This window comes from Trichosurus vulpecula, chromosome 5, assembly GCF_011100635.1.
Source record: "Trichosurus vulpecula isolate mTriVul1 chromosome 5, mTriVul1.pri, whole genome shotgun sequence".
Taxonomy (NCBI): Eukaryota; Metazoa; Chordata; class Mammalia; order Diprotodontia; family Phalangeridae; genus Trichosurus; species Trichosurus vulpecula.
This window is the reverse complement of record NC_050577.1, coordinates 296,874,206-296,989,118: the sequence shown is the minus strand read 5'-3', so window position 1 is coordinate 296,989,118 and position 114,913 is coordinate 296,874,206. Positions and strand designations below refer to the sequence as shown.

General features: G+C 51.7%; 4 protein-coding genes across 11 annotated transcripts; 3 read left to right on the top strand and 1 right to left on the bottom strand.

The window, feature by feature from the left end:
* The first annotated feature begins 27,694 nt into the window (after positions 1-27,694).
* On the top strand, positions 27,695-67,859 carry PLA2G6 (phospholipase A2 group VI). 7 transcript variants are annotated; one of them, XM_036759232.1, is made up of 17 exons: positions 27,695-27,776; positions 29,148-29,569; positions 42,712-42,927; positions 44,407-44,590; positions 48,138-48,325; positions 49,854-49,950; positions 50,489-50,671; positions 54,286-54,394; positions 55,630-55,776; positions 59,467-59,545; positions 60,943-61,106; positions 61,595-61,745; positions 63,392-63,528; positions 63,914-64,068; positions 65,805-65,972; positions 66,382-66,455; positions 66,715-67,859. In XM_036759232.1, the coding sequence occupies exons 2-17, from the start codon at positions 29,271-29,273 to the stop codon at positions 66,857-66,859; spliced, it is 2,496 nt and encodes an 831-aa protein (XP_036615127.1). In that variant the 5' UTR covers positions 27,695-27,776; positions 29,148-29,270; the 3' UTR covers positions 66,860-67,859. The 7 variants fall into 7 exon arrangements, with proteins under 7 accessions (XP_036615127.1, XP_036615130.1, XP_036615129.1 ...); XM_036759235.1 differs by lacking the exon at positions 27,695-27,776 and adding an exon at positions 28,122-28,412 and having other exon boundaries at positions 29,316-29,569; XM_036759234.1 differs by lacking the exon at positions 27,695-27,776 and adding an exon at positions 28,122-28,525 and having other exon boundaries at positions 29,316-29,569.
* Positions 67,860-69,117: 1,258 nt separating this feature from the next.
* On the top strand, positions 69,118-88,774 carry BAIAP2L2 (BAR/IMD domain containing adaptor protein 2 like 2). 2 transcript variants are annotated; one of them, XM_036758668.1, is made up of 14 exons: positions 69,118-69,300; positions 71,000-71,075; positions 72,497-72,583; positions 73,423-73,484; positions 78,064-78,135; positions 78,955-79,071; positions 80,791-80,937; positions 83,257-83,409; positions 83,726-83,864; positions 84,794-85,010; positions 85,445-85,513; positions 85,811-86,030; positions 87,807-87,850; positions 88,188-88,774. In XM_036758668.1, the coding sequence occupies exons 1-14, from the start codon at positions 69,250-69,252 to the stop codon at positions 88,261-88,263; spliced, it is 1,530 nt and encodes a 509-aa protein (XP_036614563.1). In that variant the 5' UTR covers positions 69,118-69,249; the 3' UTR covers positions 88,264-88,774. The 2 variants fall into 2 exon arrangements, with proteins under 2 accessions (XP_036614563.1, XP_036614562.1); XM_036758667.1 differs by lacking the exons at positions 87,807-87,850; positions 88,188-88,774 and having other exon boundaries at positions 85,811-86,436.
* SLC16A8 (solute carrier family 16 member 8) lies at positions 88,330-95,782 on the top strand. The gene is made up of 5 exons (XM_036760821.1): positions 88,330-88,360; positions 92,260-92,532; positions 93,379-93,522; positions 94,208-95,047; positions 95,550-95,782. Exons 2-5 carry the CDS (start codon positions 92,316-92,318, stop codon positions 95,780-95,782), a joined length of 1,434 nt encoding a protein of 477 aa, XP_036616716.1. The 5' UTR covers positions 88,330-88,360; positions 92,260-92,315.
* A 4,324-nt stretch (positions 95,783-100,106) lies between these two features.
* PICK1 (protein interacting with PRKCA 1) lies at positions 100,107-113,289 on the bottom strand (the record flags this gene model as incomplete). Its single annotated transcript, XM_036761174.1, is given in 10 exon segments — positions 100,107-103,082; positions 103,524-103,668; positions 104,235-104,285; positions 104,858-104,950; positions 105,910-106,043; positions 106,376-106,438; positions 107,643-107,696; positions 110,641-110,730; positions 111,622-111,688; positions 113,161-113,289. Coding segments are annotated over 10 exon segments (1,083 nt in total), but the record flags the coding sequence as incomplete, so codon positions are not given.
* Positions 113,290-114,913: the final 1,624 nt, after the last annotated feature.

The window sequence follows — 114,913 nt, the reverse complement described above, 5'->3', positions numbered from 1 at the left end:
GCTCAAAAAGGATTTGGAAAAGCAGGTAAGAGAAGTAGAGGAAAAACTGGGAAGAGAAATGAGAGTGATGCAAGAAAATCACTAAAAACAAGTCAACGCCTTGCTAAAGGAGACCCAAAAAATACTGAAGAAAATAACACCTTAAAAAACAGACTAAGCCAAATGGCAAAAGAGCTCCAAAAAGCCAATGAGGAGAAGAATGCCTTGAAAGGCAGAATTAGCCAAATGGAAAAGGAGGTCCAAAAGACCACTGAAGAAAATACCACTTAAAAATTATAATGGAGCAAATGGAAGCTAGTGACTATGAAAAATCAAGAAATTATAAAACAGAACCAAAAGAATGAAAAAATCGAAGACAATGTGAAATAGCTCATTGGAAAGTCTACTGACCTGGAGACTAGATCCAGGAAAGATAATTTAAAAATTACTGGGTTGGGGCAGCTAGGTGGTGCAGTTAGTAGAGCACCAGCCCTGGAGTCAGGAGGACCTGAGTTCAACTCTGGCCTCAGACACTTGACACACTTACTAGCTGTGTGACCTTGGACAAGTCTCTTAACCCCAATTTCCCTGCCTTCCCCCCTGCAAAAAAATAAAAATAAAAATTATTGGACTACCTGAAAGCCATGATCAAAAAAAGAGCCTAGACATTATCTTTCAAGAAAATATCAAGGAGAACTGCCCTGATATTCTAGAACCAGAGGGTAAAATAGAAATTGAAAGAATCCACCAATCGCCTCTTCAAAAAGATCCCAAAAAGAAAACTCCTAGGAATACTGTAGCCAAATTCCAGAGTTTCCAGGTCAAGGAGAGAATATTGCAGGCAGCCAGAAAGAAACAATTTGAGTATTGTGGAAACACAATCAGGATAACATAGGATCTAGCAGCTTCTACATTAAGTGATCGAAGGGCTTGGAATATGATATTCTGGAGGTCGAAGGAGCTAGAATTAAAACCAAGAATCACTTACCCAGCAAAAATGAGTATAATACTCCAAGGCAAAATGTGGATTTTCAATAAAGTATAGGACTTTCAAGTTTTCTCAATGAAATGACCAGAACTGAATAGAAAATTTGACTTTCCAATACAAGAATCAAGAGAAGCATGAAAAGGTAAACAGGAAAGAGAAATCATAAGGTACTTACTAAAGTTGAACCATTTTGCTTACATTCTTACATGGAAGGATGATATTTGTAACTCATGAGACCTTTCTCAGTATTAGGATAGTTGAAGGGTGAGTTGAATATGAAGGGATGATATCTAAAAAAAAATCAAGGGGTGAGAGAGGAATATATTGGGAGAAGGAGAAAGGGAGAGATAGAATAGGGTAAATTATGTCACATAAGAGTGGCAAGAAAAAGCTGTTAAAATGGAAGGGAACAGGAGGCAGGTGAGGGGGAATGAGTGAATCTTGCTCTCATCAGATTTGACTTGAGGAGGGAATAACATACACACTCAATTGGGTATCTTACTCCACAGGAAAGTAAGGGGAAGGGGATAAAAAAGGGGGGATAATAGAAGGCAGGGAAATCTTGGGGGGAGAAGTTAATCAAAAGCAAACACTTTTGAAAACGAACAGGATCAAGGCATAAAATTGAATAGGATAGGATGGAGGGAAATATAATTAGTTTTTCACAACATGACTATTACAGAAGTGTTTCCCATAATGATATGTGTGTGGCCTATGTTGAATTGCTTGCCTTCTCAAGGAGGGTGGGTGGGGAGGGAAGAAGGAAGAAATTTGGGACTGAAGGTTCTAAAAACAAATGTTAAAAAAATGTTTTTACAGGCAACTGGGAAATAAGATATACAGGCAACGGGGTATAGAAATCTATCCTGCCCCACAAAAAAGTAAGGGGAAAGGGGATGGGGGGGAGTGGGGTGATAGAAGGAAGGGCAGACTGGGGAAAGGGGCAATCAGAATATATGCCATCTTGTGGTGGGGGAGGGTAGAAATGGGGAGAAAATTTGTAACTCAAAATCTTGTGGAAATCGATGTTGAAAACTAAAATATTAAATAATAAAAAATAAATTTAAAAATCTTTTTAAAAAAAGAAATATTCCTTTCTGACTTACATGATCTGATGCTGAGTGAAGGGAGCAGAGCCTGGAGAACATTATGCACAATTACAGACTAAGGACTAACTTCAATAGACTTGGCTCTTCTAAGCAATACAAGGCTCAAAGACAGCTCCAAAGGACTCATGATGGAAAAAGCTATCCACATCTAGAGAAAGAATTACGGAGTCTGAATGAAGATCGAGGCAAACTATTTGCTCTTTTTTTGTTTCTGTTTTGTTTCTTCTTTCTAGTGGTTCATTCCATTGGTTATAGTTCTTCTTTACAACTTGACTGTTGTAAAAATATGCTTAGTGTGAAGGTATATGTAGAACCTATATCAGATTGCTTGCTGTCTTGGGTGGGGATGGGGGAGGAGAAGAAGAGGGAGAAAATTTGAAACTCAAAAATTTGAGGAACTGAATGTTGTAAACTAAAAATACAAATAAATTAATTAATTAAAAAAAGAAATATCCCTTTCTAAAAACTAAGTCTGGCTTGCTAATTGACATCAACTGACAATCTTAGGAGAAATGCATTGGTGGGAGCTTGTGCGCTATAGTATTAAAAACAAAACCCAGATCACCTCTAGAATCCTGAAGGGAGATGAAACCAGCCTTTTTCTGGGGACCCAACTTATCAGTGTCTGTGGGAGTTGGGATAAAGGCTTGAAGAATCTACATTGCATATATCATCAGTTTCTCAGATTATCTTCATTGGACTTGGAAATGCTGGTATCTATAGTGGACGCTCAGAGAATACAAGCACCAACCTCTCAATAAGCATTTATTGAGCACCTAAAATGTGCCAGGCACCAGGGACACAGAGGCAAAAATGAGAAGAGTCCCTCCCCTCAAGGTGCTTACATTCTATCAGGAGAAACAATATCTAAAATTCCTAACAAGAGTATTTTGGGGAGAAGGTACTAGCAGTTGGAGTGGGGGTGGGAGTTGATCAGGAAAGATCTCTTGTAGATGAGATGCTAGATCAGAGCTTTGAATAAAGCTAGGGATAAGGGGCTAGGGATAAGTGTCCAACATCATGGAGACAGAAGATGGTGTGAGGGACAGTAATTAGGCCAATTTGGTTGGAGTCTGGAGTGCATGACGGGGAGGAACATGTAATAAGTCTTGATAGGTAGAGCAGAGATGTTGTGAAGGACTTCTCATCCAAGCTCCAGCCCTCCTCTCTTCTCCACTCATAGTACCCACATAGACGTCATGGTCTTCTTCAAGAATGAAGGACAAACAACAATAGCTAAGTGTCATATAGAATAACACAGAGGAGAACACCAAGGAGAACCATGCTGCCATCATGAAACTACTCTTCTCCTCCAATCCTTTCCTGGCCTTATACCTCACTGAACCTTGCGTAGTTAGCCATACCGGAGTCAGATCAGTTTAACCAGCACTGGCTCCCTTAAGTACTTTCACCCTTTTGACATTCAGCTGTTTCACCAGATTATTCACACAAGTGGATGAATACAAGAATTCGTGCGTTGATGTTATGGAAATTTTTCTTGTCGCCTCATTTCCATTGTCTTCTCAAAATGATGGTTTCTCTTACCACACCAGAGACTGAGTCATTCACAAAGGTGAATCTTCACTTTTCACAGATTTAATGGGGAGAGGTACATGGGCATCCTGGTGCGACTCCCTCCATGGAAGAGAGTGGAGAGCCAGCTTCTGGGAGAGTCAGGATGACGTGGAATGGAAGAGCCTTAGGAGAGACTCCGGGTCAGCTAACCACATGGAAAATAGGGGGCTCTTTGGTTAACTACGTTAAGAAGAGCATTAGCTAGCGGCCCCCCTCTGTCTTAGAGGATCTGTGCTCTTGGTTTGACTTCTTCACTGATGGAGTCTAGTAAGGAATAACGTCATAAGCAGAGAGGGCTTGGGTCCTCTCCCTCTGAAGTCTGCAGGTGGCTTTGGGAAAACAGGCTTTGGTTCTCTGCCTTGTTATCCTTTCATTTTAGGTGGAGGGACTGGAGGAACTCTGTGAATTTCAAAAGGTCAAGAGATTGAACCATCCTGGTGTCCATGTGGCTGGGTAACCAAGAATCTGGGAGTCAGATCCATGCAGTTAATACATTATCAAAACCCTGAGGACATGCAGACTTGTACCCTTTGTATGGGGGTACTGAGAATGTTTTCTGGATGATTCCCTTCCTTGTCATTTACACTATTTTATGTCTTAAATAAAAGCCTTTGGCTCTTATATTTATGCATCCCTGGCATGTCCAATAAGAGAACGACACATTGGATCACAGTTTGGGCTGTGAATTGAATAATTACTACCCACAGAGTAGCTAAGGGGAGGAGGAAGGCTTTGGGATGTTTTTTGGAGGGGGGCGTCAAAACACATATGAATTCTTACCACCCCTCATCCCTGTGTCTATGTAACATCAGGTTGACAACATTCAAACCTGTTTTCTCAAATAACACAGTTTTGAAGACTGGTTCAATTTACTGTCATGATTGACTCTTCTTCATACATACCATGTTAATTGCTAGAATTTCCTCCCTTTAGCAACCCCTCTGCTGCCCCCAAACTGTCCAAACTGACCTTTGTTTTCTGTCACGTTGGCACCTTCCTTCTCATCCCCCCACTCCTCCCACATACACGTACACAGACACACATAAACACATCTTCTGTGGTCAAATATTGACTTAAAGCTCTCAGAAACAGCCTCCACTTCCATCCTAACTTTGCTTTTTACTGTTTTTCCCAGCCTCAAATTAGGTTACTTCGGCCTCATCTGGCCTACTATCTCATGCTGTCCCATGGCGACTACTATGGGATTTGAGAGTGATTGCTGGGGGGTTTGTAATGATTACTCAAGATTCAGAGAAGTCAGAGCCTTGGCTCTCAGGTAACATGAACCACGGCAAAGCTAGCTTTCTTTCTCTTTCTTCCCTTCTTCTTCCTCTCCTCTTCTTCTTCTTCTTCTTCTTCTTCTTCTTCTTCTTCTTCTTCTTCTTCTCCTTCTTCTTCTCCTTCTCCTCCTCCTCCTCCTTCTCCTCCTCCTCCTCCTACTCCTCCTCCTCCTCCTACTCCTCCTCCACCTCCTCCTCCTCCTCCCCCCCTCTCTCTCCTTCTCTCTCTCTCCCCTCCCTCCTTCTCTCCTCTCCCTCTCTCCCCCCTCTCTCTTTCTCTCCTCTCTCTCCCTCTCTTTCCTTCTTTCCTTCCTTTTCTTTTCAAAAAGCTAACTCCCATTAATTGTGTAACAAGGTTAATAGACCATAGGAATTTCACTACCTATCTTAAACTGACCCCTTTTTAATGATTATACAAAGCACTGACAACGATCTCCTTCTGGGAGAGCTAAGATTTGAACAAGGTCCTGAAGGATAAGATTGGCTAGAGAAAAAATTAGGGAAAACATTCTAGGTAGACGGTAAACTAGACGGTCTGGCTGGGGCAGAGAGCTGGTGCAGAGGACCACTGGGAAATAATTCTGCTTGGCCCCCAAGAGAACTAACGATGAATGGAAGCAGCAGGAGGCCCACAGAGCCTTGATTTCAGGAGCAACTTCCTAATAAGGCTCAATGTCCCAAAGCAAAATGGAGTGCTTCATCAGGTAGTGAGCTCCCTCTCACTACTAGTCTTCAAGCAGAGACTGGATGAAATGCTTGCTGGGGATGCATTGAGAATACATGGGATTCTGGGCTGGACTAAACAGCCACTGAGGTTCCTTCCAAACTACACCTTTTACATCATCAGTCTGGCCCAGTTCCAACGGCACTCTTCATACTACAGTGGAGAAAACATGATTCAAGGTGAGGACTTAGGAACTGAGAAGAATTGCCATGATTTTCATAGAAAGAATGCCCACCTTTCCCAACAGTCGGCACTGATTGTTGGGTGGGTTATTTGCAGAGTTGTATTTAGCGCCAGGCAAATAGGGCTTTGCCTTAGGACACTGACTTCTGAGAGGTGGGCTTCCTCCATGAGGGGGAGGCACACATACTCCCTGCTTTGATCTCCACCTCCATACCTTGCCTTGTGACCCTTAAGTAGGTATCCTTGGCCACCTCCCACCCACCAGGGCTCTACTACAGCGGTGTCCCCTCCTGAGCATAGGCTGTGCCTTAGCCCTAGGGTGACTGAACATACAGCCGTACCAGCCTTCCTGCTTAGGCCCCCCTCCCCCAGCAGAAACTGACCTCATGGACAATGGCAACTGCTTCTGCCTTCAGATGCATTTGACTTTTTATAATTATAAATTAATATATTTATAATATGTGAAATATATTGTATATGTAGATAGATATGTTATTATAGATTCATACATTTGTAAATATATATTTCAATTATTCATTAGTATTCTTTTTAAATTTTGAGTTTTAGATTTTCTCCATCACCCCAAACTCGTCTTCTACCCACTGAGAAGGCAAACAATATATCAATTATACATGTGAAATCATGCAAAAGACATTTCCATATTAGCCATATCACAAAAAGAAAGAAAGAAAGGAAGGAAGGAAGGAAGGAAGAAAGAAAGAAAGGAAGGAAGGAAGGAAGGAAGGAAGGAAGGAAGAAAGAAAGAAAGAAAGAAAGAAAAGAAAAGAAAGAAAGGAAAGAAAGAAAAGAAAGAAAAGGAAGGAAGGAAGGAAGGAAGTGAAAGAAAAAGGAAGACAGAAGAAGAAGAAGGAAGAAGAAAGAAAGAAAGAAGAAAGAGAAGAAAGAAAGAAAGAAAGGAAAGAAAGAAAGAAAGAAAGAAAGAAAAGAAGAAAGAAGAAGGAAAGGAAGGGAAAGGAAGGAAAGAAAGCACGAAAGAAAAGAAAGAAAAGAAAAGAAAGAAAGAAAGAAAGCAAAAGGAGAAAGGAAGAAAGAAAGGAAGGAAGAGAAGAAAGAAAGAAAGGAAGGAAGAAAGAGGAAAAAAGAGGAAGGAAAGGAAGGAAGAAAGAAAGACATAAAGGAAGGAAGGAAAGAAGGAGGGAAGAAAGGAAGGAAGAAAGGGAAGGAAGGGAAGGAGGGAGGAAGGAAGGAAGGAATGAAGAAAGAAAGAAAGAAAGAAAGAAAGAAAGAAAGAAAGAAAGAAAGAAAGAAAGGGAGGAAGGAAGGAAGGAGTTCTTTTCTTCAGTGAATTTTTATGTCTCTTTTACCATTAGGTCAATTATTTCCTTCAGTATTTTTTGTACCTCTTTTACTAAGCTGTTAATTCTCTGGTGTTCAGGAAGGACTAGCACCTCTGGTGTGAGGGCTTGCCCCAGCTGCTCATCCACCTTTGGTATTGTCTGTAACCCATTGCTCACCAAGAAGCTGTAGCATGTGCAGCAGCCACACCCTGGTAAAAACCATCTCAGCAGATGGGTTAAACCAGGTTAAGGGTAATCAACAGGCCTCAAACCCATCAGCGATTTAGGGGGTTGTCTATCCCAGGCATGTGAAAACTTTCCCCAGCTGAATGGACAGATAAGAACAATTTGTTCCAATGGCCATTAAGATGGCTAAAGCAGGTGCTGTGGAGTGCTTAGGGCTTCAGACATCAAAGACACCAAGATCATCCACTGCATCCCAGGCCATTGCCAATCCTCTTGACTTTTATCTTGCCGCTGGATTTTGATGACTCTAGAAGAGAGAGTGAAGCTGATGACTTTGTGCAACTTTGCCTCACTTAAGTTCAATTCTCCAGCAAATCAAGATGTCCCCTGAGATGTCATTGGTCCGCACTGAAAACAAAGAACAACAACGATTTTCTTTTCATAATTTTCTTGCATCACTATTTCTTTTCCCAATTTTTGCTCTATCACTCTTATCTCTTTCTTTAACTTTCCAGGAATTCTTGCTGGCCTTGGGTCAAATTAGCATTTTTCTTTGAGGCTTTGTCTCTAGTTGTTTTTATATTGTTGCTTTCTTCTAAGTTTACGTCTTCATCTTCCCTGACACTGGAGTAGTACTTTTATGGTAAAACTCTTTTTTTTTGCTGTTTGCTCATTTTTCCAGCCTATTTCTTTGACTTTGAATTTTATGTTAAACTTGGACTCTTCTTACCTGGGAGTGGGGCGGCACTATGCCAAGCTTCAGGCTTTTTCATGCTGCTATTTTCTGAGCTGCAAGTTTTTGGTGCCTTCAAGGTGGTATGATCCTGGGAGAGGTGTGGTCACTGCTTCCTGGTTTGTGCTCTGTTCTTTACCAGGGGGGTGGCACGGAAGGGGTTTGTGTTCCCTTGTAGCCACAAGTGCCAGTGTTCTTCTTGGCCCTGGAAATGTGACTGGGGCCCCTGCTCCCTTGTGACCAACCATAACCATTCCTCTCCATCTTGGAACTGAGACCCAGAGTTGCCTATCAGCACCAGCTGCCCCCAGGACCAGCAAAGAATCCTCTGTAATCTCTTTCTGACCAGTTGTCTGACCCCTTTACCGTCTCTAGGCTGAGAGCCCCTGAAACTGTGACTGCTGCTGTTGTGACCACCTCCAAGGCTCATGGACCTGCCATGATCAGGGCCTGCACCATCTCTGGTGTTAAAGACTTCTTTGGTAGACCTCCTAAGTTGTCTTGGGCTGGAAAAATGTCTCCCTCTGACCTTTTGTTGGCTCCATCCCTCCAAAATTTGATCTGAGGTATTATTTTGAAGTTGTTTAGACAGGAATATTGGGAGAGGTCAGCTGAGTCCCAAACTGTACTCCACCATCTTGGCTCTAAAGGTATATCTATATCTATATCTGTATCTTTATCTTTATCTATATCCATACATACATACTTACATATACACATATATACATATATCTTTTTAAAAAAATTTTTACCCAGTTATGTGTAAAGACAATTTTTAATTTTAAATTTAAACTTTTTTTTGAGTTCTGAATTTTTTTATATACATTCTAAAAATCAGACCTGTGATTTCATTGGTATGGGGAACTCTGGTAAGAAAACTTCCTCTATGTCAATAACTGCTCTGAAACTGACCATCTAAGAGAGTTGTTTGGGACAATGAGAGGTGAAGTCGCTTGCCCAAAGTCATAGGGCCAATATGGATTAGGTGCATGACATCCTGTCTTTGAGAAAAGCCATCCACCATGGCCACCTCTCATCTCTAACTAAATCTGTCTCTGTCTCTGTCAATCATATCCTATCATTTACTCTTTCTATGTCTCTTTATATCTTTCTACCCATCTGTCTATCACCTATATCTATCCATTATCTACCTATCACCCATCTACTCTCTATCTATATCTAGCCATCACCTATGTCTATCTGTCCAGCTATCATCTATCTACTCTCTGTCTATCCATCTTTCTCATCTATATCTATCCTCTATCTGCTTTCACTATATCTATTGGTCTATCTCTCTATCATCTGTATTTATATCTAACCTTTAATTCCTTAAAGCTGCACTAAGACTTTTGAGATACCCTCTATCTATCTTTATGTGGGAATATTATGCAGAATTAATAAAATAATATATTCAATTGATAATTAATGAAATTGGGGTAGGTGTGCTTGGTTCTCTGGGTTGTTTTTGTTGTTCAGTCATGTCTAACACTTTGTGACCCTTAGACCATACTGTCTATGGGGTTTTCTTGGCAAAGATACTGACTGGTTTGCCATTTACTTCTTCAATAGATTGAGGCAAACTGAGGTTAAGTGACTTACCCATAGCTAGTAAGTGTCTGAGATCAGATTTGAACTCGGGTCCTCCTGACTGCAGGCCCAGCGCTCTATCCACTGAGCCATCTAGCCGCCCACAATGGCAGCTGGAAGAGGGGCTGCAATTGCCCTTTAATAAGGCACAGAAGGTATAGAGCCAAGAGGTGAAAGGGGTATAGAGGTAGACAACGTAGGGCCAAGGGCTTGGGATGGTGAAGCGAGTCAGGCAGTGTTGGGAAGAAGATGGTGAAGGGGAGGGGGAGAGAGGATCACTCTCATGATTAGAGTTAGGAGTACATGGCAGCATGGACCCAGTGGAGTTGGAAGAAGGATGGGGCAGGGCAGGAGTTTGAGGTATCATTTTATAGGGTTTTTTTTAAGGGAGCAGACTCTTTTCTATGCCACTTTGGGGTTGGTTCATTAACACGTCCAAATCATCTCAAAGTTAACAGTAAAACTTTTTGATGTTCTGCTTTGGAGATCTGGGATGTATCTGAGATTCACCTAGCATAGGACCAGAAAGTCCTGACAGCAGCACCTGGGTGGCTTCTCCTGATTCAGCACATGTGACCAGGATGTGAAATCTGACTAATATTTGATAGTTTGTAAATTTTGCTCCTTTGATCTGGTTGATGGTTTGTCCATGACTTCCTTATAAACCTATTACACAGACCAGAAGGGGAGGTGGCAGAGGGCAGGGAGTGTCAGGAGGAACAGAACAAGATACAATTTTAACACACAGCTATAGCGTGCTTTGCTAACCTGAGAGAGCCATATGTCAGCTGCTTAAAAACAGGTGTAATTATGTATTTGAACATAAGTACTCCCCCTCAAATAGCTTCAGTGGGGAGGGCACAAACATGGTGGGATTATGGAAATAAGGGGGGGGCTCAAATTAATTGGAGAGAGTGTTGATCTTTTCAAGCATTTCTGAGTATGTCTCAGAATATACCTACCAAATTGCCATTAAGCCTGGAGAGAGTGAACAGGGACATGAGCCTGGAGCGGGGGTGGGGGTTGTGCCTGTCCCCAAGAACAACTTTTTAGCACAAAATTTAGCTTTTCGAGAGAACGCATACAATACCCCACCCCTATTATGGATACCGCATCATATGGTATCATCATATCAAAACCTACCGTATCTTATCACACAGCACATCAAGTCATACGTTGTTTTATGTCATGTTCTAGTGTGTTATGTTTGCAGCTCCCCAAAGAGATTTTATCTTAAAGCTGCAGCTTATATTTAGAGATGGCATATATTCCGACTAATCTGAAATAAGTCCTGGTTTGTGACTTTAAAGTTTAGGCAATTCCACATTTACAGACATAGGACCAAACAACGATGACAAACTTCACTTACTTGACATATATCAACCATGGGGAAGCAGATACTGTCTTTTCTAGAGACATAAAAATAACTGTTTGTAAATAATCTCCCATTGTTTGGGTAGAGAATTTTTTTTGCCAGTCCTGAAAGAAACCACAAGACTTTCCAATTCTTTAAAAATTATTATTAATAATAATAAACGATAAAATAAATAAGAATTTTAATAAATAACATTTATGGAGCATCATATGTAGAATATAGAGTATCGTGTGCATGTGTATACATGATACATATACATATAATGTGTGTACATCTCTTCCAGCTCCAAATCCGATCCCATAATCCCCTTTTCAGATAGATATATTGACACTAATTTGAGGAGAGATTGAGCACTAACAACCAACTGGGGATCTAGCATGGGGGGCTTCCTGGTGGAGGTGGTTTCTGAGCTGAGCCTAGAAGGGAGAGGACAGGAGGCGAGTCATCCAGGCCTGAAGGAAATATGCCAAAGACAAAGGAGAAGAAGCAATAACTTAGGGAATGTTGAAGGCGAGAAGGGGAATGATGAACAAGCCTGAAAATAATTATTATTATTACCGTAACTAGCATTCATACAGCGCTTTATATAGGTGATCTCATTGGATCCCCATAATGGTCCTAGGGAGCCATTATGAGCAGTACGATTTTACAGATGAGGAAACTGAGACAGGCAGAGGTTAAGTGACTTGCCCAGGGTCACACAGCTAGGAAGTTCAAAGGAAAGATTCTTCAGTTATTCCTTCTCCAAAACTTTCAACACCCCAATCGATCTAAATAATTATAATTTATGGCACATGAAGACTTGCAAGCCTCTCTACAGACATTATCTGGTCAGAGCCTAAAATAAACCTGTGGACTACAGAGGTGGAGTGAATTACCCAAGGTCACACAGCTACTATGTGTCAAAGCCAGGATTTGGACCCAGGTTTCTGTTGACTCCAAACCCAGCGCTTTTCCCACCATGCCAGGCTGGCCCTACGAGGAACGTTTTTGAGGCTAGCACTCCGCTTCATGCTTACACAGCAACATTCCTTTAACCTTATCAGCATGTGGCTCAGAGTATGGTTTCAGGTCATCGTTGTGTGCAAATAGTGAAAATTGATTTGATCGACAAGACTTTGAGTCATTTCTGGCTTTGCCAATAGCTGCCAACATTATTTTGGGCAATTGTAGGGCTCAGAGCTGAATGGGATGTCAGGGAACGTGGGTTCAAATTCTTTGATACATCCTGGCTATGTGATGTGGGCAAATCACCTTGTCCAACTCTTCATTTTACAGATGAAGACATGAGGCCTAGGGCTGTACAGTGACTTGTCCAAGGTCACACAGCTAGTAAGTGAAGAAGTAGAATCCGAACCCAGGCTCTCTAACTCCAAATCCTGGACCTATAGACCTACTTCTACGGTCCCATTTGGTTGTGACATTCTAGGATCTTGTGACCTCCCAGTCTTGCCAACCTCTTCCAAATACTGCCTGATGTGGGGAGCAGGAGAGTTCAGGATGACCCAGAATCAGGGCATGAGCACATAAAGCTTGAGCGCCAGCTGTGTGAGCCCTGGAGCTGAAAAGGGCAGAAGTGGGGAGTGGCTTGGAAGACAGAAATGGGGACAGAGCGGGGATCACAGGCAAGTGTGAGAGGGGGCAACCAGGTTAGGCTGCCAGGACTTGGTGGGTCTGTGGGTAGACACAGCTGTGGGGCACGGGTACTACTGTCTAGAGCTGTAACTAGGGCGGGGCGATGGGGGCTGTGCTTCAGGGAGTCGAGAAACATTTGAGTTCCTCCCACAGGTAGGAACAACCTGAGATTGGTGTCTAGTTAGGAAGACAAAGTAATTAAAAAGAGAAGCCACCAGATGGCTTGCTTCCTCCCCCTGGTGGCTGGACTCCAGGTGCACTTCTCTCTAGCCAGTGCCCCTCTGCTCCCTCCCCTTACAGCAGTACTGTCCTGGGGTCCCCAGAGGAGTCCACTCCACACAGCACTGTCCCGAGGTCTCTCCCCACTCAGGACTTTGCATCCCAAGGTCCCAGGTTGCTCCCAGAATTCTGCTCCACAGAATTCTCCACCCCCCAAAAAAGAGTTTATGTTATAGCCCTTCTCCAGCTGCTTGCTGAGGACACAATTTGGGGTTCATAGTGGCACATTACACTCTGTCACCCTCTAGTTCCCTTGGGGATCCCCAATGTGTGAACGTTCCCACCACTGTTGCCCTTATTCTGCGTCACACCGAAATTATAGATTTGGAGGTAGAAGGGTCCTCAGAGGCCCCTCCATTTTACAGATGAAGAAACCGAGACCTGAAGTCAGCTGAAGTGACGCACCCAGGATCCCAGCAACTGAGCCAGGATTCTAACCCATTCCAAATCTAGCTATGCTCTGAGCAGGGAAGTGAGCCTCCAGGCTCTACTTAAATCAGTTAATCCCCAAGCATTTATGAAGCACCTATTGTGTGCACTATACTAGGAACTAGGGATACAACACCCAGAGAAGCAAATCAAATCAACACATTGTTCATGTCTGACCAATGTTCAGCACATCATGGGTGCTTAATAAATGTTTATCGACTAAGTGAATGACTGACCACTCGAGCCCCATTCTGCACCCGCAGTCCCCCAACTCTAGGCTGTCTTTCTTTAAGACCACCTTCCAACAGAGGCAGCAGTACCTTCTCCATGGAGCCTGTTCCGATCCTAATCCCTCTTCCCCTCACCGCCCCCCCCCCTCCAAACTACCTACCATCTACTTTGTCTAGATCTATATGTGTTCTTGTTGTCTCCCCCGCAGGACGGAAGCTCACGAGTCACGCAGAGTCACGCAGAGTCACGCAGAGACACGCAGAGTCACGCAGAGGAGTCACGCAGAGTCACGCAGAGAAGTCACGCAGAGGAGTCACGCAGAGTCACGCAGAGGAGTCACGCAGAGGAGTCACGCAGAGGAGTCACGCAGAGTCACGCAGAGGAGTCACGCAGAGGAGTCACGCAGAGGAGTCACGCAGAGTCACGCAGAGGAGTCACGCAGAGGAGTCACGCAGAGTCACGCAGAGGAGTCACGCAGAGGAGTCACGCAGAGTCACGCAGAGTCACGCAGAGGAGTCACGCAGAGTCACGCAGAGGAGTCACGCAGAGTCACGCAGAACCAAGCCATTGAGCTCTTGGGCAAATGCATGCTGGGTTTTGCTTGGCGTGCCTTTCCTTCATCTTTAGGAGCCAAGCGGAACCAGAATGAACCTCTTGTCCAAACTCTAATTGAAACACGGATGTCCCCGATTTTTTTTTACTACTTTTTTAATGTCATCATGACTGACCCCTTCCATCTCCCAGAAACCTCCTCTGGGGGGTATTACACACCCCACAACAAGCATAATCAAGTACCAATGTAATCAAGGAAATCAAATAAGTATAATCGAGGAAAACAACTCATTACATTCAATACAGCGAACAAGCATTTATTAAGCCCCTACAGTATGCCGGGTGCTGGGATTATGAATACAAAGCATGAAACACTTCCCATTCCCCAGGAATTTTTAGTAGGCATATCTGAAGATGTCTGCCCCATTCCTCACCTGTTGACCACCGCCTCTCGGTCAGGTTAAGGGAGGCAGAGCTTTGCTATGAGTCCTTGGAAATCACAACAGGTCATTCTGTTTCCCACTTCATATCCAGTCTGTTGCCAAGTCCTGTCAATTCTCAGAATATTTCTCTTATTTACTCCCTTTTCTCCTCCGGCACCACTTTGGTCCTGGCCCTCATCCTCTCACCCCCCATAACTGGATAATTGCAAATGCTTCCTCGCTGGTCTCTCTGCCCCGAGTCTCTCCCCACTCCGGTCCATCCTCCCTGCCTCTTCCATAAACTCCGGTGACTCTCTATTACCTCCAAGACCAGATCCGTGCACAGCTCTTTAAAAACTGGCCCTTTCCAGTCTTCTTGCAGCCCAGCCCAGGGACGCTGCCCATTGGTCCACAAATCAGACACTCATCTCTCACTCTAGGCATTTTCCCGGACTGTTCCTCGCACCTGGAATTCAGTCTGTCCTATCTCTGCCTCCTGGCCTCCCTGGCTTTCTTTAGCCCCACCCGCTAGAAGAAGCCTTTCCCAATTGCCTTCCCAACTTGGGGGAATCTCGTTTGTTCATGGTCATTTTTCTCTTGTCTCCACCATTACGCCATGAGTTCCCCGGGAGTTGGGAAGGTCTTTTGCTCTACTTTCTATCCTTGGTCCTTTGTGTAGAGCTTGGCACACAAAGGGTGATTAAGAAGCGGTCATCAGCCCCCCCTCTTCTCTCTGTGCCCTCTTATCCAGGCCAGTCTCCCCGACTCTGAGACAATCCGCTATGGCCGGGTCGTGGCTCATGCCCAGAGCGGCAGCTCTAGCGCTGACCTCCTTCCCAAGCTCGTTGGCATCCACCTGTGGCTCTGCTCATCTGGATGCTCTGCCAGCACCTCGAGCCCATCTTCGTCTTCCTCCTCTTTCTCTTGCTCATCCCTGCCACCGGCCCAGACTTGAAACCCCGGAGTCACCTTGGACTCCCGCCCAACGCCGTGTCCACTACACTTCTGCAGTAGTTGTTACACCACCTCCATCTCACCATTGGTTCTGCTGCCTATTATCCGTGGGACCTTGGACAAGTCACTTCCCTCCTTAGGCCTCAGTTTCCCTCCCTGTATAATGAAAGGGTCCGGCTAGATGGTCTCTGAGGACCCTTCCAGCTCTAAGTCCTTGGTGAAATCTCAAATCTCAAGAAATGAAATCCAGTCCACATCTTTCCATCTAATCAGATGTTCTTCTGAGATGTCATTCATCTAGTCAGTCAACAAACATCTATCAGCTGAGTGACCCTGGGCCAACTACTTCAACTTCTCTGTTCCTCAGTTTCCCCATTTGTAAAATGGCTTCTAAGATCCCTTTAATATTTAAATCTATGTTCCTATAGGAAACTCTCTTCATTTGAGCAACTCAGTCCCTTCCCTCCAACTTTTAGTCTTGGGGGGTTGTCTGGGGCTCAAGGGAGGGGGGAGGGGGACCTCGAAACGTATCCTGTCCCTTTAAGAGGGCGAGGCCTCCTGCCCCTCATCAACATGTCGATTCCCAGGCCCTCCTCCCCGCCTCTTCCGCCCTGCACTGACATGGCTGCCCCATTTCCGGTCACCGCCCGCCTTACCTCTGCCCTGCCCGCGCCCTCTGATTGGGCGGTTACAAAAAAAAAAAAAAGACTCCAGGCCGCCCCCTTCTGGCGTCCTCCCTCTTCCGGCCGCCCGCCCCCCAGTCCTCGAGTGGAGTCACCAGGCTTCAGGAGTACGGCGTAACGGGGAGGGGCCTGTTTTGATTGGCGGAGGGAAGCGTCACGTGAGAGAGCGCGTTTTGTTTGCGGAAGTGGACTGTCCTGAGCCGGGAGGAGGTGAGTCAAGGCCCGAGCCAGAGCGGCCCGCCCCTGCCCGCCGCTCCCGGGGCCCTGGGAGGGAGGGACTGGCCCTGCCCCGAGGTATGCGGCCTCAAATCGCTCGAACCCCGCCCCGCTCCGTCCCTTCCCCTTCCGTCCTCCTCCCCTTTCCACCCCTTCCCCTCCATCCCCCTTCCATCCCCTCCCCCTCCTTCCATCTCCCTCTCCCATCATCCCCCTCCTCTTGCATTCTTCTCGCCCATCATCCCCGTCTCCTTTCCATTACTCCTCCTCTTCCCCCCACCCCGTCCCATCATCTCCCTCCCCTTCCATCCCCCCTCCCCACCTCTCCCCTTTTCCCTCCATTCTCCTCCGCTTGCCAACCCTCACCCCTCCCCCACCATTCCCCTCTCCTTTCCTCTTCCCCCTTATTCCCCCCATTTCCCTGCCTCTATGAGAAGACCCTGCCCAGTCTCCCGCCCTTGTAATGGGGGGCCTGGACTGGATGCTGTTCTCATCTCAGGGTTCCTTCCAGCTCCAAATCCATGATTTAAACCCTGGGCCTCTTCCCCCGCACCTTCCGGCCCCAGGCTGATCTCCGCTCATCCAGCCCTGTCTCTTCCGCTTCATCCTGACCCTGCCCATCACTCCAAGCTTTCATCTCCTTCCAGATCTCCCCCAGTTTTAGGCCCAGGTCTTTTCACCAGTCAACAAGTATTAAGTACCTACAGTGTACTAGGGACACAAGACAGACACACACAGTCTCTGTCCTCGAGGAACTTACTTTATTATATATGTATATATAAACATGTACATATCAATCAACAAGCATTTATTTATTTGTTTGTTTTTAGTATTTTATTTTTCCGCAATTACATGTAGAAACCATTTTTAAAATTAGTTTTTAAAATTTTGAGTTCCAAATTCTCTCCCTTCCTCCTTCCCTTACCCCCCTCATTGAGAAAGCAAGCAATTTGATACAGGTTATACATGTGTAAAGTCATGCAAAACATATTTCCATATTATGTTGTGAAAGAAAACACACACACACCTCAAGAAAAATAAGAAAGTAAAAAAGCATGCTTCAATCTGTATTCAGACTCCATCAGTTCTTTCTCTGGGGATGGAGAGCATTTTTCATGCTAAGTCTTTCAGTTTTCTCCGATCATTGTATTGCTGAGAATAGCTAAGTCATTCACAGCTGATCATCTTACAATATCGCTGTTGCTTTATACATAGTATGTGTCACTTTGTATCAGTTTCTGTCTTTCCAAGTTTTTCTGAGAGCATCCTGCTCATCATTTCTTATAGCACAGTAATATTCCATCACAATCATCACAGTTTGTTTAGTCATTCCCCAGTTGATGGGCATCTCCTCAATTTCCAATTCTTTACCACCAGAAAAGAGCTGCTATAAATATTTTTATACATATATATCCTTTTCCTTTTTGTTTTTTTTTTTGTCCCTTTGGGATACAGACCTAGTAACAGTATTGCTTGGTCAAAAGGTATGCATGGTTTTATAGCCCTTTGGGCATAGTTCCAAATTGCTGTATAGAATAGTTAAATCAGTTCACAACTCCACCAATAGTGAATTAATGTCTCATTTTCCCCATAACCCCTCCCCACATTTGTTATTTTCCTCTTCTGTCCTATTAGCCAATCTAATAGGTATGAAGTAGTACCTCAGAATTATTTTAATTTGCATTTCTCCAATCGATAGTGAATTAGAGCATTTTTTCGTATGATTATAGATAGCTTTGATTACTTCATCTGAAAACTATTCGTATCTTTTGATCATTTATCAATTGGGGAATGGCTCTTATTTTTATAAATTTGACTCAGTTTTCTATATGTATGAGAAATGAGGCCTTCATCAGAGAAACTTGCTTCAAAATTTTTTTCACAGTTACAATTGCTAACTGTAGTTCCCTCCATCATATTCCTCCCTGCCCCCATTTATTCTGTTCTTTTTCTCCTTTCATCCTGTCCCTCCTCAAAAGTGTTTTGCTTCTGACTACTCCCTCTCCCAATCTGCCCTCCCCGATCCACCCCCGTTCTCTAATCCCCTTCCTCTCCTACTTTCCTGTAGGGAATGGTAGATTTCTATGCCCCGTTGAATGTGTATGTTATTCCCTCTTTGAGCCAATTCTGATGAGACTAAGGTTCACTCACTCCCTCTCACCTCCTATCTTCCCCTCCACTGTAAAAGCTTTTTCTTGCCTCTTTCATGTGAGACAATTTGCCACATTTTACCTTTCCCTTTCTCCCAGTGCATTCTTCTCTCACCCCTTAATTTTATTTAAGATATCATCCCTTCATATTCAACTCATACCTGTGTCCTCTGTATATACTCCTTCCAACTGCCTAATAATGAGAAAGTTCTTATGAGTTACAAGTGTCATCTTCTTATGTAGAAATGTAAACAGTTAACCTTATTGAGTCCCTTATGATTTCCCTTTCCTGTTTACCTTTTTATGCTTCTCTTGAGTCTTTTATTTGAAAGTTGAATTTTCTATTTAGCCCTGGTCTTTTCATCAAGAATACTTGAAATTCCCCTATTTCATTGAGTGTCCATATTTTCCCCCTGAAGGACTATACTCACTTCTGCAGGGTAGTGGATTCTTGGTTGTAATTCTAGCTCCTTTGCCCTCTGGAATATCATATTCCAGTCCCTCTGATTCTTTAGTATAGAAGCTTTTTAATCTTGTATTATTTTGACTGTGGCTCCACAATACTTGAATTGTTTCTCTGTGGCTGCTTGCAGTATTTTCTTCTTGACCTTGGAGCTCTGGAATTTGGCTCTAATATTTCTTGGCATTTTCATTTTGGGATGTCTTTCAGAAGATGATCAGTGGATTCTTTCAATTTCTATTTTGCCTTCTGGTTCTAGAATATCAGGACAGATTTCTTTGATGATTTCTTGAAAGATGAGGTCTAGGCTCTTTTTTTTTTTTTTTGATCATGGCTTTCAGGTTAGTCCAGTAATTTTTAAATTATCTCTCCTGGATCATTTTCCAGGTTATTTTTCTACTGTGATATTTCACATTGTCTTCTATTTTTTCATTCTTTTGGTTTTGTTTTATTGTTTCTTGATTTCTCATAAAGTTATTAGCTTCTATTTGCTCCTTCTAATTTTTAAGGAATTATTTTCTTCAGTGAGCTTTTTATACCTCCTTTTCCTTTTGGCCAATTCTGGTTTCTAAGCCAATCTTCTTGTCATTAGTTTTTTATACCTCTTTTACTATTTGGCCAAGTCTGTTTTTAAAGTGTTACTTTCTTCAGAATTTCTTTTTGTGTCTCTTTTACCTAACTGTTGATTCTTTTCTCATATTTTCTTTGCATCACTCTCATTTGTTTTCCCAATTTTTCCTCTCCATCTCTTATTTGATTTTCAAAATCCCTTTAGAGCCCTTGGCCTGAAACCAATTCATATTTTTTCTTGGAGGCTTTGGTTGTAGGAGTTTTGACTTTGTTATCTTCTTCTGAGTTTGTGTTTTGATCTTCCTTGTCACCATAGTCACTTTCTATGGTCAGAATCTTTTTCTGTTGTTTGCTTATTTCTCCAGTCTATTTCTTGACTTTTAACTCTTTGTTAAAGTTTCCAGGGTGCTTCCAGCTGTTTTCACTTCTAGGGACCTGTCAGTTTTCAGTTCTTCCAAGGTGGTATGATCTAAGGAGAGGTGCCTTCCTCCGACAGCCTTCTTGTCAACCCTCCCTCCCAGACCAGTCCATGATGTTTCCTTCCTACCTTTCATCCGTCATCTTCCCTTAATTCCTTCTCACTCCTTATTCTCCCATTTGCAGGCCCTGACTAGGATTTTCCATCCATGTCCCTATAGCCTGGGGGAAATACCATGGAGTTAGTTTCTGGAAATGGTGACTGATCAGATGGGGCTGGCCTTGCTGGGAGGGGGATGTGGAGAGGCATCTCTTGGGTGGGTCTTCTTAGGGTCTCTTCCTTGCCCTCACTACAGACCTGGAGCCATGTCCTGTTCCTTGGGCCCCAGGGTGCTAGTTAGGAGGATTCCTTAGGTAATGCTATCTGGGTTGTAGTCACGTCCAAGCTGTCCCTGAAGGGCAAATTGCCATTTGGTGGCTTTTTTTCTTTCTAAGGTGATAGGGAATTGTCTTCTACGTGCCATCTGTAGTTCTGAGGGAGACAAGTCAGTGTCCTGCGAAAGGACTTTTCTTCCCAGTCAGCAGAATGGTATAACTGAAAAGCAGCTGTGGAAGCCTGCAAAGGGAGAGCTCCAGGAGAGCAGTGAATGGCAGGGAAGGACATGGTTTACTTCTGCTGCCACCTAGGAGGGAGGGCTGGCTTCTTGTCATTCCTAGGCTCCTCGGATTTCTGCTTAGGAAGACCTTATTTGGTCCGGTCTCTTCATATTACAGAGTTGGAAACCAAGGTTTTAAAACAGAACTCCAGACTGAGGTGAAGGGGACCTCAGGGCTCCAGTCTCTGCCCGGGCCCTCTAAAGTTTGCTAAGTGCCTTCTAGATAGTGTCTCATCTGATCATCACAGGACCTCTGTGAGGTAGCTGCTGTCTTTATCCCAATTTCACAGGTGAGGGACTGAGGTGGAGTGTGTTGCTCAGGCCCCACAGCTAGGCAGTGTGGGAGGCAGGACTTGAACTCTAGTCTTCCTGACTCCAAGACCAGCACTGTGCCCCCAAGCTGCCTCTGCGTGAATCCCACCCATAGCAGCCTGGACAAGCATCACCTGGCTGGGGGCTCACTCCATGAATCCACAGAGTCTGTGCCCCACAGGGTGTCTGTGCCCACTCAGTAAGCTGGGAAAGGTGTGGCACTTCCTCGTTGGCTCTGTCTTTAGGGAGCCAGTGTGTTCTGTGGTCTTGATCCAGCTCATTTAAATGTCTGTCCAAGACCCTTCTTTGAGAAGCTCTGGGCGTGCATAGCTGAGAGTATCTACAGACCCCACTGTCAAGAAGCAAAGGCAAGTGCCCAAATCTCTGTGGTGGGAGGAGCCTGGAGTAATGGGAGGACCAGCCGCTGTCCTGCTCATCCTTGGGAATTAGTGTGAGGGACGTTGTGTCCGAGTGCCCTTGGAGTGTGTCTGAAGGGCCCAGCCTCGGGAGGCCCATGTCAGATTTACTTCTAGGCAGCCAAGAGGCTCCCTTTGGTGGTGACTGTTTTTATGAGTGCCAGAGGAGGGCTGACCATAACAGATTAAACCGGCTGGGGAAGCCACTGTCTGGATGGTCTGGTCCAAAAAAGAGAATTCATTGCACCATGAGTATTTCTCTCCAGGGGAGCAGAGGCTCCTTGAGGGCAGGCACTGTGTAATTTTGTCTGTGTCTCTCCAGCACCTCCCGCTGAACATAGTGGGTGCTTGTGGAATGGAATTGAATCTGTGGTTTGCTGGGGAAGCAGCTTGATGGACTGGCAAGAGCATCAATGTTGGAGGCTGGGGTGACAGTCCAGGCGCTGCGGTTTGTTGCCTTTGTGGAGCCATCTCTCTGGGCCTCAGTTTCCTCATCTCTAAAATGCCTGACCCTCAGGCCCTTCCAGTGCCACACCCCATGACTGGGGTGCGGGAGGAGCCATTTCTGGAGGAGTGGGGGTCAGAGGAGAGGTGGAGGGGGCACTTTCAAGTGGACAACCTTGAAGGAAAAGCAGGATGGGGCAGTTTAAGACAAAGACAGGGACAAGAGTTTGAAGGAAAGTTAAAAAGGTACCATGAGCAGGGAGATAGAAGAGTAATTTATGCTCTAACAAAACCAGTGCACCTGAAACAATTGGGGTGCAGGCTTCACAGCTTACCTAGTGACCTGAAGCAAGTCCTTCCCCTTCTCTGGGCCTCAGTTTCCTCATCTGTAGAAATAAAGGGATTGGGCCAGTCAGGCCCTGCCCCAAGGGCAGATTGCCAGGCCTGTGTGACCTTCCAGTGGCTGCTGCCGACATATCCACCTCCTGGTGGCCAGGCTGGTGCCAAGCCTCTCTGCACCCAGAGGGGAGTCCTCTGGGCCCAGAAGGCTCTGCCTGTCTCCAGGCTCCAGCCAGAAGCCTCCCAGCTCCTTAGGATGTGCCAGACACAGCCTCCCAGGGCCCCGGGTCATTTCTGCATCAGGATGAAGCTTTGGAGGAGGACTTTGGGGAGGGTGCTTCTCTTCTGGGTCTTGGTTTGGTCCTCTGTTAAATGGGGGGAAGGCGTTGGACTCTGGTATCTAAAGTTCCTTCCAGCTCCAAATCTCTGATTTCTTCCGGTGGAGGAGAATATATGGCAATTCAGTTCAAGTCAACAAGCATTTATTAAGCATCAGCTGTATGCCAGGTAACAGCGGACAGAATGCTGGGCTTGTGCTGAGGAAGCCCTGAGATCGAATGCTGTCTACAGCCTTTACTGACCAGGCAACCCCGAGGATCCCCCTTCCCCTCTCAGCCTCTACTCCCTCATCTAGAAAATGAGGGAATTGGACCCACCGGTCTCTGAAGGCCTTCCATTCTGAATCTGTGATCCACAGTATTCTGCTAGTCTAGGAATGCCAAGATCAAAACAACAACCTGGTGAGAACAAGGGAGAGGAGGCAGCTGGCCCTGAGTCTCAGCTATATCAGAAAGGCCTCATTTGGTCCTTAAATAACCTCAGGAGGACAGGAGTCCTGTCGAGGGTGTCCTCAGTTGACAGATGAGGAAAAAGAAATTGGGTGACGTGCCCAAAGGTTGCACAGTGTTTGAGACAGCCCTGGTCTTCTACCCCAGCTCCTGCTGGCCTGCCTGTGAGGATAAAGAGGAAAATCTTGTGGTGTACACAGACCATCTGTGAGGCATTGGAGAGGAGGGTGGAGAGAGGGAGAGAGGGGAAGGGAGAGAGCCAGACAGATAGACAGATGGAGAGAGAAAGGGAGAGAGAGAATAAGAGAGAAGGGAGAGAGGGAGAGAGAGAGAATGGGGAAGAGGAGTGTGGACTGGTCTGAGAACCATCCCATCTCAGACTTGGGAGGACCCTCTGAGGCCTGGTTGTACAGCCCTCCTTGGCCCAGTGAGTGCAAGCTCTGCAGTCCCATCATCCCCCAGTCACCCAAGGCTTCATCAGCAGATCTGATCTCGGGACTGAGCAGGCAGCCCTGCCTCCAGCCAGATCTGCTTGGGAGATTGCTGCCCTGTAGCTGGCCATGATGATGCCATCCATGTGACATTCTGTTGTCAGAGGCAGGGGCATGTTAGGTCAGAATTCCAAAGGGGCCACTTATGTATTAGGCCTCCTGACATTATGCATGCAGTTTCCATTTGACCTGGTATCTGCTTCCTGTCCCGGGCACTTGTGTAATCTTGTCCTGCTGGTACCAGGCAGCTGTTGCTGTACTCTCTGGAGGTCACAGGACTGAAGCTCTCTGAGCTGGGGGGTGCTGGAGGACATCCAGTCTAACGCTCTCATTTTATGGAGGAGGACCCAGATTCCAGCCCAGGTCCCCTTGACCCAGAATGGAGGCCCTTGCCAGCTGATCACATGCTTGTACTTTGTAGTGGGGCGACCAAGAGTCCAAGAGTGCTGAGAGCTGAGCATTTCTGTTGTGATGGTTTGCAAAGCCCTTTACAAATATTCCATTTGATCCTCACAATAACCCTGGGGCGGAGGTAGCATCATTCCCATTTTTCAGGTGAAGAAACTGAGGCAAACAGGCAGAGTGACTTATCCAGGGTCACCCAGCTCATAAGTGTCTGCAGCCGAATTTGGGCTCAGGTCTTCCTGGCTTTTGGTCTGCTGCTTTTTCCCCAGCGGCCTCGCCAGCTCGCTGCCTGCCCCACCACTTAGACATATCAGCCTGCTCCCAAATACACACATTGGAACTTAAACACCAGAAGCAGCAGAAGTGACCGCTGACATTCTAAATGGGTCCCAGACTTAACCAAAGGCCGGTTTGTAAAAACTTTCTTTGCCCTTTGGGCAAACATGGTATTGCGTGGACCAAGTCCAGCCTGTGTGGAGCCTCTGCCGGGCTGTTGGGTGAAGCGAGATGCCCCGCTGAAGATTTAGCAGCAGAGCTGGGGCCAGCGCTGTGTCTGCATCGATAGAAGGAATTCCAGGTGGAGGAAATCCCCTTTTCTTGTGCAGGTCGGCACCTTCTCTGTGCTTCGGAAAGTTGCCCAGAACCCCAGGAAGCTAAGCGATGGGCCTTGGATCCCCTGCTCATGCAGGGTGACTGTCTGAGTCAAAAGTCAGACTGACCCTCAGTCTAACGAGCTCACAGACCTCCTCTGATCCAGACATGGGCTGCCTCTGCCAGAGCTGAACAGAATCAGATGACTGAAAGTGAGAGAATTCACCGAGTGACCATCCAAGGGCATCTCAGGATGATGTCTGGGGCAGGCAGAAAACTCCCTGGACTGTGACCTCTGGACAACATCAGGAGCTCTTATTCCCAGACTGAAGTTTTGGTATAGAATTGTCCAAAAGAATGGCTTCTCCCCGAAGAGCCAATATCATTGTAGACAGTAGTAAAAGAACAAGGGAATACCTCTGTACTTGGTCCTGGTCAGACATGTGAAAGGATGCACTTGGACTCTGGGACCCCTCCCTGCCCTGACATCCCCTGTTCTCAGGCCCCTCCCAGCTCTGACATCCCCTGTTCTCAGGCCCCTCCCAGCTCTGACATCCCCTGTTCTCAGGCTCCTCCCAGCCCTGACATCCTCTTTTCTAAGGCCCTCCCAGCCCTGACATTCTCTGTTCTAAGGCCCCTCCCCCAGCCCTGACATTGCCTGTTCTGAGGCCCCTCCAGCTGTGACATCCCCTGTTCTCAGACCCCTCCAGCTGTGATATCACCTGTTTTCAGGCCCCTCCCAGATCTGACATCCCCTGTTCTAAGCACCCCTGCCCCAGCCCTGACATTCCCTGTTCTGAAGCCCCTCCAACTGTGACATCTCCTGTTCTAAGGACCCTCCATGCTCTTACATTCCCTGTTCTAAGATCTTTCCCAGTTATAACATTCCATGATCTAAACTCCCTCCCACTTCAGCCCTTCGCCAGGTCAGACATTCTAAGCTCTCAGGTCCTATAACCTGTGATTCTGTATGACACCTTCCTGGACTATTGTGTTCAACTTTTGAAAGGGTCATCGGCCCACTAGAACATGTCTGGAAGAGGCTGGTCAGGAGGATGAAGGAAGCCAGGGCCTCTCAGGGTCCTCGGAGGAAATTGCTGGTGTTTCTGCTGGAGAAGGGAAGCCTTGTTGGGACGTGAGGGTTGTCCTCAGATCTGTGAGGGGCTGGGGCTTGTGTCTTCTCTCCAGGAGGCAGAAGGGAGGCTGGTGGGTAGAAGTCACAGTGTGGTAGATTTGGGCTCCATATAAAGACTGACTTCCTTAACCACTGAATTTATCCAAGGGACTAGGCCACCTAATGAGACAGTATGCTCACATGGGGGGGTTGGGGAGGTGTCCTGGGACCAAGGGGCTGGGTCTGAGGTGGGGATAGCGGGGTGGGGGTCTGAGGTGGGGACAGGGGAGTGGGTCTGAGGTGATCCTTGAAGAAGGGAAGGAGGGATAAAAGGAAGATTCCTCAAGGGAGGGAAGAGGAGGGAGCAAGTCCACTTCGGTCAGGGGATTGAAGTGACCAAGGATGTGGCGACAGCAGAGGGCAGGACAAGAATCAGGGAGTGGGTGGCAATCTGGGCTGGCTGGAGTGTAGATCACCTGAGAAGGCTAGGTAGTTGGTCTGGAGCCATATTGTGGAAGGCCTTGAGTGCCGGGTTGAGTAGCTGTTTACACTTTGTTAAAAAGATTTAAGGAGAAGGATGAGGTCTGAAGGGTATGTAGAAGGAGGAGGCTTTATTACCTTCTCCATTAGTGTGTGAGCACCCTGGGGGTGGTGATGGCCTCTGCCTAGCCTGGGGCCTCATAGTTGTGGGTGCTTCATGAGTGCTTGTCAATCGATTGTGCAACCACTGAAGGAGTACAGATCCCTCGGAGCTCCAGCTGAGCTCGGTCCATTGTCTTCCTATGTATCATCTGGGAATGCCTCCCTGATTTAAGGGAAAGGGATCGTGGTTAGTTACAGTGATGGGTGAGAGCTTCCCGAATGCCTCAGCTTAGGGAGCCCACAGTTTGGGCCTAAGGGTAGACTGCTTTGGCATCATCCCTAACACGTCCTCTGGCCTTCATGAAAAAGCCTTCACAGAGTGCCTGTCTGCAGGTTGGGCAGCCCTGGTCTAAAGCCGACCAGACCAACGTGGATGTGGCCCCAGAAGGCAGGCAGTGTAAGAGCGCAGGATAGAGACAGAGCAGGCCGTGACTAGGTAAGCGAGAGTCATTACCCTCTTTCCAGCTCAAGGGTCAGAGAAGTTCAAGGTGGGGAGAGTGATGGAGGTGTCCATTTACATGGATAGAGATTGAGGGAGGTTGTTAATGCAGCTGTTAGTAATAACTCCCCTAGAGTTTTGTTAAAGCTTTCTGCACAAGGCCCTCATGAGGTAGGGTTATGGTAACCCCCATTTTACTGATAAAGAAGCTGAGTCTCAGAAATATGAAATGACTAGCTTGCAAATGATAGGTTCCCTATACACCGCCCCCTTCCTTTGCATCAGGGAAGGAGGGAGATGCCTTTCCCAATCCTTCCTACCCTCGGGAGGCAGTAGCTCCATGCCAGCCCTGGCTGGAGCCCAGCTGAGGCTCTGCTGTTACCACCTCCCTCAGTGTACAGGGGTCTTAGTGTTTGTCAGAGTGAAGGTGGCCCGGACCTGGCCTCTGAGTCACATCTCACCTTCAGACTTTCTGATGAAGACAATTCCTTCAGCAGAAACCACCTGCCCCCTCCCAGTGCTGCTGCCCAGAGATCCCTGGCCAGGGGGTGTTGGTCAGCAACAGAAAGGGGGTGAGGTGAAGACAAGGCCCCCGGGGAAGCGCTCAGCCTCTTTGGGGCTGGGATGGGAAGAACCAGCAAGCACGATTTCACTTTCCCTTTCTTCTTAGTGGAGGTGGGTAGAGGTGGCCAGCTTCCCTTGGGACTGTGTAGGAAGGACATCCGGACCACCAAGGCTAACCAGAAAACTCATCTAATCCTAGCATTTTCCGGGTGCATGAGACCGTGCCTTAACTGTGGCATTATGGAAAGTGAGGTCCCCAGGGAAGGGAGTTGTCTCAGGTCACTCATCACACAGGCGGCTTGCAGAGCCAGACCTAGCACTGTGCTCTCCTGACTCATGCTTCCCCCACACTGCCCCGCCTCCAGTCCCTGCATGAGCCCTAATATAAGAATCAGAGCTGGCTGGGCAAGCGTGGGTCGGCTGTTCCAGCTGGGGCAAAAAACAGATTGGCACTTGTCTGTTTGGTGAGCCAAGACCCCCCAGATATGGTATGTAACAGCTTCAGAAGATAGATCATTGGCTCTTAGGCTTGGCACCCCACAGGAGACCTGAGAAGCAAGGTGCCTGACCTCCCCTCTCTCCCCTCCCCCCCCCCACCCCAGTACCTCTAGTTTTATGGATGTGAAAACTGAGGCCCAAGAGGCTGAAGGGCTTTGCCAAGATCACTCAGGCAGTAATGGAGCTGGCCAGCGTCGGAGTACAAGGTTCTGCCCTGTGTAGGGTTATGTCGTTAAATAAACTTTGCCCTCCCTACAGTACCCCCACAGCTTAGCAAACACTTGAAGTAATGCTGTGATTTGGAGGTGGGCGGGGAGAGGAGCTGAACCTTCCCACAGTTGGGCTTTTTAAACAGTAAAGGCTCCTTCCTCCTGCATTCTTTTTACTCTGTTCATTTAATCCTTCACCCTGATGTTTGAGGGAGTCCACACAGGAAAGCCTGGGGCCTTTGCCCTTTGTCAGCCCCACTACAAACTGAGCAGAGTGCTAGGATTTTTTTTTTTTAATAGAGTCGTGTCCATTTCCTCAATGAGCAAAGGGCAGTTGAGAGAGGGCAGATAAGTCAGCTGAGTCAGGCTGGGCCCCTGCGACTCCCCAGTGCCTGCAGCTCAGAAGCCCTTTGGAGGAGGGGATGCTTCGTGGAAGCGGCCCGACTTTAAGAGATGGCTTTTTCCTAGGCCTCAGTGGCTCTGTGTGAGGTAGAAGCCACCCAGCCCCTGCTGGGGACAGGTCACGGTCAGGCCTTTTTCTGGAGTTGGAAGGACTTTGGCAGAGAAGGGCAAGGCAGGCAGGATGGCACTTTGGAAGGCTGGTAGGCAGAGTTCTTGATGCCCTTCTTCTTTAGAAAAGGGCAGGTGAACTTGATTGCAGTGTGGTCAGAGGAGACGGGCCACTGGGCTCGGACCTGCTTCTTAACTAGTTGTGTGACCTTGGGCCAGTCACCTCCTTCTCCAGGTCTGTTTACTCATCTTTAAAATGGGGATAGGAGTTCCTGCATGACTCTCCGCCTTGTATATAAAGTGCTTTGTAAGCCACAGAATACTAGCTATGAGCTTATCCTAAAGGACATGGAGCAAATGTCTCCCTGCCCTTGGGTGATCTCACCCTGGTGTTGAAGCCCTTTCCCCAGGAATTCAATTTCTTGTGGCTTTTAGCGTATCCACAACAGAGGGTAGAGCCCAGTTACTTGTCTCTGTTGGAGAAACTGAGGCATAGGATGGGCAATTGACTGGGTTCCCTTCAAATAGTCTGTCAGTGACAGAGCTAGGAGTGGACCCTGAGTCCTGGGGCCCTCTCCCTCGAGCCAGTCTGTGCCAGCTTCAGTGATGTTTCTCTTTCCTCTCCCTTTCAGTGCCCTCTTGGGGATCTTGCCAAAGCTTCTTGTGCCAACTTTCTTCTCACTGGTGTTTCTCTTTCCTCTCTTTCCTTTTCAGTGCCCTTTTTGGGGACCTTGCTGAAGCTTTTGAGGACTCCAAGCCCCAAGCTCGTGGCAGAAGCCCTGGTGGGGAGGAAGAGGGACGTTCTGGGCAGAACTCCACAACGCTTGGTGAGGTGGGATGGGGGACCAGGCCCAGCTGACCACAGACCCCGTTTTCTTCCAGACGGGGGGAGAAGAAAACAAGACCAACCCCCCCACCCCCGGGAAGATGCAGTTCTTCGGCCGCCTAGTCAGCACAATTAGCAATGTCACCAACTTGTTTTCTAACCCATATCGGGTGAAGGAAGTGCCTATGGCTGACTACAGAGCCTGTGTTCAGCTCAGGGAAGAAGGACAGTTGATTTTGTTCAAGAACAGCCCTCATCGTACCTGGGATTGCCTGCTAGTGAACCCCAGATCCCCACAGAATGGATTCAGGTGGGTGGTAGGCCCTGATGCTTCTTTTCCTTTATTCCTGATGGTGGTGGCCGTAGGAGAGTGTGGGTGGTTTGGAGACCACCTCTCAGCTAGGAAACAAAGCTTGGAAGAGGGTTGCAGATTTAGAACTAGAAAGGGGCCATGTAGTCTAGCTTCCTCATTATACAGTTGAGGAATCTAGGGCCCAGTTTACATATTGGGAGACTGAGGTTCGGATTGGGTGAAGCATCTCTCCAGAGTCATGCCCCTGGCAAGTATCAGAGGCAGGCCTCTCTTGACTCGTAGTTCAGGGCTCTTTCCGTGGTGTCACGCAGCCTTCTATCTGTGTGACCCTGCTTATTCATGAATAGTTAACATTAATAACAGCTCACAAATCTATGTGCTCTGTATCTGTGATCTCATTTGACCCTCACGACAAGCCTGTGAGGTTGGTGCTTTTCTGAGGCTCAGAGGGGGATGGAAAGACTGCTAGTCTTAGAGAAAGGAGATGTCTGGATTCCAGCTGTCACTCTGGTACTTACTGTTGTGTGACCATAAGCCAGACCCTTGCCTGCTTCTGTGGAGCTTCAGAGTCCTTGACGGCCCCTCGGATCTCTTCAGGGACAGGCAAGTCACTACGGGGACTGAATGTATAACATGTTTTAACAATTCCTTCTTTTGAAAAGTTTATAATTGTTTTTGTTTTGACATTGCCACAATTTCTCCCAGCATGTCCATCCCATGTGACAAATTATATTTTTCTAAAGAAATATAAGAGGAAAACAATCAGCAAACCCAGTCAGTGCTTCCCCAGAAGTCTAAACATCTGTGCCATCTTTTGTACCTGTAGGTCTTCCCCCCACCAACTCTGCAAAGGAGATGGTTGGGCAGGGGAATCTTTCTCATGTCTTTCTTTGGGCCAAGCTTATGCTTTGCCATTTTGCCACATTCGTTTTCAGTTGTTTTGTGTGTGGTGGTTCTTTCTGTTTCTATGGTTTTAATCATTGTGCATGTTATTTTCTTGGCTCTGCTGACTTCCCTCTGTATCAGTTCACGTAAGTCTTCTGGGACTTTTCTGTTTTCATTGTTTTCCTTCCCATTCACCAATCACAATATGTTGAGTTGTTCCCTAATCAGTGAGCCTTTTCCAGTTCTTTGCCAATACAAAAAGTGCTGATAGAAATATTTTGTATATATGGGGGCTCCCAATTCCTTCTTTATCATGGGATCATAAATCCGTAGTCTCTTAGAGGTGGAAGGGACCCCCAAGGTCTCGTCCAGCAGTTCTCAAACTTTTTGATCTCAGGACCTCTTCAAACTCTTAAAAATTATTGAGGACCTCCCCCAACCCTAGTGTGGGTTATATATCTATTGATATTTGCCACATTGGAAATAAAAGTGCCTTAGTGTCATTATGGAAAGAGTTTTGACCTCAAGGACCCCTAAAAGGGTCTCAGGGTCCTTGCAGTGTCTTCCCCTGCCTGCCCCTTTCCTTGCTGAGGGGGATGTGGGCATAGAGTGGGCAAAGGTGTAAGACTACAGAATACAGTCCTCCAGTTGAGTCAGAAGGGCAGCTTCTGTCCCTACTTTGGCCACTGGCTCACCCATTCTGTGCCCATGGGCCCTGCCATGGAGCCCCTTGAAGGCTTAGTTCTCCCTCCGATAAGGCTGGGTTCCTCCCAGCGTGCCCTCTGGGATCAGGGGCTGTCCCCTACAAGGTAGTCGCTGTGGGAGGCTGTACACTCATTCACTCCCTTGGGCTAAGCCTGGCTGCAAAGCTTTCTGGGCATTACCCTCCCACAGAGCCTGTGGAGCAGATTTTGGAGTTTCCACTGCGGGTATGAGAGCTGTGATTCCATGGGTACAGGGAACTCCCTGTGAGGAAGCGCCTTCCGCCAATCTGCATTGGCCCTTGGAGTCTCAGAGCTGCAGAGGGGCATGCTTGTCTGTGTGTGTCTGACGTGGCAGAGACTTGAACCCAGGGCCTCCTGGTTCTCAGGCTGATTCTCTGTTCTTTGTGGTGCACGGCCACTCTGACTCTCTTCAGTGGCATCACAGTAGCTAGGGTTGATTTTCACAACTAGTCAGAACTTAGTTGGCAGCAAGTCGATTGAATTTGGTCAAAGGTCATAAAGAAACAGCCTCAGATGGGCAGAGAGTCAGCAATCTCAGCTGACCCTTTAGGCAATACCAGAGAGGAGTGGGAGAGCATGAGGGTGGGGGAAAGTGAGGCCATGGAGTCTCTAGGCTTTCTTGTTTCTGCCGTGACCTAGCTTTGAAGGGCCATCTCAGAAAGAAACGTTGGGAAATACCAGTAGCAAAGGTTGGTCTTCTGAGGAGGTTGGCCTTGTGTAGTGTCCGAGGGCCTTGCCATAGTCTAAGATCCTTCCCAACTCCAACTTTCTCCCAGTTCTGCTTTGATGGGGATAACACCCACAAACATTCACTAAATATTTGTTGAATGAATGACACATTTGTTAAGCCAGTCTCATCATCACTTGCTAGCCACATCTCAGACCATTTCTTCTGATTTAGAGAGGCAGAGAGATATCTTAGTCCCTGCTCAGTTTCAGTTTTTATCAGTAGATCATCCGGGCCAAAGGAGGAGATGACAGGTCGGCAACCATATTCAAACAAGATTTAGAGATGGGATAAATTGGAGAAAATCAGCAGAGAGAGAGCCCTAGAATTCAGGGGGACTGGAAAGGCTTCCTGTTGAAGGGGGGATTTTAGCTGGGACATGAAGGAAGCCAGGGAGGAGAAGGTGAAGAGGAAGAGCATTCTAGGCCTGGGGGGCAGCCAGGAAAAGTGCCTGGCATTGGGAAATAGAGGGGTGTGTGTGAGGAGGAACAGGAAGACCCGTGGCACTGGATTGTAGGGCATGTGGGAGTGAAGAAGGTGGAAGGAGACTGGCGAGGGAGGAAGGGACAAGGTTATGAAGGTTTTGGAAGCCAAACAGAGCATTTTGTATTTGACCCTGGGGGCGATTGGGAGCCACTGGGCTTCAGAGAGGAGAAAGTGACACCACTTTAGCGGCCCAGTGGTCGATGGGCTGGAGTGGGGGGAGATTTGAGGACTGACCCACATGAAGACACTCAGGGCATACTTAAAAACTTTGCAGGCTTGAAAAAACAAAACAAAATGAGGAGGAATCACAGTACAGTGGCTGACAAAGCGCCTGGCAGACCAGAATGTTGGTCAGAATTCAACCAGGGTGAACATAAAGCCCTGGCCTTGGGTTCTGGCAGTCAATCCCAAGAATGGGTTGGGGGAGGCGTAACAGCACAACAGTCCTTGCCCAAAGATCTGGGGAGTGGGGGTGGGATTCAGCGATGTCAACAAGGGACTTAAATGGCTACCCAGCCTCCAGTCCTTTGCTTCCAGCCAGGCTTCAAAGTGCTGCTCCTATGCCTAGGTCTGAACGTGCCCCGCCCTGGTGGCACTCTGGCTGTCTCAAGTAAGATACCAGCCAGCCTGGCCTTGGTGGCCTTCTCCAGGCAGAGGCCCCACTGCTCCCCCGCATGCGTTTTGTAGGCCAGCCTACAAGACTGGACTGCCCTCGGGCTGGAATGCCATCCCTCCTCCCTTTTTCCTTTTGGAACTCCCAGCTCAAGTGCCACCACCTTTAAGAAGCTTTTCCAGTCACTGAATATTGATTTTGTATTTATCCTGTATTTACCTGTCCGTGTGCAAATGGAATCCGCCTGGATAGAAGCCTCCTTAGGGCAGGGCCTACCTTACTTTTGTATTGTCTCCCCAGCACCTAGAACAGGGATAGGGAACCTGTGGCCTTGAGGCCACATGTTCCCCACCCTGACCTAGAATGTTGTGCCCAAGGTACTCTGAGGAAGCCAGTTTGGCTCCCATGAAAAGTTTTGAAGCACATAGTAGGTGCTTATCAATGAATACTTATCGATTGATTGACTGTGATGTGGCAGGCCAAAAACCCACAGGATTTAGACTGCCGAGCAGCCAGAGAGCAGAAGGTGACAGTCCCTCTGGCCTCTGCCCTGATCAGCCACAGCTGGGTATCCTGCTCACTTCTGAGAGTCATGTTTGAGGAAGAATATTGCCAGATTGGACCATATCCAGAGGAGGGTGAATAGGATGCTCAGGGAATATAAAAATGTTTCATATGTGGCTCAGATGAAGGAGCTGAAAGTTTGATCTTTGGAAAAGAAGGTGGAGAGGACATGAGAGGAGATGTCAGATATTTGAAGGGCCATCCCATTGTGGGAAGATTGGTTTGGTTTTCCTCTTCTTGATCTTAGGACTTTGCAGTGAGGCCTCCTTCCCCTCTGTGTAAAGACAAGTTTCCTAGTGATTACAGTGACCCAGAATGATCTGTTCTAATAGCTCTCCATTGCCATGGTCTCTTCTCTGTCCTCATCTTTCTTGCCTTCTCTACAGCTCTGGGCACTGGCAATGCCCTTCTCTCCTTCCTGGGTTTTTGTGACCCCGGCCTGGTTTTCTTCCTCCCTGTCAGGCCCCATCCTTCTGAATCTCCTTTTCCCATCGGTGTCCGTGCCCAGCCGCCATGTGGGGTTGTCCCCTGGGCTCTGTCCGGGGCCCTCTCCTTTTCCCTTTCCTTCTTGTCTCCTGGTAATCCAGCCAGCTTGTGTGGGCTCAGCTCTGCAGCCAATTCCCAAACCTGGCTGCTTCCCCCTCCTGAGCCTCTCCTGAAGTCTCCTTCTAGAGCACCCATCCCTCATCTCCGGTTGCCTGCTTGGCATCTCCATAAATGTCTCATAGGCTTCTTTCTCCTCCCAGCTTGCTGTTGGGTCAGATGCACCGGCATTCTTGGACTGACGCACCCCTCTCTACTTCCACTCAAGACCCATATCCAGCCAATTGCCTGAGCCTATCTCTTTCACCTCCAGATCATTCTCAGACCCTTCTGTATTCTCTTCTCCCCCTTCCCCCACCCTGCCCCAGCCTCCTTAGTCCAAGACTATGGCCAGAGACTCTTAATTGGTCTTCCCAAATAATCCAGCCTCTCCTCACACTTGCCAAATTGATGTCCCTTTTTTGGTATTTTCTTTCTTTACACAGTTTATGATCTCTTCTTCCCACCCCTCACTCACGATTGAACAGTTTTTAAAATGTCAGATTGATCGTCCTGAACCTTAGGTCTGCCAGGTCACTCCTCTGCCCAGGAAGCTTTAGGGACTCCCCGTTGCTATCAGGAGCAAATACAAACTCATCTGTTGGGTATTTAAAGCCCTTCACAATCTGCCTGCCCGGGCCAACTCCACCCGCCTGCCAGGAGCTGCTTCCCATGCTGCCTGGAAGGGGTGACTACGGATACAGGCCAGCCAGACCCACGTGGTGGAGGACCAGCACACGGAGTTCCTGTACTGTTCAGTAGGCTGTGAGATTCAGAACTGAGAAGCGGTGTGATTGGTCTTGGACGGCCTCAGAGCTGCTGCTGGGGCCTGTTTTAGATGTGAATTATGGGGGTGTGCTCGGGAGGGAAGAGAAAAGCCTTCTCCATTATAGCTTGGGTATTTTATCTTATCTTAGGTTGGGGGGTGGAGACATGGACACAAAATTGATACGAGCTGGGGTGAGGCCTCCCTCTCTGACCTGAGCTTGGAATATGACAGCAGATGGCCAAGAAACCTTGGTTCTTGAAGCCTGGGCCATGGGTTGGGGCTGTTTGCATTGTGATAACACCAATATTTGTATTCCTGGCATGAATTAATAATTTACTTCAGATATATCTGATAAGACCAGACAGTACATTGCCAACACCTCATCAAAATACAGGACAATGCCACAGATGGTTTTTAAGCGCGTCTGTGGGGTGCGGGGCACTGTGCAAGGCAGAGTTCAGGGAAGAAAGAGTCCTGTCCTCAAGAGACCTTCCAGTCTGGGAGGAGATAAAACCCCAACCTCAGATACTTCCTAGCTGTGTGACCCTAGGCAAGTCACTTCACCCTGTTTGCCTCAGTTTCCTCATCTGTAAAATGAGCTGGAGAAGGAAATGGCAGACCACCCCACTGTCTCTGCCAAGAAAACCCCAAATGGAGTCGTGAACATGATTGAAAAAATGACTGAACCGAACCCTGTGCCAGACCGTAGAGATGCAAAGACAAGATGGAAAGAGTGCCTGCCCTCAAGCAGCCTTCATTCTTCTGTTGGGGAGACAGCATGCACATGTAATCAGTCATGTGCACACTCCATCCGGGTCACACAGAAAAGCGCATGAGGCGTATTGGAAGCAGCAGCCGCAGCAGCAGCAGCATTCTTCCCAGAACACCAAGGAAGGCGTTGGAAGGTGGTCAAGGTCAAGGACTAGATCCCGTGGCCCAGTGGCCAGAGTCAGAGACCGATGGATTAGGCCATTGTAGCACTCCAGAGGCACACCAGGCTGTCTCCATCCCGTGCCCCACCACATACCGATGAGTACAGCAGAATCCCTCCCCAGGCCATCCGCTTCCCACACTGGATTCCCCATCACCAGTGGGGTTCAAGCGTATCCAAGCATTTTCATGTGGAAGCCTCCCTTCAGGTCTCCGGGGAAGGGCAGAGCCTTCCCTGATTGTCCTGGCTCTCATCTCTAGCAGCTTTAGGGTACACCTCATGTGCTTCTCGTGTCCCAGCTTTACGTTATTTCTGTTTACCTGGGTCCGTGTTTCCTCCCCACTCTAGACTGTCTTACTGGAAGGAGCAAGAACATGGGACCAGGAGAGCTGGCTTTGTGTCCCAGCTCTGACACGTACCAACAACATCGTGATCCTAGGCTGCTCAGTTCCCTGCTCTGAGTCACTGTCCATATCTGTAAAATGGAGACACCAATCCAGAAACCACTTGGTAGGGTGTAGACATTGATTTAGTAGGAGTTGAAATATGATTTGGATTCCTGGGGAAAAAAGTATATCAAGCATGTTATTAAAGGGGTGGCTTGTGATCACTTCCCGAGAACCAGCGCGACTTGGTCAGGAATTGGTCACACTGACTAGCTCCTCACCTTTTTCGCCAGGTCACAGAGGACTGTGGTTGCCATCTAGATGTCTGTGTCTCAGTTGGGTAGAGGCCAGTGGGAAGACCACCTCGCCTGAGCTGGGTGTAGTGCACAGAGCATCAGGCCTGAGTTCAAATCCAGCCTCAGGAACTTAGCGGCTGTTTGATCCTGGGCAGGTTGCTTACCTCTGTCTGCCTCGGTATCCTCATCAGTAAATTGGGAGCACAAACAGCGTCTGCCTCGTGGGGTTGTTTGTGGAGCAGTCGGCACAGAGCCTGGCACAAATGGTAGCATTGTTATTTATTATTATTTTTATTACTGTTTGGTTTGTTTGGGGTACTCCATGTTAAGAGGCCCGCTGACAAACTGGGAGCTTTACCAGGACAGATGTTTGAGTGAGAAACAGCAGAGGAGGGTAGCCTGAGCCTGGTCATTTCTCGTAACGACTCCTGGCTGTCGGACACCTCTGGTCAACTCTCTGAGACTCCAGGTTGCCAGGAAGGGGCTGGCTACCTGCACTGATGGAGGGAATTCCTCTTCTGGGAGTGGCCCATAGCCTTGAAATCCCAGGTGCAGTCCCCGTGGCCTGCCTCACAGTGAGTTCTCTTTTGGGGGACACAGCAGCAGCTTACATTTGGCTTATATACAGCAGTCCCCAGTTTATAAACAGAGGGGGTCCTGTAAGTTCATATTGAAAAGATATGGAGGTCTTAGCGGACCACAGCCCCACAGGGCCAAAAGAGCCAGTGTCTTGATTTAGGACTGACCTGCTGGTCCACATCATTGTTGCGAAAGAATGGATTTTCCTCGTTAGGCCAGGCCACCCAAATCAAAAGGTCTCTGAAGTATGGTGCCATTGTAACCATCCCTAACCACCATTTAAAATGTCTCTGTGAACAAAAAGTGTCATGTTCCCAGGGATCTTAGGAACTCATCTTCTCCCCTGATCTGAGATGAGCCACAGACTTCCTGGGCCCCAGGCCCAGGCTCTGAGTCTGTAGACGAGCATAGAGAGCCCTGACTCTCCCAGAGTTATGCATTTGGGAAGGTATCTCCAGAGATCAAGCTCAGTCTCCTAGGTGTTTGAATTGAGGAACACAGGGAAGCTGTGAAATTGGGAAGAAGTGGGGAAGGAAGTGGACCCGTGATTAGCCTGTCTTGTATGTTTATTTGTTTGTTTTTTTTTAATATATTTAGTTTTCAGCATTGATTTTCACAAGAGTTTGAATTACTAATTTTCTCCCCATTTCTACCCTCCCGCCCACTCCAAGATGGTGTATATTCTGGTTGCCCCGTTCCCCAGTCAGCCCTCCTTTCTGTCACCCCACTCCCCTCTCATCCCCTTTTCCCTTCCTTTCTTGTAGGGCAAGATAAATTTCTACACCCCATTGCCTGTGTATCTTATTTCCTAGTTGCATGCAAAAACTTTTTTTTTTGTTTTTGAACATCTGTTTTTAAAACTTTGAGTTCCAAATTCTCTCCCCTCTTCCCTCCCCACCCACCCTCCCTAAGAAGGCAAGCAATTCAATATAGGCCACATGCGTATCATTATGTAAAACCCTTCCACAACACTCATGTTGTGAAAGACTAACTATGTTTTGCTCCTTCCTAACCTAGTCTCCCTTTATTGAATTTTCTCCCTTGACCCTGTCCCTTTTCGAAAGTGTTTGTTTTTGATTACCTCCTCCCCCATCTGCCCTCCTGCCTATCATCCTCCCCTTTTTATCTTCTTCCTCCTCCTTTCCTGTGGGGTAAGATACCCTATTGAGTGTGTATGGTATTCCCACCCCAGGTCAAATCCGATGAGAGCAAGATTCACTCATTCCTCCTCACCTGCCCCCGCTTCCCTTCCTACAGAACTGCTTTTTCTTGCCACTTTTATGTGAGATAATTTACCCCATTCTATCTCCCCCTTTCTCCCTCTCTCAATATATTCCTCTGCCATCCCTTAATTTTATTTTTTTTTAGATATCATCCCTTCATATTCAACTAACCCTGTGCCCTCTGTCTATATATATGTATATATATATGTATATACGTATATATACATACATACACTCACACACACATATTTTTATATATATATATATATATATATATATATATGTATATGTGTGTGTGTGTATATATGCATATTCCCTTCAGCTACCCTAATACTGAGGTCTCATGAATCATACTCATCATCTTTCCATGTAGGAATGTAAACAAAACAGTTCAACTTTAGTAAGTCCCTTGTGATTTCTCTTTCTTGTTTACCTTTTCATGCTTCTCTTGATTCTTGTGTTTGAAAGTCAAATTTTCTATTCAGCTCTGGTCTTTTCACTGAGAAAGCTTGAAAGTCCTCTATTTCATTGAAAATCCATATTTTGCCTTGGAGCATGATGCTCAGTTTTGCTGGGTAGGTGGTTATTCTTGATTTTAATCCTAGCTCCACTGACCGCCAGAATATTGTATTCCAAGCTCTTCGATTCCTTAATGTAGAAGCTACTAGATCTTGTGTTATTCTGATTGTGTTTCCACAACACTCAAATTGTTTCTTTCTGGCTGCTTGCAGGATTTTCTCCTTGATCTGGGAGCTCTGGAATTTGGCGACAATATTCCTAGGAGTTTTCTTTTTGGGATTTTTTTGAGAAGGTGATCTGTGGATTCTTTCAATTTCTATTTTACCCTCTGGCTCTAAAATATCAAAATATCTAAAATATCTAAAATAACTTCTTGAAAGATGATATCTAGGCTCTTTTTTTGATCATGGCTTTCAGGTAGTCCAATAATTTCTAAATTATCTCTCCTGGATCTATTTTCCAGGTCAGTGGTTTTTCCAATGAGATATTTGACATTATCTTCCACTTTTTCATTCCTTTGGTTCTGTTTTGTAATATCTTGATTTCTCATCAAGTCACTAGCTTCCACTTGCTCCAATCTAATTTTTAAGGTAGTATTTTCTTCAGTGGTGTTTTGGACCTCCTTTTCCATTTGGCTAACTCTGCCTTTCAAGGCATTCTTCTCCTCATTGGCTTTTTGGATCTCTTTTGCCATTTGAGTTAGTCTATTTTTTAAGGTGTTGTTTTCTTCAGTATTTTTTTGTATCTCCTTTAGCAAGTCCTTGACTTGTTTTTCATGGTTTTCTTGCATCAGTCTCATTTCTCTTCCCAATTTTTCCTCTATTTCTCTAACTTGCTTTTCCAGATCCTTTTTGAGCTCTTCCATGGCCTGAGACTAGTTCATGTTTTTCTTGGAGGCTTTTGATGTAGGCTCTTTGACTTTGTTGACTTCTTCTTGCTGTATGTTTTGGTCTTCTTTGTCACTAAAGAAAGATTCCAAAGTCTGAGACTAAATCTGAGTCCATTTTCGCTGCCTGGCCATGTTCCCAGCCAACTTACTTGACCCTTGAGTTTTTCGTCAGGGTATGACTGCTTGTAGAGTAAAGAGTACTTTGTTCCAAGCTTGAGGGGATGCGCTGTTGTTTTCAGAGCTATTTCTATATAGCCATCTCTGCCACACCAGCACTCCTCCTTCCCTAAGAACCGCCAACCCGGACTGGACTCATATCTTCAGCAGGCTCTGCACTCCTGCTCTGATCCGCCACTTAATTCCTCCCACTAGGTGGACCTGGGGCCAGAAGCAACTGCAGTTGTAGTTCTGTAGCTGCACCTCCTCTGCTGCCCCCAGGGCAGTGGCTGAACCACAAACTCCTTCTTTCACTCTGTCCCCCACAGCTTTTCCCACTAACCTCTGTTGTCTTTGGTGTTTGTGGATTGAGAAGTCTGGTAACTGCTACAGCTCACTGATTCAGGGCACTAGGGCCTGTTCCTCCCGGCTCCTGGTCTGGTTGATCCTGCCACCACCCACGCTGGACTCCGCTCCTCTCCACTCCCAGCTCCGTTCACGATAGACCTCACCCAGCGACCATCCAGGCTGTCCTGGGCTGGAGCCCCGCTTCCCTCTGCTACTTTGTGGGTTCTGCAGTTCTACAATTTGTTCAGAGCCATTTTTTATAGGTTTTTGGAGGGTCCTGGCGGGGAGCTCACACAAGTCCCTACTTTCAAACTGCCATCTTGGCTCCACCCCCCGTCTTGTATATTTGTAGGTCAAGAGATTTTCCCTGTTGACCTTATAACCAGCTCAAACCCCAGATCTTTTCCACCTTTCTTCCTTGGTTTGCTTGTTGGATATTCTGAGAGTCCCTAGTATTACGGACTACTGAAGGCAATGCCGCAGGATAGAGTCAGGACTCCTGACTCAAGAGGAGCTGGCCATGGATCCATCCAGCTTCCTCATCCTGCTCCCTCTCTCAGAAGGCTCCTCAGCCTCTCACAGGAGGCAGATAAGCTTGCCTCTCTAGCTCACATGCTCCAGCAATGGAAAACAAGGCTTCTTCCTTCTTTCTGGTGGCATGGGGGAGGATGGGAAGGAAAAGTGGGAACAGGTAGATGGAATCCAAAGGACCTCCATCAGCCTGTCTTGGTCAGACTTCAAAATCCCTGGTTTTGTAGGAGTGGTCCCTCCTCTCCAGTGCAGGCCATTGAGAAGCCTCCTCTACCTTAATGGATGGTGTTCCTGGTAGCTGTGGCTGTCTGGTGATGACTTAGCTCAGCTGGTTCTTAGAGGATGACCCACAGGGCTTTGCTGGGTCCATACTCAAAAACCTTCCAGCCAGAAGGACCTGTCAGAGGTTTTACCTCCAGGACCCAGTCTCTGCCATGTTGTGGCACTGAGGAATTCAAGGTGAGATAAACCTTTCTCTCCTTTTGGCATTTCCCACCCTTCCCCCATGTTACCAGAAGGAAAGAGAAGCCTCCAGCTAGCTGAAGAGTCAGCCGTAAACATTTATTAAGCACTTGCTGTGTACCAGGTATTGTGCAAAGTGCCGGGGGGGGGGGGAGTGGTACAAACAAGGAAAAGACAGTCTGCTCTCAGGTAGCTTACAGTCTAATGGAAGGACAGCCCATAAAAGGAAGCTAAAAAGAGGCAGTCATATTTAGGAAGTCCATTGTACCTCCTTGCATTGGGATCTGTAATATTCTCTTTGTTTACTGAGCACACTTGGCATGTTTCTATGTCGATATCTGAGGCCAGGCTTTCATCTTGAACTTGTCAGTTCCCTCTCCTCTGCTGTAACAGGCTTGTCAGATCTCCCTGGGTGGTTTTTGCCCCCCCCCCTGCTTTTTCAACCAAAGGCCCCCTTAATGGACTCCTAGGAGTGCAAACCAACCTGTTTATCCAGGTCCTTGTTGGGGGTTCTTTTTCTCTTGTCATCGATGTTCTTCTTCAAGTCACAGTTCAGAAATACAAAGCTCTCTGGCAGACGCCGTCTTCTCTATGAACGTGTTACTTTCCACATCAGTGTTTTCCTTCCTTCCTTTCTTCCTGGAAACGGCCGTGGAGATACCGCCTGGGCCACCACACTTCTGTGGTGTTGGGGCTCGGGCCTGGCAGCTTCATCGTCCTCAGTGATGTTTCCTTGGTCCTGCCTGGTGCTGTTGTTCTCACCCAGATCATTCCAAGTAGGCAGCAGGTGTCACACTGGGTGGTTCTTGGGAGGCTTTCCTGGGAAGGCAGCAGACATTCTTTGTTTCCAGGGGAAGAGCAGCTCAGCCTGTGATTTCATTGTTATTGGGAACTGCCAAAAGAGGGACATCCCTCTGCAGTGCAGACTAGCACCTTCCCTGCAGTTCAGTCTCACTGTTGCCTGGGGCAACTAGGCCAGGGTTACAGAGCAGTGTAGGTCAGAGGCAGGATTTGAACTCAGGTCCTCAGACTCCAACTCCTTTATCCACCACAACCAAGTTGTCTCTTACATACAGTCAGCAGAAGGGAGTCCCCTCAGTTTGATCTGTGCAGCAGATGGAATCAGGGGCACAGAATGAAGCCCTGTTACCTCAGGACATCTCTCCTCTCTGCACGTGCTCTGATGTCCCCTTCCTTCCTGCTCCTTTCCTGGAGGGTTGGCCCTTGTGCAGACCAAGCTTTAGGGGATGTCAGGAGGACAAGGGAGCAACAGAGGACATGGAGATGGACTGGTCAGATGGGCAGGAGGAGAACCGGGTCAGAGCCAGAGGTTGGAAAGCAGGGGAGAGGGACTCAGTAGATTGGCTCAGGGGTCACTTCTTAGTGCTGTAGGAGAGAGAGCAGGCTCCGTGGAGTGGTGTCAGGGGCCGGGCTCCTCCATCATCCTTTCTCTGTCCCCTTCCCCCAGGCTCTTCCAGCTGGACACAGAGGCCGATGCCATGGTGAACTTTCAGCAGTTTTTTTTGGTACTGCCACCCTTTTATGAGAGCTCAGCCCGGGTGCTACAAGCCGACGTCCTGCAGCAGCTGACCGACTGCATCCGAAGCCACCCCAGCTGGTCCGTGGCCCATGTGGCTGTGGAGCTGGGGATCCGAGAATGCTTTCACCATGCCCGAGTCATCAGGTGAGGAGATGGGAAGGCACCCATGCCTGAGACCCAGAGCACCTGGGGGAAGGGGCTACAGTGTTAGACCTCAGAAAACCCTCTTCCCACTCCACTCCTTCACTGGTCACCCTGCGGAGCCAAGGGAAGGAAGGCAGCTGATATAAAGCCCAAATGAGCATTCCCAAAGAAATCCTAATTCCCATGGACAGTAAATAGTAACTGTTCCTCTTTTAGCCAGCAGCCCTGAGGGTCTTCCCCTCCCAGCCTGATTTCTTTTTCTTTTTTGGATCAAAGGGGCCATCCCTTGACTCACTTCTTAAAGAGGCCTATTCTCTCAATGGGCATTACCTCACTCAAAGTGAGAACCTGGAAAGACCTTATCCCGAAAGGGCCAGGGTCTCCCATTGCATCCTGGGCCATCTCCAGTCCTGCTGGTGAATATCAGGCCACTGGACCCAGGTGGCTCTGGAGGAGAAAGTAAGGCCGGTGACCTGTGCTCTCCCTCACTCAAATCCAAGTAAACTGCAAGTCACGTCATTATCAACCTGATGTCATGGTCCTCTTCAAGAACAAAGGACAAAACACCACAACAAAGGATCAGCTTGGCCCCATCTGGGTTGTCCCTCCCATGTAGGGCCTTGAGCTGAACCATGAACCAAAACCCCGGACAAACCACACTGATTATTAAGCCTCAAAAAAAGAAGCCTCAGATTGGGGCAGGAGGGAGCAGTGGGTGGCCTCCAGCGGGTAGGAAGGAGCAGGTGACATGATGACCGTTTCCAGGCACAGGGAGGGGCCACCCTGAGGAGAAGGGTTGGAAATTGTCCTCCTTGGCCCCAGAGGGGAGAACCAGGAACAACAGAAATGGGAAAGTGCAGAGGCTGATAACATCTCAGCCTAAGAAAACCTTTCCTCCCACTTAGAGGGGCCTAAAATGGCCTGGGGTGCCTTGGGAGGGAGGGAGGAAGGAATGAGGGAAGGAGGAGGGAGGAAGGAAGGGAAGGGAGGGAGGAAGGCTCTTTACCACCATCACCATCACCCTCCCCTCCCATGGCAGTGGAGCTTTAAGGCTCACAAACATTCTGCCCCCACACACTCGAAGTCTCCTACCAAACACTGGGGGGCCACTCAGTGGAGTATTATAGAGAGGATTTGGGGGTGGCCGGGCAAGGGAGTGGAGGCAAGGCCCAGGTGCCTTCTGGGGTCCTTCCAACTCAGTCAGTGCTTCTGTGAACTGAAAGTGAGAAATTGTTTTTTTTAAAAAGAAAATTATAATCCAAACTTCGGTTTTGAGAATCTGTTAAATATTTGGAATTGAAGCTTTGTGTTTTCTGAGACAGTTGACCCAGAGCCTTTAAAAAGTCTCCCCATTGAAAAAAAAAAGTCTCCTCATTGACCCCTAGGCCAGCAGATGCTTCATTAGGCTTGAGGGTGTCTTGTCTTTGCCTGGCCCTTCTGTTGCTCCCGGTGATGCCCCTTCTCTGGTTCTCTCTGCAGTTGTGCCAACAGCACAGAGAATGAGGAAGGGTGCACGCCCTTGCACCTGGCCTGCCGAAAGGGCGATGGGGAGAGCTTGGTGGAGTTAGTCCAGTATTGCCATGCCCGCATGGACGTCACAGACAACAATGGGGAGACTGCCTTCCATTATGCTGTGCAGGGGGACAATCCACAGGTGCTGCAGGTGAGGAGGATGGAGGCCTGGGGCCAGCACCCAGGGCATGGCAGGGCCAGGTGGAGGCTTCCATGGCCTTAGTGCTGGGCTTGCCTCCTTGGTGGTGGTTCTCCTTGCTTTGCCACTGCTGGCTCTCAGGCCTTGGCATTCTCTACCCTGTGCCTCATTCTTGGGGTACCCAAATCAGTCTGTGATCCCTAGCCCTCTTGCTAGAGAGCTCCAGCTCCTGCTAAAGGTGCTCATAGGTACCAGCCCAGAGAAGAAGTGTGATGGTTTTGCTGGCCTTCTGATCTTAACCAGTCTGGAATGGGATGTGGGAGCCTGCTTATCTCTTATCAGTGTTTGGGCCTGTCTCTAATTGTATTCCCTTGGGACCTTCTAGAAGGAAAGGGGACCTGGGGACAAAGTAGGGCCTGATAGATTTAGGGCAGTTATTTGTAAGCCAGCCTTGAACCTTAAGTTCCAGCCAAAAGGGAGATTCCAGATCTGGCCCCGGCCAATGAAGGGTCAGTCTCTGAGAAGGCAAATGAGGAAGAGCCACTGGTCTGCAGGGCTGGAGGGGACACCTTCACAGGGTGCTGCCCATGTCAGTAAAATCACAGGGGATCTGTGTATACACACGTGTGGACGTATAAGACACGTGTGTCTAAGAAAGTCAGGCTCATAGACTCCTAGACCTGGAAGGATATTCAAGATGTAACTTGTCCATCTCCCTGCCTCCAAGTCAGAGTAAAGCCAATTAGTGCCTCAGATGGGTGGCTAGAGATCTCCAGGGAAGTGAATTCCCTCCCTCCCTATAGTCTTCTCGGTTCACTACGAATCAGTGGATGCCAGCTGTAGCATCTTGCCACTCATGACAAGTACACAAGTAGTGAAGTCAGTGTCCCACATGAGGGATGTAGGATTAGAAAAGGAAGTGGCCTAGTTATCGCCCCACTCCAACTCTCCATTGCTGCTCATGGCTCCATTATGGAGGATTCATGCGTGGGTGTGGACAAGACTCATCCAGGAGGGAGGGTGTGAGCCAAGGGGGGAAGCAAAGGCGGGGCACTTCACATGTGTGTGAATCCCTTGAGGGATTCATGGTCTGCAGCCCACCCCTAATAGGCAAACGGGGGTGAAGGGTCTTAAACCACCTCACATGAAGGCCTTCTAACCTAAGCCAGTGTGTTCAATTTAGAGACTTCTCAGGGCCATTTGGATAAAGAACTTTGCAGACATTAATGGGTTACATCAGTGTCATTAATAGTATTACTGTTGGAGAGTCTTAGAGCAGGGAGGGGGAAAACCAGAATGACCAGGGCAGCCTCATCCACTTTTAGAAGGCTCCTCATTCGTCAGGAAGCTTCTTCTTATAATAGAGCCAAAGCATGCCCCTCTTCAGCTCTGACCGCGTTTGTAGTCTCTGGGGCCAAGCAGGGAAAAAACCGAACCGATGCCTGGAGAGCCCTTTCCAAACTGACACCAGACTACCAGAGACTCCCTTTGTTCATAGCCATTCACCCAATTTCATTCACTTAAACAGTCTGCCCTGTCCTGTAGCCCACCTCTCTCTGTGAGACTTATCAAATGTTTTGTCTTAATTTAGGTAAACTCTGTGTCTGTTGGTTTCTCTTGATCTAACAGTGTGCCACCCTATTCATAGAGGGGAGGCCTGCTCTGGGTGGGGCCCCACCAGCCCTTTGGGATCACTGCTTCCTTTTCTAGCTGTTCACCCACCATCCCTTTAATTAATAATTACATTAAAGCATTTTGCCAGGAATAGAAATCAAGCCCACTGGCCAATCATTTGTGGACTCTGTTCTGCTCCTTTGTTTTGGTAATCGAGACAGCATCCATCCATCCATCTGTCTGTCCCCCCCATCCATCCATGCATCCCCCCATCCATCTATCCATCCCCTCATCCATCCATCTGGCCCCCCATCCATCCATCCATCCCTCCCACCATCCATCGATCACCCTATCCATCCCCCCATCCATCCATCCATCCCACATCCATCCATCCATCTGTCCATCCACCATCCATCCATCTATCCCTCCCCCCATCCATCCATCCGCCCCCACATCCATCCATCCATCCATCCTTCCATCCCCTGTAATCCAGTTCCTTTTCTCCCTTCAGGGATCACTGACAGCATCTTAATTCTTTTAGTCTTAAGAAAGTGATCATTCCCTGGGCTCAGGAGACCTGCACTTGTTCAGGTGAGCTTGGTAGTCTTTATCACTGTCTTCTTTATCTTGGGTATTTGTTCCACCCTCTGCTGTCCAAAGATCATTCTCCTTGGAAAAGAAAGCAAAGACCTGAGCAGCTTTGTCTTCTGTCTGTCCTCAGTCCCAAGCCCATCCCACAGTGAAGCGCATGCTTCTGTCTCTTTGTGGAGTCTTCTCTTTTCTCTTGGATGGCTCCAGCTAACCTTTTGGTGGACCTTGCTTCCCTCCTAGCCTCGGCTTGTTCAGAGCGTTGCCCTCCCAGCACTGTGCCAGGGTGGGGCCAGGCATTTATGATCATCCTCCATTATCCACTTTTGCTTTCATCTTCCATCTGGCCTTTTAACATCTTGGGTGGTCAGTGCAATTCCTGTGTGTCCACTTCAGTCTCTTTGGACAGGCCCTGTTGTTCCTTCTCATCAGAATTGTTATCTGGTGTGTCTAGGAATTGAGTCTTGAGTATTTCCCCTCCCCCTTGGTCTGGGGCTGACTTCTCTGTAGAACCTTTCCCCTTCTCTCCTACCTCTCTTTCCTTTGAATCCTTTGAAATCGTCCTCTCCTCTGTCACCAGCTTCAAAACGGAAGACTTACTTTTCCCTGAGGTTTCCATCATTTCCATGCCCAGCAGCCATTCCTCCCTGATGAAGGAATCAGATTTAGACCAGAATTTCTTCTTGTTGGTTCTTCTGCCTTCCAAAGGATGAAAGTTTCCCAGCAAAGACCTGAATAATGGAAATTTCCCACCACTCCTACATCCTCCAGCCTCTGTGCCAGGTTTCTGTTCACTCTCCTGAAATCTTCATCAATGGTCTCATCCTGTTTAGGCGGTCTCTAGTCTGTGTCAGTGACAGTGTTTCCTGCCATGCTTCCCACCCTGGTTCCTGGCTTTCCTCCCATTGGCACAGCTTCTTAGCACACTACACGAGCCTCTATGCTGCTTGAGTTAGAGCCCCTCAATCAGCATCCTGATGGGGAATTCATAAATGCCCACATTTACTTAGGACCTTAACGTTTGCAAAGTGTATTACTCCCCCTTCCCCCTGCCCAAACCATCTGCTGATGTGTCTACCGTAAGATCCCCATCTTAGTGAGGAAACAGGCTGATGGGGGGTGAGGTCACTTGCCCACAGTCCCACCAGCACTCAGACCCAGGCCATCTCGATGGCCAGCCCAGGGCTTATCCTGTTGCTGTCCAGCTTCCCTAGCTTCCTCCTCCTTCCTGGACAGACTGCCAGCTGGGGCTGGGGTGGGAGGCAAGCCCCCTGAGGTGGGATGAGCCCTGACGTTCTGTGGGTCTTTGTCTCCTCTGTTCCCGGCCGTGCTCTGGCTGACTCTCGGCCGTCGCTAGCTCCTGGGGAGGAACCCTTCGGCTGGACTGAACCACGTCAGCAACCACGGCCAGACGCCGCTGCACCTGGCCTGCCAGCTGGGCAAACCGGACATGGTCCGTGTGCTGCTGCTGTGTAACGCCCGCTGCAACGTTGTGGGTCAGCATGGCTACGCCATCCACACGGCCATGAAGTTCTGCCAGCGAGGGTAAGGATGGGCAGCGTGCCCGGAGGTCCCTTCTGGGCAGAGCCAGGGTGCTGTGGCGTCCAGGCCGTGACCCCTTCCCCTGGTCACCCTGGGAGGTCAGCGATGCAAGGAGATTATCCCCATTGTACAGCTGGGGAGGCTGAGCGTCCTGGACTTGATACAACACCTCAGAACATCTCAGAGAGATGAAGTGACTTGTCCTTGGGCGCATAGGACCAGAAACAGAACTGACTAGAGGCACAGGACCTGGGTTCAAATCCTGCCTCTGAGGCGCCTGCCTGTGTGACCGCCCTGTGCCTCAGTTTCCTCATCTCTAAAGTGAGAGTTAGGCCCCTTCCAGTGCTGGGATCCTGGGGATAAGCTGCAGAGCAGGAATTGGCACCTGGGTGTCCCTGACCCTCTCAGCGTTCTTCATTCCAGTGTCCTGTCTAATCCAGAGCAGGATTCAGTTCAACAGGCGTGCGTTGGGCCACTCCGCTGAGCGTGCCTGCCCAGTGCCCAGGACCGTGGGGCATAGAAAGAGATGCCAGCTTTGTGGCATGATTCACCTCAGGAGGCAGAAGAGCCGGGGGGGATGCGGGTGGTCGTCAAATGCAGCCCCTTCATTTACAGAGAGGGAGACTGAGGCCAGAGCAGGAAAGTGGCCTGACCCTGAGCCCTCTGTGGCTGGAGGTATTCAGACAGAGGCTGGACAGAGGGGATCCTGCTTGAACAGGCTGGTCTCTAAGGTTCCCCCAGTGCTGGGATTCTGAGCAGGCGGGGTGGGGCCTGGAACAGAAATGTGAATACACAGAATAGCAGAGAATGGTGCGGTGACGGCTCAGACACAGAGAGTAGTCAGACATGTAGAACACGACCCACCACTTCGAGCGCACAGTAGGGCAGGACGGACTGGGCTTCTTGGAAGCAGTAGGACTCAAGGGGAGCCTGGAAGGCCTGGGAGCCAGAAGATCTGAGTTCAGGTCCAGCCTGGTTGTATGACCCTGGGCAAGTCACTTAACCTTTGTCCATCTTGGTTTCCTCATCTGTAAAGTGGGGATAATAACAAGGTTGTACAGATCAGATGAGGTGTTTGTAGAGTGCTTAGCACAATGCCCGGCACACAGTAGGTGCTTGTTCCCTTGCCCTTTGCCTGGGAGGTCCTAGGCACGGGTGCCACTTACCCCTCGGTGCCCATTGCCCTGAGGACGGAGTCTCGGCCTTCTCTCGGGACAGGACTGTGAGACAAGGACTCCACGTGTCCATCTGTCCGCTGGGGGCCATGAGCGTTCCCTGTCACGTACATCGTGCTATAACACGATAAGCTAGAACTTTCTGACATGAAATGGTGTACGTTTGTAGAAAGTCACGTTTACAAAGTGTATCCCGTTAATTCCCACCCCACCCCTCAGCATGTTGTCCACTCTCCCTGGTCCCACTGGCTCGGGCCTACAGGGGCCACATCCCACAGAACCCAGGCCTCTGTTCACCCAGGGGTTGTGGCTGAGCCACCTGCTCACTGTCCCCTTGGGGCCCACTCTCTCCCAAGGTGTGCTGAGGTGATCATCAACATGGACAGCAGCCAGATCCAAAGCAAGGACCCCCGATACGGAGGCACCCCCCTCCACTGGGCCAAGAATGCAGAGGTGGGTGGACCGGGGGGCGTGGGGGAGGCAAGGAGAGGGTCCAGCTGTGTGCTCAGCCTGTGGACTCCTGGCCAGACGTGGGTTTAGAGGGCTGGTTAAGGACAGTGTGTAGGGGTGGGGTACGGGGATCAGCCAGCTACTGACACAGGAGACGACTCAGAGGATGTTTGAGTTTGGCCCTGCTCTCTTCCTGTGATTGCCCACATTGGGGCCTTGCCTAGACACCGCTTATTCTTGGTATTCTTGGTAGAGTTCTGTGTCCCTTGGTCAGAGGGGAGAGAAGGGGAAGAATGGGAAAGGAGTGGGAGCATTTGGCCTGCTCAGAAGGGAGGGCAGTGGGGCCTAAACTGAAGGAACCCACTGTCGCTGAATGGATTGCTCTTCCCACAAGGGCACTGTCGGCGATGGCTCGGGAGCAGGCAGCCCAGGACCGAGAGGCACCGCCGTGTGCCTTCAGCCAGGCCTCTGAGCCGTCAGGGTGGCCATGGGGCAGCATGGGGTGCCATGACCGTCCCCGCCCTTCTCTCCCCTCTTGCAGATGGCTCGGATGCTGCTGAACCGGGGCTGCGACGTGAACAGCGTCAGCAACACGGGGGACACGGCCTTGCATATCGCAGTGATGCGGGACCGCTTTGACTGTGTCATGGTGATGCTGACCTATGGCGCCAATGCTGGGGCCCGCGGGGAGCACAGCAACACGCCGCTGCACCTGGCCATGCTGGTGAGGCCGTCGGGCTCCAGGCTCTCCCAGCCTCCCCTCGAGCCGGTCCCTATCAAGCAGTTGATTAATCAGTCATCCAAGGCAGTCACTGAGCATTCGCTTTGAGCCTCAGCCCTACTGTGCAGTGGTGGGGGGCATCGTGGGCACATCACCCCGAGCCTCTTGGATCCCCTTGTTCTTCATCTGTAAAATGGGCGGAATCTACCCATGGGCTGCCTCTGCTTCCCTGGGTCGTTGTGAGGAAAGTTCAGGGTCAGCTTATGGGATGCCTTTTGTCCTTATGGTCACTCTGGGCAAGGCAGCTTGCAGGGCCTGTTGCAATAAGGGAGGGAGAAGGTAAGAATTAGAGATAGCACTTTAGAGCAAGGAGCTTGGAGATCCCAATCCTGTCCCATGTTCTCGAGGAGGAAACTGAGGCTGGGAGGCGGGGAGAGCAACTTGCCTTTGAGCTTGTATCAGTGGTGACAGTGGGGGGTGGGGGTGGGGAGGTCACACATATGTGTGGGAGAGTTCCATAACAAGACAAGACAGTGTGATAAGGGCTTAGAAGGGGTGGATCCACACTGGGCTGGTCCAGGAAGACTTCGGGAGGCGGGATTGGCGGTCAGCCTTGGCTGGGCCCAGAGGAGACCAGTACAGCTGCTGCTCCTAAGAAGCTTACACAATGGAGCTGGAGAGGAAGCCCACATGTAATAGACATGACCAAGGGGTGGGGCAGTGTGGGGTAATGGTTACAGCACTGGCCTGACCTGAGTTAGGACACCTGCATTTCAGTCAAGAGGCCAAAGGCTAGCCTGGCCTTGGAATTGGAAAAGCGAGACTACAGCACCCCGTGTCTGCCCTCACTGCTCCGGGCCCCAGCCTTCTCACCTGGAAACCTCACAGGGTGATTGCAAGTGACAAATGAAAGGGAAAAAAGGCATGTGGAGCTTTGGAACCTTTGTTTGTGCAGATTCTTCTGCCACCAATTGGCAGTGAGGCTTCAGACCCCTGTGCATTTCCCTACCTCTAAAATCAAGGAGCTTAACCTGGGGCTCCAAGGTCCTTTCCAGTTCAGAAATTACAGAGCGTGTTTGTGTATATGCTTACATGGGCACATACCTAGACCTTCTGAGCATTTCCAGATAAAAGAGCAAGGGACTGATCAGTTGTGCCACTCAGATGAGTCCGAAAGGTGTTTAAAAAAAAAGTGCTTCATCTCCCCGTCTCTGGCCCAGCTGCCTGCTCCCTTCCTTTCCCCGCTTCTTTCCTTCCCTCTCCAGGTTGGAAGGATGAGAAAGACATGAGACCGAAGTCTACAATCATAATAGTTTGAAAAAGGCAAATTCAGTCTTTTTTCATCTCAACATCAGGCAACTAGGATTAGAAGGTCAAATCCAAAATATGGAAGAAATTATTTTTAGGGCAAGTAAAGGGAGCTGGTAGTTCTCCCAGCAGATAGTTGCCATATAGAGCTCATCACCCCCGTGGGACAGCACTGCCTGGAATGATGACAAGAGCATTGAGTGCCAAACTGGATGGGGAAGATTGAGGGTGTTTGAGCTGGGAAGGACATAGAGTGTTAGGGCTGGGAAGAACTCTATAAATTGCTTAGCACAACCCTTTTGTTTTATGGATAATCATTATAACACCACCTAAGTCCTTCTCCAATGTCTCATCATGACCCTGGGTTTTCAAGAAGTTATGCCAATTGAGCACAAATACTGGTAGGTCCTACTAAGCTAGGAAGGCTTTGGGCCAGTGACAGATTCTATATCTTGTCTCAATGACCAGCCAAACTTGATTTGGAAAAACTAAGTCCTAGGTTGGCTGTGTGGTGATTAATTTTTCAGCCATAGCAATTCTCCAAGACTAGCTACAAAAGTTGCAGAACACTAGCTACTAAGTTGCAGAACACTAGCTACTACATTTGCAGAAGACTAGCTACTAAGTTGCAGAACAGTAGCTACTAAGTTATGGAATTGTAGCTACTAAGTTGCAGAACACTAGCTACTAAGTTATGGAATAATAGCTACTAAGTTGCAGAACATTAGCTACTAAGGCGAGCAGACCACATCCCACACTTCCAAGTACAACGTAATCATTTGCTTACATTTGTAGAGTATTGTAAAGTTTACAAAGCACCCTCCTTAGAACAGTCTTGCGAGCTAGATAGTATGTGGAATCATCTCCATTTTAAAGATGAAGCCGACCCCGAGGGGAAGTGATTTGGCTGTGCTGACATCACTCTTAGAGAGGCCGGGCTGGGGCTGGGATCCAGTACTGTTGATGCCATCCTCTCAGACCAGTGAAATCAGCAGTGAGTCTGGATGGCAGACCTTGGTTGGATTCCCCGGGGCAGCACAGGTGGTTGGGGTCACCCACAGAGGTTGGCTTTAGGGAGGACAGTTAGCCGGTGGCCTCGGGCTAGGATGGATCCTGGGGCTCATTGTGGTGTGGCTGTCCTGGCATAGTCTTACCTGTGGCCATCCAGGCTTCTGCACTAGGCCCATGACAGGGCCTCCTCCTCCCCCTTGGTCTAGTCCCAGGAAGTGATGGGCACACCCCTAGGGTGAATTCTTACCATCTCTAAGCTTCCGGTTTGCTCTCTTGGCCTCGAAAATGTCACACAGCACTGAGAAGTGACACTTCAGAAGTCAGGGATGGCCTGGCTGGGATAGGGAGTGAGGATAACAGATATTTTAGGCTCTTTCCTCTACCTCTCCCCCTTGCCTGGGGTTAATAATAAGAGGTAGCATTCATAAAGCACTTTATATATGTATGTATTCATTTGACCCTCACAATAGCCCTGGGAGGTAGGTACTATTATTACCCGCAGTTTACAGATGAGAAACTTGAGTCTGAGGAGGTAAGTGACTTGGCCAGGGTCACCCATCTGGGTCAGGATTTGCGCTTGGGTCTTCCTGTCTCAAGGCCCAATGCTCTGTCCACTGTGGGACTCAGCCACCTCAAAGCTAGGGTTCTCTTTGAGTCTGTTGTCCAAAGGCACCAAGTGGAGTTGCTGTTGGGGGCCCTACTGGACCCCCATAGCTGTTGTCCTGGGGAGGAACATGGAATCATGGACTCTCATGGAAGGGCTCTCCATGGCTGCCCAGTCTAACCCAACTCTGAAGCAAGAGTTATACCTCCATGGCATCCCTGAGGGTGTCCCTGCCCCCAGGGAGGATGTAGTGTGCCCAGAAATGTAGGGGCTCCAGGTGGGGGCAGGCCCAGGAGGGCTGCAGACACGGTGCCTTGGAAAGCTTTAAGGAGGGAGAGGAGGCTTTCAACCAGGGAGGATTGGAGAAGGCAACCTCTCAGGGAAAACTTGGCCCATCCAAGCGCTGAAGGAGAGCTCCCACACCTGTCAGAGTTATTACCAAGCCCCAGGATAGCTCTGATGAAGAGGACATTCTTCCTCATACTGTCTGCCTCTCATTTCTATCCATGGTGCCTGCCTAGTATTCCGGGGTGAGGGAGCGGGGTAGAGAAAATGGGCTGAATCCCCCTTCCCCCTGACAGGCCATCAGGTCCCCCCTAGACCACAGTCACTCCTCTGCTGGGGATATTCCGCTCCAAGTGCCTAGGAGTGGGGCACAGGAGACCATCCCCTTCTTGAGCTTCTTTCCTTACAGAAAGACAACATAGAGATGATCAAGGCCCTCATCGTGTTTGGTGCCGAGGCGGATACCCCGAATGACTTTGGAGAGACTCCTGCCATGATTGCATCGAGGGTACACAAAGGTGGGTGCTCATCCCCCGAGGGGAGAAGGAGGAGGGCACTCCCAGAGCCACTCAAGACTACAGCCTGGGGGGCTCCCCAGAAAACCTCTCCCCTGGGGCAGGGCTCCCCAACCACTGGTTGATTTCAAAACCTCTCTGCTTCCCTAGCTACAACCTCACCCACAGGCTCCCTGCAGGTTCATTCATTCCCTCAGCAAGCATGGATCAGGCATCTACTATGTGCCAGGAACTCAGCAAAGACTGGGGACATGGAAAAGCAAAAATAGGGCCTTCCCTTGAGAGCTTCCATCCTAAGGGGGAGGCAGCAGGTACAGATGTCCATCTGTCAGCCCAAAAGCATGGAGGGAAATGGCTCAATCCAGAGCATATGAGGAGAGACCAAGTAGGGAGGGAAACATCCGCCCACCCCTGTGGCTCCCCAGAGGCCTGAGCCGTAGGGGATGCTCAGGGACTTCTGGCATGTGCAGGAGTGCTGAGTCCAGGGCCACACACACCGTGACCAACTCAGCACACGTACACACTTCTCCCTCCACCCACTTACATTATATGGTCAAGATAGACCTCAGTCCCAGAGGATTCAGGGTAACTGGAAGTAGAAACTTGAGGGTGTGTGTGTGTGAATGTGGGGGGGGGGTGAGTCTGTGTGTGTGAATGTGTAGGGGTAAGTGTGCACGTGCACGTGTGAGTGCATGAGTGTGTGTATGAATGTGTGGGGGTGAGTGTGTGTGTGCGCAAGTGCATGAGTGTGTGTGACAGAGACAGAGAGATTCCTTGCTCCCTTTTTGTGACATGGAGCTAACAGACTAAGACTGCTGACCTCCACTTACCTGGAAGCCTGACTCTGGGATTCAGGGGCTTTGAGAGTAGCAGGAAGAGGGAGCCTGGGGGTCACAGGTCATCTCTTTGCTGTGTCACTTGGCTTGAGGGAAGAAGTGACACTCCCAGAGAGACTGAAGGAGAAAGTTGCCATTCTGTCCCTGCCTGGATTCTGCCTCTGGCCCCTTGTGGTTTCTCTGGCAGCTCCCATGGCCAGGCCCCTCAGGCTGGGGGTCCCGAGGTGGCCCATGATGCCGGTGGAGCCACTGGGGTCAGGCCACCCTGTTTCTCACCCCCTACCCCCGCAAACCCAGGAAGCCGGGGACTGGGAAGGGGGCCTTGGTGTGGAACGAGCCTCTCACTTGCTCTGGTGCTTATCTCTGATGCCGCTTGACCTCTTGGCCCTGAACCGTGACCAGTTGTCACCAGGAATTCGCTCTTGGCTCTGCTGAAAACCATAGGGGCTGACCATCTCACAGCCCCCGGGGCACCCCTGGAGGTCTCACAGCCTTCCACTTCCTCCCAGGACAGACCGCTGCCCCCACGGATGCCCATGCGTGAGATAGGTAGGCCTTTCCTCATCCATCCGCTCTGTCTCCTTTTCTTTCCTTCTCTGCAGCTTCTTCTGTCAGCCAGACTAAGGCAGAAAGAGCCAGGGTGTTCTCCCTAGGTGGAGGGAGCAGGGTGCCACCTGAGGGGTGGCAGCCTTCGAGGCCCAGGGCCGGATCCCCCATGGGGCGTAGTGTCTAGGCCTGACACCCATAGGACCAGAGCTTCCTAGCAGCTTCTCAGATAGTAGAAAGGCAAGGACCTTGGTGTGGGTGCCCCCAAGGTCCTTCTTCCCTCACTGTTACCAGAGGAGGCAGAGGGAGGCCAAAGGTCTCCCTTGAGGCCAGGGCACCTCAGAGATGATGGTTTGAGCCAGAACCCAAAGCAAACCCGCTGAGCAGAACCCACCTGGGGGCCCTTGGGGGCCCAGCTGAGCTCCCTCTTCTGACCCATGAACTCTTTGGGCGGCCACTGCATTGAGAGCCTCTGTAGGGAGGGATCTGGGCCTGCCTTGAGGCCATGGAGTCAGAGACCTCCTGGCTCTTTGCCTTGAGTGCAGACTGAGGCCAGCCCTTCCTCTCCGCCCCCCCACCCCCACCCCAGCCCCGTCTCCTTCTCTCTAGGAGGAGGCTGAACTAAGTCATCCCTAGTGTTTTCCAGTTCTGAGTGCTTTGACATTCCTGGTTCCAGACTCATTTAAGAGACATCCCAGGTTCTAGCTCAGTCTAAGAAACCCTTGAGAGATTTAGCCCATTTGACCTGGCTCAGAAGGAGGGCAGGCCAGAGCTGACCCTGGCTCCTGAGAGCCCCAGGTAGAGGCATTGGCTGAGACAGAGCCAGCTTGTAATCAGTGAGAGCAGGCCTGGACAGACCACAGTTACACGTCTGTCTCATCTCCTCCTCCAGGCCCTGCCTAGAACTGCCACCACACACCCTTTCTTGTCTCTTGGTTTCACAGGCAGCCACTAAGCCAGGCTGGACGGCCAGCCTGCCCCCAGAGGGGTCTGGGGCCCAGCAGCGGACCGGTAACATCCTGGGCGTAGAGAGGCTGGGAAGCCCAATCGTGTCACAGGATTAGCTCTAGCACGTGCTCCCTGCCCTGCCCCCCTTCTCTTTCCCTTCTCTCCCTTCCCTCCTCTGTCCTCCCTTCCCTCTCCATTTTTGTCTCTCTCCCTCCTTTTGTCTCTGTCTCTTTGTCTCTGTTTCTGTCTTTCTCCCTGCCCCTTTTCCCTCTCTCCCTCCCTTCTCACTCTGTCTGTCTCTTTCTCTCTCCTCCCTCCTCTCCTCTTCTCTCTCTCCCTTTTTCTCTCTCTGTCTCTGTCTCTCTGCCCTCCATCTCTCTGTCCTTCCCTGCTTCCCTCTGTCTCTCCCTTCCTTCCTCCCTCCTTCCTTCTGTATGTGTCTTTCTCCCTACCTCTCTCCTACACACATACACACACACACACACACTCAAACACACACGCACTCACATACATGCACACATACACAAACACGCACACACACACATGCACACACAAACACACTCATACACATGCCCACACACACACAAACACACTCACACGCACACATACACAAACACGCACACACACACATGCACACACAAACACACGCATACACATGCCCACACACACACACATGCACACACAAACACACTCATACACATGCCCACACACACACAAACACACTCACACGCACACATACACAAACACGCACACACACACATGCACACACAAACACACGCATACACATGCCCACACACACACACATGCACACACAAACACACTCATACACATGCCCACACACACACAAACACACTCACACGCACACATACACAAACACGCACACACACACATGCACACACAAACACACGCATACACATGCCCACACACACACACACACATGCACACACAAACACACGCACACACGCACTCACGTCCCTCCCCCTTCCCTTCATTTCCCTGCATTTAGAGGCAGAGCATCAAGTTGAAAATGCTGACACTGCTCCTCCTTCCTGTGACCTTGACAAAGTCTCCCAGCCCCTCTGGGCCTTAATTTCCAGTTCTGTAAAATGAAAGTGTTGGCCTTGATCTAAGTTCCTTTATGGCTCCAGATCCTGTGCTCTTAGCTCTCAGCCAGCCCTGTGCTCCCCCTCCCTCTCCTCCTTCTCCCTTCCTTCCTCCTCCTTCCCTCTCCTTCCCTTTCCCTACCTCCCCTTTTCCCCTCCCTCTTCTCCTTCCCTGCTCCCCGCTCTCACCTCTCCCTTTCCCCTCTCCCTCCTCCTCACACATCTCCAGCCCCCCAGGCTCTTCTGAGCTGTATCTCCCCTTCTCATGGTACTTGGCCCCTGGACCTGCTCCCAGAGGAGGCGAGGACAGACGAGCTGCCTCCTGGTTTCTCCCCAGTGCTCTTCTGGGTGCAGGGCTTGACCGAGGGGACAGCCTGCTCTAGGGGGCATTGCTTGCTGAGCTCTTGGGGCTGGGGATGCTGGAGCTAACCACGCAGAGGGGCTGCCGCTGCTGTTTGTGTCCATAGAACGATGCTGCTGGCCGTTGCTAATGCTCTGGGGCTCTTTATAATGATCCAGCTTGTGGTCTGGGGCTTGAACCCCAACCTTACTGCTCTGGCCAAGGGGGAAGTGAGTGGAGTCAGGTCTGGATCCAAGAGGCAGAGAAGGGAGGATTAGGATACCAAGGACAGTGGTCAGCAGAAGGCAGGGAGGATCCGCTCTGCTATCCAGCAAAGGGCCATATGGTTCGGGAGCAGCCTTTGTGGGGGAGGGTCCATGACAGGAATGTGAGGATGAGCCAGGGCCTGTGGGGGAGAGAGGGGAGGAAGCTTCTGTCTGACTCTGTCCTCCCTAAAACAGTAAGGAGACTTGGGAGCCCAGCAGTGAGCTCCCCCACTCCGGGGCCCACTGGGCGCAGAAAGCCCCAAGTTCAAGAGCTGCCTCTGACGCCTCTTGGCCAGGTCAGGCTAGCCAAGCTGTCCCACTTCTGAGGCAAAGCTCTGGGGCTTTGTATACTGGAAGTTCTCCACACTGATTAAACTGGATTCAGAACAAAAAAATATGCCCCGCTCAGCAGTGGAGAGACAGAGGAAAAACCATGTGGCCTCTGTGCTTCGAGACTGCTCACAGACAGATGAGCTCCAGAGAACATGGGATTGGAGAGGAGCAAGACCCAGCCTGGGGCAGTGACAAGTCAGAAAACTCTGGTTTTTCAAGTCCCTGCCCATCTCTGCTTTGAGAGGCATTGTGGGTCTAGGGCACAGGGACCTGGCCTTGGAGTCAGAAAGATCTGGGTTCAAATCCTGCTTCAAGACTTACTAGCTGTGTGACTTTGGGCAAATCATTTAACCTCTCTGGTCCTCAGTTTCCTAATCTGTAAAATGTGAGGTCCTGTCCAGCTTGTGGCCCAGCCATTCCTGAGGTCACTGCCAACTGCAAATCCCATGAACCCAAGAAGATGGGAGGTGGAAGGCGGCTGCAGGGAGGAGGCCTTTCCGGCCTGTTTGGTTTGCCCCGACATTGTCATAGAGCCCCCCGCCAAAGGGCTCACGGAGCCCAAGGCCCCCATTTTACAGGTGGGTAGCTTAAGGCCCACACAGGTAAAGTGACTCATATAGGCAGGAAGCCCCCAGATAGCTGTAGGTGTCCTGCCCTCCCTGGTGGGCTGACCCCTAATCTCCATCCCTTTGTGCCCTCCCAGAGCTGCAGGACTTTGTCCACCTCTCTCGGTCCCGGAAGCCCAACTTCATCCTGAGTTCTATGAGGGATGAGCGGAGAACGTAAGTGTGGGGCAGAGCAGAGGCTGGGGTGGGGTGGGGGGCTCCCTGTCCCTGGAAATCTGCTGGCAGGACAGTGGAGGGCCCTGCCTGCTGGAGGGCAGCCCTGATCAGGTCCAGGCCAGCTCAGGTGGTAGCACTGAGATCCCTGCCACCTCTAAGCATGTGTTTCTGTATGTGTCTGTTGGTCACCCTGAGGGAGGCATGAGAGCCAGGATGGAAACTGAGGTCTCTGGATCAGCCTCATGGGGCCACTCACAGGCTGACCTGTCTGTGCAGGCCTCTGGGTCCAGGTGGCCCTTCTCCAACCTGAGTCCTCAGGGGGTCCGCACCCCTGTCCCAGGAAGGGGTCTTCCTGGCTTCCTGCCCCTCCCCCAGAGTCATTAGACAGTCCCAGGCCTGGAGTCAAGAGACCCACATTCCTATTTCAGTCCGAACTCTGGGCAAATCGCTTCACTTGTCTGGGCCATGATTTCCACATCTGTAAAATGGGAATGCAGACCTCACGGGGCTGCTGGAAAGATGAGCTGGGCTGCCCCAGGTTTCTGTGTGCCCCCTATACCTGCCTGTAAAATATGGGACCGGGGCTTGGTGGGCCTGAGGGCTTTCAGCTGCAGCCCTAGAATCCTCTGACCTGACCAAAGAAAAGGGACCTAGACCTCTCTGCACACATCAGAAATACCTCTGCTCCCCCAGTATAGGCCCCCTGCCCCCCAAGGCCCCAGCCCTAGGATCCATCCAAGGTTGGAAAGAACTAAGGGGGGGATGGTGGGAGGGCCGGAGCCATGCCTCGGGTGGGACTGGTTCATTGGGCTCAGGGAGACTGTCCCCCAGCCCCACCTGCCTCTGCTGCCAGCGTCAAGCCCAGGAGAGGAGGCTCCCTTTCCCTGAGGGCCCAGCTTCTCCTCCAAGGGTTCTGTCTCCCCTCCTCTGCCTCTTCTCTCATTTGTATCTGTCCCCACCCCATTTCACTCCTTCTTTGGCTGCTCTCTCTCTCTCTAGCAGCGCAGACCCAGGCCTCCAGGCCTTCTCATCCTGTCCACTCCCCTGCTGTGTCTCTTTACATCTCCCACTGAGGACTGGCCCACTCATGAGCTTACCCAATCAGTCACGCTTTCTATGAGCTGCCAAGGCCCACGCAGCAAGGAAGTGTCTGAGGCAGGGTTCGAACTCAGGGCTTCCTGGCTGCTTTGACTGTCTCCTGGGTACCTTATCCTGGCTCTCTGCTGTCCTTTGCTGCCTCTCAGTGAGGAGCCCATGACCTTGATGAAGCCCCCCCCCCCACCCTTTCCATCTGTTACCACCACTCTGTACTGTGGCTGCTGTCCTGAGAAGGCCCACCCAGAGTGACGGGGAGCCTGGGGCCTCAGGCTCCCTCATTTCCATCCTCTCCCCTCAAGCCACGACCACCTGCTGTGTCTGGACGGTGGAGGAGTGAAGGGCCTCGTCCTCATCCAGCTACTCATGGCCATCGAGAAGGCCGCTGGCATCCCCACCAAGGACCTCTTCGACTGGGTGGCCGGGACCAGCACGGGCGGGATCTTGGCTCTCGCCATCCAGCACGGTGAGGGGGCCGGGGAGGGACCAGGTGCTCTTCCAGGCTGATACAGCTTGGGCTCAGCTCGGTGGGATTCACTTCCACCAAGAGCCAACAATCACCCGAGGATTGTGAAGCCCCTCCCCCCCCCCCCCCCCCCCCCCCCCGCCCACAGTCAGAGGAGCATGCTGGGCTCTGGGGTTACAGAGACCCTGGGGGAGAATGAGAACATGGGCCTCACTGACCCTCCCGCCAAAGCCAACGAAGGAGACTCGGGCCATCTAGAGCTTAGTGAATAAGGCCCACAGAGAGGGTAAGGGAGCTGCTCGGGGTCACACAGCTAGCAAGTGGCTGAGGTGGGTCTGGAGTCCAGGGTGTCCTGCCTCTGTGCCCAGCTTGCCCCGCAGCCTCTCACCCTGGGGAGGATTGCCCCCATGCTAGCCCACCAATTCCCTCCTCTCCCCAAGCTTTGCCCCCTGGAGGTGGCTGCTGACCCCCTCGGCCTTTTGTCCCAGGCAAGTCCATGGCCTACATGCGTGGCCTCTACTTCCGCATGAAGGACGAGGTGTTCCGCGGCTCCAGGCCTTATGAGTCAGGCCCACTGGAGGAGTTTCTGAAGAGGGAATTTGGGGAGCACACCAAGATGACGGACATCAAGAGACCCAAGTAAGTCTGCCCCACTTGCGGGGAGGCCGCATTTGGGGTGAGGTGAGTGAAGCCGAAGAGGCTTGAGGCCCTGGCTGGGCACCATCACCTTTGTCCTGCCCTGTGTCCAGGCCAGGCAGGGGGCATTCAGCTCCTCTGTGGCAAGATTGGCAGCATTTGTGACCATCACTAGACCAGGGGCCAGAGCCCCACTAACTCAGTCCTTAAACCATTGCTATAAACTAATGAAAGGGGGAAGGGAACACACTTTTCTTAGGACCTACTATGTGCCACCACTGTGCTCAGCGCTGTACAAATATGATCCCATCTGGTATTCACAACCACCCCAGAGGGAGGTGCTGCTTTACAGTTTGGGAAACTGAGACAGAGAGCTGTGAAGGGACTTGCCCAGGGTCACACAGCTCGTCAGTGTCTGGGGCTGGATTTGAACCTGGTTCTTCCTGACTCCAGACCTAGGTCCATCCACTGGGCTCTGCTAGGAAGTCCTGGCTCTAAAACTGGAAGGGGCCTCGGAGGCCATTGGGCCCACCCCCTCCCCTTTACTGGTGAGGAAACCGAGGCGCAGGCAGAAGAGATGACTTGGTGAGGGTGATGCAGCACAGAGTCTGGTCCTCTCGCTGATCAGCCTCGAAGCTGAGTCCTCCCTCTGATGTTAACAGAGGTCTTTGCATGATCACTCAATACCACTTTTTATCCATGGGATTCAGCATGGCGGCTTGGTTTCTGTGGGGCCTCCAGACTTGCCAGGAGCTGGGCTTATGCTGCCTTGGTTCTAGGGAAGCCTATGCCCCCCCAAACTCCCAGATCTCAGGGGTCCTCTGGGCCCCACATGGTGGCTCCATTCAGATCCACTGGCCTGAGCCTGAACTGAACAGGTTTGGGGCAAGGAAGGAAGCCCAGTGGGAGCATGTAGGCCTACATGGGGCCAGGATGGGTCTGCAGGGAGGGCCTACAGGAGGCAACCTGGGAAAGACAAAGCTAGCTGAGGCAGAGTGCTGCCCTTCGCAAGCTTCTGATCTGCTTGGGAAGACACGAGACCTCGGGCGAGGAATGCCTTCTTTTGGGCCTAGGTTTTCCCATCATGAAAAGGAGACTACACTAAAGAATTTTTAATTCTCCCAGCTCTGCCATCCCCTGTTCTCAGGCCCTTCCCAGCCCTGCCATCCCCTGTTCTAAGGCCACTCCCAGCCCAGCTCTGTCATCGCCTGTTCTCAGGCCCCTCCCAGCCCTGCCATCCCCTGTTCTAAGGCCACTCCCAGCCCAGCTCTGCCATCGCCTGTTCTCAGGCCCCTCCCAGCTCTGCCATCCCTTGTTCTCAGGCCCCTCCCAGCTCTGCCATCCCCTGTTCTCAGGCCTCTCCCAGCCCTGCCATCCCCTGTTCTCAGACCCTTCCGAGCCCTGCCATCCCCTGTTCTAAGGCTACTCCCAGCCCAGCTCTGCCATCCCCTGTTCTCAGGCCCCTCCCAGCTCTGATATTCTTTGATTCCACATGTACACGTAAAAACTCACCACAGTACGAGATAGTGTAGTTAGTTCACTGCTGCCTCAGGAGCTCCTATAGCAAAGGATCTTCCATCTGGGCTGAGGCCAGAGGGTCATGGAGGGAGGGTCTTCCCTGAATGAGCTGTGTGGCTCCCTGCCCCCAGGGTGATGCTGACGGGGACCCTGTCTGACCGCCAGCCAGCCGAACTCCACCTGTTCCGCAATTATGATGCCCCCGAGACCAGAAATGAACCTCGTTTTGCACAGAACCCCAACTTACCACCCCTCACCCAGCCCCAAGGTAAATGAAGGCCCCCTGGCCTGGCTGGGAAGAGGGGGTTGGGAGGGGCAGCGGGCAGCCCCAGCCCAGGTGACCCCCACCATTACCTCCTCATCTTCCCCTTCAACCGAGAAAGGCTGCCACAAGGGCAGGTTGCTTCCAGCGGGGGTCCTTGGGTACTACTCCCCTGTCCCAGAGTCTTAGACCCCTCGTCTGTGGAAGGGTTGCTCAGGCCCCCTCCAACTCACAGCCCACAGTCTCCTCCCTCTCCACCAGACATGTGTGCACACACAAACTCACACATACACACACACACACACACACACACACACACACTCACACACATACTCTTAAACCCTGGGATCTTAGTGCAGGCACCTTGGGGTGGCTCTTCTGTCTCCCTCAGACCAGCTGGTGTGGAGGGCAGCCCGCAGTAGTGGGGCAGCACCCACCTACTTCCGGCCCATTGGGCGCTTTCTTGATGGAGGACTCCTGGCCAACAACCCAACACTGGACGCCATGACCGAGATCCATGAGTATAACCAGGACATGATCCGCAAGGTGAGGCCCCCGGCCCTGCCAGGACCAGGGTGACTAGGACCCTGCTGCCCTGTGCCAGTCTTGGGGTCAGTTCTGGGCAACCCAGAGGGGTGGGTGACCAGGTTGTGGCCATCAGAGGAGGCTTGTTCTAGAGAGGAGGGAGAGGCTCAGGAAGGCCACTAAGGGAAAGGGCAGTTAGGTTCACTGGGCTTGGCCCGGGGGCAGTGCCAGAGACCATGGAGAGGGTTTCTGGGAGGTGAGTTACCCAGAAGGGGTTAGGGCTGCAGAGGGAGGTAGTGAGCTCCCTGCAATAGTCTGTGCAAGGGCGCTCAAGGAGGATCACGCCCTGGCCTTGGATATTGGATGCTCCCCAGCTGTGTGACCCTGGGCCAGGTGTTTAACCTTTCTGGGCCTGAGTCTCCTCATCAGAAAAGGGTGTGGATGTTAGCCCTTGGCGCTCTCATGAGGGTGAGGTGAGATCATATATGGGGGGTGCTTGTGAGCAGGGGTCGCAGCCCCATAGGGGGTCTCTCCACTCTGAAGGTGTTGTGGTTCTGGCACAGAGAGAAGACCAGGCTTAGGTCCAGCTTCTCCCTACCCACCATCTGTCCCGCCTTGATTGGGCTCAGACGTTGTGGGGGGTGTGGAAGGGGAGGCCCAAGCTTGGCCTCAGGAGGCTCCAGGGGCAGCCAGGGTGCCCAGACAGTGCCCGGGCCCATGACTTGGTTCATATGCCATAGGAGCCAGAGAAGGGAGAGGCTGCAGGAAGCCAGGGATGGGCAGGGTGGTGGGATGGCGGATGGGGGGTAGGGGAGGAGGGAACCAATCAGTCTATAAGTCACCATTTCTGAAGTGCCTTCCATTCAGGGATCCAGGCCAGGAGAGAAGGGCATGGGGGCTGTGGAGCTGGTTAGCAGAGTCAGGACCTGCTGGGTCTGTTTCCTTCTCATAAGAGCTTGGGCTCCTTCCTCTCAGCTCCATGACCTGTGCTCTTCTAAACACAAGGGAGGGTCTTCCATATGAGGTGGACAATGCAGGCCCCAGTTGGTGAGGAGCTGGGCCAAAGAGGGCTGTGTGTGAGGGAGATTGTGGGGTAAGGAGGGGTCTTTGGGGGAGCCTTTAAGGCTGGCCAGAGAGCCTGGGCGGGGCACTGCTGCTCCTTCTCCAATGGGAGCATGAATCTGAAGGATGAGTCGGGGGAGCAGACAGCCTGCTGAGGAACCAATGCCCCAAAGTGGGAGATGGGAGTGGGGTGAGCCAGTGGACTGCAGGCCTCCGAAGGAGGCAGGGAGTGGGGCAGCCAGAGGCCCCCACCCACGGCCACTCTGGCCCCGTCCCAGTCCCCACCGTCCTTGTAGACGCTGCTCCGTTGGGGTGTGAAGGACTCCCAGCTGTGTCTCAGGGGCTCCGTTTCCCCAGCGCCAGCCTTGGTTTTCTCTTCCTTAAAATATGGAGTGAGGTTTACAAAGCGCTTCCTCGGGAATGTCTGTGTCCCTGCTGTTTCCAAGGGAGGAAGCAAGGCCGAGCCTTGGGCTCCCCAGTACCATTTCCGCTCCCAGCCACGATGCCTTCTTTCCCACAACACTTAGCTCGGGGGCCAGTTGTTACAAACTCTGTCTAACCTGGGCCTGGCCACATTTTCCCTGAACATGTTGGCTCTCTGATGGCCTCATCCGCTGAGCTCTGAGCAGCCCCGCAAGCCGCCCCTTGAGTCAAGGGCTCCTGGCTGATCCTGCCCCCATCCTTGTCTCCCCCAGGGCCAAGGTCACAAAGTGAAGAAGCTCTCCTTGGTGGTCTCCCTGGGGACCGGGAAGTCCCCGCAGGTGCCAGTGAGCTGCGTGGATGTCTTCCGCCCCAGCAATCCCTGGGAACTGGCCCGCACTGTCTTTGGAGCCAGGGAGCTGGGCAAAATGGTGGTGGATTGCGTGAGTACCTCCCCAAAGCCTTTCCCCGGGGATACATGCCAGGGCGTGGCACATGTGGGGCTGGGGCAGGGGGATATACCTCCTTCCTCATGTTAAAAATGCTTTAACTAGTGTATTTGGCTTTACCTGCCATCATGTGCCCAGTAACACACCACCCACCCAAAGCATTGTCCCTTGTAACAGAGGAGATAGTTAAACACAGGAAACTGAGGCAGGGATAGTATCTGTATCTGTAGCCCACCCTCTCTCAGCAGTGAGGCACGTGGTGTGCTGGGCACTGGGGGAGAGGGGTGCCTGGCACCATCTAATCCCATGCACCTGAGAACAGATCATTCTCAGTTGGGAAGACTTAAAGTGCCCTGGAGTACACCATGAGTGCCAGGGCGCTCACCCAGGCCTTTTGTTGCAGTGCACAGATCCTGACGGGCGAGCAGTGGACCGGGCCCGAGCGTGGTGCGAGATGGTCGATATCCATTATTTCAGGTACCTGGGGTCCCCTCAGCCCTGAGTGCCTTCTTCCTGCCTGCCCTCTTCCAGCTCATCTTTCCTCCCGCTCTGACCCCTTCACCCCATCAGACCCACCCTGCCCCACACCGAGGAGCCACTTAATGGACGTTGGCTCATTAAAGTGAGGGTCCAGCTCGTTCCCCTTTGTCTCTGCCCATCATGGGCTCCAGAGGCTTAGCCCTCACCCGTCTCCATCTCCCACCCACCGCTGACTGCTGTCCCCTCCCCTGAACAGACTGAACCCCCAGCTGGGAACAGATATCATGCTGGACGAGGTCAGCGACATGGTCCTGGTGAATGCCCTCTGGGAAACCGAGGTTTACATCTATGAGCAGCGGGATCAGTTACAGAAGCTGGTCCAGCAGCTCCTCACCCCCTGAGGCTGACAGGAGGAGTTGGGGGAGGGGAGCACTGCCCCTGCCCAACCCCCCACCCCACCTCACCTCAAAGACCTTTCGAGGAACAGTGCCTGGGATTTGGGTGGCCTGCCCAGAATGAGTACCTGTATGGAGGGGCATCCTGTCCCACCCCGCTCTGAGGGACTTGGGGTGTTCCCAGCCTGAGGCCTCCACACCTCAAGCTTGGGGTCCTCTCTTCTCGCCGTTACTGCCTTAAAGTGTTGACCAGAACCACCAACCTCCTTATGCCTTGTCCCTTCCCTCACATCCTCCATCAGGTGACAGATCCCCAGAGGACCAGCCTAGTGCCATCCTCACTTCCAGAGCCCCCCTTTGCCAAGGTGGGCCACTGGGGTGGGTATTTCCTGACAAGAACACTGGACAGGAATCTATTTCTTTTGAGGAGCCTGGATGGGGGGGGCCTGGGGAGCTGGAGGGAGTGTGAAGCTGGAGGAGGCCCTGGAGACAGGTCTGAAAATAGAGTCTGTTCTCAGCCTCACCTCCAGAGGCCCCAGCTGCCTTGGCAGGGAGCCCCAGGCTGACATGGCTCCTCCTCCCCCTTTGGAGTGGTTCTGGGAGACGACCCTTGCGCCTACTCTCAGGCTGCAAATTCCCATCAGTCCCTGACCCTGCTTTACCTTCCCAAGAGAGAATCCACTCAGCTCCGAGAAGGAGGAAGTTCAGAGCCAACTTTGCCCCCAGTCTGCTGCCCCAGCCCAGGAAACTCCCAAAGTCCATTCTCTGTTGGGCCCATTCTCTTCTCCCGCCCCTCCCTTTTCCATTGGCTTGGTTCTTAAGCAAGGGTTAATTTATTATTTTGGACAAGGAAATGTTGTAAGCTGCTCCTTGGGGCCTGGCTCTTGGTGCCCCCCCCCACAGAAGATGTGGGTAAGAAGAGGGGTTCTGGGTGGCCCCCCCCCACCTCCACCCCTCTTCAAGAGTGAATCCTCAAACCAGAATAAATGTCTTGGATTGAAGCCTCCCCTGCTCGTGCTTGTGTTGGTGTAAGCTTTGGCCTGTGGCTCTGTTCTGCTCCCCGGGCATCAGGGGCCTCGTATGGAATGAGAGGATTGAATCTTGGAATCATGGCATTTAGAGCTGGAAGGAAGGACCTTGGGCCCAGAGCAGTCCTGAGGTCATGAGTCAATATCTCTTGTGGTAGAACTGAAAAAGCATCACCTGATTTCCCCTCTGTGCCCCCTTTGAACACTGAAAACACATCGAATGAAGGAAGTGGGATGGAGTTGTGGAATGGCAAGATGGGTGCATCAGAGGGAGGGAGGTCTGCCAGAAAAGGGCAGCAGCTCACTGGGCCTCGGTTTCCTCATCACTAAGATGAATGGACACATGGATCTCTGAGGGGTTCCCAGCCCCAAGCCTCTGATCCTTCCCCAGGCTGGGGTCAAGAAGACCCCACCCTCCTTAACAGGTGCCCTCTTTCTGTCTTGGACACTAGGGTTAGATGTGCAGGTCCTAGCTAGGGTGGGTGCTGTCCAGTGGAGAGATGAAAAGGAAGCAGCATTCATAAGGATGTATGAATGAGGGCCAGTAAATGGAACACCAAGTGCATCAGTTAAGTCCTGAGCGCTGAGCACAGCTTCATTGGTGCCCTTGGAAAGTAGGACTGGGGCAGGAGGCAAGGGGCCATGGTTGGCTCTAACTCCTCATCCTGGCTCCCTGGGGGCAGCCTGTTTCTGGAGATCATCATGAGGTCTAGAACTGGATGAAGAAGGCTACTGAGGCCCACTTTCCCAAGGCCACACGGGCAGTAGGACATTGGATGACTTCTGGCTCCAAATGGAGACCAAAGGGCCATGGGGGCAGAGGGGGAAGGCACTCTCCCAGGAGGCTGGCTCAGAGGTTGGCAGTTGTCCAACAAGGCAGTTAGGGAGGGAATTGGAGGGGGTTCTCCCAGCCTGGGAATGGAGCCAAAGGGAACCCCACCAGGTGGCCTTTGGGTCTCCCTCTGCGGCCACAGCCCGCCCCCCCCCCCAGCAATGGTAGCCCAGAGGGCAAGCTAGGAGATGATAGGAGATTGCTGCTTGCTGAGCCCGCCCAGAAGGGTTGAATAATTCAAGAAGAAGGTCACATGAGCCCCCTCACTGTCCCAGGCTTCCTTCCCCCCCCCCCACCCCCACCCAGCATCTGGTTACAGCCCCAGATCAGATTCTGACATCCCAACTGGTGAATAATTAACCTTCCTTTGGTCTTCCATCCCCACCCCAGCGCCAGCCCTTTGGAGGGCTCAGGTGCAGTGAGGACACTGCTGGGCCCACAGCCCCTTGCCCACAGTCTTGGGATATCTTGGCAGAGGCCACAGGCACCTACTCCCTGGTCTTCTTCCTTCCTGGAGGGTCTTCTCCTCCCGCTTCATGGCCCTCGAGATGGAGCAATTCTATCGATCCACAGTGGCTATCTACAAGGTGAGCGTGGTCAGCTCAGTCCCCCAAAGCGTGGGAGGCAGATGTCCAGCAAGCCTGGGGAGGGCGCTCGAGTCTGCATATCAGACTTTGAGTGCCTCCCATTGAAAGAAATTTAGGGTCACCCCAGATCCCCCTCTGGGACATGCCAACACAGGCCGAGTGAAGGTTCAGTATGTGGGCCGAGTAGGGCTCTCAGAGGGTCTGGAAGAGGAGAGAGGAGGGGACCAGAGCCTAGAGAGAGTTCTGGGGCTGGGGCGGGGGCCTAAAGCCCCTGCCCTGCATCAGGAAGGGCAGCCCTTTAGAGCCCCCAAATCCAGGAGCCAGAGGAGGCCCCTGCTGCTTCCTTGGCAGGTTGGGGCTCAAAGTGACCTAAGGGGCCGGGATAGCAATCTCTTAGCATCCCTGAGGCAGGGGGAGCCCAGGTCAGTGCTGGCAGCTTTCCTTCCTCATGGGGAGATACAATCTACAATTGTCAGCCATTCTCCAGGGCCAAAGAGAGCAAAGCTAACCCGTCACACCGAACCCCCTTCAAAACCTGCAAAATAGATGGCCTCCCCCTGAGGAGTCTTGGTCCTTCCTCATGTGTCTCTTACCGTGTGGTTTGAAGCCCTGATACTTTACTGGAGAACATCCTTTGGGTGGGCCACAGCTAGTAATGGGGACTGGCCTTCCAGTGTGGAGAAAGGGGAGAGTTGCTGCTTCTGACCCCCGGCTTGGGGTCCTCCGGTACCGCCCTTGAGGTCAGGGGCCTATCATTTTTGTCTTTGTCCCCAGAGCCCAGCATATTGTTTGGTGTGTCGTAAGTGCTTAATAAATGCCTGTGGGTTGTCTTTGATATCCCCATCCCAGCTAGCAGGACCCTCAGAGTCACCATTGTCAAGTCATCCAATACCTATGAGCCTCAGTTTCCCATCAATAAAATCAAAAAAATAATCCCAACCTCAGAGGGCTGCTGGGAGAAAACATCATGAGAGTGTGGGGCTTTCTCTCATGAAGATGATGTTCCTTCTCCACCTGTCGGGGCAGGGTGGGGTCCCAAGTCATTTTCATCTTTGTTGGGAGAGGAGCAGGGTGGCTTCCTTAGGTGGTGGGGTCCTGAGAAGTGGCTCCCACTTGAGTTTTAAGCCCTTCTGGGCAGCCCCAGGTGAGGCACGGTGTCCTATTGCCCCACAGAGCGACGTTTAGCAAGGGCTTAGGAAGGCCCCAGGGTCCGATCGTCAGCCATGGTGGGGCTTGAGTTGGGGTGGGCCATAGAGGAAGGCCACCCACTCTGCTCTCGGCTGACAAAGGAAAGAGGGAGGCAGGATTCCGTGTCATCCCAAAGCACAGAGAGGGGGAAGCAGCTTTCAGAAAAACTTGCTCATCACTCTCTCAGAATGGAGTACGCTGCCCAGCGAAGTAGTTATCTCCCTGTTACAGGGAATATCCAAGCAGAAGTGGGTTGACTGCCATGAGGGTAGGCTGCAGAATGATGGGAGGTTGGGTTTGGTGACCTCTCAGGTCCCCACCCCAGACTTTCTGATTCTGTGGAACCGGGGGAGCCTGGAATCCCTAGTCACAAACTGGATATGACCCCCTCTCAGGCAGCCAACACCCCCCTGGAGCAGACCTTGAGGAGAGGAAGGGAGGGCGGGCCGGGCTCTTCCTATTAACTTCTCACGTCCCATCCCTTCTCTGATCCCCTGGCCTGGGACCCCAGAGCATCATGGAGCAGTTTAACCCGGCCCTGGAGAATCTCGTATACCTGGGTAACAACTACCTTCGCGCCTTCCACGGTGAGTGAGGACGCTTACGGCTTTTCCGAAGCCCCTCCCCCGCCCCTCCGCCCAAACTCCTCCATGGTGGTGGAGTGAAGACAATAAAAGACCCAGACTCGGGAGACTGCGCTTGAATCCCCCCTCTCACCCTTGGTGGCTACGCGACCTCGGGCAGGTGTGAGCCCCTGTTACCCTCATCCTTAAAGCGGAGACGGTGAGGCGATAGCACCTCCCTCTCCGGGTTGTTGGGAGGTTCAAATGAGGAAATAGTTGTAAAAGGCTCTGCAGACCTGAAAGTGCTCGGGCGACGCTGCCGCCATCGTGATTATTACTACTAGTATTACCGCTGTTATTACTACTAGTATTACCGCTGTTATTACTACTAGTATTACCGCTGTTATTACTACTAGTATTACCGCTGTTATTACTACTAGTATTACCGCTGTTATTACTACTAGTATTACCGCTGTTATTACTACGACTATCATCATTGCTACTGTTACTGCCAGTAGTATTACTACTATTATTAGCATCGTTATCACTGTTATCATTACTAGCGCTATTATCCCTAATCAGCGTCATCATCACTGTTATTATCATCGTTATTACTATTACTAATACTATCATCAGCATCATTGTTGCTGTTATTAATATCATTTTATTACTATTATTACTAATACTGTTATCGCATCATTAGCACCATCACCCCTCTTAGTACCACGAGTACTCTCCCTGTCATCATGGTTGCCCGTCGCCCACTGCGGGGGGCACTCTCCCAAACCCCCCCCAGCTCTTTGGCAGCTAACAAACCCAGTGACCAATGAGCGTGCGCACAACCCTCCCGTGGCCCTCTCCCCACATTCATTTTCCCCACAACTCTGCATGGATTTCCCACCACACGCAATCAGGGAGCCGGGCCAGAGGAGAGGGGAGGGGAGGAGGAGAAAGAGGGGGAAGAGGAGGAGGGGGAGGAGGAGGGGGAGGGGGAGGAGCGGGAGGGGGAGGAGGAGGGGGAGGGGGAGGAGCGGGAGGGGGACGGGCGCTGGGGTTGGGGGGTGGGCTTCGGTCTGGCTGGATTGGAGGGTCTGCATTTGAGTCTAGACCTCATTCATTCATTCAGCATTTATCAGGCACCTTCTGCGCTGGGGGTCCGGGTCTGGGCACTGGGGAGACGCGAGGCTTCCCGGGCCCCGTAGTCTAACGGGGGAGCGAGGTGCCCACACACAACGCCCCAGTGCCCAACATGTCCCCGTAAGGGCATTGCGGAAGGTGCCTTCGGCCGGGTCGTGCGAGGTCACTAGGGAGGCGTGAGGGACTCTTGGTGGGGGAGGGCGAGCCTGGGCTGGGCCCAAGGAGCAGTAGGTGAGGAGGGGGCTTGGGGGCGGGGCCCAGGAGCGCTCGCGGGCCGAGGCACAGGAGTCCTTTCCCTCCCGGGGCAGCGCTGTCCGAAGCGGCCGAGGTCTACTTCAAGGCCATCCAGAAGATCGGGGAGCAAGCCCTGCAGAGCTCCACCTCGCAGCTATTGGGTAGGAGACCCTGCGCCTGCCCCTGCCCCCGCTCCCACGCGCCACCGTCCAGATCAGAGGGAGGGTCAGATTAGCCCCTGCAGTTTTGTAAACGCTCTCCAGAAGCCCCAGGGTAAAAGGGCTCAGGGAGGGTCAAATGACTTGTCCAGAGTCACACAGTGAATACTGGAGGCAGGATTGGAACCCAGAGCTCTCCTGGGGCCAAGGCTGTATGCTCTCTATAGACCAGATGGGGGTGTGGGGGCGGGGCTGATACTGCCTGTGTGACCTTAGGCAGGTCACAATCTCTCTGGGCCTCATTTTCCTCAGCTGAAAAATTGAGGGGGTTGGGCTACATGGTCTCCAAAGCCTTCTGATTTTAGATCTATGCTCCTATGATCCTTGCTGACTTAATGACCCTAGGCAAGCCGTTGCTTCTTATGGGGGCCTCAGTTTCCCCATCTGTAAAAAAAAGGGGCAACCCTTGCATTCCTTCTCTCACAGGGATTTGGGGGGAAGTTGCTTTGTAAACTTGAAGTTGACCTAGATTCAAGAGTTGGTGTTAGAGGCCCCTGTGCCAGTTGACCTGCAGGGGCTGGGCAGGTGCAGGACCGGTAGGGAGGGGCAGGATAAGGACCCAGAACCCTCATACCAAAAGCCAGGTGCCCCGCCTCATGCCTATCCATTAAGGGCCAAGGTCCCGATTCAGGAGACGTTGCTCCAGCCCTGTGAGCCATCTCTGCAAACATGGACTTTGCCCCAAGAAATCACCCGGCGTGGGGCCCTGGTGTTCCAGGGTGGGTTCGGGCCCCACACCTGCCCCCCCCCCCCATCTCACCGCTTCCTCCCCTGTCTTCCAGGTGAGATCCTTGTACAGATGTCAGACACCCAGCGGCATCTGAACAACGACCTGGAAATTGTCGTGAGTCTCCAGGCCAACCCTGGGGGGGGCAGGCTAGGTGCCCAACGTGGTCCTGGGAAGGTGCATGCTCTTCCCAATGCCCCTAGACCTTTGCGTAAAAGAGAGAGGAGGCCCTTCTCAGGAAGGGTCGTGGGGTCCTAGACATGGGCTGGCAAGGAGGGAGAGGAGCCAGAATAGGGGCTGCCATCCACTTATGTCTGCCAAGCATCTCCCCATGGACCTCTGGGCCATTGTAAGTGGGGCCACCAAGCACCCTGGCTCCCAGTCCTGCTTCCAAATCACTGCCTCCTCAGTTTCCCCATCAGTAAAATGCCAGGATTGGACCAGGTGGCCTCTGAGCTCCCTTCTAGGCCTGAGCCTCCAGGCTCTTGTTCTCGGTGCCAGCTGGTCTTACTATTCTGCCCTCGAGTCCGATCCTTGTCTACAACAGCCCTAGAAATATTTGAAGAAGGCAAGCATGGCCCTGTCAGCCTTCTCTTTCCCAGAACAAACATTCTCATTTCTTTCCAACCAGTCTTAATACAGCCTGAAATCCCATCTCCATCCCAGGCACCTTTCCATAGTCCATGTCCTTCCTAAAATGTGATCCTGCTCCAGAAGTTGTCAGAGCAGGGCTGGGTTTTCACCTCCCTGGTCCGGGACACTCCTCCTCTAAGACCACCAGATAACAAGAATCCACATTTATGTAGCTCCTACTGTATACCAGGCACTGTGCTAAGGGCTTGCTATACAAACATTATTTCATTTGACCTTCACAACAACCCTAGAAGGAATTAACCCAACTTCACAACAGATGGAATTGAGGCAGACAGAGAAGGGAAGTGCCTTGTCCAGGGCCACACAGCTAGTACATGTCTGAGACTGGATCTGAATTCGAGTCTTCCTGTCTCCAGGCCTAGTACTTTATCCATTGTGCCGCCTAGCTCATCATGAATCAAGATTAGGATGGAGTCTTGTAACTGCGCTTGAACTGTAGGACCCATCCCGCCTGAGGATTTCCTTCTTCTGTGATACTCTCTAACTTCCCTGACCTTTCTACCAGTTCTTATCAGGCTCAGCCTGGACACCTCCTTCTGTCCTCTCAGCTCATTTGGAGAAGGTTAGGGTTCATTCGTTTCTTTGAGAAGGCATCTATAGGTAAAAATCAACACACTGACAGAACCCTGAGTTGAATGGTGAAAGATCCTGGGAACCTTGGGCTACACAGACTGGAGCAGCTGGCACGAGCTTCCTAGGCTAATCTCTGTCTCACTTGTATCTCTCCCTAGTCTCCATGAATGTCTAGCTGCCATCTTGTTTTAGGGACCAGTTCATTCCAAGAGGTGGCAGCTACATCAGCCACTCAGCTATCAGGCCTTTTTCTTGGTAGCCTCTCCCCAACTTCCAAAGCCAGCCCTTCCAACTAAAATGGGCCTACAACGAGGCAGTGGGATGTCAGGGCAGCGGGACAAGTCAGAAGACTTGTGTTAGATTCCCTCGGGCTCCAAAACCCAACTTCATTCATCTCCACACACTGTACAAAGTGTGGCTAGACTACAGGGGAAAAGAAGATCTGAGGGTTTTAGTGGACTTCAAGTTCAATGTATATCAACATGCTGAAAAAAAAAGGGGTTCAGTCTCCGGCTGCTGTAGGGGCTAGACAAGCCCAGGAATGAGGGAGGTGACAGTCCCACTGTCTCCTTCCCTGGTCAGACCATACCTGGAGGGCTTGTGTTCCATTCTAGGTGACATTTTTTTTAAAGAAGGACATCGATACACCCGAGAGTGCCCAGAGAAGCTCATGCAGCATGTCGAAGGGCCTTGAAGGCCATGTCGGAGGAGAATCAGTCACAGAACAGTGAACGAATGGTGATTTAATATCTCTGAAGCATTTTCCATATGTTGTCTCATGTGATCCCCACAACGGAACCTCTGACTTGGGAACCTCCCCATTTTATGGATGGGCCTCTTGAAAGTGGCTTTGCCACTTTGTTGCCCAAGGTGGTGGGATCTGAACCCAGGAATCTTCCAACTCCAAGTCCAATGCTCTTTCCATATCTCATTTCCATGGAGTTACTTGGAGCCTTGTTGGGGGAGGAGGTTGTCTAATACAGCATTGCTCCAGTCTGCTATAGGGATAGCTTGGGGTCACGGTGGCTAGAGTCAGGAAGATCTGAATTCAAATTCAGCCTCAGACACTTACTAGCTGTGGGGCCCTCAGCAAGTTGCTAACTTCTGTTTGCCTCAGTTTCTCATCTGTGAAATGAAGACGATAACAGCTCCCAGGGTCATCATGAGGACCAAATGAGATAATAATTGTAAAGCATTTAGCGTTCATAGTAAATATTAGTAGTAAATAGTATACACATAAATTAATTAGTAAATTAGTAAAAAAGTAATTAGTAATGAGTCAGTAAATTAATACTAAATAATGTACATATAAATATAATTATCATTATCTGTAAAATGGGATAACAATAGCACCTCTTTCCCAGGGTTGTCGTGAGGACCAAATGAGATGATAATTGTAAAGCACTTAATGCACATAGCAAATATTAAATAGCAAACAGCGTATATGCTAATTAATTAATTAGTAAATTAGTGAATTTAGCTGATCAGTAATAAATCAGTAAATTTAATTAGTAATAAATTAGTGGATTAATTAGTAAAGTTAGTTAGTAATAAGTAATTAGTAAACGAATAATAAATGGTGTCCACATAAATATTAGCTGCTATTACAGGTTATCTGTCAAGTAAGGACAATGATAGTGCCTCCCTCCCTCCCGGGTTGGTTGTGAGGATCGGTGAGATCCTAATGGTAAAGTGACTCGCAAACCTTAAGGTGCTCTTGGAATATTAGCTACTGTTAATATTCTATATCCCAACAAACGATGCGTGAGAGGATCGGTGGGAGAGCTCCCCCGGGGTGAGGGAGGGTTCGACTCTCTACAGGGCTGCTCCCTCTTGGGGGAGGGGTCTGGCCAGACCCCACCCCCCTCAGCCCCCCAGCCCCTTGGTCTGGGGATGGAATCAGAAGCCGGGAAAAAAACGATTCCCTGGTAGGATGAGCCTTAGTCAGAGAAGAATCCCTCACAAAGCTTACAAAGACGTCCTATCCTTCCAATCAGTTCCTTCATGGCTTATCTCCCAAGCCTAACCTGGGTGTAGCTTTGCTCTCTGGGACCAGGTAGAACAGGACTCTTCCACATGACAGCCTTTTAACTGCATGAGCCAGCTCCTTGCTAGGATAGTGCCTGGCATGTAGTAGGTGCTTAATAAATACTGGTTGGTTGAGTCTTCTTTCCTCCAGAATACACATTTGGAATCAAGAAGACTGGGTTCAAATCCCAACTCATCCCCTGTGTGCCTGTGTGACCTGGGGCAAGTCACTTTACCAATCTGGGCCTCAGTTTCTTCATCTGTAAAATGAGGGTATTGGATGCAGTGGTCTCTGTGGTCCTTACTAACCCTAAATCTATGGTCAAGCCTGATATGGCACAACCTCAGGCTTCTCACCATGTTAGCCATGCCCAGAATTGCTTCCTCCTGACACTGAGGGAAAGAGTACCCCTCAACATGATGAAGTACCAACAGCTGTGGGCATATCAGTTGGTGTTACCTGCCCCAGCCTCCTTTCTGCTCTGGTCCATATGCCAAGGAGCTATGATTTCATTACTATTCCCTCCACAGAGGCAGAGTGCAATCCATCTATAACTTACTAGAAAAAGCTTAGAGAGCTGCCTGAGGCTTACATTATTTGTCCCAGGTCAAATCGCTGCTGTCAGAGGTGAGACTTGAATCTAGGTTTTCCTGACTGCAGCCAGCACTTCATTCTCTTTTCTCAGTGCCAAAATGCCCAGCATTCTTTGGCATGGTCTTTCTCATAGACCAGCCCTCCTTTTGACCTCTCTCTTTCACCTGAATCCTCAATGGCAGGAAGTGCCATGGGGACCCTGGGTACTCCTGACCCTGAAACACTTGGCATTGTTTGCCTACCCGGTACCTTTATCAACACCTTGATACAAACAAGGCTTTGATTCCCATTTGGAGTTTTATCTATGGAGTAAAGTCCTAAGAAACCATTAAAGAATCCAAGGGCACAACCTGCTTTATGGCTTTTGTGCTAACAGTTAGAGCTAGGGGACAGAGCGACAGCTACTTCCTCCTCTTGTCCTCAGTTTTTTCACCTGCCAAGTGAAGGTTTTATGATTTTATCTTTGAAGTCCCTCCAAATTTGAATGTTCTCTTGTTCTAACATTCCCTGTCTAAGCACCTCCCAGCTTAGACATTCCCTGTTCTAAGGCTCCTCTCAGCTCTGGCATCCCCTGTTCTAAGCTCCCTCCCAGCTCGGACATTCCCTGTCCTAAGGTTTTGATATTGTCTGTTCTAAGGTCCCTTCCAGCTTGGATTTTTCCTTTTCTAAGGCTCCCCCCACCCCAGCTCTGACATCCCCTGTTCTAAGGTCCCTTCCAGCTCTGACATTCTGTGTTCTGAGGGTTCTCCCAGCTCCTTGTTCCATGACTGCCCATGGCAGCACAGACTCGGGCATATGCCCGAGAGAAAAGAAGGGACATCTGGTGATCTTCTGCCTTCATTCCAGGTGCAGACTTTCCATGGAGACCTTCTGCAGCACATGGAGAAGAATACCAAGCTGGATATGCAGTTTATCAAAGTGAGCCCCCTGTCCCTCCCCGAGATCCCAATGCCTCCACACACCCTCTGACCCGCTGGGTGGGCAGCTTGCCCCGTAGCCCATGCACTCTGCAGCTTCTCCAGCCCCGAGGGTCTTCCCATTCTTATTCCTCTCCTTTTAGTGAAATCCTCCCCCCAGGTTCCCCAAAGGCATGGAAACAGACTGACCTCTGGCCTTCTGCTAGGATTGAAGAGAATGATAAATTAGAAAGGCAGCATGTTATAGTGAAAGGAACACTGGAGCATAGAGCTGGAATCAGGAGAAACCTGGATTCAAATCCTGGCTCTGACACACACTAGCTGTGTGATCTCGGGCAAGTCCTTTTATCTCCCTGAGCCTCAGTTTCCTCACGTATAAAATAGGAGGAATAATGTCTGGAGAACGCAGCTTACAGGGTTGTGGTGATACTCCAACAAGATAATGTATGTGGTATCTTCCGTAACTCTGAAAGCCACACAGACCTCAGCTGGCAGTGCACTCGGCTTCTCTGGCTGTTTACAAGGAGCTTTCCCACATTGTGCCCTCTGGGTCTCAGTTTCCTCATCTGTAAAATGAGGCACTGGGGCCGGGTGATGGCTAAGGTCTCTTCCAGTCCTAGGGAAGGCAAGGCAAGGATGTCTAGTCCCAGTTTTGTTTTTTTTTCCTATTCCCATTTTAGAGATGAGTATACAGAGGACCAGAAAGAAAAAGTAACTCCCCAACAGTCACATAGCTAATGAGTACTTTCAGCAGATCTGCCGACTTCTGCCGCCTCTTTTCCTCACCGCCCCCCCCCCACCCCCGTCTCCCACTCTCTAGGACAGCCGCCAACACTATGAGATAGAATATCGGCACCGTGCTGCCAACCTGGAGAAATGCATGTCGGAGCTGTGGAGGATGGAAAGAAAGAGGGACAGGAGCGCGAGGGAGATGAAGGTGAGCGAGGCGGGGTGGACAGAGGAACAGGGCCGGATTCCCCAGGGCGTGCCCCACCTCCCCCATTAAAGTCAGTCACGCCCACAGTCCTACCATCACCCTGCTGTTCTAAGCAGCTAGGGAATGCCAAGGACCACAGGGCAGCCGACCTGCCAGTGGGAAGACCTGAGTTCTAATTCTACTTCAGACATTGACTAGCTGCATGACCCTGGGCAAGTCCCCTTATGCCTCCATTTCCGGGGCTTAGATTCAATGACTGACCTCTAAGGTCCATTCCAGCTCCAAATCTTTGGTCCTTCCCAGGGGATCAGGTCCCCACTTACCGCACCTCCTGTGTGACATCTGCTGAAAGTTCATGTACGAAAACCAGAGGTCAAACATTGGCTCTGGAGCCAGAAGGGATCTGGAAAGGAAGCAGACATTCAGTGAGCCTTCGATGCTGCTTGGGAGACATTCAAAGACTCAGTGCTTGGTCTCAGGGGTCTCACAGTCTAGCTGGAGGGCTACCAGAAAAATCCTCCTTAGAAGCAGCCCTCCGTTCAGGGAAGACTTCGAGATGGAGGTGGTATTTAATAATAACTAGTGTTAATAATCATAGTATGGCTTGCAAAGCCATTTCACAGATGAGGAAACTGAGGCTGACTTAATCAGAGTCACCCAGCTAGAAAATGTCTGAGGCAGGATTTGAACTCAGGGGATGAGAAGGATAGTGCCAGGGAAAAACGAGGAAGTCTTTGCTTTCTTGGGACTTTTTGGAGCTGAGGTGCTGGTGAGAAAATTAAGATGATGGGCTAAATGAAATATGGAAGAAATTGAAGAGAAATAAATGTAAGATCTTAAACTGAGGTTCAAACAATCAATTTCATAAGCACAAAATGGTGGGGATGGGGGAGGAGGTGTGGCTGGACAGTATAGACAGATAAAGTTGTTCAGTGCTAAGGTCTTGCAAGCAAGCAAGGCTGTCCCTACCCTCGAGGGGCTTACATTCTAATGGATGAAGGCAACAGCCGAAGGAGAGCTGGAAAGGGGGGAGAGATGAGGGGACCTAGGTTATTTTTAAAAGATCTGAGGCTGTGAGGGAGCAGGGTGTTGAATGCCATCTGTGAGTGGCAAGAGCTGGGGAAGTACTCTTCCTGCTGCCGGCTGCCACGATCAGACCCTTGGGCAGGATTGTGTTCAGTTCTGGGTGCCACGTTTGCAAAGGGACTTGGATACATGGGAGAGTGTCCAGAGCAAGGCATTCAGGTTGGAGACAGACCTTGAGGTCACACCATGAGGAAGAGGAAGCCCAGGGGAGACATGGCAGGCATCTTCATGCAGCCAAGGAGGGCTCAGGCTTGTGCTGCTTGGCCCCTGTGGACAGAACCAGGAGGAATGGGTGGAAATCTCACTGAGGCCGAGGCAGGAAACACTTCCCAACCATTGCGATGTCTCAACCAGGACTGGCTGCCCGTCTATACCTTGTATGTACATAGTTGTTTGCCTTAGATTTCAAGCTCCCTAAGGGCAGGGGCTGTTTTGCCTTTTTTTGTATCTCTAGCCTGGTACATAGTGGGTGCTTAATAAATACTCTATAATTTTTTGATTAGTGAGCTTCCCTAGGGACACTGTAGGGGGTCACTGATTGTAGGAGATGCACTTTGGTGACTGGGGGATGCAGGATGTCTGAGCCCCCATCTCTAGTAGAGCCCCTCACTCATCCTCTCTGTCCCTCCCCAGGAGAGCGTGAACAGGCTGCACGCCCAGATGCACGCCTTCGTCTCGGAGAGCCAGAAAGCAGCCGAGCAGGAGGAAAAGAGGCGCTATCGGTTCTTGGCTGAAAAGCACTTGCTACTATCCAACACCTTCCTGCAGTTCTTTGGCCGGGTGAGTCATGGACCTTGGCTAGGGGCCTGGGCCAGCGAAGGGTTTCCCCTTATCCTACCTCAGCCCCAGAAATCCTAGGAACAGATACACAGGGATTCCAGAAGTCACTGAGTTCTACTCCATCTCACTGATAAAGAAACTGAGATCCAGAGAAGTTGAGCTATTTATGCAAGGTCACACTGGTAGTGAGTGGCAGAGGCCAGATTTGAACTCAGGTCTTGTGACTCTAAGTCCACTTGTCTGTTATTGACTAGCTAGAAAATGCTGGAGCCAATGCTTGAACCCAGGGCTTCCCATTCTGAGTTCAGAGCTCTTTCTAATGAGCCAAGTGCCTCCCTGCTGGCCTTCTTTCTGTCTCACCCTTTCTTCCTTCCTCAGATAAATAGCTATAGGTAGGAGTGTGGGGGGTGTTCAGGGAGGTCTAACTCCTCTGGTGGGAGGGCTGCTCATCCACCCCTGGTGATCACCTGTCTCACCTGTGGCTCCCAGAAATCGTGGCATTCACCAGACGTCACATCCCAGTAAACCACCTCCCAGATGGGCTAAACCAGGTCAGGAGTAACCAACGGGCCTCAGAACCATCAGTGATGAAGGAAAATAATTCCTTAAAAATTAGAATGGAGCAAATGGAAGCTAATGACTGTATGAGAAATCAAGAAATTATAAAAACAGAACCAAAGGAATGAAAAAGTGGAAGACAGCGTGAAATATCTCAATGGAAAAACCACTGACCTGGGAATAGACCCAGGAGAGATAATTTAAAAATTATTGGACTACCTGAAAGTCATGACCAAAAAAAAGAGCCTAGACAAAACCATCAGTGCGTGTGCGGGGTGCACTGGGGGTAGGGGAGGCGGTCTAATCCAAGTACGATAAGCACATGAGAACCGTTTGTTCCGCTGACCATAAAGGCCAGCGCCGTGGAGCGCTTAGAAGACGCCAAGATCATCCGCTGCACCCTGGGCCATCAGCAGCAGTTTGGACTTTTGTCCTGCCAGTGGACTTCAGCGGCTCAGGAAGACAGTGAGGCTGACGGTTTTGTGCAACATTGCCTCACTTAACTCCAATTCACTCACAGGTCAAGACATCACCCATGATGTCACTGATCATCTTCGAAAATGAAGGACAAACGACATAAGATATAGATTGATAATTTCTATCTATCCAACCATTCATCCATCCATATATCTATTCATCTATCTGTCTATCCATGTATCTATCTATCCATTCATCTATCCACCTATCTATCCATCCATCCATCTATCCATCTATCTATCCATCTATTTATCTATTCATCTATTTATCTATCTATCCATCTATCTATCTATCCATCTATCTATCTATCCATCTATTTATTTGTCTATCCATCCTCCCATCCATCCATCTATCTATATCTGGCAATATCTGTCACATCCAGGCCCCTCATTGCCCCCTGCCTGGGTTATTACAATTGTCTTATGAGGCATATTCTAATCTGTTCTCTGTGTTAATGACTATCTTTATTACATTATGGTCTGAAAAGGATGTTTCACATTTCTGCCTTTTAACATTTATTTTTAATGTATTTCTGCCTCATCACATGGTCTATTTCTGTAAAGATGGTCAGTCTATTCATAAGCAGTTTAAAGTGCCTACTATGTGCTAAGGGGGGTAAAAAGAGAAAAGTCCCTGCACTCAAGGAGCTTACCTTCTGACAGGGGAGATGGCGTGCATCTATATTGATATGTCCAAGACAAATACAAAGTGATCTTAGAGGGAAAACCAGGAGATTGGGGTAGGGTGGAAGAGACCAGGAGAATCCAAAAATAGGAAGGTGCTGCTTGAACTGAGCCTTGAAATAAACCAGGGATTCCAAGGGATGGAAGACATTCTAGGCATGGGGGACCATGATAGAGGGTTGAGTGAAGAGCAGAAAGTAGGCAGGGAGGGACCATTACAGAAACCAAGAGAGAAGAGAGTATCCAGAAGAGCTGGTATTCACCAGAAGAGACTGTAGAACAGAGAATGACAGAGCTGGGAGGGGCCTGAGGACAGGGAATGTCAGGGCTGGGAGGGTCCTCAGAACAGGGGATGTCAGAGCTGAGAGGGGCCTCAGAACAGGGGATGTCAGAGCTGGGAGGGGCCTTAGAACAGGGGATGTCAGAGCTGGGAGGGGCCTTAGAACAGGGAATTGGGGGAGAAGCTTAGAAATCATCTAACTTCACACCCACATTTTACTGATGAGCAATCAGGCTCAGATAGGGTTTCTGATTTACTGAAGGTCACACAGCGAGAACCAATCAGAGCCAGGACTTGAACCCTTCCCTTCTCCTGTCCTAGGCCCGGGGCATCCTCCAGAACCGAGTCCTCTTGTGGAAGGAACAGTCTGAAGCCAGCCGAAACTCATCTCGTGCCCATTCCCCCGGCTTGCTGGGCCCTACCCTTGGGTCAGCCTACCCATCAGGCCGCCTGACCCCCACCCGCCTGGAGATGGTGAGCCCCTGGGAGCTACGGGCACCACCTTTCTCGCCCCCACTGTACCCGCCCCCCACCGTGCCCCTCTCTCCCTGGGACCTGAGGCCCCCATCCTGGACTATCCTCCCCCCTAGAACCTCAAGCTTCCGAGAGACCCTGTCCTCCCCCTACCTCCCGCCTGGGGTCTCCCCCCCACCTCCTCTGTGGCTTGGGAGGAGGTTACTGAATCCCTATGGGGAGCCCTGGGACTGGGGGTGGGGGGCAGAATAGGGTGGGGGGCAGCCCTGCCTCTCCCCTCCCTTCCCCACCCTCCCCTGCCCATCTCCCCTCGCAGCCCCAGAGGTCTCTGGGAGACTTCAGCTCTCCCCGGAGCCGGCATAGCTCGGGCTCCTATGTCCAGGAGCTCAGCGAGGGGAGACCCATGTCCCAGCTGGAGCCGGATCGGATGTCCCTGCCCCGGACCCCGTCTTCTAGTGAGTCATAGGACAGACCCCTCCCCACACTGAAGTTCTGGGAAGAGTCCTTGCTCACCCCTCCCCATCCCCCTGGCCAACACAGACCCTCTCTTGGGGAATCCTGTCTCCTCCCCCTATGAAAAGCAACGTTTTCCTTCCCCCAAAAGACCCAGGACTATCTATTAGATTGAGAAGGACCTTAGAATTTGGAATGTCAGACCTGGAAGGGGCTTTAGAACAGGGAATGTCAGAGCTGGGAGGGGCCTTAGAACGGGGGATATCAGAGATGGAAGCTTAGAACAGAGAATGTCAGCAGAAAGAGAAAACTTAGAACAAAGGATTACCTAGCTAGAAGGGAGCTTAGAGCAGAGAAAATCAGTTCTAGGAGGGGCCTCAGGCCCTAAATGGGAATGTCAGAGCTAGAAGGCTCATTAGGGACCCTTACTATATCCATCCAGGGCATGCCAAAGACAGCCCCTTCTTCCTTGCCTTAGGGAGTCCCAGTACCCCGCTGCATTCCCCTCCCTCCCAGCCCCCTGTATGCCCCCTCTCTCCCCCCCACTGCACGCCCCCTCTCCCCCCACCCCCACTGCATGCCTCCTCTCCCTCCCAGCCCCTTGCATTTCCCCTCTCCCCGCCAGCGCCCCGATGCATGCCCCGCTTCCCCCCTAGCGCCCTGCTCCATGCCCTGTCTCCCCTCCAGCCCTCTGCACAGGCCCCCTCCCTCCCCACCCCTCTCCCTTGGGAGGTGTCCAAAGTCCTGACACCAGCTCCTACTCCACTAGTCTTAGAGCTGATGGCCCCCTCACTGTGGCCAAATCTGAGCTTAGCCTCTGTCCACTTGGGCAGAGCAAGAGGAAATAGGAGGGGTGATAGCCATGACCTGTGAGGGAGGGCCCCGAGACCAGTGCATGGACTGACCCTACTATCCCCCTCCCCCTGCACAGCCTCCCTGTACGCCAGCAGCACCCAACGGTCCCGCTCCAGCTCGTTCGGGGAGCGGCAGGGCAGCAGCGGGGGCCCGCGGCGAGCTCGGGCCTTGGTGTCCCATTCGGACGGTGCCAACCACACCTTGCTGCCCTTCTCGGCTGGCGACGTCGTCCTGGTGCTGGTGCCTGAAGCCCAAAACGGCTGGCTGTACGGCAAGCTGGAGGGGTCATCCGCGTGAGTGGGGATCGGGCAGGAGGAGGCTGCCTGGGCACTGAGGGTCACTAGATGCAGGATCCTGGGGTCATGGATCTCTAACTGGGAGGAAACACAGAGGCATCAAGCCCAAGCCTTCATTTTACAGAGAGGGAAACTGAGGATCCCAAAGTGCCTTCCCTAAGCCAGATCCTGGCCCCAGATCAGCTGTTACATGCAGGGTGACCTCACCCAATCACCTTTTCTCTTCGGGCCTCAGTTTCCTCATCTGTAAAAGGTGGAGGTTGGACCAAGTCTCCTTGAACGTCTAGGACTTCTGGTGATGAACCCATAGCGTCTTTCGTGAACGATGCACCTGCCCCACTTAGAGGGGGCCATGAGAGGACCTGGGGGAAGAGCCTGGGGAGGGTTAGGCTCCGGCAACCTCTGATCCAGCCCTTCCCCCATCCCCCCAGGAGCGGCTGGTTCCCGGAGACATATGTGAAGCCTCTGGAAGATCTGCCCGAGAGTGAGCTGCCCTCCAGGTAAGGGCAGCAGGGGACCTGGGGAAGGATGGCCCCCAGGGCCAGGAGACTGATTGGCCACACAACTGAGGGCACTTGGGAAGAATGACTGGGAAGAGCCCCAACCCCAACTGAGAAAGCTGGAAAAAAGCTAGCCAAAATCCTCTACCCTGCTGGCCAACTCCCTGCCGCCAAGGTCAACATGTCCAGCCCTCTGCTTCCAGTTGGGTTGGCCCACACACGTCTCCTCTGATCAACGTGGGGTGGTCAGGGTTGGTGAGAGGCAGGGGCTGACCTCCGATCACCCTCTCGTCTCAGGTCCTATCCACTTCGGGGCACTCACAGCCTAGACAACCTGCTAGACCGCCCAGCGAGCACCCCGGCTTCCTCAGAATACTGGGACGGCCACTCCCGGCCCCACACTTCCAGCAGGACGACCAGTAGGGCCACAAGCCAAGCCCCTACCCCACCCCCGCTGCCCCCTGATAGCAGCCGCCGAAGCAGTATGGGCAGCATGGGGGGAGCTGGTGATGCCAAGGTGAGCCCTCCATGCCCTTCAGTGCCCCACAGTGAGCCAGGAGACCTGGCCCTGCCACCAACCACCCTGTCTGACCTCCTGAGGGTTATCTTGGCTCTCCTCTTAAGAGGAGCTTCAAGCATTCTCTCCACTCTGACATCCGAAGTTAAAGCATCATAGATTCGAGGGCTGGGAGGAACCCGAGGCCATCTGCACCAGTCCCTTCATTTTATAGAGGAAGAAACTAAGGCACAGAGAAGCTATTTACCCGAGATCAAACAGGAAGGGCCAGAGGCAGGACAGGAACCCAGGGCCTTTGACAAGAAAGATCAAGTGCTCTTCCCATTGGACCCTGCTGTCACCCTGTCCCAGCCCTGACATCCCCTGTTCTAAGAGCCTCCCAGCTCTGACCTTCCCTGTTCTAAGGCCCCTCCCAGCTCTGACATTCCCTGTTCTAAGGCCTCTCCAAGCCCTGACATTCCCTGTTCTAAGGCCTCTCCCAGCTCTGACCTTCCCTGTTCTAAGGCCCCTCCCAGCTCTGACATTCCCTGTTCTAAGGGCCCTCCCATCCCTGACATTCCCTGTTCTAAGGGCCTCCCAGCCCTGACATTCCCTGTTCTAAGGCCCCTCCCAGCCCTGACATCCCCTGTTCTAAGAGCCTCCCATCTCTGACCTTCCCTGTTCTAAGGCCCCTCCCAGCTCTGACATTCCCTGTTCTAAGGCCCTTCCCAGCTCTGACCTTCCCTGTTCTAAGGCCCCTCCCAGCTCTGACATTCCCTGTTCTAAGGCCTCTCCAAGCCCTGACATTCCCTGTTCTAAGGCCTCTCCCAGCTCTGACCTTCCCTGTTCCAAGGCCCCTCCCAGCTCTGACATTCCCTGTTCTAAGGGCCTCCCAGCCCTGACATTCCCTGTTCTAAGGCCCCTCCCAGCCCTGACATCCCCTGTTCTAAGGGCCTCCCATCTCTGACCTTCCCTGTTCTAAGGCCCCTCCCAGCCCTGACATTCCCTGTTCTAAGGGCCTCCCAGCCCTGACATTCCCTGTTCTAAGGGCCTCCCATCTCTGACCTTCCCTGTTCTAAGGCCCCTCCCAGCTCTGACATTCCCTGTTCTAAGGCCCTTCCCAGCTCTGACCTTCCCTGTTCTAAGGCCCCTCCCAGCTCTGACATTCCCTGTTCTAAGGGCCCTCCCATCCCTGACATTCCCTGTTCTAAGGCCCCTCCCAGCCCTGACATCCCCTGTTCTAAGGGCCTCCCATCTCTGACCTTCCCTGTTCTAAGGCCCCTCCCAGCTCTGACATTCCCTGTTCTAAGGGCCCTCCCAGCCCTGACATTCCCTGTTCTAAGGTCTCTCAAAGCTTTGAAGTCCTTGAATTCTGAATTGTGGCTTTGATGCTTCTCAGCTGTGTGACTCCGGGAAAGTAACTCATCCTCTCTGAGCCTCAGTTCCCTTATCGTAAGGCAGACAGAAAACACTCTTGTATTTCCCAGCTCACAGAGCCGTCTATAAGGAGGGGCATTTTAGTGCCAAAGATCTAGAGCAGTGTGAATTTTATTTCCTCTTCTTTGCCTGTGAAGTGGGAGGCCAAGCGTCCCTCCAGGTCTCCCTTCTCTGTTTCCTCCCCACCATGGACCCTAAAGTTAAGGCTCAAGGCCTTCTTTGGACAGACAGTAGCCATTCAATTCTCAAACTTCTCTGGGGGCAGAGAAATATTGTCTTGTTTGGGGAATCAGTGGACAGACAGGGTGGCTCTGGCTCACCAGCCTCTCTCTCCCACACTGACCAGTCCCTCCTTTGCAGAAGCTGATGGCCTGGGAGCAGCACCCCCCAGAGCTCTTCCCCAGGTGAGTGTGAGAAGGTCTAGACAAGGGGTGGGCTATGCAGATACTTGGGGTGGGGGTGGCAGCTGGGCCTGCATTTCCCTTTGCACTATCCTGATGGGAGCCCCTGACACAGTAGGGAGGGATGGACTCAGAAGATTCTGGACCCCGGGTCGCAGCACATTGTCTGGTATGAGGGGCCATGTGCCTTCTCTAGCTCTCCCTCCCCTTCTGAGCGGCAATCTGAACCTCACCCAAACCCTACGTGAGTCTATGGGGAGCCCTACCACTGCCTCTCTAGGATTATAGAGGAGTATCCCCTTATTTCTTTCTCCTCCTCACTGCCTTTCTCTCCACTCAGAGGCACCAACCCCTTTGCCACTGTGAAACTTCGTCCCACTATCACCAACGACCGCTCGGCCCCACTCATCCGCTGAGGACCCCCTGGTCTGGGGAGTGTCCCCCATCACCCAGGAGCAGACACAGCCTCTCAGTATGCACGCAGAAGCCCCGGAAAGCACCTGGAAGCCTCTTGTGGGTACCCGAGTGAAGATTCCAGGGACATTGGGGTGCAAGGCATGAGTCCTCTGCCCACCCTCTCTTCCCAGCCAGGGCAGAGATTCTGAAGCAAGAGAGACTCTGTGCTTCCCAAATGAGACAGGTTGACCCAAGGGCCAGGGGTCCAGACTGCCAGGGCCCGTATCCAGGGGGAAGGCCAGCGGGGGCCCTCTCCATCCATCCATCCATCCATCCATCCATCCATCCATCCATCCCATAGGGCCAGACGCAGCATAATGAGGGACCTTTCCTTCCCTGCTCCATCCTCTCCCACTGTCTCCTCCAGAGGCCGGGGAAGCTCTCCTCCTCGCCCCTCCCTAGTCTTGGAACCAGCCCAGTGTTTGATTGTGTAAATGGATATGAATTAAAGCAGACAGATCCAAGACAAAAGAGCAGCTAAGCCCCCTGTGTGCTTGTTGGGATCAGGGTGGGGCCACTTGGAGGGCCCTGGCTAACCATGGCTCAGTTAGAGGCCAGGCCGTTTAGTTTTCCAGACATCGATGATACTCAGCTTCCCTTCGGGAGGTTCTTCTCGAATCTGACATGAATCGTGCTACTATATCCCCTGCCCGCCAAACTCCCATCTCTTTTTGTCCAGCTTGGGACAGTAGGCTGATCACTGCAGCACAGTCTGAGCTCGGTCCCTCCCCGGCCTTAGGGGCTGTGTCCACACCCCCATTCCTGGCTGCCCCAGGAGGGCCCCCACCTTGACTGAGGAGGGAGTCCCGATTGCCCAGAGCCTGAGACAAGGCCAGTTTTGTTCCAGAGTGCCCCCCCAACCCAATAGGCCTCTGGGGCTTAGCTGCAGAGGAATGCCTCCCCTGGGCACCAGCCTGGGCCAGGCTCCTCCCTAAGGTGTCCCCATACCAGGAATGTGACCCCGGGGCAGAGGGGCTAAAGCTCTTAGGAGATTAGGGGGCCTTCCCCTCAGGGGGTGGCCTCTAGACTGTCTACAACTCCTAGGATTAGGAGCTGGAAGGGACTTTAGAAAAGGAGTCGCCTCCCTGGTTTTTCAGAGAGGGAAACTGAGGCATAAAAAAGTGAAGAAGAAACTTGCTTACAGTGATCCGAACATTAAGTACAGAGTTGAACCCAGGGCCTGGAACACCAGATGGCAGTGTTCTTTTCACTACCCCCATGCATCATCCTGGGCCTTACCCTCTTTGAGCAAAATCTAGAATTGCTTTGTTTGGGCTGGCTGCACTGCTGCACCTGGTGTCAGGACCTAGGTTCAAATCTGGCCTCAGACACTTAGCTGTATGATCCTGGGCTAATCAGCGGACCCCATTGACTTCAGTTTCCTCATCTGTAAAATGAAGCCAGAGAAGGAAATGGCTTCTGGTATCTCTGGTATCTCTGCCAAGAAAACACAGGGTCACAAAAGTTGGACATGACTGAAAGGACTCGACAATAGCAACTGAAAAGCTATTCCCCCCATAGTGCCTAGGACAGTGTCCTGAATGGTGGCTCAGGCCATGATGGTGACTGGCTGCTCCCAGCTCCACTTTCTTCTCCCACCAAAGCCTCTTATCAGGGTGTGTGTAGAGGGGAAAACTCCGGATATAAGCCTGCTCTCTACCCCACTCCCCACCCCCCCTACCCATTCCTTGTCCCAGCTACAGCCAGTCTCAGAGAAGGGCACCCAGCAGAGGCAGGGAAGGGGGATGGGGCAGTTTAAAGCTTGATCGGCAGCTAATCCCCAGGGTCCAGTTGGGCTATGAGGAGCCCAGGTGACTGAGCCTCTGAGGGTCTGAGCCCAGCAGCATCAAGATCACCTGGTAGAACTTGCTACAGAGGGGCCTCCATAGGTGGGAGCGGCCAGACAGGCCCAGGTCAGTAACCCCTAGACCTAACATGGCCCCTCTGGAGTGGGGGGAGGCTCCCTAAGGCTGGCAGCTTGGGACTGGCCCGGCAAACCTAGCGCCCATCTCCAGGGCAGGCAGTGTGGAAGAGGCCAGGAGACCAGGGAGGCTTTGAATCCTGCCTCCTGCCCTGGCCAGCTGTGTGGACTTAGCAAACATCAGAGAGAACAGGCATTCGCACCTACGCGATAAAAAAAGGATTATACGCAGAGCTGCTGGTCTCTACAGGGTACAGCTGGCTTTCTGTTTCAGCATACACTAGGCTCAGCCCGGAGCTTTCAGAGACGGATGCTTGAGGTCCCTTCTAGCTCTGAGATGCTGTGATTTGGTGCTGCCTGTTGGGGCATCTTTCTGGCCTTTCTCCTAGTCTCTTCTCTCCATTAAAAAAAAAGGCCTCACTGACCCTCTCAGCTGTCTTTGAGCCTCAGTTTCCACTTCTGTAAAATGAGAACAAGTCTTTCACCTTACATCTTTGTAGGGAAGCTGTGAGTGGAGGTGTAACTAGGAGTTCTGAAGCCTGGTACAAAGCGGACTGATGGGGAAAGCCGGCAGGGAGGAATGTCTCCGTTAGAGCTAACTACACCTGCGGCGGGTGTCAAGGCAGATTGGAAACAGAAGCCATGGGAGTTGGGGAGGTAGAGGAAGTGGGGGTGGGGTACAGGGTGTTCAAAGGGGTCAAGGGCTCAGGTGAAGAAGACTTTGAGCAGGCACCAAATGTAGAGGAGGCTGGAAAGGTCCAAAGACAACAGAAATAAGAATCTCCACAGGATGCAGTGAGCCTGAAGGGGGGAGAGGGGATTGCCGATTGATGATGGATGAGGGAGCTGCTGAAGGTGGATCTCAGCCCCTCCACCCACCCTGGGTGTCTAGGTATGGAAGGAGCGGCTAGGTTTGGAGAAGGAGCTAAAAGAGGTGGGGTCTTTAGCAGGCATCAGGAGATGGAAACAAAGCAGGCTAGAGGGGTTTGTTAATGATGGAGGCAGACTCCCGTAGGAAGGCAAAGACTGAGCTGGAAGGGATAAGTGTGAAGACAGGGTTGGGAGCAGTTGAGGATGGAAAGGGGTGACCCATCCCCCGCTTCCCTAGCTTCCAGCACCAACCAGCCGCTCCCTTGTCCTCTTTCCCCAAATCCCCCAGACCCAGAAGTAGCTGGAGCAGGTGCAGTGACCACTGCCCCTCATGTTGGAGAGGTCCCCCACAGTCCCTGCCAGTAGCCCCCCTTCTCCACTCTCTGCAGAGCCCAAAGGGATGCTGGCCCAGCGGGCACCAGAGCGGCAATCTCCGCACCAAAGTGGGAACAAAGCAGCATCCCTCCCTGGCCCGCAGCCCCAGATAACAGTGCCTGGAGAAAAGCTCCAGGTGCCTCACTTTAGTTATGGTTCACATGTTGAAGGAACTTTGAAACATTCTAGAAATAGGGACCAGAATCGGGAGCAGCCCGGATGTGTGTGAGGTGGACAGAATATTTTTAGAACTAAAGGGACCCCAGAGGCCTCTGAGGCCACCCCCTCATTTTACACACGAGGAGAGAGAAGGTGACTCGCCCAAAGGCACACGGCAGGTTCACGGCTTGGTTCTCCAGGTTCTATCCTGGAAATCTTTCTGGAGCCAAGGAAACATTTCAGGGCTGAGAGGCAGAGGCCACATAGTCCAACTCCCTCTTTTACAGGTGGAGAGAATAAAGCTTAAAGAAGGGAAATGACTTTGCCAAAGTCACACAAGTTTGAGGTGTCAGAAGTGGGATTGGAAGCCCCTGCAGCATGTCAGCCTCAGTCCCAAGGCAGCACCCTTCTGGGGCTCTACAATGTGCCTGACCTCAAAGTCAGCTTCTAATTGGGAAGGGACTAGAGTGGGGGCAGGGAGGGTTCTCAGCTTTTTCTGCCCTCCCCCAAAGTACTTGGGAGAGGAAAGGGTGCGTGGAGATGGGATCTCAACAGGTCCTCCCCACTCATTCTGGGCTCCCCCCCCAAACTGAAGGCTTCTCTTCTCAATGGCCCTCTTTTCCTTCCTCAGTTTCCCTGACTCACTGGTGCCCCCTCTGCCTGCAGCCCCCGGCTGGCCGGCTGGTGATGGGGGCCGGTGGTCCCTCTGGGCGATCTGGGCCAGCCCCCGATGGCGGCTGGGGCTGGGCGGTGCTGCTTGGCTGCTTCGTGGTGACCGGCTTCTCCTACGCCTTCCCTAAAGCAGTCAGCGTGTACTTCAAGGCGCTCATGCGGGACTTCGGTGTGGGCTACAGCGACACAGCCTGGATCTCCTCCATCATGCTGGCTATGCTCTATGGCACAGGTCTGGGGAGGGCGCTGGGAGACAGCCTGGCCTGTCTCCTCCCTACCATCCTGCCCATGCCTCCCTCCCTCCCTCCCACAGCCTTGTCTGTCCCAGAGCCCCTGACCCCCGATGCCCTCCTGGGGACCCCCAATCACAAGACTCCAATTCTGGAAATGCGCCTGATCCTGGGGATCCCCTCCCCCCAACTTCCTCTGGGGAACTTCCCCCAGACAGCCCCGCCCCCTGGGCTCCCACCCATTTCTGTCCCAACCTGGGGATCTCTCTCCTTTCTTCCCCCAGCCCCGCCCTGTGACTCCTTGTCCTCTGCTAGAACCCCCAAACATCTGAACATGGGAAGACTTCTGCCCTCTAGCCCCCAAGTCTCTTTTGGGGACCCCACCCCCCCATCCAAAGCCAGAGAACTGTTGCTATCCCCTCAAGTCTGCCCCCACTCAAGGTTTCGCCATAATCTTGGCCCCTTCCGCAGGTATGTGTCTCAGCCCAAAGCTGGGCTTGCCTCAGCTCCTCTGCGGACCACTCCCATCTGGGACCGGTGCAGTCTGAGGGCCTGAGGACTGGCTCGTGGGCAGGACCTGTTGCTCCCCCGGAAAAGCTTCATGAGCTAAGCTGGTTCCTCCGACCAGCCAAGTCTCAGATAAGGGCAATTTTATAATTAACATCCTGAGTCCCGAGAGCCAAGGGCCGTCTTCACCCAGACTTCCATTCAGTACAGTTACCTAGGCTACTGAAGGTTGGCTTTCAAGGCAGGAAGTGCTGGGTTCTAATTCTGCCTCAGATATTACCTGTGTGAGCCTGGCCAAGTCACCTCACAGACCTCTCCTGCCCACCCCTCTCAACCCTCAGGGCCTGTGTCTAGTATCCTGGTCAACCAGTTTGGCTGCCGCCCTGTGATGCTGGCAGGGGGCCTGTTGGCCTCTGCTGGGATGATCCTGGCCTCCTTCACCACCAGCCTGGTGGAGCTGTATCTCACGGCGGGTGTGCTCACAGGTCAGACTCTGGCCCCAACCCCCTGGGCCCCTGGCCAGAGAGCCCCTTCCCAAGGTCCTGACTAATCTCCCCATCCCAAGCTTGTGGCTCTGGTGGGGGGGGGGTCGTCTCCACGGGTGGGCTGCCTTGGTCTGCCTATAAGCCATGTAACCATAGGCAAGGAGAGGATGACAAGGTGACCTCTAAGCTCTGAGAACATCAGAGCCAAACCAGTGCTAAACTGGGAGTCAGGAGCCCTGGGTTCTACTCTGCTAACCACCATCTAAACTCTCTGGCCTTCACTTTCCTCATCTGTGAAATGCGGGTGTTGGGTTAAATGATCTCTAAGGGCCCTGTGAGGCTTAGCATAGGGCCTGGCACACTGTAGGGGCTTAATAAATGCACGTGTACCTGACTCAGTTCTCATATTCTATGACATGGTTCCCTCCCATACCTCTCTCCCCTCTCCTGACTGGTGGGGAGTCCAATGGCACCCCTAATCCTGCCCTATCCAGTTTTCACTTCACTCTCCTTCCCAAGCCTCTGAGCACAGACAAAGAGCAAAGTGGTGTGGCCTCCCCCTGGCCTCTCACACAAGCCAGATGGCCCTCAAGGAGCCCTTTTTCCAGGTGTGTCTCCCTGGCTTCCTGGAGCCCCTTCCCTAATCCCTTGATTGACTGATTCTCCCCTGCCTCTAACCCCTCAGGCCTGGGCATGGCCCTCAACTTCCAACCCTCGCTCATCATGCTGGGCCTGTACTTTGACCGCCGGCGGCCCCTGGCCAATGGACTGGCAGCAGCTGGCAGCCCCGTCTTCCTGTCTGCCCTGTCTCCTCTGGGCCAGGTCCTGCTGGAGCACTTTGGCTGGCGGGGTGGCTTCCTCCTCATGGGGGGGCTACTTCTTAACTGCTGCACCTGTGGAGCAGTCATGAGGCCCCTGGCTGGGGGCCCGGGGGCCCGGGGAGGTGCTGGGCCTGAGGAGGAAGCCAGGGAGATGCTGCCTCTGGAGCAGGGAAAGAAACCAGCGGGAAGCCCTGGGGGGAAGCAACGGAGACGGAAGCGGAAAAAGCGGCTGCTGGACTTCTCTGTTTTCACTGACCGAGGCTTCGTGGTGTACACCATTGCCAAGTTCATCCTGGTGCTGGGCCTGTTTGTGCCCACCATCATGCTGGTCAATTATGCCAAAGACGCTGGTGTGCCCGACGCCGACGCCGCCTTCCTCCTGTCGGTGATCGGCTTCGTGGACATCGTGGCCCGGCCGGCCTGCGGGGCACTGGCTGGGCTGGGCAAGGTCCGGCCCCATGTGACCTATCTCTTCAGTCTGGCCATGCTGGCCAACGGGCTCACTGACCTGTGCAGTGCCCGGGCCCGCTCCTACGGTGCCCTGGTGGGCTTCTGTGTAGCCTTTGGCCTTTCTTATGGCATGGTGGGTGCCTTGCAGTTCGAGGTGCTCATGGCCACCGTGGGAGCCCAGCGATTCCCCAGCGCCATCGGCCTTGTTCTACTGGTGGAGGCTGTGGCAGTGCTCATAGGACCGCCCTCAGCTGGTAGGTGGTCCCACGTGGCAGCAGGTGCACATTCTGGGGTGGAATCCTAGCTCCGTATTTACTGGATGACCTGAGGCTTCCCCATTAAATGAAAGAATTAGATCTCCTCCAGTGCCCTTTATGATTCTATGATTGTCTCAAATGCCTTGGATGATCCTCAGTCCCAAGAGCTGCGCTCCTTTTCTCCATCTGACCCTTTCACACCCCCAGCCTCCATCCTGGTCTGCCCCAGCCACCGCTAAGCAGCAGATTTAGTGTCTGAAGATGGGGTCAAACTCGAGCTGTGCATCTTAAATGCGCCCTGGGTGACCGTCAGCAGATCAGCCTCTGTAGGTCTGTTTCCACATCTGTAAAATGAGGAGGTGGACTTGATGGCCTCAGGGTTCTCCCTCTGATCTTGTGACCCCAGACTCATCTGTAAAAGGAAGGGGCTGGGGGAGACAGCCCTTCAGGTCTGATTTGGTCATGTGATGCCATTGTCCTTCTGTCCTGCTTCCTGTAGGTCGCCTGGTGGATGCCCTCAAGAACTATGAAATCATCTTTTATCTGGCCGGTTCTGAGGTTCTACTGTCTGCTCTCTTCCTCTCAATGGCCACCTACTGCTGTCTGAGGAAGCCTCGAAGCCCAGAACTAGCCCCAGACCCTCCCACTGGAGCCAGGGACACAGAAGAGGCTGAGTATGATGGTGACCCCGGCCCCCCCCACTGCTGCTACCACTGCCACCCAGCACTCTGAGAACCATGTGACCCCCCAAGTGGAGCAGGCTGAGGAAGAAGAGGAAAAGGAAGGGGAGGAGGAGAGGAAACCTGTTCTAGGAGGTTCTGCAGAGACTCTTAGCAAAGGTGGAGTCTAACCTCCAAGATGCAGGGGATGGAGGCTTTGGGAGAGCAGGGAAGGATGCTCCTGTGATGCTCTCTCATCCCATGAGGAGGCTCTTATCTTCCCAAGGGGAGCCTCTAAGTCCACGAGTGGCCTGCCTTCTCCTGCTGTGGGCAGAGCAGCATAGCAGCCCCCTGTTCACTGTCATCGCCAAAATATGGTGCCTCTTCTGGGCTGAGCTGCCTTCCATGGGGACTGCCACCTTTGCCAATAGTTGGAGGGTTATCTGTCCCTGTACTCCAAGAGCCTCCTGCTTCATGCTCTCTGGCCAGAGCTCCCCAAATACCTGTAGGACACTAGTACTAGACAGACTCAATCCATGTACTCCAACCAACCCTCCTCCTCATCCCCAGGCCTAGCTTATTGTCCATCTGTGGTGCCCATCCCAGATATCAATACACACCGATGCACTGACTTAATGGACTGCCCGCTGAAATACATGTCAATTCGTAATGCAGTTTTCATCTATTCGGCCCTTCCCATGTAGATTACTGGAATGATGGAATCATAAAAGACTGGGATGGGGGGCAGTGGGATAATCCATATTAATGACAGAATTGTGGGGCCATAGGGGCATATTGTTTAGGGCTATCCCACTCCTCTGTCCCCCAAGAAGTTATAAGACTCTTGGGTTCTCATCCCAGTGATCTGGAATATAAGGCTTGTCCCTTGTACCTTCTTAGATCTAGAAGTGGGGTGGACCCTAATTAAGCAGGGCTATTTGCTTAGTCTCAATGCCCTCCATAGTGGAGTGAAAAGGTATGTCTTAGACAAGGAGAAAACAATTTTCCTTCCATATCTCATCCCATGGTGGAAATAACATTCAGAGTAATGAGACCTGGATTCCTTTCCTGACATGACACTGGCTCACCATGTGACCTCGGTCAATCAGTCCTCCAGGCCTCAGAGCTGAAAGGGACTCCAGTTAAGCTGGTATAACCCACAGCTGAACAAGAATCCTCTAAAGGGGCCAAACGTCCTTCCCCACTACTGCCTGAACCAGATTAAAATATAATTGGAAAATATTAACAAAATTAATAAAAAATACAATAGAACATAGATAATGTTAGTATGTGGTCTTTGAAGTCACTAGGCTGCCTGCAGGTATCCTTATGTACATCGTAGTCACCCATTTCTATTTGAGTTTGACACCACTGACCCAACAAATGACCAGCAGGCCTCTAGTGATGAGGACACATGGTTGCCCAAACAGTTCATCTATTCCTGGACAGCTCTTATTGGTCATTTTTTTTCTTACATTAAGCCTAAGTCTGCTTCTCTGTAACTTCCTCATGGCTCCTGGGCAGCCAAGCAGAACACATTTCTCTCTCCTCCCGTGTGAGCCCTTCACATGTATACTTGAAGATGTCTCTCCCCAGTCCTTTCAAGAGCTCCTTGAATAGTACGGTCTCCATGCCTAACCACTAGCCTCTGCGTGGGTAGAGTTGTGTAGTGAGGACAACCTGGCTTCAAACTCTCACCTCTTGTCTCCAGTTCTCCAACTTTGGGCAGATCACTCCCTTCCTTGTAGCCTGTTTCCTTCTCTGTAAAATGGGGGGTGGGGTGGGGTACTTTTCTGAGGCTCAAATGAAGCAATAATATGTCAGAGCACTTGGCAAACTTTAAGGGGCTACGTGTCCATTGTTATCGTCCTTGCCAAAATATGGTGCCCAAAACAGAACTCTCAAGCTCTGATTTGACAAAGTTGGAAAACACAGGGACACTCACGGCTTGAGTTCTGACTCCCATGTTCCTCAAAGACCTATCTTCTGACTGTTGTCTCACCAACCTTGCAGTACCAAAAGCTTTGGTTCATTTTCACCCCCTACACTGGGGCACAATGGAAATAGCCTCAATTCTTGCAGTCAGAGGACTTGGCTATAAATGCCACCTCTGAAGAGGACTGCTGCATGGTTTTGACCTTCCCTGGGCCCACTTCCTCATTGGGTAAAATGAGGCAATTGCATTCCCCAAATCATAAATGGTCAAATGTTAGGAACGGGCAGTTTTCAGAGGAAGAAAACCAAACTATCAATACCCATGTGAAAATATGCTAAGAATCACTGACAGAGATATGCATATTAAAACAAGAAAAATGACAAAAAATGGTGGTGGTGGGAAAACAGGTTAATTAAATGTGCTGTTGGTAGGGCAGTGGACTGATGTGGTTATTCTAGAAAGCAATTTGGAACCATGCCCAACATGCTACTAAACTGTGCATACCCTTTGACTAAGAGAGCAGAGAATGGGCTACTATTTACAGCCTACTTAACTAAGGGGATACTCATCACTTGGGGAAAGGCTGAATAAGTTGTGGTGTGATGGACCAAGAAATGATGAAGGGGATAGTTTTAAGAGAAACCTGGGAAGACTTGCACGAGCTGATGTAGAGAGAAGTGAGCAGGACCAGAACAATTTGTAAAAAGGCAGAAACATTTTAAAGATATACAAGTGCGGAAGTCTTAGGAATTCTGGTCAAGCAGTCAAGTGCCTATGTGACCAACCACAATTCCAGAAGACTCATGATGAAACAGGCCACCTACCCACCTAAGAGATGGGATGGACTCAGAGTGCTGATTGAAGACGTTGGCGGGGGGGCGGGGAGAACATGATCAATGTGTGAATTTATGTTGTTTCATCATACATGTTTGTAAAGTTGTTTTTCCTGCTTCTCAATGGGAATGAGGGGAGTAGATTATTTGAAAATAAAAATTTATACACGTTAATTGGCAAATAAAATAATTTTGGGGGAGGGGGGAAGGCAGGGCAATTAGGGTTAAGTGACTTGCCCAAGGTCACACGGCTAGTAAGTGCGTCAAGCATCCAAGACTGGATTTGAACTTGGGTCCTCCTAACTCCAGGGCCGGTGCTCTACTCACTGCGCCACCCAGCAGCCCCTAAAATAAAATTTTAACTTAAAAAGAGGTGATTGGATGACCCCTGGGGTCCCTTCCAGTTCTAGACTTCTAATCCTACGATATCCTTGGCTAACTGTATGTTTCTCATTCCGTGCTAGAGTGGTTGATCTTGCAGACCAAGCCCAAGATTTTACATTTATAGCTATTGAGTTTCATCCGATTAGATTTGGCTCATTTTCCTCGTCTTAGTTTTTTTGATCTTATCATCCAGAATATTGGCTACCTCTCCTAGCCTTGTGTCATCCATCTGCAACGGCAAAAACACCATCGCTTTATTATGAAAAAAACGTAGTTCCCCGAGGCCCTCCCGTGGAGAAACCCCCTGCCCGTTGATATTCAACCATCAATCGTAATTTGTGTCCAGTTGTTCAAGCCATTCTGAATTCCCCTGATCACACGATCACCTGGCTGCCATTTTTCCATCTTGGCCACCAGCACAGCACACCTTCACCAAACACTCTGCCAGCTCTAGATTCTCTCCCCATCTCCAGGGCTCTCTTCACTATACCAAACCTTTAACTGCTTTTGAATTGCTGATGGGCTGGGTGATACAGAGGATAATGGGAACCCGGTTAGGAGAGCTCTGCTGGGATCAGTCATCCAGGAGCATCAGGTAGGCAGAAGCCACGTATAAAGGCCAGGAGGTGGAATTGGCATCAGGTTTGAGCTTAGAGCTTGCCTTAGGGTCTGTCCTCCCCTCCTCGTTCTATTCCATCCCGGAAAGATGGCCAAGAGCACTCCCAGGTCTGGAGCCCCAAGTCTGGAATCTATTTCTATTTCATGGCAGAGCCTGACAGAAATCATAAAAATGCAGTGGGCTTGATTCTCAGCTTTGCTCACAGCCAGCTGAGCAGAGTACGGCAAGTCCCAACCACCCAGGGCCCGTTTCCTTCTCTATAAAGCGACAGATGACCTAAACCCAATCAGAAGACCACAGACCTAGAACTGGGACCTCAGGGTGCCCTTATTTCACAGATAAAGAAACTGAGGCCCAGAGAGCTCAGGTAACTTGCCCAAGGCCATAGAGAGAGGAAGAGGCAAAAAAAGGACTCCAAGGTCGTGGGAGAGTTTGGTGCTTTTCCAAGGTCCTTCCTCAATATAAATCTTATGAGCCATCCTGGGAGTGGTGGCTTGGGGGTTACAAGTGAGATGATGGGGAAGACTTTCATTGTTAAGTTTCCCTTGAAGAGGGAGGTCTGGTAAACAAATTGTGAGATGCGAATGAAATGGATTATTGTGACATGAGAAATGACAAATCTGGATTTGGAGAACCATGGAAAAACTTGTATTATTGACTGATGCTGAGCGAAGTAAGCAGAAGCAGGAAAATACCATCTACAGCTACAACAACGCAGGTGAAAAGAACCAAAAACGAGACACTGAACCGTTAAAAAAAAAAAAAGGCCAAAGTAGATTAACAGACCAAACCAGATAAGGCAGACTGAAACAATACAATTCAGTAACTCGGTGTTCAATTAACCTGAAAATATAAGTTACCTAGGAAAGAACTCCCTATTTAACAAAAATTGCTGGGAAAACTAGAGAGCAATCTGGCAGAAATTAGGCTGAGGCCAAAATCTTATACCACACTTCCCAATAAATTATAAATGGAAACGTGACCTTAATATTAAGGATTGCATTATTTAAAAATCAGAAAGGAAACAGATCACTGCGACTGGTAGATGTATTTTTAACCAAACAAAAGATCATTACAAAAAACAAGGCAGATCACTTTGATTTGACACTGAAAAGCTTCTGGAAAAAATAAAACTGAAGTACCTAGGATAAGGAGAAAAGTAGCAAGATGGGGGGGGAGTAAATCTTTATATTTTTTTTTGATAAGCACTTTGTACCCAAGATATAAGCTGTCCCCCAAGAGACAGGTAATCAGAGGATGTGAGCGCTCCAAATCACTAAGAGAAAAGGAAATCTAAACAACCCTGAGGTTTGACCACAATCCTAGAAAATCGGCAGGGACGATGGAAGATGGGAATGATTGAAACCAAGGAGTTTTAGGGAGACAAGCGTACTACATTGTTGGTGGAGCAGCTGTCAACCAGCACAACCATTCTGGAAAATAATGTCGAGTTACGCAAATAAAGTAACTGTAATGTCCACGCCTGTCCAACCCAGAGATTCCATCCCTAGGTTTATTAGTAAGAAGGAGGTTGTTAATAAGAAAAGTCCCCATACTCACCAAGACATTTATAGCAGCACTTTTGAGGATGGCTAAGAACTGGAAGCAAAGGAGATGCCCATCACCTGGGAAATGGCTAAACAAATTCTCTTAAGTGAACGTAATGGAATGCGACTGTGTAAGAAACGTGGGGGGATCAGTGCCGAGAAGCCTGGGAAGATCTAAGTGAACTGATGCAGAGGGAAGTCCGAGGGGCCAAGAGAACAATCTACACCGTGACCACAACAACGCAAATGGAAAGAACCACCAAAAAACTCAAAGTGATGTTTGCAGAATTATAAACAAGGGCTAAGAAGGGCCCCAGGGTGGGGGGGTGGGGAGGCAGATTTTCAGATTAATTCCTCTGCCTTTTTCCTCTTCTTGTTTTTATTTAAAAAGTTCTCTGTTAGAAAGACTGGCTCTCTGGGAGGGGAAGGGATGCTGGGGAAGCTTTGGCAATGGAACAAGACAAAACACATCGATAAAACTTCTAAAAGTTTAAAAGCAGAAGTCCTGGCCAAGCCTGGTCCTGAGGTGCAGAAAGCTGCCTCCCTCGTTCCCGGAGGTGGTGAGGGGCGCCACGCATATGCTGTGACACAGTCAGAGGGCACCGGCTTTCCTGAGCTGCTTCTTCCATCAATGGGGAGGGGAGAAGGGGACATACACAAAGGAAGTGAACGGTATATAAAAACAAAAGGCATCCATAAAAAGGACATTTTTTTTTAGAGACGTGGCCTGGCCCCTGGGGGATGGGGGCACGCTGCTGTTGTGGGGTGAAGTCAGCAGCCGGAGCCCTAACAAACATTTCAACCTGGAAGGAGACAGCAGTTGTAGCCATCGAGGAAGAGGGGCAGGATGCAGGCACCCTGGTCTCCGGTGGTTCCAGAATGAGGCCCTGCCCCAGACCTGGTGGGGACGAGGAGTGTGGAAGGCAGCAGGGCAGCAGGGACGAGGTGAGAAGAGGAAAGGTGAGTTAAGGGGGTCTGAGGCCTTCAATTTCCAGCCTCCCTCACTTAGCCCAGAAGGGGCAGTCACTGAAAAGTCACAATCCAGCTTTCTCTTTATTAAAGTACAGGATTCCCCACCCGACCCCCTCCCAGGACCCCCTCCCCCCAAGCCCAAGCCCAAGGCACCAGAGCCCCAGAGCACAAGCAGAGGGGCAGGGAGAGCTTAATAAATAAGGGACACCCCTGAGTGTGAGGTCTGGTCACCCCCATACCACAGTGGAACCCTGAGGGCCTGGCCCACTTTAGGGGAGACCCAGTTTCAGAGTGGTGGGGGAAAGCTAAATGAAGCTGCCTCCCCCACCCTCTCAGCTGCTTTAGGGCCAAGCAGGGTGGAAAAGGCAGCCGTGGCCCTGGCAGGGGAGGGGGTCTGGCCTCTAGCTCCTCCTCCATCCTGCCAAGGAGCAGCAAAAATTGGGAGGAGGGTGGCCAGATCAGGGCAGGGAGAAGGGAAGAGGCCCCTCCCTGAGTGAAGCTCAGAAGATCCAAAGTGGGATCAGGCCACGGCCCCCATGCCCACCTTCACCCTTGGAGAGGCTTTTTCTCTCCTTCCCTTCTCCCCCCTAGCTAGGGAGGAGACACTGAATGGGCAAAGACTGGGGGCCCAGGGGGAAGCCACAACCTGGCGGGGGGCAGAAATGGAGGCTGAGCTCCCAGCTGGCCTGGCACAGAGGAGCAGAGATGAGACGTCAGCCCCACACCAGCGGGTCTTTATCAGTCACCTCAGGCAGTTGGTCCACATCTCCCCTCCCGGCCTCCCCAGCCATGAGCAGCCCTGCTCCCCACCTGGGGGTGTGGCGCTCATTCGGGCATGTCTATGAGCTTCTCTCCATTTTCCTCTTGGGAGCCTCGTGGCCCCTGGGGCTCCCCCGAGGCTGCCGCCCCCTCCTCCTCCTCATCCTCTGCATACAGGTCCTTCTGGCCATAGGCCAGGGTGGTCCGGGCCAGGTCCACCTCGATGGGGAAGACATCTGCATCCCGTAATGCTGCATAGCAGTCATCGTAGTACTTGGACATGGTGGAGACAAAGCGTTGCAGCTGGAACACGATGTCCTGGACTGGGGGGCAGGGGGTAGGGTCAGCATCCTGGCTGCGCCCCAGCCCCATCTCTCCTTCACGCCCACGAGTCCTGGGATGGAGGCTCCCAGCAGCGATGTACCCAAGGCCATCCCCAACCCCACAGGGCCCAGGAGCCGGCTGAGGCCCAAGCAAGGCCAGTGACCTGTCCAGGATCTCTGACTTCAAACCCAAGATGCTCTATGTTGGCTCTGCACCATCCTAGTCCAGAACTGCCTGAACAACTCCACAGATGGGGAACTCACCCCGACAGGCTGGGCCACAGCCTCATGGGGCAGCTTCATTAGCACAGAGCTTTCCTAACTGAGGCTGGCTCTGGGAGACACGGCCTGAATGTCCCGGGGGGGGGGGGATCCACAAGAACGGGCTGGTGCCTGGTGGCAGCTGGGCCACCCCCCCTCATCCCCCCCGGCCCCATTCACCATGTTTCTGGTCCAACAGCTCAATCTTCTCCAGCACGTCCTTCCTCATTTTGGCGAAACGTGCCCGGGCTTCCTGGCGGCATCGCAGAATGAGGCGGTACTCATAGTTGCCGGTGCTCACACGGTACAGGGGCTCCCCAAGGGCCTGCAGGGGAGCGGAGGTGAGAAGACAAGTCAGGGAGCCAGAGGACGGAGGACGTGTGGGGCCCAGGACGGGGACGACAGCAGTGAGTACACAGTCAGAAAGGAGGGGGCTGGGCTGGCCTCGTGGCTCTCCTGGTCTGGTGCCTCTTTCCACTCCACTACTGACAAAGGCCATCAAGGTCCACGAATAACCTCCCACCCCCGCCCCATGGGGCACTCGTCACTTTTCCCATGTGGGACCCTGGACCTCAGAGCCCGTCCTGTCCTGGGCAGGGAGGCCATCCACGATCTCATTAAAAGTCTCACCCCCACCCTCAGCATGCGGGGCAGGCCAAGCCAGGCTAATGACCCTCATCTGGCAGAGAGTGAGGTCCAGGAGAAGGTGCCAGAGCGGCCCGTGTTTTACAGAGGGGAGGCCAAAGCAGAGAAAAGACCTGCCCGAGGTGCCCTGGGCAGGGCTCAGGCTCCAAAAACAGCAGCCCATGATGCCCCAAGAGGCAGGGCAGGGCAGCGGACCCTGGCTGGGAGGGGCCCGGGAGCAGTCATGCAGGGTGGTCTGGCACTCACAATGCAGCTGTATTCTTCATCGTCCATCTCTTTCACCTTCAGGCAGTACGACTGTGGGGAAAGAGGAAGCCCAGGGTAGGGGTGAGGGGCACACCTCTGCCTGCCTGCCCTGGGCAGAGGAGGTCAGCCTCTGGGTCACCGCTGAGCTTCTGCCAGGCTCTGGCGCACATGAGGTGCTCCATAAACATCTGTCTCCAGAGCATCATGGGCAGCCCAGGGCAAGCCCAGCTCCAAGGAGCCTGAGAGATCATCTGCTCGGACCCCACCATCTCCAGGACAGGGAGACCTGGGTCCAGGAGGGAACATGACTTGTGGAGGTCACAGAAGGCTAATGTATGGAGGTTGCCTGTTTTGCGCCCTCCCGGCCCATTCGGTTTGCCATCACCCACACCTTGGGTTTCAGGCCCCTCGGTGGGGAAGCATCGCACTGGCACTGGGGAGTGGGCAACGAGCTAGGCCCAGTCACTGCCAAGTGTTCTGGGGCTCTTCTTGGTCCCTGGGGGTCTGTGTGCTGGCATAGGGGCTGCCTCACGACCCCTCATCAGGAATCTGTCATTGGCACAGGTGTGGTCTGTCATGGCTGACCCTCAGGGTCCCCTTTTGCACAGGTCTGCATCACTCACCAGGTACTCAAACTTCACATCCAGGTATTTCTTAATGGTAAGGCGGGTGTCAGGGATGGCTTTGTTGAGGTACGTGTTCAGATCTGTCAGCATCTGCAGGGAATCAGGGGCAGATTCTGGCAGGTTCCCCCAAGGGCAGGAGGCCTGGGGTCACACCCTGTGATTTCATTCATCTGTGCAGCAACTCCCACCAGGCTTCCACAGCTGCCCGGGGATAACCCTGGATCAGAGGCCCAGGCTGGCCAAGGCCAGCCCCATGTGGCAAGCAGCACCCATAAAGGGCCCCATGAGTGCTGGCCAACTGCTTGTTTGCCTTTGGTTACCAAGAATGTGACTTACTTGGACTGAACCTGGGAGTGTCCAGTGTGGGGAGCTCATGGTGGGGACAGGCCTGCACAGGTCAGTGGGGCCTTCTCTCCAATCTCTAGTCTTAAGATGTCCCCAGAGCACTAAGGGATCAACTTGCCCAAGGTCACCCCCTGCCCTGGGAGTCATCAGAAGCAGGATTCCCACCCAGAACTTCCTGACTCCTGCTAATCACTGAGAACAGCATCCCCCACTTTTCAGAAACGCTGCAGGGGAAGAGGGGCTGGCTGGGGTGATCGGCTCCCTCAGGCAGAGAGGGGAGCTGAGGCTCCAAGAAGAAGCAGGCCCACCAATCAGCCAATCGATGAGCACCTAGAAGCACCTGGGGGGCTCCAGGCTGGCCGGGGGGAAGTGCTCAAGGCAGGGCTGCCCCACAGGGAGACCAAGACAGGCAGCAAGGGGCAAGGACCCCGGGACTTCTGGGTCTGCCTCTGTCTCAGCTCAGGACTCGGTCCAACAGGCACCCAATGGGCTCTGTCCACTCCCCTCCCTCCCTCTGGTTGTCAGGATGTGAAGGGGATCCCTGCCCCACTCTGTACACAGGTGTGTATACACACACACACACACACACACACACACACACACACACACACTCACTCTCTCTCTCTCTCTCTCTCTCTCTCTCTCTCTCTCTCTTACTCTCTCTCTCTCTCTCTCTCTCTGACCCAAAGCCAGGCCAAACCTACGGGTTTGATGGTTTTCAGAAGCCGGATCCCAAATTTCTCGATGTTGCGGTGGGCTTCAGCAAACTTCACAAAAGCCTCGCTGGCCGCTGGCTGGGGCTCACGGACGCCAATCACCGAAAAGACGTCTCCAAAGGCTGCGTGACAGGGAGGCCATGAAGGAGCCCTGTCCCAGGGCCCCTGGATGGGCTGGGGTGGGGGTGGTAAAAGCAGGCCCCTCGCCCCCCAGGCCAGGTCAGCTGAAGCCAATGTGGGGACCAAGAAAGTAGGGCCAACCACCTGGCATTCACAGGGGTGGAGTCACCAAGGATGTGGGCACTTCCTAAATGCTGGCTGCTGATGAGCACCTGAGCTGGTGTGACCGGGGGCCTGCTGAGCTTCATCAGAGCTGTGAAATGCTAGGATCTCCCATGTCCCCCAGACCATGGGGGGGGGGGAGGGGAGCGGGGCGGTGTCCCTCTGTTCTTACCTCGGTGTGTCTGGGACAAGTCAAAGAAGGCTCTCAGCAGGCTCTTGGTGTGCTCGGTCATTCCTGGCAAAGGACAGGGAGCACCTTACCTCACAGGCTCCGTGGCCCCTTCCCCTCACACATCACCCAGAAGCCCAAAGCAATCCCCAGCAGTTACCATCTGATCAGAGGCCAGGGAGCTGCCAGAGCCCTTTCTATCACAGGGAGTCAGAAAGGGGAACACAGAGCTTGGGATGGGGAGGCCGACCAGACATTCAGGGTGGGAGAAGGGGCATTTCAGCTTCACCAGCTCAGAGCTGAAGGCCCAGCATGACTAAGCCTGCCCAGGCCTTTGGTGCTTTCTAGAAGGAGCTGGACCTGTCAGAGTGGAACCCCATCCCCCGAGAGCTAGACCGCACCTCAGGGGCCATCACGGCCAAGCCCCTCATTTCACAGGGGAGGAAACGAAGGCCCAGGGAAGGGAAGGGATATGCCCAGAGTCGAGGCAGCATTCGCACTGAGCCTCTGAGTCCAAAGCTGCACCTGAGAGCTGATGTCACTGGCCAGAACCTTCCCTCCTGCTGAGTGTCTAGACCCTTCCCTCACGCTCCCCTCGGAAGGAAGGCAGCGCTCCAGCGCTAGGTCCCATCTTGCAGGGATCAATGCCAGGTCTCTGCCCAGAGGCGGTTTTTGTTCACTGAACCAGGCTCTGCCAGACCTTTCCCATTAGTTCTGGTGAATTTGGTCCCAACAAGGGTGTTTTCACTCTCAAGTGAAGGATCCCCGAGGATCCCACTTCAACGTGCAGACACCCTGTTACGCACGTGTATAGGAACCTCTCCTTCCCCACCTGAGTTAGCAATGATTCTCCCAAGACTCACAATGGAGGCCGGGGGAGAAGCTGACTCTGGCCATGCCCCCCCCCCAGTGAGCGGACGCAGCCCCTGGAGCCTCCTTTCACTAAACCACCAGGAATGTGGCAAGAGAGCAGATCCCCCCTGAAAGGGCTAGACATGGCTCGGGGACTCACCACCTCCAGGAAGCCCTCTTGGATCACGCCCAGTTTTCTATGTAGCTCTACATTTCACGAGCACTTTTCTCACTAGGAAGTGGGTCGTGCAAACGTTAACTCCATTTTCCAGAACACTGGGGCTCTGACCAGGGAAGTGCCTTCCCCAAAGTCACCAGCAGCAAGTGCCAGAGGCTGCATTCACCTCTGCCTTGTAGCCCCGCATCCAGCACCCATGTGACAGCAGCTGGGGAACGGGCAGCCAGCTGGGACGCTCACCTTTGTACAGCTCGGCCGTCCGCTCCAGCTCCTCCAGCCTCTTCACCAGCCCATCTGAGGGGAGAGAGAGCCCGGCAGGGCTGTCAGCAAAGCCCGGAAACACAGGCAGACAATGGCAGGTGGCCCCAGGTGGGGCCGGTGAGCCACCTCCAGGGCCTGGCTTGGAAAAATGGGGCTCCCCCACCGCACTCCTACCCATCCTCCCCATTCAGACGATGATGCCACTCAGGACTCAGGTGCCCACCCAGGCCTCCCCACCTTCACTCTGGGCATGAAGCAGCCATGGCCAGCCAGGAATCTCCCACCTCCTCCCGGGTGCCTCCCCACCTCCATTCTGTCACTCCTGCCCCAGCTCTGGCCTGGACCACTGCTTGGTCTCCTGGGGCTCCCTCCCCCCAGTGCAGCTCCCGCGGCACTCCCCTGCTCCAGAGACCTTTCATGGCTCCCCACCGTTCACAGGTTTGTAGAATACCAATGGCCTCCCTTGGTGGAAGGATTCTGCAGACCCTGCTTGGACATTATTCTCTTTCACCAACTCTGGGGTCCAGAACAGAACAACTATTCATGGGCTCTTGAGCCCTACGCTCTATCTCCTGCCTCAGAGGAATCTATCAGTCAGTTCACGGGCACCCACTAAGCTCCCCAAGGTGCCAAGCCCCTCACAAACACTGATTAAGCCCCTCTGAGGTGCCAGGCCCCTCTGCCACACAGCCCCCAGTGCCTGGCACTCCTCTCCTTCAACCCACCTGGCCTAGACTTTTCTGGGTCCTGCCACAGCCCCTCAGGCCCTGAGGGGAGGGACTCCCCATTTTGCCTCTGCCTCCTCTGTGTCTAGTACACACTGTAGGTGCTGAGAAAATGTTTGCAGCGATGACAAGACTTATTTAAATCCTGGAGTCCCCGGGCAGAAGGGGGTAGGGGCCTGAGAGCTCCTCCAGCCAGAACAACGACCCAGAGCACTCCTCTATCCCCTAGTCACCTTCCCTGAGTGCACAGCAGCCGGACGGCGAACGTGCGCCCCAGACGGTGAGCCTCCTTCTGCCCTTACCTCTGCATCCAGGAGGGCAGGGATGGCGCCCTGGGCTCTGAGCATACATCTCTGGACCCTGATGTCCCCCACACTGAACTCATGACCTCTCCCCCTGAATCCCTCCCCTCCACCCCCCGCATTCTCTCGTAAGGACACTGCTGATTGCAACTCTGTCAGAGTCCACCTGCTAGCTTAGGCCTCATCATTTCCTCCCTGCACCGGTCCCCCCAGGTGCAGCCATCAAACACAGGCATCTAAAGGAAGCAGGGACTGGACCACAACTCTCGCCTGCTCAAGAACCGCCCATGGCTCCCTGTTACCTCCAGGACAAGACGCAAAGCCCTCATTCTAAGCATGGCACACTCTGGGTCCAGTCGATCCTTCCAAATGGATGATGTATTATTCTCCCTTTTCAAGAAGGCGTGATTCCAGCCGGACAGGCCAGCCTGCTCCTCCCTGTCTATGCTGTGTCTCTTCCTCCCCACTTGACATCTGGACCTTCAACTGATTCCCTGGATATCTGCCCCACCCCCACCCCAAATCAATCCTCATTTATTCCATATGCAGGCTCACTGGAAGTGGGGCCGATTTCCCTTTGTCCCCTGGCATACAGTAAGTGCTTAACAGGTGCTTGCTGGGTGACAGTTAAAGTGTGGTAGAGGGAGAAGAGAACGGACGGGCAGTCAGAGGGCCTGGCTTAACCCCTGCGTGACCCAAGCGTCAGTTTCCCTCTCTTTAAAATGAGAGGGTCAGTCTCGATGCCCACGAGGGGCTCCGCACAGCCAACGCTTACTGAATGTCTGAACGTAGCGCGCCCTCGGCTTCTGGGCTGCACCACTGAAGGGGGGAGGGGGAGGGAGTCCTGGGCCTCGGGGACATCGCTGAGGGAAGGCGGCAGCCGCCAATGCTCCCCTGGCCTCAGTCTCCCCAGCAGTACAAAATGAGGCACGGACGGGTGGGCCGAATGCCTGGGCCTGGGCCATGCGGGCGACCCGAGGTTGTTTTTAGCTCTGTTGGGTCATGGGACATCATGACAGTCTCATTTTAGAAACTCTATTTTGGGGGGGCAGGCAGAAGGAGAACTGGCAAGTTTAAAAAAAACACAAAAACCAACCCACAACAGCCAGTTCTAATTTCGCCCCAACTCAACAGTAACTACAGCAACAAGGATTTATAGTCAGAAGAGGCAAAAATAGCTGCCTCCCATTTAGACGGCTTTGGAACAGGCTCCGCCGCCAGCAAGTCCGCCAAAGCCGCACGTCTCGACCCAGCTGAGCCTCTCACTGCCGTGCGTATTTATAGCAGAGCCCATCCCACCACGGACTGACGTGGGCCGGGCTATGTATAACTCGGCCTGGGGACAGTGGGCGAGGGCTGCGCTGTCTCAATGGCTACCCTGGAGATTTTATGTAGACGTAGATGAGAGGCAGAGACAGAGAGTGTGAGTGATGGGGCGGGCAGGCGTGGGCTCGGCAGGGTTCCAATCATCGCTAGGCAAAGGCTTGAGAGCCTGGGGTCTGCAGGAAGGGCCAGAGGTGACACCAGGCTGCACAGCCCCTATGTGTGTGCACACACATGCCTCCAACCCCTTCTCCTTCGGTCCAGATGAGCCTGACAGATCCCTAGGTCTGGGACCAAAAGACACCGAGTCTCCTGGAGGGGAACAGGACCAAGTCCCTGAAACACCAGTTTGTGAAGTGATTTATACACACATTATCTCAGCTGAACCTTTCACAACCTTGCGAAGTCCCATTTTACTGATGATAAAATTGAGGCTCAGAGGATAAGAGACTGACTCAGGACCCTTAGTCTCAGCTATAGAGGAGGAGACTGAGAAAGACAGTAGTCGCACCGGGTGCACAGTCACCACGCACTAAGTGGCCCAGGAATCCTGGCCCAGGTGCAGACTCCAAGGCAGGGAGGGTCAGAGACAGGACCTGAACCCAGGCTTCTGGGTCCACAGCTCACCATTGCACAGGATGGCCCGGCTCAGGCCCAGGGCGTCCGCCGTCCCCGAACTCATGTTCTCCACCAGCCGATGTTTCACCTTCTTCAAAACTGGGGATAGGAAGGAGGCAGTTAGCGCCTGGCAGCCCCTCCCCTCTTCATCTGGACAGTGTGGGGCAGGACACCTGATGCAAGAGGCGACTGAGGGACCCTTGGGTCTGATGGAGGAGGACACAGGCCCAGCCAGGGAATGACTTGCCCAAAGTCACACAAGTAACAGAAGGTGAAGCCAGGACTCCAGGCCAGGGCCCAATCCTACCCACCCTCCAACCCTCACCACAGGCACTGGGCTCTGGCCAGACCAGACCCTCACCTTTGCAGGCCAAGGACCTGCGTTCAAGTCCCAGCTCTGCCCTAACTCATAGGGATGGTCTTGGGTGAGACCCTTGCCCTTCAAGGTTTTCGTTTCCTCATCTATCAAACCAAGGCAGTGAACAAGCCTCTCCCAGGTCTGTGATTCCCTCATTCCCATGTAGCCATCAAGGGCGAGGCTTATGACAAGGTTCCCCAGCCGCAGGAGGGCACAGGGTCCACCACAAGGGTCCCCAACGAGGCCTGCCCTGGGCAGCTGGGAAGGTCAAGGCCACGGCTGGCCAGGGAAGGGGCTGCCACGAGGCTGGCCTGGAGCTGAAGCCAGAAGCATCTCAAGGGGCCTGGGGCTTCAGGCTGGGACAGAAGTCAGTGGCCTCAATGATGACCAGTGTGGGGAGAGCAAAGCGGGGGCCACAGCAGAGAATGTCAAATTTGGGGATTGGGACCACAGAGTAAGGGGGGAAGGGGAGAAGGAAGGTTAAGGGAGTCTGCCAAGGGGAACAGGGGAGGGAGGAGTCGCTGCGAGCCCCCTAGGGTATCAGGGCACAATGAGCAGGGGGCTATTTTTGTCTAGCGCTCGTGACCCCTGCCAAGGTTCACTGGAGCAAGAAGGGGAGCAGGCCTGCTCACCGATGTCCAAGGACTTGCCCTGCTTGGGGTCAGCCTGGAGCTTGTTGTAATGAATCGTCACTTCTCCCTGGAAAGAGCATGATGGAGGGCGGGGTCATGGGGCCTGCGACATGCCGGGCCATACATGGAGCAGCCCACAGACCCTCATCCCCTCTGAGCCTTGACCCTCACCAAGCCCCAGCCCAATCCCTGCTTCTGCCAGGAGCCCTTGCCTGCCCCCCAAGGCTGCTGCCTCCTCCACTTTCTCCTGTCTCTACCTCGCTTGGGTATGTCATCTCCCCTGTCAGGGGGGAGCTCCTGGAGGTCAGGGGCTATGCTTATTGCCTTTTTCGTGTCCCCAGCATTAGTACGGTGTCTGGCACACAGCAGGTGCTTAATCAATGCTCCCTGGTTGCCCTGGATTCTGGAGCAGGTCTTTCTACACGACAGCCCTTCAGATACTGGGAAAGGGCCCTCATCCCCCCAATCTTCTCTGCTCCACTCCAGGCTACGCACACTCAGGCCCTTGTTTCCTTAGTTTGTTGTCTCTAGAAATCAGAAAATCTGTGAAATGGGGATGGTGCGTCCTCCCCACCAGCCTTCCCTCCCTGCACCAAGAGCCACCCTGTGTGAGGGAAGGTGGAAGAGCGGTGCCAGGAAGATGGGTGGGGAACAGGGGGAAGATGGGGGGCCCAGGGACGGGGGAAGGGAGCTAAGAGAGACTGGACCTGGGAGGAACTGCAGGGAAAAACCATTGTAAACCCAAAAAGGAAGGGGGGCATGCTTCAGGGATGGCAGGGAAGGGAAGACACATAATAACCTGTTCTACAGGGGGTTCAGAAAAAAAAACCACCCCCCTTGGTCAAAAAGCAAAGAGTTATCACAATCAGTCAATCAGTGAGCATTTATTAACCACCTACTACATGCCTGGCACACAGAAGCACTTAATAAATGCTTGTTGATGGTTTTATACACAGATAAAAATGAAACGGTTCCTGCCCTCAAGGAGCTTCTTATCTAGCCAAGGGGGAGAAAGTAACAGAGACACCAGGGGACTGGTTTCTAGGGTTACAGAGGACGGGATGCCCTCTAGGTCTTCAAGTGCAGCCCTCTGACTGAATCCAAACTCCACAGAACAAATCTGCTTCTCAAAAGTGGTTGTCCTGTGAAGTTTGGAGTCGAAGGGCCACACTTGAGGATTCAGAGGGCCACACACGGCAGCGAGGCCGCAGGTTCCCCACCCCTGCTCTGGAGCTCTCCTCTGGAGGTCTGCAGGCTTCCCCGGCCCCCTCCCTCCAAGTAGGAGTGAGCTCCTGAGGACCACAAGCACATTCTTATCTGTTTCTGATCTTCCCTTGCCCATGCCCAAGTCCAGCCATGAAGACCCAATCAACACCTGCTGGTCACTGGCTGATTTCAGGCCAGTTGAACTAACCATCCATCGGGTGCCACTGCCTGAGGGCTGACTGTGTGCACAAAGCACACAGTGTCCCCTGGAGGGTAAGTCCCCAGGAAGGCACCTCTAAGGCCTCCCGCTTTGACTTTCTTACTCTTCCTTACCTTCACCACCTGGATCATCTTGGCCACCTCCACCTTGGTCTTCCCCTTGACGGATTTGCCATTGACACCAGTGATCTCATCGCCAGCAGCAACAGTGCCATCGATGGCTGCAGGCGTGTTATCAAACACCTAGGGAGGAGAAGGGGAAACCTGGTAAAAGGGGGAAAATGCTCACTCTCTGTTCCCCTACTTCAAGCAGCTTTGCACTGCTTCCAGCCCCTCCTGTGGTACTAGTGTTGGGAAGAAAGGGGGGAGAAAGAAGCTGTGAGAGCCTCTGCCCAGTGAGTGCCAGACAGACCCTCGGAATCCCAGCCGCCCCGGAAGGGATTGAAGCACAATGAAATTCAAAAGGGAGAGAGGTCAGGGCCTGCCTGCGGGCTCACAAAGTCACTTTCACCAGTGTAGCAGGACGAGGACAGCTGGGCTAGGCAGCCATTCATGTGAGAAAGACGGGAGCGTTTTAGTGGACTGCCAGCTCAAGCTAAGATAAAAGAAAGTGGCCACAAAGAAATAATAATAATGAATAAAGCTAACGTTTACACAGCGACTACTACAGGCCGGGCAGAGAGATTTACAATGACCACCTCATCTGATCCTCACAGCAACTCTGGGAGGTAGGTGTGGGAAACCGAGGCAGACAGCGGCGTCTTGCCCAAGGTCACACAACTAGTCAGTGTCTGAGGCAATAGCTGGGGGGAGGGGCCCAGGACAACGATGTGAGAGCCTGATGTTGGCCCTCCAGAGGCCACACTTCCAACACTGTGACAGTTCAGCACATACCGTATTTCAAGGCCATCGAAAGGCTGTACTAAGTCCAGAAGCCAGTCACACGGCAAAGGGTTCTGAGGCCGTGCCACCTGAGGCTTGGCTAACGAGATGCTTTTGCTTTGGTAAAGGGAACACCTGGGGGTGGGGAGGATACGGGAAGGGGAGTCACGGGGCAGAGGAATGAGACTGGCTCTTAGGACTAGGGAAGGAGAAAGCCCCTCCCCAAGAAAAGGTAGTGGCCACGGAGCCGGGGCTGCCTTGGGAGGTAGGGGCTCGGCCTCAGTGCAGGCATGTCTGCAGGGTAGTGAGGAGTGGAAGGGCGGCCCCTGCCCATGCTTGTGACGCCCTTATCTCCTGTCCCAGAGGCCTCACTGCTCACCAAGGTAGGCCACTCATCACTGACAGCCACAACTGTGAGGACATTTTTCCTTCCATGGAGCTACAATCGGGGCCTCCTCTCTGCCTGCCTCTGAATTCTGGCCCCCATCCCTTAGTCACTCTGTTCTAGACTCAGCGTCCTTCCTAAACCCTCGTCATCTCACGGCTTCGGCTCGTGAGCCATCACCACGTCTCTGCTTCTAGGCCATCTGGCCTCACACCGTCTGCCACCTCATCCCCTCCCACCCCCGAATCACACTTTCCACCTCTGCCTCTGAGAACAGCCACCTCGTGAGCAGCACCACCAACGCTCCATGACTCCAGGGCACGGCCTGTTCTGCTTAGAGCGCCTGGCACAGTGCGTGGCACATGCCAAGTGCTAAAGAAATGTCTTTTCATTCATTCATTCCTGCCACGTGACCAAGACCGAGGCCAATCAGCCCACATCCGTCCTCCTGCGGGGCTTCTCACGTACAATCTAATAACAAATTGGCTTTGGAGGGGAAGCCCCCTGCCACTACTGGGCTGTAATGAGCTCGAATTGCAAAGCTGACTTTTGGACCCCGCGTGTACAGCTTTCCATTTGTCCTGCCTACACATCCCAGGG

Bases quoted from the DNA above. Each gene is read 5' to 3' on its own strand.
- PLA2G6 (XM_036759232.1), top strand. From the start codon at position 29,271: ATGGGGGACCAGGCCCAGCTGACCACAGACCCCGTTTTCTTCCAGACG. The intron at 48,326-49,853 runs GTAAGGATGGGC...CTCTCTCCCAAG, and splicing joins ATGAAGTTCTGCCAGCGAGG to GTGTGCTGAGGTGATCATCA. The intron at 64,069-65,804 runs GTGAGGCCCCCG...TGTCTCCCCCAG, and splicing joins ACCAGGACATGATCCGCAAG to GGCCAAGGTCACAAAGTGAA.
- BAIAP2L2 (XM_036758667.1), top strand. From the start codon at position 69,250: ATGGCCCTCGAGATGGAGCAATTCTATCGATCCACAGTGGCTATCTAC. The intron at 69,301-70,999 runs GTGAGCGTGGTC...CTGGGACCCCAG, and splicing joins CCACAGTGGCTATCTACAAG to AGCATCATGGAGCAGTTTAA. The intron at 79,072-80,790 runs GTGAGCGAGGCG...GTCCCTCCCCAG, and splicing joins GGAGCGCGAGGGAGATGAAG to GAGAGCGTGAACAGGCTGCA.
- SLC16A8 (XM_036760821.1), top strand. From the start codon at position 92,316: ATGGGGGCCGGTGGTCCCTCTGGGCGATCTGGGCCAGCCCCCGATGGC. The intron at 92,533-93,378 runs GTCTGGGGAGGG...CTCAACCCTCAG, and splicing joins GGCTATGCTCTATGGCACAG to GGCCTGTGTCTAGTATCCTG. The intron at 93,523-94,207 runs GTCAGACTCTGG...CTAACCCCTCAG, and splicing joins CACGGCGGGTGTGCTCACAG to GCCTGGGCATGGCCCTCAAC.